Source organism: Canis lupus, chromosome 12 (assembly GCF_003254725.2).
Source record: "Canis lupus dingo isolate Sandy chromosome 12, ASM325472v2, whole genome shotgun sequence".
NCBI classification, from domain to species: Eukaryota; Metazoa; Chordata; class Mammalia; order Carnivora; family Canidae; genus Canis; species Canis lupus.
In genome coordinates this window covers 46,858,460-47,002,638 of record NC_064254.1, presented here as the reverse complement: position 1 = coordinate 47,002,638, position 144,179 = coordinate 46,858,460, and the positions used below count along the sequence as shown (strand labels likewise).

The window sequence follows — 144,179 nt, the reverse complement described above, 5'->3', positions numbered from 1 at the left end:
ATTATTGCTAGATAATTAGAGCCAACAATTCCGATGCACATAATGAAGTTATAGTTGCAATGAATCCAATGTATTCCACTCATCCTGGAATAGGAGATCCTTGCTCACGTATGTATGTATGTTTCACATTATTAATCTCCAGGTTACATATACAGATTTATATATTTTTCTATACAAAATGGGATTTTTGTTGCCTATATTTATGTCTCCATCTAAAATTTAACTATTAAAGTAATATTCTTGGGGGGCATGCAAGTGATTAAATTAAGACCTGTTTATTTGGCAAAAGTTGGTGGAGAAGAGACAAAATGTGTTGTTTAATTTCTAATATCTGCAATAACATCTATATACACTCACAAAACCATCTCCATTATTTCTTTTTTTTTCATTATTTCTTTTAAAGCAGATTCAAATAATAAGGGAAGAGAGATAAAAATTTAGACTTATCTGTCACACAAGTATAATAACTATTATATTCTATATACTGTGAACATACCAGTTGGATCTAAATGTTTTCCAATACTGCGCACCTGTTTTCTTAAGGTGCACAAAACACTCATAAGTAAAATATGGCCTTATATTTGTTGACGTAACAACAACAAAAAAATTAACTAGAGTTAGAGGCACATGCATCTATCAACTTTGAGCCCTGAAAGTTTTGAAAGAGTGATGGTCACATTCATGATAGATAATACATGTTTCTTATTCTTAGCAAAACAATATCACAAACATTTCTTGGACACGGAAAATGTGTAGAAAGTATATGATGCTTTAAGTCCAATATTGAAAATGTGAGCCCTTCCAATGACCTGGGAGGAGATATGGTATCTGAATGGGGCCTGGGACCATGGTTCTGCTGGCAGCCAGCTACCACGTGGGGCAAGCTATTCACACCTTTAGGTCCAGAAAGGGCTAATTAAAGAGAGGTTAAAATCAAAGATACAATGCTGACATTTTCATTCTAAAAATGTTTTAAAAAATGATGCTAATATGTGACCTTCCCTACATCCCTCAGGTATTCTGTACCCATGGAGCATTTTCCTTGATCCTTTCCTACATCAGTCAGAAAGGAATGAATCATGTATGGCATAAGAAGACACAGCAGCAGAAGGCAAAGAGCCCCTCAAATCCTCTTACCAGAATATGAAACCTCAGAAGCATGTGATCTCACAAACATCAAGCATTATTAAGTAATATTTAGTGTGTCCCTGGAGTTGTCCCAGATGCTACAAATCTCCTACAATCTCCTGTGTAGCTGAGAATTACTTTTTCTTTCATGTAGGTGTCTTGTGTTCACAAATGGTACTAAAAAGCAATTGTTCTGTGTTAGGCAAGTTCCTGCCAACACAAAAAGTAACTTTTGTGGTTTGTCAAGTCCATGCATATGTCTCTCATTTCTGGTGCCATTTTTTTTCTTTTGATAGGAAATTTCACAATCCTAGGGTCAGTGCTGCTTTCCGTAGACAAGGATAATGTTGGCTACCATTTATCGAACAGTTATTATTTCATTTAACCATCGTAAGAATGCTAACATAGGGAATGCCTTTCTATTTGGTAGATGAGCTCAATGAACTCAAGCATCTTGGGCAATGCCACAAAGTTAAGTAAGAAATAGGTTTAAGAGTCCAACCCTGGGGATCCCTGGGTGGCGCTGTGGTTTGGCGCCTGCCTTTGGCCCAGGGCGCGATCCTGGAGACCCGGGATCGAATCCCATGTCGGGCTCCCGGTGCATGGAGCCTGCTTCTCCCTCTGCCTGTGTCTCTGCCTCTCTCTCTCTCTGTGTGTGACTATCATAAATAAATAAAAATTAAAAAAAAAAAAGAGTCCAACCCTGGTTTGTTTGAACTCAGAATCTATGGGATATCTACTATTCCAAAAAATCTTGAAATTGACCAAATTCGCATCAAATTCTGCTAAGTAACTCCCTTGGACCTTGCCTCTCCAGGATAAACAGCTCAATTGCTCTAATCATTTTTATGGCCTGTTTAGAGACACTCTCTCCACCCTGGTCAGTCTTCTAGACCTAGTTGAGTTTGTCGAAGGTCCAACTGACACCAGAAAAAAACCAAGTGCTCCAACTATATTCAAACTGAGCAGAAAAGACTCCCATGTCTCTTGGAAGAGACATGCTGAGAAACAATAAAAGTCAAATTCAGAGTGCAGTGGTCTGTGTGTGATAGTCCCCAATGTATAGTAGCATTTATATTGCTATCACTGCAGCCAGCTGTGATGGTAACTCTCAGAACCTTGATCATGTTCTTCTCATATGGTTTCTGCACTCAACACAACTTAGTGGTCTTTCTTAACAGTGTTATAACAGTGTTAAGATCTTTATTAAGATCTTAAGCCCCCATCTTTATTCAGCTCGTCCAAGGGGACACACTGGACATTTGAAGGCTCTGGCATATATAGCCTCTGCTCTGGGCTCTGCTTTTGCTGACATTTCACAGGGGCAGATTCTCACACTGAAGAGAAAGCTATCAAAATCCAAATCTTAAAGAAGCAGAGGAGAACAAGATTTACAGTATTCATTCCATTCTTTTTCCAGTTCTGCCCTCTTATTTCTTACCACCCTTAGCTTTCTGGCTTGAAGATGCTATTATTTCTACTACAATACAGCATTGTTTTTGCAGTTTTTATTATGTTTGTTTCTTCCAAATGAAAAATGGTGGCAGAAGAATTAAATGTCTTTGTCAAAAACATAGCAAGAGTCATGAGTGTAATTGAGAAGGTGTAGGATTCAACAGAAACACTTTGTCCAGAGCACACCTATGTTCTGTCTCTTGTCCCATAAAGATCCAACTCATAACCCACCTCTTCTATAGAGCATTTCATGATTGCCTTTTGCCTCTGGTAATTTCTCCCTCCCCTGGCTTCTATGTTAGGTGCTGCAAGATTCTTTAGGACAGAGACCTTTGTCTAGAAAACTGTCAAATCCTACCTTTGTTTGGGTTAGTGCTAACATTATTGGAAGGTTCCTATTCTCTGAATCATTAATGCTCAAGGATTCAGTATGGCCTCACTCCAACTGCTCCTGGCAGAAGGTGTCTCAGTATGAAGACTTTTTCTCCTGGCTCTGGGACCTGAGGCAGGCTGCGCTTTGTGGTTCTTTTTTCTCATCTTTAAAACAAAGGCATCAAATTTCATAACATCTAGTATTATTTCCAACTATGAGATTCTATTTGTAAGCTTTTCTTATTCTATGAGAAAAATGGCTTCATTTTTATTCCACATATCTTTAATTTTAGCTGAATTCATTCCGAAATAAAAAGATAAAGTACCCTCTCCCCCTCCCTACTTTTCTCTCCCTCTCTTTCTCATCTGTTTGCTATGTACATACAAAATGTCTGTTCATGCTTCCTGGTTTTGTGAGAGTGACTTTTACTATGTCTTCTTACTTTCTGAATTTCTAAGAATTGTGTGTATGATATGAAGTTAAAATAAGTTCATCAAAGATAGATTCACTTAAATTGTTCTTTTGCCTATTGTTTTTGGTAGATAGGTTCTGATAAATAATCTTGGAAAAATCCTTTAAAGAGATGAAACACTCTCTCTCATTGTTCCAGCTTCTTTGTGTAGATGATGATAAGGTTTTATAAAAAGAGATATTCAATGAACTGTGTGTATGTGAATGGCTTTAATTGGTTTTTCCAGTTTCAATTCCCTTTTAACATATATTATAAACAGCAGAGACACAAAAGTTCTCATCTAAGTTATGAGGCAAAACAAATGATCAGGTTACACCTGTTTGGCTTATGCTACCTTGGAAACCACTAAACTCCATTTGCCTGAGCTTAACGCACTAGTTTCCTCTCAGGGAAATAATATAATCAGCTCATGATTTTATTTTAATCAAATGAGCAACTGACTGGCTCTCTTCTTAATCTCCACATCTGTGTCAAGAGGTAAGTTAAGCTTATTTCTCCTATGATAGGATTTATTTATTTAATGGGAAGATGGCATTTCTTGTAATTGGGTAGTTAGCCATTACCTCCTTCCAAAAAGTTTTGATGAGAGAAGTAATCCTAATTATTACAAACTAGATGTATTGCTATCCAGTTTTGTGCTGCATCACAGATGCCCTTTCTGGATAAGCTGCCTCTAAGTTACCCATTTGGAACATGTGATGGACTTGAGGGCTTTGGCAGCTGTGGCCAAGTCAAAACGCTTGGCCTGAGCACAGAATGTGAATGAATGGGACTTCGGGTTCATAGAGGAACAGCCCAAGACCTCTCAGTGGCCCCTTCTGTGTGCCTTAAGGACAACCTTTGAACTGTTCCTAAGAGAGGATCCTCTAAAAATGATAATGCCTTGGGGGCACCTGGGTGTCTCAGTCAGTTAAGCGTCTGACTCTTGATTTTGGCTCAGATCATGATCTCAGGGTCAGGGGATCAAGCCCTGCATTGGGATATGTGCTCATTGAGGAGTCTGCTTGGGATTCTCTTTCCCTTTCCTTTTACCCCCGCCTCACTCATGCACACAGTTTCTCTCCCAAATAAATAGATAAATTTTTATAAATATTTAAAAAATAAAAAAGTAAAAATGGCAATGCCTTTATTCATACAGGAAAGTAAAATACTAGGCAAGAGGTGTAAATGTATATGTGTCAGCTTGTGTGACACATATACGATGCTTCTACTCAGCATTGTCCATGGATCCTCAGTGTTAACAATTTATTTTTTTAGTATACTGTTATTTATATGTATAAAACCTAAAATTAGATGTGAAATAATTTCATATCCACAGGCCAATCTTTAGACTTATAGCTCTTATGCAACTATATTTACAAAAGAAAAATCAAACATCACAAAACCAATAAAATTAATTAAAGTTTAGTGGACAAAAGATATGATTTGGCTGAAATTAAATTACCACTCATTAAGAGAATAAGGTACTGACTGCAGAAGCCCAGATTCTTTAAAGTTGGTCCTACCTATCTCACTGTGGGTTGGGTTACCTTTCACAGCATGTCTCCATTCAAACTGCCAGCAGGCTTCATTCAGGCTGCCCTGTCAATATGCCTTCATGTAGCTTTCTCCTGAGCAGAATCCATTATGTGTTGTTTCTCGGAAGCCCAGAAAAATTAAAGTTCTGTAACTTGGTTCCAATATGATTTCAAATACAATGTAAATATCAGAGGTGGGCAAATGGCCTCTGCAAAAGCCAGATAGTAGTTTTAGCTTTGAGGGCCATACTATCTCTGTTGCAACCAGTCAACTCTGCTATTTTAGCATGGAAACAGCAATAGACAACAATAAGTGAATGGGCACGGTTGTGCCTCAACAAAACTTTATTTACAAAACAGGTAGTCAACTGGATTTGGCCTGAAGGCTGTGTAGTTTACCAAATGCTGGTGACTATGAGTACTGAAATCCTGTGGCAGTCCTTGGTTACGAGCTAGTCATCCAGCAGCATTGTTTCTTTGTTTTTTTGTTTTTAAGATTGTAAAAACAAAATACACACGCATAAACTTCTCAGAAGCCCTTGAGAATCTAATGACAGACCCTCAGGGGTCATAGATCCTGGGCTGAGAAACACCTTGCTTTACGGATTTTCCAAATAGGCTATTGCTAAAAATGAAAATGCCTTGTATACAAATGGGGGTTTTATGGAATTTGCAAGTGTCAGCAGGTAGTGGAAAGAGACTCTTGAGAGGAAACTCTATTCTTTAGGGGTCAAATAATTTGCGTACAATGTAGCACAGAGTTGTTAATGAACCAGAAGACCCAGCATGCTAAGGGGAACTAGAAACCAATCATTCAGGATCTGCATTCTGCTGCCAGGTTTCCAACTGATTAGGGGGAGTCTTGCACAAGCCCCTTCCTTCTCTGAATTTCCCTTTCTTCGTCACTACATTGGGGGTCATACCACAGACCTCACCTCTTTTAGAGGGTGGAGGTGAGGATTACATGAGATGCTGTGAGACATTTTGGAAATGTTCAAGCACTACCCACAGACAGGCACTGTTATTACTGGGACACGAAAGGAACTGGATATAGAAGCTGATGCATTTTCAAGGCTTGTCACTGGTGTTCTGCAAGGAAATTGGAAATCCAGTGCCCCTCAAACACAAGTTTCAAAATAGCAGTTTTCGATCATTTCAGTGCGGGACTCTGCCTTCTGGCAGTGCCAGGGCTTCTCAGTGGTTTTGTGCCCACTCAAGAACACAAAGAAGGCACTTACTTGTGGATGGCTGAACCACACAAGAAGTGAAGCTTCAGTGTAGGGGAAGTTGCTGGCATAGCAAAGGCTCATCTTGGAATAAGCGAAGGATGGGTGGACTGGTGCTCAGTCCCAAAGGCTCAGAAGCTCAGGTGTATGATTCACCATGAGGTGAGTCAGCTCTAAGGGACTCATTAACCAAACCCAGAGGAGCCTGATTTAACAGGTGCCTCTCCAGGGACTGGAACTCTTGTATGTAATTTCAGGGGAATATCTTCACACAGTTTAGGGAATCTCCTTGGCAAGAAAATTATTACTCAGAGTTTGCTTGGTAAATTGGAGGAATGAGAATCAAATGACTGTAATGGATATTTAATCCATGATGTAGAAAAGTCAGATGCATTAACTATCCTTGCCTCTACTGTATGGTTATTGTAACTCATTTTCTCAACCCAAAACTCATACACGTTTTCATTAGTTTTCATTAGACATCAGCATGTTTGCAATAAGGTTGTCCCAGAAAAATCCAGAATCCTTGGTTGCAGAAGAGAGTGATGGAGTATTTTATATCTGTACATTATAAACTTTTCTCTGTATGTGGAAATATGTAGACATTGAGAAGGTCTACATAGTTTCTGTTCACCTAGCATTCATGCAGAGCTCTACTCTTCTGTTAACCTCTGCTACCATGTTATTATGCCGGTCATGGGACCACATGGTTGATTGGGCTTCCTCCTCAGAGGGGGAGGGTGGAGGTCTGCTTCTCCCTCTCCCTCTGTTGCTCCCCCTGCTTATGCTTGCTCACTCTCTCTCTCTCAAAATAATAAATAAAATCTTTAAAAAAAATCAGTTAGTAGAACCTTAGTATAGCCGGTGGAGGATTTTTAGTTGATTTTTTGGGGGAGGGGTCTTTCAATTTTCATTGGTTTGATAATGATGATGATATTTAAATTGATATTTGTCAGGCATCAAATGATATCCTAATTGATTCAAATGAACTTATTCATTTGTATCTATTTACTCAGAGCTATACTAATGCAAGTTCCTTCTAAGAGAGTAGACTCTGACATGTATAAATTTATTTCCTCTACCTATTCATTTGGTTGTGACTTTTGGATATGCAGCACACAGGGGATAGTTATCTAAAATTTTACATTTACACAATTCTTCTCCAAGATCTCCATTTTGAGGATTAAGTCTCTGCTGTTAAGAGAAGGGTTAAAACAATTTGTCAGTCATTATTTGAGCATTCTAACTTCTCATCCCCATAGAACATGTGTATTTGTGTACCCACATACCCTCTGTCTCCACTTCCCAGATACATTTCATTTGGGATTTTTCATAGAATTATGAAATACTTGAATCAACGTTGATGCCAATAATGAAAAAAATCCTTGCAATAGGTTTGACATTGGAATTATTTGAGTAAATAGGACTGAATGGATATTTCCTATTAATATTAATATTAAATACGACAGCAAAGTGATATGAAAATTAATTTCTCATCTTTTAGTTCAATTTTCTTAATGTGGTCAGTGGGAAGAATTGAGGCTTTTGAAGAATGAGTAAGTGATTTATTCTACGGCAAAGAGCAAAGAAATTTGAGACTGAATATTTCACCTAAGAATTCAATATTCAACTTTGCTATCTCTTTTCTTTCCTGTGTGTTTTATGAAATTCTTATATTTCATTTTGATTTATGACCACAACAAACTTCATGAAGTCAGCTTGTGGAATATTAGTAACCCCATTTTATAGACAGGGAAACTGAAGTCTCAAAAGAGTGAACTTCTTGTCTATAGTGACATAGCACAGAACAGCCTAGTGTGACCACCTAGGTTCTATACAACTTGGCTGGATCTCCTTTTCCAAACTCATCTCAGACCATCCACCCCTCATTCACTGAGGACCTTCCTTCTGTTCCTCAAACACATAAATTCATTCTGACTAGGTATTCCATTTCCTAAAATGTTCTTCCTCATAGCTTCATGTAGCTGACTTCTTGCCTTTCAGGGCTCAATCCAAACACTACCTCAGTAGAGAGGTCTCCCACGGCCCCTCAGTCCAAAGAGGCTTTCCTGGCCCCATCATAATTACATCACATTCTGCTTATGCCTCTTCACAGCCTTCATCATTATCTAATATTATGCATTTACTTGTTTCTTGTTTATTATTTTTCTCCCTCTCTAGAATATAAGCTCCATGAGAGCAAGGAGCTTTCTCTATTCTCTATCTAGCTCACTCTTGTATCCCAGCAGCTAGAGCATATACTTGTCACAATTCGTTTTTTTTTTTGTTTGTTTTTTTGTTTTTGTTTTGTTTTGTTTTTTTTAAGAGAGAAAGCACAGGCAGTGAGGGGCAGAGAGAGAGTGAGAATCTTAAGTAGGCTCCATGCCCAGTGCAGAGCACGACTTGAGGCTTCACCTCACAACCCTGAGATCAGGAGTTGGACACTTAGCCAACAGAGCCACCCAGTTGCCCTCTTTTTTATATTTTAATAACTGTACTCATCCTAGTAAATGTGAAGCAGTATCTCATTGTAGCTTTGATTTGCATTTCCCTAACGACTAGTGATGTTAAGCATCTTTTCATGTATGTCCTGGCTATTTGTATGTCTTCTTTGGAGATATGTTTATTCAAATCTTCTGCTCATTTTTGAATTATATTTTGTTGTTGAGTTTTAGTAGTTCCTTATGTATTCTGGATATTAAACCCTTACCAGATACATGACTTACAAGTATTTTTCCCCACTTTTGGTTCTTCTTGCTTTCCTAATAATGTCCTTCGATGAACAATGGTTTTTAATTTTGATGAAGTCTTGGGATGCCTGGGTGGCTCAGCGGTTTGGTGCCTGCCTTTGGCCCAGGGCGTGATCCTGGAGTTCCAAGATTGAGTCCCACTTCGGGGTCCCTGCATAGGGCCTGCTTCTCCCTCTGCCTGTGTCTCCGCCTCTCTCTCTCTCTCTCTGTATCTCTCATGAATAAATAAATAAAATCTTTAAATAATAATTTTGTTGAAGTCCAATTTATTTATTCTTTTTTGTTGTTCATGCTTTCAGTGTCATATCTAAGAATCCATTGCCAAACTCAAGGTCATAAAGATTTATCCCTTTGTGTCCTTCTAAGAATTTTATGGGTTTTTTTGGCCCTTATATTTTTTAGTTCTTTGATCCATTTTGAGTTAATATTTTAAATTGCATAAAGTAGGGATCCAACTTAATTTTTTCTGACATGGAAATCTGATTGATCCAGCACCTTCTTCTCACTTCCAATTTTAATTTAGATAAAAAGTTTGGGGAGAATTCACAACTTCCCAAAATTATTCCTGATATTGGCAATGTTGAATATTTTACTTTCTGAAAATATTTTATTAATTCAATTTTCCAAACTAAATTCCTGTGCAATTAACTGCTAGTTCTTAAGAGAGAAAGTCATAGGAGAATTGGTACATTAGAATAGACAAGTAGAAACTCTTCAAAAATCAGTAGTTATCCTTAGTGGTTTAAGGGATAAATTAAAAATAAAGAGACAATCTGAATTATTGTTAAGACATAAGAATGATGAGCTAATGATTTCAAACTAACAATAACTGCTTTCAAATGCTTAAAAGGCTATTATATGGAGACTCCTAACTTATCCATCTTCATAGGAAAAAAGCTAGAGAAAAATATATACTTAACTTGCAATTGGAAAGGCTTCCAATTTGACACCAAGAAAAGACTTTTACTGGCAAAGTAATAATGATGATGCTTATGGATCACCTACCATGTATCACACTCTGTTTTGAGCTCCACATGGTTGGTATTTCTAAAATCACAGCTGAACTTAAGACTTGAACCCAAGGAGTCCAACACTGTGCCTAGGCTCTTATGCACTATGCTAAATCACCTTTGTTAAAATTAGAACACCTCCCTCTCTGAGAAAAGCCATTGACTTTCCATCAGCAGAGAACTTCAAAATAGGATAGACATTTATCAGTCAAGTGAAATTCATAATCCTGACGTATTTAATGGTGTCAGTCTTCCAATTCTATTCAAAATGTTCTTACTGCTTTTCTTTTAGCAAAAAAGCCTGAATCTACTCTTGCTCTCTTCCCTTCTCTAAAATGCCCAACAGGGCACTTCCAAATGTTTTGTAACATTACATAAATATCTTTTTGAATAATATGGACAAATGCCCGATGACACATGTTATAGGAAAACATAATACCTTTTGTTTTCCCTTTTTTAATCTTTGGGACTTTGTTTTAATAATTCACGGAGACACTAACCTTTCAGGTGGATTTCAGAATCCTTTTTATTTAATATAATTTTGTTTGTGTTCTGAACCCAAGGACATTGAAGTATTTATTCCCTGCTGAATAGAGCACTGTGTACATGTATCTTTGTTTTCTCTGAAAACATCTCTTAACTCTCACATATTTCCTTAGGGCTCTAGTGTGTGGGCTCACTACATATTGTTCCCTCTGTAAGAGGTAATGTGACATGCTCCAACAGGTGTGCTGCTATAACAATATCCCAATTTTCTTAACCTCCTCATTCTCCTCACACCATCATTTCCATGATACTCTTTTAACTGCGTAATATAAAAAGCAAAAAGTAAGTAATTTTTGTAACAGAAAACAAGACCTGAAATGGCAAGGATTTCACCTGAGAAATCTCAAAGTATATTAGTGGCAGAACTGGAGCTCTGGCCCACATCTTCTGATGATGGTAGAAAGTTAAGAGAAGTTATTTTCACTTGGAGAGATTTTGTCTCATCTCTGCATGGTACCATGCATTTGGATATATCTGGAGACATTTTCAGCTGTCCATTTTTGGTTGAAATAGAGGTAGGAGCTGGTACTACTGGATCTAGCTGATAGAGGCCAGGGATACTGTTAAACAACCTACAATGCACACGGCAGCTGATCCAACAAAGAATTATCTAGCCCCAAATATAAATGGTGTCACTGTTGAGAAGCTCTATTTTAGAATGATGTAAATTGGATTTAAACCCTGCTCCATATCTTACATTGTATACTTGGGAAAGTAGCTTTCTCATCTGAGAGAACAAAACATCCACCACCATAAACAAACAAACCAAACTGAAAAGCAAACAGAATCTCCACTTTCTAGGGTAGTTGTGTGACCAACTCAAAAGCACTGAACAGAGAATGCTGAGTATGTAATGGGCCCAACAAACAAAAGCTGTGGGCCACACCACAGAATTCAATTATAAGACAAAATGGAAGCCAGAAAGACATCACTAAAATGAAAAAGAAGGCTCCCTAGCATCCTATCCACTTTTTAAAAACTATTTTTTAATTTAAATTCAATTTAGTTAACAACCACCAACTACCTTCCCTTCACCAACCTTCAGTTTGTTTCCTATAGTTAAGAGTTTCTTATGGTTTGCCTCCCTCTCTGTTTTTTTTTCCCTCTCTGTTTTTATCTTATTTTATTTTTCCTTCCCTTCCTCATATTCATCTCTTTTTGTTTCTTAAATTCCACATGAGTGAAATCATATGGTATTTGTCTTTCTCTGACTGACTTATTTCACTTAGTATAATATCCTCTAGTTCCATCCATGTCATTGCAAATGGCAAGATTCCATTCTTTTTGATGGCTGAGTAATACTCTATTTTATATACCACATATTCTTTATCCATTTATCTGCCTATGGAATCTGGGCTCTTTCCATATTTTGGCTATTGTGGACATTGTTGCTATAAACATTGGGGAGCATATGCCCCTTCCAATCACTACTTTTGTATCCTTCGGATAAATACCTTGTAGTGCAATTGCTGGGTCATAGGGTAGTTCTATTTTGAACTTTTATTTTTTTTATTTTATTTATTTATTTTTTTATTTATGATAGGCACACAGTGAGAGAGAGAGAGAGGCAGAGACACAGGCAGAGGGAGAAGCAGGCTCCATGCACCGGGAGCCCGACGTGGGATTCGATCCCGGGTCTCCAGGACCGCGCCCTGGGCCAAAGGCAGGCGCCAAACCGCTGCGCCACCCAGGGATCCCCTATTTTGAACTTTTAGAGGAACTTTCATACTGTTTTCCAGAATGGCTGCAACAGTTTGCTTTCCTACCTACAGTGTAAAAGGGTTCCTCTTTGCATCATCACCGACATCTGTTGTTTCCTGATTTGTTAATTTTAGCCATTCTGACCCATGTGAGGTGGTCTTTCATTGTGGTTTTGATCTATATTTCCCTGATGCCAAGTGATGTTGAGCATTTTTTTCACGTGTCTGTTGGCCATTTGTATGTCTTTGGAGAAATGTCTGTTCGTGTTTTCTGCTCATTTCTTGACTGGATTTTTTGTCCTATCAGTTTTTATATGGAAAACAGCAAAAGAGATGGACAGAAGTGCAAGATAATTAAACAGCATCAAGGACATATGAGGAGGAGAGAGGAAGTGATGATAATTTGGAAATAGAAAGCCATGGAAGGATGTATAGGTAGAGAGATTTCAGTAGTAACTTGGAGGGAAATTTGAGAGATAGGAGGAATCAGAAGAATTTGGTGAGCAATTAAAAAGGATCATGAAAAAAAAAGGATCATGGTGAGGAGTGAACGAACATGAGATATACAACTTGGGTGCTTAGATATTGGTGATGCCATTAAGCAAAAAAATCAAAGGGCAGGACAGATAATAAATTCAGCTGTAGATATATTGAGTTTGAGATGACTGTGGCATATTTAGATGATAACAAGAGGCAGAGAGATGTGGAAATCTGGGGAGCTGAAGATTTGAGAGTTAGGATCTGAAAGGAGTAGTTGAATCCATGGGAATGAATGAGATTTTCTAGGGAGAGCATATGGAGTGCAAAAAGAGCAGAAGACAGAGCTTTTAAGAACTAGTCAAAGAAAACTAAGATGGCACAATCAAGAGGATCAGAACAATAGAAAGACAAGATAGAGTAATATGGAAGTCAAGGCTGAAAAAGTTTAAAGAACACAAGAGCAGGCAATAGTATCAGAAAAACTAAATGAGATCCAGAACATCTAGAAGACTTGGTAGTTGAGTGGTTGTGGAAATTTTAGTGTGCATTGATGAGCAGAAAAACTAGACTCAATGAGTTGAAGAGTAAATAATAGCTGAGGAAATAGAAATAAGGGATAAAGGAAGATAGTTGTCAGCGAGATAAGCTTTGCAGATTTCCCCCGTTAAAATGGGTAACACTTAAGAACATTTATATGCTGAGATGAAGGAAACAATGGAAATTGGAGATACAGAGTACAGAACCAGGGAAACTTGATAAAAAATGGGATGTAGAGCTGGAATGATCATTCTGAGGCAAGATGAGACTGACCTCTCTCTCTGAACTGAGTGGAGCAGGTTAAGTTGGGCATGGATGTGAGTCTGGAGGAGTAAGGAAACATAACTTTGAAAACGTTCATACTGGAGAGCCTCACTTTCCACTATCAGACTGGAAGTGAGCTCAGTTGTTGGGATGGGATACTGGACACTACAGGAGGTAGGTGCAGGGAATAATCTTTAGTGATTGGGGAGGGGCATTGACAAAGTAGAAAAAGTGAGTAGAGATTACAACTTCAAGAAGTAGGTATGTGAGGGCTATCTCAAGATACCAAGGTCACTTTAGGATTCAAATCTAATTTTTTCTAGATCAGTAACAGAACTCATTCATCCTTAGAAGCAATTAGCCAAATAATTTGTTTGAAAATAGGGTAGTATGTGTGGGATCACCAACTAAATTCCAAATTAAACTGGGCATGGGATTAATTACATCTGTAGACCAATAGTGTCATTCCCTTGTTTGAAAGTGAGTCCTCAATATCCAGCATTGAAATTTGAGTTTATCTTCCATAATCCCATAATCAAGTAAGACAGTAGAAATGATCAATGAAATAAAAATAAATGAATCATGATGCAATTGTTTTCTTTTGCAGAATCTGACCTCCTTTTGAGCCTAAGTCATGAGTTGGATGTTCTTCAGAGACCTCCTAACTGGAGTAAACAAATATTCAACTGGGATTGGGCGGATTTGGCTGGCTGTTGTGTTCATCTTCCGTTTGCTGGTCTACATAGTGGCAGCAGAGCATGTATGGAAAGATGAGCAGAAAGAGTTTGAGTGCAACGTTAAACAGCCTGGTTGTGAAAATGTCTGTTTTGATCACTTCTTCCCCATCTCCCAAGTCAGACTCTGGGCCTTACAACTGATCATGGTCTCCACACCTTCACTTCTGGTGGTTCTACACGTAGCCTATCGTGAGGGCAGAGAGAAAAGGCACAGAAAGAAACTGTATGTCAGCCCAGGTATGATGGATGGGGGCTTGTGGTACACTTATCTTATCAGCCTCATTGTTAAAACTGGTTTTGAAATTGGCTTCCTGGTTTTATTTTACAAGCTGTATAATGGCTTTAGTGTTCCCTACCTTATGAAATGTGCTTTGAAGCCTTGTCCCAACACTGTAGACTGCTTCATCTCCAAACCCACCGAGAAAACAATCTTTATACTTTTCTTGGTTATTACCTCATGCCTGAGCATTGTGTTGAATTTCATTGAACTGAGCTTTTTGGTTCTCAAGTGCCTTATTATGTGCTGCCTCCAAAAATACTCTAAAAGACTCCAGTCCTCAGCATGTGAGTGCCACGATCTCAGATATGTTGAATGTGGTGTGATAGCGGCTCCTCCCCTACTCCAGAATTGCCGTTCAGATTTGGCCATAGGCGCATCTCAGCGAGGTGAAACAAAGCCACTTTTTTGACACAGAAGAGGGTTAGAACCTGCATCCTTTCTAAGCAAGACCTGGGCTGCATTGGAAAACAAAGGGTGTCAGCCTTACTGTCATTTGAGAAAATTTTTAATTTTCAGTATGTGCTCAGTTGTATATACTAGACAAAGATGTCATTGTTGTAGGGTTCAAGTGGGTATGTAAGTTGTGTTTGAATAGTTAATTGCAAATTAGTCTGAAGAAATTCAACAAGCAGCATTCTTTTAAATGCTTAGATCTGTCAACTGGAAAATATAAAAAGTGACATTTATGACAGATGTGATGACTCCAAGCTGTAGTTGAAGCACTGGCAATCTTTCCAAAGTGTCAGCCAAGGCTCCCTCACTCAGCCCTACTTAAAAGTTGCAGAGAAAGAGTATCGTGAGGGTGGGCAGCAGCTAACCAAGGGTACACAGAAGTACACACAATGACACTCAGTGAGAAGGCTTGGCCTGGGGAAATGACCACAGAGCCCAAGACTCTGCAGTTTAGGTCTCCCTAGATATATATGGACTAGGGGAGAGGGAACGAAGCCATTATTTGTGGTCTCCAAGTTGATACAAATATTACTGGGAGATATCCTGCTTAAGCCTGAACTAGGAGACCCCTGAAAGGGTCACTCTGGAGTCACACAGGAAGGCAGGTCCCACTGAGTACATAGACAGGGAGCAGGGTAGGACCCAGAAAGAGAACATACCCACTTGATAATTACTTAACACTTCTCTTTAGCCATGGAACTTTGAAATACTTCATAAATTTCTCTATTTGTTGGACCTTTTTAGAGTCAGGAAATCAGAGCGTATAATACAATATATCATAATTTTCCCAAAATTTACTAGTACATCTCTCTTTAGAATAGATAGTAAAATCTGTACAATGCTGTTACATTGTTGTGAAAAATGTAAAAAAAAATAAAAATGTTTATTATTACTTGATTTGGAGCCTAGCTCTTATTTTTATTATTTTAGAGAGAGAGAGACAGCACATGAGCATGAGGAGTGGGTGGGAAGGCAGAGGGAGAGCCAGAAAGGGAGAGAGAATCTTAAGCAGGCTCCACGCCCATCACAGAGCTGGACATGGGGCTGGATCTTACCACCCTAACATAATGACCTGAGCTGAAATCAGGAGTCAGAGGCTCAACTGACTGAACCACCCAGGCATCTCTTACTTTATTTTTTTTTTAAATCACAGATATATTATCTTTGGATTTAATATTCTAATGGATGTGTATTTCTCCAGAATAAAAATGAAGTGTTTTTGTTGTGTTGTCTGTCATTGTTATTGTTACTTGACTGCACTATTATTATTCTGTGAAATAAACCTTTTCTGACAGTTTCCAAACATGACTAGCAATCCTCCTTGGTGAGGATAGCTCAGAAATCATTCTTCTCTACTTGGAATTTTTTTAATGAGAAGTCAGTGCATATAAATGTAATTTTAACTTAAACTGATTATGTCATGTCTTCCATGGCACTGCCCTCTTCAGCAGAAAGCCACTGTGATTCATGCATAATGAAGGTTATTTCCGTCATTATCTACAAACTGTGTCACCAACAGTGGTCATAATCTGTCTTAAAGACTGTGCCCTGGACAACACAGGGAAAGGTGAACTTTGTGGTTTTCTCCTGCTTTCAGTTTATGCCAATTATTCATTGCTGCACTCATAAGTTTATATCCATTTGACATGAAAACACCTCATCTTCACAAGTGCCAGGTAACCACTGAAGGATTTATGTGAATACATATATATATTTTCTTACAGTGATGGGGGTTAAAGAATTTTGTTTCTGAGTCCCCGATCATGGCATAGAATCTAGAAAATAGGGTTTTAGTGCACAGAACTAGAATGGAGAAAAGACTATTTTTCAGTCTGAGGAAAAGTTTGCTGCCAGAAATGTTTTTGAGGAGCTCAGCCTCTTAACATCAGTTATGATAACAAGCTCTGCTCTAAGAAAACGGATTGGTGGGACATGTGCATTGCTTGCTTTCCCAGTTCGCATGGAGAAGAGATGAAAAGGTAATGGGAGCAAGGACTGTGAATGAAGTTTAGACAGGAGGGGGAATGAATTTTTTCTCCAATGAGCTTAATTCGTTTACAAAATGAGTTTTCTAAAAAAATACTCTGGAAGTTTTCTTGGTGTCAGCGAAGACCCAAAGCATTTGTTTGAAACTAGTGTTTAAATTTTGGTATGTTTTTTGTTTCTCTTACCAATAAATTAATATTTATTGAGTTACAATAGAAATAAGACACTATTATACTTTCAGAGGTGTATAATACCTGCCTCAAGAAAATCTCCACTTTCATGGAGGGGCACGGAGGTGAAGATGGGTGTAAGTATCTGACACTTGTGTCCTGTATTGACATGGCCACCTCACTTGACCTCCTCTACCCTACCACCTTGGTGCTCAGAAGGCAGACAATAACCTTAGAGATAAAGAAAGTGAGACTCAAAAATTCACTTTTCAGGGACCATACATCTAGTAAAAGCAGAGTTAACAACTATAGTTCTTCCTTAAACCACTTTCTCACCTTGTCAGCCTTCCCAGATCATTGAATAAGTGTCGTCTTAACTTCATTCAAGTCATTCCTGACCTGCAGTTATTTCAGCTCTCTAGCACTCATTCCCCAAATCTTTCTGGTTACAGATTTTGTCTGTGGCCACAGGGTTTCTTCTCATTGGAGCTGGAGGGAATTTTTTTCAAGTGCTTATATGAAACAGTGCCTAGGGTTACAAGTACCTATGGTTCTTCCCAAGGAAATTAAACCATTTTCCTTAAGACAAAAAGACTACAAAGAGGAGAAAAAGGCAAAGACCTGAGGATGATTGAACTTTTCAATCCTGCTGTCCCTGACACAGGCTCCCCATTACCCCCTCCACCTCTGCTTTCTGCAGTTTAGTTACATGAAAGGTAAATTCCCCATTTTTGTTTAAACTGGCTTAAATAGGGTTTCTGTATCTCAGAACTGGAAGAATTCTAATAAAACCACGATCTTCATACATTTCTTTCCTGTACAAATAAAAAGGGGCTGGAGGCAGAACACTTCTCTTGTACTTATTCTTCCTTTTTTAGGCACTGAGCATCCTGACTTCTACACGTGTGTACATATAATATGTTTGTGTGAATAAGGGGAAGAGATGTGGAAGGATCCCATTGGTTATAAAAGGAGAAGTGAATTTTTCTTGATAAATCTTTTAACATATTATTTTTGTTCTTAAAATTTTAATAAAACAATTAAAAGCCCAAAGTGCCCTATCCCATCACATGCATAGTACATCTTTCTCAAATATTGATGCCAACTTATTCCTAGTTTATATTTTATTGTATATTTAGTACTGCACAGACCATGAAAAAGAAGGTATAACCCACATCCGTAAAATTAAAAAAAAAATTGTAAGGAAAGAACCAGTGATGAAGCATTTGAGGGCAAAAATGTCAGCATTCCTTTGAATTTTATGACAAAATCCAGAGGGAGGTGTTCTGGGAGAAACCTACCAGAAGCTCTTTCTTTAGTATAAAATCGAGTCTTTTCTCACAGAGCAAATCTTCCTCCAGTTGTAAAGGACAACGGTGATTATGGAGAGTTCTCATAATTTTCCACAGACATATCCTGTTTCCACTGTGTCAAGGAGTCTATTAAACAATTTTTAAAGCATTTTTGGGGGTATTTTTTATTGGAGTTTGATTTGCCAACATATAGTATCACATCCAGTGCTCATCCCATCAAGTGCCCCCCTCAGTGCCCATCACCCAGGCACCCTGTCCCCCCGCCCACCTCCCCTTCCACTATCCCTTGTTTGTTTACCAGTTAGGAGTCTTCAATGTTTTGTCACCCCGATTTTTCCCATTCATTTTCTCTCCGTTCCCCTATAATCCCTTTCACTATTTTTTATATTCCCCATATGAGTGAAACCATATGATTGTTCTTCTTCTATTGGCTTACTTCACTCAGCATAATACTTTCCAGTTCTATCCATGTTGAAGCAAATGGTGGGTATTTGTCATTTCTAATGGCTAAGTAATACTCCATTGTGTGTGTGTGTGTGTGTGTGTATCACTTCTTTATCCATTCATTTTTTGATGGACACTGAGGCTCCTTCCACAGTTTGGCTACTGTGGACATTGCTGCTATAAACATTGGGGTGCAGATGTCCCGGTCTTTCACTGCATCTGTATTTTTGGGGTAAATCCCCAGTAGTGCAATCGCTGGGTGTAGGGTAGCTCTACTTTTAACTCTTTGAGGAACCTCCACACAGTTTTCCAGAGTGGCTGCACCAGTTTGCATTCCCGCCAACAGTACAAGTGTGTTCCCCTTACTCCACATCTTCTCCATTTGTTGTTTTCTGTCTTGTTAATTTTCCCCATTCTCACTGGTATGAGGTGGTATCTCATGGTGGTTTTGATTTGTATTTCCCTGATGGCAAGTGATGTGGAGCATTTTCTCATATGCTTCTTGGCCATGTGTATGTCATCTTTGGTGAAATTTCTGTTCATGTTTTTTGCCCATTTCATGATTGGATTGTTTCTTTCTTGGGTGTTGAGTTTGATAAGTTTTTTTTTTTTAACTTTTTTGATAAGTTTTTTTTTTTTGATAAGTTTTTTTTTTTAACTTCTTTGTAGATCTTGGATACTAGCCCTTTATCTGATTTATCATTTGCAAATAAATATCTTCTCCCATTCTTTAGGGTGTCTTTTAGTTTTGTTGATGGTTTCTTTTGCTGTGCAGAAGCTTTTTAAGTCCCAACAGTTCATTTTTGCTTTTGTTTCCCTTGCCTTCATAGATGCATCTTGCAAGAAGTTGCTGTGACCAAGTTAAAAAAGGGTGTTGCTGGGCAGCCCAGGTGGCTCAGTGGTTTGATGCCATCTACGGCCCAGGGCATGATCCTGGAGACCCGGGAACCAGTCCCACGTCGGGCTCCCTGCATGGAGCTGCCTTCTCTCTCTGCCTGTGTCTCTGTTTCTCATGAATAAATAAAATCTAAAATTAAAAAAAAAAGGGTATTGCCTGTTCTCCTCTAGGATTTTGATGGAGTTTTGTCTCACATTTAGATCTTTCATCCATTTTGAGTTTATCTTTGTGTATGGTGTAAGAGAATGGTCCAGTTTCATTCTTCTGTATGTGGCTGTCCAATTTTCCCAGCACCATTTATTGAAGACTGTCCTTTTTCCAGTGGATAGTCTTTCCTGCTTTGTCAAATATTAGTTGACCATAGAGTGGAGGGTCCATTTCTGAGTTCTCTATTCTGTTCCATTGATCTAGGTGTCTGTTTTTGTGCCAGTACCATACTGTCTTGATGATCACAGCTTTATAATACAGCTTGAAATCTGGCATTGTGATGCCCCTGGCTCTGGTTTTCTTTTTCAATATTCCCCTGGCTATTTGGGGCCTTTTCTGGTTCCATACATATCTTATGATTTGTTCCATCTCTGTGAAAAAAGTCCATGGTATTTTGATAGGGATTGCATTGATGTGTAAATTGCCCTGGATAGCATAGACATTTTCACAATATTAATTATTCCAATCCATAAGCATGGAATACTTTTCCATCTCTTTGTGTCTCCCTTAATTTCTTTCAGAAGAGTTTTGTAGTTTTTAGGGTATATAGATCCTTTACCTCTTTGGTTAGGTTTATTCCTAGGTATCTTATGCTTTTGGCTGCAATTGTAAATGGGATTGACTCCTTAATTTCTCTTTCTTCAGTCTCATTATTAGTGTATAGAAAAGCCACTGATTTCTGGGCATTTATTTTCTATCCTGACACACTGCCGAATTGCTGTATGAGTTCTAGCAATCTTGGGGTGGAGTTTTTTGTGTTTTCTACGTACAGTATCATGTCATCTGCAAAGGGGGAGAGTTTGACTTCTTTGCCAACTTGAATGCCTTTTATTTCTTCTTTTTGCCTGATTGCTGAGGCTAGGACTTCTAGTACTGTGTTGAATAGCAGTGGTGAGAGTGGACATCCCTGTCGTGTTCTGATCTTAGATGAGAGGCTCCCAGTGTTTCCCCATTGAGAATATTTGCTGTGGGCTTTTCATAGATGGCTTTTAAGATGCTGAGGAATGTTCCATCTCTACACTCTGAAGAAAGGGACAGAATACTTCCAAACTCATTTTATGAGGCCAGCATCACCGTAATTCCAAAACCAAAGATCCCACCAAAAAGGAGAATGATAGACCAATATCCTGATGAACACAGATGCAAAAATTCTCAACAAGATACTAGCCAATAGAATCCAACAGTACATTAAGACTATTCACCATGACCAAGTGGGATTTATCCCCACGATGCAAGGTTGGTTCAACATTCGTAAAACAACGTGAGACCACAGCAACAAGAGAAAAAACAAAAACCATATGATCCTCTCAATAGATGCAGAGAAAGCATTTGACAAAATACAGCATCCATTCCTGAACAATTTTCCTATTCTAAGACGATGAGGATTATTTTTTAAAAGGCTGTAATGTATCCATATATTCTGTTTTAAAGTAAAAGAAGTTCTGGATGTTACCCAAATAGGTCAACATTCCTATCTACTTAAAGGTGAAGTGTCTGATCCTTCCCCTACTATGGAGATGTAATTTTCTATTAAAAAGGAAAAGGAGGGATCCCTGGGTGGCGCAGCGGTTTGGCGCCTGCCTTTGGCCCAGGGCGTGATCCTGGAGACCCGGGATCGAATCCCACATCAGGCTCCCGGTGCATGGAGCCTGCTTCTCCCTCTGCCTGTGTCTCTGCCTCTCTCTCTCTCTCTCTGTGACTATCATAATAAATAAATAATAAATAAATAAATAAATAAATAAATAAATAAATAAAATAAAATAAAAAAATTAAAAAAAAAAGGAAAAGGAATAATGTTGTTTAGAGAAATATTTAACTTCTGTTAATTTTTTTTGGTCTTGAAATATTTTTTCAGCTATTAATGCTGTCAGAGTAGAGATGGACAGATGGCTGTGGTATAGAATTGTCTGTACAGAATAATAAGAAATTGAAGAAATGGACTCGTTTTCTATCTTTTAGAAAAAGGTCACTGTTGAACTCTGTGGAGTAGATTGGATCCAGAGGAGAAAAATATTAAGCAATCCCATTTTTATTTTGTTACAAAAATTTTAACTAAACTGATGATCATAAATCCCTTGTAACTAAAAGAAGTATTAGTCATTAGGTTAAGTACTTTCATTTATAAAGCATTTATTTAAAAGAGTCAGTGCAGTAACTTGAGATTTGACTTTCTACAGAAGATTAGCAAATGTGATGAACCAATCTTCACAGAGAAAATGGCTTCTAATTACATTAATTTGATGATGACATTAAAAACTACTCACTGTGGCTAAGGTGAAGGATTGTCTTAACTCATCTTTTCATAACCTGTACCTTACAACTTAGGTCCCTGGTACTTAACAGTTCAGGTTTCTTGGGAAAAATCTGTTCCTCTTGCTTCTTCCTTCTTTTGTCTACCCAACATTTATTCTTCTTCACCTAAGAGAATTCTGATTTTTTGGAGGTGGCAATGTCCCCAGTTAAAAAGTCACATTTCCAGGTCTCCTTTGCACATAAAGGTAGCAGTGTGAAATCTTATCAAAATAAGATTTTTTTGATGGATGCTTTGGGGAAAGTTAAAAAGTAGGGCTGACCTAGCTTGAATGCATTTTTTCACTCTCCAACCACTTTCTGCCTGAGACATCATCAGTAGAGATGCAGTAAACATCTTTCTACCATGAGGTGACTTTGAAAATGGAAGCATGACCTCATGTGTGAAGAAGTAGAAAGACAGTTCCTGGGACATTCTGCTGTCATGAAATTGCTGTATCAACTCTGAACAGCCTATCTCCATGCTTTTGTTTTTGTTGTGTGAGAGGTAACTCCTACCTGATGTAAGCCATTGCCTTGTTAGGCTCTTTACTTATAGCCAAAAATAGTTCCTGACTATATTTATGTTGGTGATTAGGATGAAGACACAGATGGTATACTTTTATCTACTGAGGACAAAACAAATGATCATCAGTATGTTGAATGCCAGATGTAAAACATGGTTAAAAATCACAGAATTTTGTTCTCATGACATAAAGTCTTTGGAGTTTAAGCTTACACCTTCGAAATGAGTATAGTATAAGACTACTGAAAAAAAGTTAATTTTGTATTAGATGCTTGTGTCCCAACTATAGGGAATGATTTTCCCAATCTTGAAATAGTTTATGTACCAATGTTTCAGAACCAAGACTAACTGGTTAACATCAAAGAAAAAGATTTTTACCTAATATAGAAATATTCTATTAATTTGGACTACCTCAAAATGAAATGACTGCCTGATAAAATAGTGAGAACCCTAACACTGAGGGGGATGATCAAGAATATTTCTGAACTGTATGGCAGGTATAGCTAAATGACGTCCAAATTTCCTTTTAACTCTCCAAGATTCTATGGTTCTCATACTAGAACATATACTGGAGTAATGGCAAAATAAGACTTTTATTGGTTATCTCACTATATAAACCTGATACCATAGAAACATCTGACTAATTACCTTTAAAAAAATTTCATGTACAAAAAAATAAAAATAAAAAAATTTCATGTACAATAATAAGACAGCCTCTTTAAATAATTTATGCGGTTTCATAGAACTGATGATAAGATTTATCTTCTTTTTAATCATGGCATTGTAATATATGTAAGATACTTAATATTTTCTATAATTTCATCCTCTTCTTGCTTGATAAATCTAAATTTATTTCAAGGCTTGGATTAAATATTTCTACCAGAGAACATTTTCTAACAATGTAAAATGGGAATAAATAATACCTATGTCATAGATCGTTAACCAGACTAAAGATGATCCATGCAAAACATTGGTAAGTGGAGGTTATTTTTTTAAATGATAGATATTGTAATTAACAATACATGACTTTATTATATCATGTATCCCTATATAATTTGCTTGTGCATTTGTATCCCCTTCTAAATTATGAGCATACTGAGTTTAGGTAAGAGCCATGTCCTTTACCATGTACCCTCAAGGCTCTACCCACAGTAGTTGCTTGGCAATGATTACATATCCATGAATCTTACAGTCTATGTTGCAGGAACTAAAAGAATCATGGTATTCTGGAATGGAAGAAACCTTTAAAATGTTTATTAGACTACAACTCAGAATGATAAAAGTTGACTTGCCTGATATTACATGAAGCTATGAAATAAGAACACAGGACTTTTTAAAACTCCAAATCTAGTCTTTCACAAGTTTTCTGGTCAAAATTGTTTAAAAGATCTTTGGAATATTGGTATCCCATAATAACCAACTGCATTGCACTCTGTTATTTTTGTTATTGTTGTTTATCTTAGTGGTCGACTAAATCCTGATTTTATTGGGAGTGACAATGCACCCAGCTAAAAAAAAACAAAAAAACAACAACAACAAAAAAACGCACGTTTTCAAGTTTCCTTGCATATAGAGGTAGCAGTATGACTACCTTCTTGTAAATGGTGGTCTATTAAATATACATCAGTCATTTCCCAATTTTCAAAATTGTACTTCAATTGCTGTTTATTCGTAAATATTCAAAAATATAAATGACCACCAAAGCCCATGTTCTCTATAACACATAAATAAAAAATGGAAAAGTAATTTCTGGTTCAATTTCTAGCCCTTAGCTCTACACCACATCTCCTATGTTAGCTTGCCATCTTGTGGTCTCTTACTCCTGTGCAACTCATCTGACCACCACACACTCACACATCCACTTTTTAATTTGTTTTATATGCAGCGTGTAAGTTAGGTGCACATCCAATTTCACTCCCAGACCAACTTCATTTCAGCAAAGGTTGACAAACCTGTAGTGAAATACAAATGCTGACAGCTACAAATGAATAACCTAATTAAAAAAATATGCTCTGAGAGACAAGTACTTAAAAAACATCTGAATATTTATTGAATAGAACATGCATGTTTGCTGAATAGGAGTGTGCGTCACTTTTTTTTTTTTTTTTTGGTGAAGTCAATATGAACATGGCCTCTGGATAAAGATGGAGAAGCAAGGTAGTAACAGGTTTTAGATGTAGATTTTACCAAATCAAAATGGTGACATGATCTTTCTTCCCATTCTGACACAATTACAAAATCTACTACAATGTTTGCTTTCTCTACTGAAGGTATACATGTGTGTATACACACACATATACACCACTGTGACTACGACTTAAATTTTCCTTTAGAAAGTATTCTAGGTTTAACCTCAGTAAGAACACATGGGTCTCTCAGAATAGATGAGTCAGATGGTAACATATGAATAAAAACTGACAATTACCTCCAATACCAGTTACTTCCTTTCTATGGCTGTGAGTAAATGAGTCGACATATAATGAACTCAGAGGTCTGACACAATTGTTTATTAAATATTCCCTACTGTCCTTATATAATAGATAATGCCAGATTTCAGTCTTTGGCTTCTCAAGGCCTCCTTCCAGGACCTTTGAGGTCAGCATTGTAACTACTGCTCCCCTGACTGCCCAAATATCAATGTACCAAAGGCTCTGACACATGGAGCATGCCTGCCCTTTGCTTCAGTATTGCATTTCTGAGAAAAGCTGTCTACATGGATGTTATAGCTTGGTCAATGAAAAGAAAAAAAATGTACCCATCTTATAGGACTGGGTTCCTACGGACAGTTTTAAAAATCAAAATTCAATTTTTCTCTCATTGTCAGGAATACTGGCTTAGAAAGAGCAACAGCACAGCTAAAATCTCAGTGATTACACACAACCCACCATTTTGTGGTAGAAGGGTCACATCATTATATAGAACATTCTGGATGTTTCTGGTCTTACACTTCTAGGAGAACAGCTGTTGTCTTTCATACTTCTGGCTCATCAACTGTAGCTGGGGAGCTGGTGTAGGATCAAGATTTTACTGGAAAAAACTAGAATTGCTTTAGTTTCACATTTTATACTGGTAACATGTAGACTGCATTAAAACAAATCCTATTTTTAAAGTGTAAGACATCAACATATGTCATTACATGTGACAGAACTTGTTTTACTCATAAGTATGTTGTACTGCCTTCCATATTTGCAATGATAATTTTCACCATATAATCATGATACTCTCCTTATGTATCGTTCTGTTTTGAAGTGGCAATACTTTCAGCCAGTAGGACAGTAGAGAAAGCATTCTAAGGAAGGAGTCAGACCTGTTTTGAGGGTGTGCTATTACAAGTCATTACATTTCCCCATGTCATTATCCTCATCTATAAAACGGTGTTGCTACTTTTTCTCTTCCTCCCATGGGGCAGAGCTTGAGAATTCCATTTGAAATTGCGTAAATAAGGTTTGACCAGCACCCAATTGCCATCATGGGATGAGAACATTCCCATTGAAGGCATACGCACTTGAGATGAACTTTGTAATGCTCCAGCTTTGTTAAGTAGGCTTAGTAAATTCTTTCAATGATTGTTTTGAAATTTTCAAATAATATAATAATGTGTTTACCAGGTTTTAGGATTAGAGGTAACAGACAAGAATTATCAAAATGACTTGTTTGACTATAATTGATTACAGAAATCTTTTCCCAAATATGTAAGAGACTGATTTCACTGTATATCCCATCCCCCTTCCCACCCATAAGTGTTTAGGTGTTGGTTAACATCTTAAAGCCTCCACATTAAAAGGGGTTACTTTGGCTTGGTGAGAAAGGAGGCACTCTTCTTGTAGGGGTGACTCCTAGGTACCTGTTTCCATGAAGAATTTCCTGGTGCGATATGCTCCTTAATAGTCTGAAAGCTACCATGTCCTCAAAAGCCCAGTGACTTAAACATTTGACTGTTACAGAGGGAATACAGCATAGGAGGGCTATCATTATCACCCAGATACCCCATTCCTTTTCTCCAACCTACCCTGGGTGACAGGGGTATTTAGGCCATTTGGGATGGTAGTACTAAAGGTTAAGTGCAGCTTGCATAGTGAACATTCTTCTGACATACTCATAGTTATTTTGGGGAAACACAAGAACCTGGAAGCTGAAATGGTAGCAAACAAAACCTCTGACTACTAGTTTCAGTTATAGGGCTCCCATTACACACCAGCTATGGAGTGAGAAGAGAGCTAGTCAGAATCCATTCAACCCCTCCACAACTGCTTATTTCTTTTTCTCTTAGCTTCTTTGGTTTAAGAGTACACAGATGCAGTGAAGATCCCTTGTAGTGAGCCCTTTGTTCCCTACCTTCATCAACACAGCTACCCTCTCTTTGTGGCACCAGACTTGATTCCAGAAGTTCTTTTTTTCCTCCTTTGGAATCAATATTAACCACAAACAACAACAAAACAACAATATATATAACATATCATTTACAAATTATCTAATTGCCTGGGTGGGGATTCTCTTCTGCTACCACAATTTTTACAGCACTCCAAATAAAGACAATTATTTCATTTGGCTGCCTGTTTTCCAAATAAAGGTACAGATAAGCTCTGGAGTCAATGAATCTGGTTTCAACTCTTGGCTGTGCCACATACACCTTAGGCAAGATACTTAGTCTTTCCTCATCTTACTCAATTTTATCTTAAAATGAGAATAAAAGCATCTAAGAATTGATGTAAGAATAAATGAAAAAATAATGGAAATACAAGAAAAGTTCTTAAGCAGTCTAGCACATAGTAGGGGCCAATAAATATTAACTGTTACTATCATTAGGAGATCTGATACATAATTCTCATTAGACCGTAGCCTTGGTCTTGAATATTCAAGGCTTCTCTCTTGGTCACTAAAGATGCCCTCTCCTCTCCCTACTACCTCCACCTCCATTCTTATTATTGTAATTCCTCTCCTTGACTTCTGTGTAAGCCTTTCAATTCTATTAATTATGCTCTTTAGAGAGTTAACTCTGGAACTGCAGTTTACTACTTCACAAATTTGTATTCTGCAATCTTAACTGAATCTGGATCTCCTAAGACTTCTGGGACAAGAGGATACGAGAAGCTACATTTCCAAACTCCTTACATGTCCCATATAGCCTGGAAGGATTCTCCCTGACAAATGGCTTAATTAAGGACTTCAGCACTTGACTATCTCCTTACACCTAGTTCCTACTAGGGATATCTTCTGTGCAGTCCATTCAATAAATCAGACAAATATTCTTTAAATTTCTCAACTCCCAACAACTTTCATCTACATTCTAATTCACAGCAATCTACTACAGCCATTTCCAGACACTGCAAGCTGCATTGCTCCTAAAATCTTAAATTTCAATGCCCTGGTCTTTCATACCTAATTCTTGGCTTTATTCCCACTATACTCTGCCTTTGTGCCATAAAGACCTACAGTCCCTTGACCATTCTCTCTTCAGTCCTTTTGGCTTTGTTTCCTACTCTAACTGAGCTCAATTTACTCCTGCCAGGACTATCACACCTCTTCCCTCTTTCTCCTCCATTCAAGCTGAGGAACAGTACTGGAAATATTACATAATTATGCAGATGTTGTCACTACAACATCACGCTCTCAACTCAGCTGTGTCTTGAATGCTGATCAGTAATCCTTTTTATTTTTTTTAAGACTTCATTTATTTATGAGACAGAGAGAGGCAGAGAGACATAGGCAGAGAGAGAAGCAGGCTCCTCACAGGGAGCCTGATGCAAGACTTGATCCCAGAACCCCAGGATCATGCCCTGAGCCAAACACAGACGCTCAACCGCTGAGCCACCCAGGCATCCCTGCCTGTTCAGTAATCCTTTTGTATCTGCTATTTAGCTCCTTCTCCCATTCTTCAACTCAAACCTTCACCATTTAAACCTTGGTTTCCTACTTTTCCAGGGCTTGTTATTCTGTACATTTGTTTCCTTTCTTTGTGACAAACTCAATATTTCTACTTAACAATAGTCTAAGAGATGTCCTTTCTAATTTTGTAAAGCTAATACTTCTAAACTGCATTCTTAGGACCAGGTTCTATTACTCTACTTAAACGTCTACCTCTTTAACAGGTACCTCCTCAGAGTCCACAAATATTCAAGACTCATCTTAAAATCCTTCAAATAAGGGCAAGCACTGACCAATTTCCTTTTCTTTCATGCAAGATACTTAAATAATTCATTGCTTTCACTTCCTTAGCTCATTCAACACTCAGTTGAATATAATTAGATAAACATTCATTGCTTGTATCCACTAAAACTTTTCTAAAGATCAATGACCACCAAAGGTTAATTCTAGTAGCCCCTTTATTCTTCATGATCTCCCAGTGCCACATGGCAGAACCAACTGTACCCTTCATCCTTCCTCAAGCTTCCATAATGCCCCATACCTTTACCTCCATTCCTGGTCCTCACCTAACCTAAACTTTCCTTTCCAAGTCATCTTTGCTAGTTTCTTTTTTTCTGTCTACTAAATGTTAGTGTTCCTCAGAGTTCTCTCCTTGCTGATCTTTTCCTACATGCTTGCTATTTCTTTCAATTTCAGCAAAATGTAGTAAGTGCTCACTGTATCTCAGATTCTGAGTAAAATGCTCATGAGACAAACCCAAGATACTTGTATTCAAGGGATTAAATTCCACACCTGTAGTTTCAGACCCCTATAAAGAACTGATCTCTATTCTCTGCCTTAATGATGTATAAGAACCTCAAACTCAGTATTATTAACCTTTCTTCCAACTCTATTCCTTCTATATTATCTTGATAAACAGCATCACCACTCACAATTACCAAAGCCAGAAACTTAAGAATTTTGTAACATATGCTATTTTTACATCTTAACCCCTCTCCACCAAATCCTTCTCATTCAAACGTAACCCCTCTCTACCAAATCCTTTTCACTGGAACTTGTATACTCAATTTGCCTATATTGTGGAAAACTGGATGGACTCCAAGATACTCTTCAGCTACCACTGTATCATTCCTCTTTTACAACCACACTTTCCAAAAATAAGTGTTGACACTTGCTCTCCACACTTCTCAAACTCTCATTCAGACTAAGTAACTGCAAAGGCCATGGATTACTTTCTTACCACTAAATCAAAGAACACTTTATAATTCCCTTGCCTCAGCAGAATGTGGCAGATTTGTACACACCTTGAAATAGTTCCATCATACTAGTCTCAGGATTTTTCCCATTTCTCTTTTAATCTACTTTGATATACTGTTTGACTTATGCCCTGGATTCTTTTCTATACTCTTCCCTTAGGCAATCAACAATTCACAAAACTGCTCTTTTATCCTTATCCTAAATAATATTTCTTCAACCATTTATTCAAACCAAAAACCTGTACATTTTCTCAATTTCTATCCTCTTCCTCTTTCCCATAATCCATAAATGATCAAGTTTTGTTAAATACTCTAGATATCTTGTCTGTCCACTTTTCTCCTTTAGCTATCACTACTCTTCAAGTATTCTCTTCCCTGGACAACTTCAACAGCCTCCTTCACTGGTCTCCTTGAATTTTCCACTGGCACACTTATCAGAATGAACTTTTAAAATCAGCCTGGAGTTTTCTCTTACTTCCCTCATCTTATCTCCTTCTTTAGAGAAGTCTTTATTAACTGCTTTCCCTTACCACAGACTACATAGTACCAAATTCTCATCCTTTTACATTTTCTTATAATGCCCTTAGCACTAACAGTTATAGTATAATTGTGTAGACTCTGAGCCCCAGGAGTCAGAATCAAGTTCTCTTCATTTCCCATTTAAGCATTCAAGAAATTTTTACTACCACTGAATACATTCTATGTTCAAGGTACCAGATTAGTTCCCGGCACAGAATAAAAAGCAATTACAACTTGACAAATGGTTTGAGGAACTCAAAAGAAATCAACGTGGCTAGAACACAGTAGGCAAGGAGAGTAACAAGATGCAATTAGATAGGCATCTAAACATCTAAACACTAAAATACACACCTTATTTTATTCAGAGGGCAATGTGAAGATTTCCCTTCTTCTTCCACTCCCCTCAGACCCACTGAAAGTATTTTTTAAAAAAGATCAACCTGTTTAGTGGGGAATATTCTGGAAGAAAGCTCATAAGAAGAATGTTATGGTGGTCTAGGCAAGAAATGATGAAGATTTGGATGAGAAGTGGGTTCCTTTTTGCTTAATGTAAAAATCTCTATAATTGTGACCACAGGGAAAGGTGTGAATTTGTTACTATGATGATGTTGAAGAACCTAGACTGAGAAACCTAAGTAGTGGTTTCACTTATCCAGATAAGGAATACTGGAACAGATTGAAGGCAGGGTGGGGAAAGAAATGATCACTTGGAGGTGTTATGTTTAACTTTGAGGTAGGCAGCTGAAATTACAAGCGTGAACTATTAAAATTTTGTCTTAGAGGTATACATTTGGGTATGACAGGTACATTCATACTGAACTCCAGGGGATGGACTAAATCACCCAAGAGAGAGTGGAGACACACAAACAATAAGCTGAGGTCAGGTATTGGGAGAGGTACTAGGGTTGGACTCAGTGATGGAGCAGCCAGAAAAGATAAAGAGATAACTAAGAGACTATTTCCCAAGAGCAAATCATTAACCCTAAGGCAGTGAATGAGCAGAAAAATGAACAGATATGGCAGCATGGAAAAGAATGGTGATCCTGATATGAACAATTTCAGAACCGTTGTGGGGATATTTAAAGTGGGAGTAAATGAGGCAAAATGGAATGTTTGATAACTCAGATTAGCTATGATGGAAACCAAATAAAAGGGATTATAGTTAGACGGAATCACCCTCCCCACCCCCTTGTTTTAAGAATAGTAGCTACTAGGGCACGTATATAAACCATTGAAAAGAATCTAGTAGGAGAAAGTGTAATGAAAATAGCATAGTTAAAAGTAATAATAGAGTAGTTAATAGAACGTTTTTGAGGTGAGAAGTATTGATTTTTGATAAGAGTGCAGATCTGTAGATGGGTTTTTATCAATTCCCATTGGAGAAAATTTCTATCAAACTTTTCTATTTTCTCAGCAAAATTTGAGTAAAAGAGCACTGAGTAAAAAAAAAAAATAAATAAAAAATAAAAAATAATATGCACGCAAGTCATTTAATTTTGTGGAAGTAAGTTACTACAATAAAACTGCAGAAAAACTGCCAGGTGGTTTTGAGTCTCTGAGATTATAAACTTGCCTGTTGTAATAATTTCCTCCCATTCAACTGCTCAAGAGCAGACAGGTTTTGAAATTGTTCTAGATCACGACACAGAGAGAGGGGCATGGTCTTAGGATACATACAAAGGAGTGCATGTAACAGTGGGATCTAGTTTCTAAGTAGGACAATTTGAGGACAGGGTGAGCTGATGAATAGTGAGCAGGTCGTAGGATTAATTGATTAGCTGTGATGAGGTAGAAGTATTTTTTAGTGGTGATATTCCAAGTTTGTGGCTGGCCAAAGGGAATCTGAATTCCAAAAATGGAAGTGATACATGTAGGGCTCCCATTTATGAGGAGCAATCACTGAAATGAAGCACCTCTAATGAGCAAAACCACTGGAAAATAAAGCAGATACTATCATTTTGTACACTGAGAGGTAGGTAGTGTTGGGAGGCAGATAATAAGATAAAATCAGAAACCCTGTTATAGAAGGATGTGTGAAACTTTGCCAATTTATCCATTCCAATTAATAATCCGAAAAATCACCATTTGTAAACAGCTGATACAAGCTGCATTGGTGCACATATCTGCTGATTATCAGCCCCGGTTCAAGGAATGCCATTTTAGAGGAGTGTTTCCTAAAATGTGCTCCTTAGAATACTAAGTAGGACATACCTAAGTATTAACATTAAAACATATATTCACTGTCAGTTAAGTCTGAAAAATTCCCATTTAACAGTTAACATGTTCTCTGCACATAATTTTGTCCTTAACCTACTAATGTGCACTGGATTCTTCAACAGCCAACTAGAACATGCTGTTTAGAAAACTGATCACAGATGTTCCAACCTGGTCGTATCTTACTACAATAAATATTTTGAAAACGTTTGCCTTACTGCTTATATTTTTTCTCAACTCTGTTAACATCTTTTCTTCTGACAACTACCATTTTTTGTCTTGAGTCTCTCTGCTTTTAATTTCCGACTTATCGAATCTATCCTCTATACAATACCAATTATCTTCTAAAATTGGTACCTGGGCAAACTATTGAACTTAAATGCATTCAGTAGCCACTTAATAAATCAAAACTGAAAACTATAAGGCATACAAGACCCTTTGTGATCTGGCCCATTTGCCTCTTCAGCTTCTCCAACTCCGTATCTTTTCATAGACCACTTGCAATACTGCAAATGCACATGCTGCTTCCTCATACCTCCATACCTAGAATTCACCCTTCCCCTAAAGCCATCCAAAGATTATTCATTCATCTTTCAAGACTCTTCTTTTCTATAAAGACATTCATAAATACCCTCCCCTGCAATAGAGCATTCCCTTTGTTCTTTCTATTGTATTTATGTAGTCTTATTTTAATAGCTATAGCAACTGCTTGCTTATTACCCAATGATCAAAAAATTGCCTTGCCAAACTCTGTCTAGCCCTTTAGAATAATTTATGCTCAATTTAACATTGCTGAAGATTTCCCAAACTATTACCATTTCACTTCACATGATATATTTTGAACAACATGTTCTGATCTGTAGATCCAAATTCTTTGGGTTTAGAAGAGGGAGAAAAATCCATTTTAAATGATAAAACCTTAAGCAAATTGAGGCTGTAGGAAGAAAAAAAAATCTCAAGACAATAGATTGAGGGAAAGTATACCATGAAAAATATATACTTTATGATTCCTTTTTTAATACTTAGGCATTACATTCCATATCAAATTTTACCAACATGCTGTTCTATAAATTCATATTTTCTGTTCCATGCTAAAAAGCCCACTCTGCCATAATTACTTTTAGCAAACAGTACCTGGAATATAAAAAAGATTAACTCAGTGTTGGCAAACTTTCTCCTGACATGTAGGAGAACAATTAAAAAAAATGTCTAGGGGTTAATTTTCTTCAGCTAATGAGCAAAAGAAAAGCCCCAATACAATGGTATTTCACTTAACAGTGGCTCATCACTACATTAAGCAGAAATAAATCTACTTGCTACTGCACTATTTAGGGCAGGTTTGCCAAATGCCTATCTTTAAGAGCTAGGTCAACTTCCAAGAAAACTGTACAGAAACATTCAGTTGTTAACAAAAATTTAATATAAAATTATTCAGTTAAGTTATTGTTAATTTAGAAAAAAAAACATGTATTAATCACCCATAAGAACAACTTTTATTTTAATAAATAACAGTGGGCTTACCAAAGGGAAGGGATTTTAATGTGTCAAGTTTTATGCATATTGGTAATAAACCTTAAGGAGGTGAAACCAACTATTCAATATAACCCATTAGGTCCTAAAAATAAAACTATAATACTTTAATAAAACTTAAAAAAATATTTTCCAAAAGAAAATAATTCACTCCTTGACCATGCTTATTTATTCAGAGTACCAGCAATTTCAGTTAAGTGCTTCATTTTTCCTGCAAATCTGATGTTGCACAAGGGAATATACACATTTTCATATTATTACAACATCGTCAATATCTCAGGCTAATAATATTGTGGATGCAACTGGTTTATAACAAACACAAAGTCAAAAATCAATGCTATCTATGGCAAATAGAAACAAAAGTAAACTTAAAAGATGTTTTCTTTTGTTTCCCGTACTGACTTTAGTTGGACTTCAAATGAAGGTAATAAACTCTCCTGAAATAACCTCTATCTCTGCCGTGAATCCACAGTATAAATATGGTGAATAAAGCTAAACTATAAGAGCTAACTATATACTGAATAACCAAAATAATCAATTATAACAACTAATACTGCTCTGGAAGACCAATCTAATGAAAAAAGTATCATTAGATGTGGTGGGAAAATACAAATCTGTACAATCTAACATCTATAAACAGTAAAATCAAAACATCCAACTTCCTTATAGAAAGTGTTTCATCTATGTAATTATAAATGTTAAGGACTCTTGCATTTTGTAAACACAAGATGGGCTCACTTTGATGATACCAATTTTAAGATTTATAAAAATGTTTAAAAAAATTTTTCCACAAAAGTTTATACAGTTTAAAGCTATACACCAATCTATAAATCTCAGAAAATGGAAAAAAAAAACTTTATAAGATCACATGTATAAAACAAGAAATGAAATGTGATTTTATTTAAGGCAATACTGGGCTACTTCACAAATCACCACCTCAAATATTTACACTGCTCCACACTACTAGTTTCTATCACATTCACAAAGGATTTTTTTTTTAATACCAAATGTTTAAAATCTTTGATGTAGTAAATTCTTTATTCACATTTCCATTATATTTCATGGAATCATAGTAACTATATCCAATTAGAAGCACTGAAAAAAAAAACCTGTAGCTATAGGAAACTGCTAAAGAATCTATAATTTCACATGAATACCATCCCAAAATCCTGGAGGATAAATTTACAAAGCAGAGCAAGGTGTTGATATAATGTGCCTACTTTGTGAAGAGTAATTTTGAGATCATCTTGTAAATAAATGTTTTATGTAAAAATCAATGAACTATGGCAGAGTTTCTACTTTTAGTTCAAAAAATTCTTAATTTAAAACAATAAAAGAACAGTTTTAAAAACTTGATCACTTAGTTAAAAATTAAAATTCCAAATATAAATGTGTCATTTAATAGTTTAGACTTACATACTGCTGGTGGCAGCAAATGATTTACAATAATAAATATATACAAAAAAGATCTACAAACAAAGAGTACTGTTCTACATGAGCAGTGACTTGGTGAAACATATCAATCACACAGATAATTCAGTTTAGTTCATGGAAGGGGCAACTGGCTGATAGAAATTTGAGGTGTAGCTCAATTATTTACAATAACTGAAATATTGATTCTGTTCAAGTCCCATAGGGATAAAAAAAAAAGTTTTACATGACAAACGTCATGTGTTTTTTTTTTTTTTTCTTTTTCATTTTTTTTTTTGGCCAGGTTAATTCATGTCAACAACAAAAATTAATGAAAAGTTTCACAATTCTAGCATGCTTGATGGCTTCCTATTTAAAATAAAATGGTAAATAATGTATTTATAGTACATTAGTTATCAGTACTGCCCTCTCCCTGTGGCTTTACCCATACTAATTTCTTTCATAACAGACACATCTGGATCATTTGAATGTACTTCAAGTTTTTTCAGACTGACGGTAGGTTTCATTTCCTGAAGTTGCTTTAACACAAGTTCAGTGCAATCTTTAAGAGTCTTGTCTAAAACAATTTTTACATTATCACTGCACTGAAGCTGTGATGGATTGGCAAACTGTACAAAGGTTTCACTTTCTTTACAAGCACACACATGATTTCCACTAGTCACAGCAGTCTTATCAATATTTTTTCTTGAATTTGAATGGGATCCTTTCTTGTTCCCACTATTTGGATGGTCTTTATCAGAATTTTTCTTCTGCTTCACTGCAGACTCCTCAAGAAACTTCAGAAAGGATACTTCAAATCCCATTGGTTTAAATGAGCTCCAGTCAAAAGATGCAGGATGCTCCTCTGTTGTTTGAATTGCAACAGCAGTTTCTTCTTCTTTATGTGTACTACTTAACTCAACTGTTGATGCTGGTTCTGCTTTTTCAACTTTTCTCTTTTTATTTAGGGAGACATTTTTTTCTTTATTAACTCTCTTCAAATTACTTGTTTTTTGTTTTTCTGACTGGCATGGGTTATTTTCCTGAAAATCATTACTTACATTTGAAGAGGTATGAGCTTGGGTCTCCACACTTGCATTGTCTTCATTTATTAATTTTGTAATAAATAATTCTGTTAGCTCATCCATTTCATCTTTTTCTTTTTTTTCAATTTCCTTCTGTGGAACTGTAGCTGTTCTAGAGTTATCATTGCTCTCTGATACACATGCATCAGAATTTTTCACATCACTCTTATCACTTTCTTGCTCAGAAGTGTCCTTTAATTGTGAGTTGCAACACCGTTTGAAGACAATGAGAAGATTTCGGTGTTGTGATGTAAATGCCTTTGATAATTTATGGCATTTATAATGTCTAATTATATTGCTTTCACTTGTAACAACTGATGTACACCCCTTTATCATACATGGATACTGGGTTACAAATCTGCTTGTACACTCAGATAAGGCATCATTTCTAGCCTTTATGGAATATACGTGCTTTCCACGTTTCAGAGAATAAGGCTTATTTTCTTCAATTTGCACAATTTTTGCAGTCTTGTTTTCTAAATTATTTTTTTTCTTTCGTTTTGTTTTAGGCATTTTGATTCCTTCCTTTCCAGATCTGTGTTTTGTTCCCCGATATTTAGACTTTGTCTTTTCTTGGTTTGCCTTGCTTGACATATTTTCCTGACCAGGTGTTAATCTTCTTGGCCGAATCAAATGAGCTTTATGCTTGTCATTATGCTTATTAAAAATGTGTCGGAGGAGATTTGACCGAGTTGCATATATACGGTCACAGCCTTCACAGTCACACTTGTATATGCCATCTTCTTCAGTTTTACTTCCCCTTATCCCAATTCCATGATCTGCCTCAAGATGAACAACATAGTTCAAATATGTGGTAAATGAAGATTTACACTCTAACTGGTCACATGGAAATTTCCCAACATCCACAGAAGCAGTCATACTTTCAATTTCCTCAGGAGTCATTTCATGAAGTTTCATGTAGTGTTGTATCAGGCCAGTAATTGCTTGGAAAATTCGGGAACAGTCACTCACCTGACACCGAAATTCTTTCACAGTCTGTTTAGTTTCAATTTCTTCACTTTCTTTACCAGCTTCACTTTCTTCTTCAACCTCTGCAGAAAATGCAGGTAGATCTGATTTGTGTACAGCCTGGTAATGCAGAATTAAGTTTTGCTGTATAGTAAAAGCGGCAAAGCAACCCTGGTGAACACATCGGTAAGGTCTGTAGGGACTGTATCTTGTTGGAAACTCAAGGGAATCAGAAACTGGCTTCTTGCGTTTTTTCTCCTCCTTTTCCTTTTTATGTCTTCTAATTTTCCGTCCTTTGGTTTGTATGTTTGTGAGAGAATTTGTATTACATTGTTCTGAAGTAACTGTGATCACTTGCAAGGAGCTTTCTGTTTTTTCAGGACTTTTTTTTTCAGGAAGTTGTTTTTCTGGGATCACTGCTACATTACTGAGGGAATTTTCCTTTATTGCTCCCAAGTCTAAAGTTGGTTGGAATTCCCTTTTATTTTCCTCTGTCACAGTTAGCTGTCTTTTTACTTGTGTAATTCGTGGGGATGACAAATTTTCACTCTGAGTTTTTCTTCCATAAGGCCTTTTTATTTTTAACTTTACCATTTCTTCCGTTGTAAAATGATGGACCAACTGGCAGTGTGCCCGGAGATTAGAGTTCCTTGTAAATGTTTTTGTACAGGTAGGTACTACACATTTAAATGGGGCAAATTTCAACTGATTCTTCTTAATTTCAAGAATCATCTCTGGAGTGTACTGATGAATCTTACCATAGTGCTTAAATAAAGCATCCTTTGTCATTGCACTGTAATTACAGCCTTGGTTTTGACACACAAAGGGTTTATTAACTTTGTCACTAAACTGAATGTTGCTTATAATTTCAGAAACTGGCTGAACAACTGTGACATTTGGATTTGGTTTAACAGGAGTGGGAGTCAGTGTCACTGATGTATTTATTAGTACACACTGGGGTGCTGGAGTGGACAGGTCATTTTCTAATTTTAATTTCTGCAAGCCTTCTAAAATTTCCTGTATTTGATCTTCCTTATGTAATACTTCAGATGAAGGAATGTTATTTTTTGCTGGCATTACACCTATAAAGGAGGAAAACTGAGAAGAATCAGGTAACTTGTTATTTTGCACAGTGTTTACTGAAGGAAGCTGAATGTTATAATTTATTTGAGCATTCTGTGATGTTTCACCAACACCGTGAGATCCACTTTTTACCTCAAGTATTTGAGAATTCATAGCACTTTTAATAATTTCAAGAGTCTTTTCAAAGTTTTGTATAACATTATCTTCAGAAATCTGCAAATCGGAATTTATTGAAGTTGTGCATGAATTCAAAGCCATCATTTGGGAATCACCATTTTCAGTTTTTAATGTTAAAGGAGCTAACACCGTATGGGACTCAAGATTGGTTTTAAAGTTTTCTTTCACATCAGTAATAAATAACTGATTGTCAACATTATTTAATTTCTGTGTTAGGTTTTCCACCAAACCCTGAGGCTCACAATTTGGAATTACATTTGAATGGAGGTTACTAGTTGGTATCTCAATACTCTTTGCTATAAGTCCCATTGCTGTTAAGTCACTTGTTACCAAGTTTTGGGAAGCATTAGGTGCAATTAGGGGAGGAACAACTTTCTTTCTTCTCTTCGAAGCACTGTTTCCCTTTTTATTTAAATGACTAGATCTCGTGCTCTGAGGACCACTTATAACTGAAACACGTGAACTATTACTGGTAAAAGTTTGTGATGGCCCACTAGAATTAGGGAATGAACTAGAACACAAACCATTTTCAACAGTCTTCAGCAGTAAGTCATTTGTTGGGAAAACAGGCAAACTGCTGCATTCCTCAATGGAGGGAGTTTTGGAGTTTGGTGTCCTATTCTGGTTTGTCAGCAGGGGGTTTGGGTGGCATACAGTCTGCAACAGAGGTGGCACAGCTGGATTTGGCATCACTGTTGCATTTACTTGTGCTGCATCTGAAACACAACCTGTTGGAACATGAGAAAGCATTTCGGCACCCTCAAATGTACTGGGGATGCCAGCAGTTTCCAAAGCCTGTTTAATAATCTCACTTCCTTCTTGACTGACATTGGTACTAAAGCTAGTCACACCAGTCCGAGGAAATGTATTTGGTAAAAATGTTGATGAGCGATTTTCAGCAGCAAGAAGTTGCAGGAATGATGGATCTTTAAAACATGCTTCTGGATTGAAGGTAGACTGTTGTGGCTGCTGCAAATTTACTGCATTTGTGGAGAGAATCATGCTGGCAAGAAGAGAAGGCTGTCCATTATTCTGTAGAAGTTCTTGAGCAATTTCTGCTCCATCCAGTGGTTTACAGTAAGATCGCTTAGACAAGTGTCCACCCAGAGACCTGGGATTAGTAAAAGCCCTGTAACACCTGCTACAGATAAATTTTCCATCTCTGATAATTGCAGGCCATTTAGCCCTTTTGTTGTGCTTGGGTTTTCTTTCCTTTCCATTTGGGCCCCGCCCACGGTCTTTTTTAACTTTTTCAGGTGCAGACTGTTGGGCACTGGTGCTATTAAAATCATTTGCAACATTGACTTGTGAAGGAAAAACTGCATTTTCACCATTACCTCCCTTCAGAAAAGAGGAATTAGTGTTTCCTTCAATCTGTGAAGAAAAATGATTTGTATTATTTTCCAGTTGGGAAAAAACAGAATTAGCCCCACTATCTGCTGGTGAAGGGAAGAGAGACATTGAACTACTTTCTGCAGGCAAAGGAAGGAAAGGATCTGAGCCACTGTCAATATTCAAAGGCAAAACTGTTTTGGTTAGATCTTCCATTTGTGCTGGCAAGGTAGTAGTAGATAAATTTTCCATTTGGGAACATATAATACCACCACCTTGTTCATTTTTATCCTGAGAAGGTATATTTGGATTTATGACACTTTCCACTGAGGGCAACAGTGGAGTTGACACACTTGTTAAATGAGCTGGAAAAATGGAAGGCGAGACATGCTGCAACTGATTTGAACAAGTAGGATTCCCATTGGCTTTGGTCTGTGATGTAAAAAATGCACTGTTAGAGCTGCTCACCTGTGATGGCAAAAAATAAACAAACTTTCCATTATTTGGTGTATTTAAGTTGTTAGATTTCTGACCTTTTTTACTTTTCCGCTGCATTTTAAATGCAGCATACTGGTCAGGGTGTGCAGTCTTCATGTGTTTCCCAATACTCTGTGAAGAATTATAGGTTCGAGTACATCCCTCGACCTGGCAACTGAATTTCTGAACTGGCGCTTTTGGAGGCACTGATGGAGTTCCTAAAGAACTACTTGGGTTGGGCTGCGGTGGAACAAATGTGATACTTTCCAATGTCTTAAGAGGTAAATTATAAAGACTGGATGATGTTTTAACATTACCTCCACATTCAAACTTGGAAGCTGGTAAACTGTTTTGAAATCCTGTCTGATTTTGCACAGAAAAGGTCATCAGGTTATTCACTTGTCTTTCTAAGTTTTGTGGGGTAAGGTCACCTATTTTGAGGGTTTCTGAATTTACTAAAGAATTCTGAGTAATCTGGGCTTCATTAAAGCAATCCTGTTCTTTTCTTTCTTGAAAACCTGGACGACACAAATCATTACAGGTATCTCCAACTGGTGTATGTAAGTTTGTGACCAGTGATTCACCAGTGCCTTCCACAGTGGAGTTTTCTTGCTTTCCAAAGTTATCCTCAATCCCCTGATTGAGGGACACTTTAATGGACACAGCTACTTCACTGGCCTGAAGCAGAGGAGTAGTCACAGGGTTTTCCAAACCATTTGACAATGGTCCATCAGCTTGCCTGAGCTCTGATACAGAAATCTGGTCTTGTTTGGTCACAGCTGATTCTGTTTTGCTTTTATCCCAAGCATCACTTTTATCTGCTGGTAAGGTATTTTCAATATTATTTTCTGAAGGAAGCACAGATCTCTCTTTCTCGATGCTCACTTCTGTGTCCTGATTCACTTTAGAAGGCTGAACACAATCTCCAGATGAATTAAGTTGGTCTTCAGGAGGCAACACTTTTTCGGGAGTACTGTGATCATCCAGATGCTTTTCTAGCTCACTCTGAGAACGATAAACTTTACCACAACCTGTGAACTTACAAGTATAGGTATTATAATGCTGTGCTTCATGATCATACAGTAAATAAGCTTCTGAAAAAATTCTGCCACACTTAGGAAACATACACTTTGCTCTAAAGACTTGATGTTCCTTTCGGTGTGTTAAGAGCTCTGCATAACTATTAAAACCAGCCTTACATTTCATCTGTATACAGATATATGGTTTACTACCACAATGCATTTGTAGGTGATCATTAAGATGAGTAACACTTACAAAATGCCGTCTACAGTACTGGCAAATAACTTTTTTGCTTTGCATTTCAAGAAAGCGCTTGGCATCTTCATTATCCTTATGCCCCTTTACATGAGCAATTAAATTTTTAAAGTACTTAAAGCCCTTCTTACAAAAAGTTACAGGGCAATTAAATTCATTAACGGGTACTGGTTTCTGGACTGGGATCACTTCTGGTTCATAAGATTTATCTTTGTCATCATTTTCATCATCTGAACCATCATTGTCATTAAATACTATGAAATCTGTTGAATAGAGACTATTCTTTTTTATAGGTCGCTGTTCCTGCTTAGCCACAGCATTAGTCTTCTGATTCTCATTGGTAGTTGTGATTTTAGGTGGCCTCCCCAATCTTCTTAATGGTTTCATAGCTGCTAGTCTCTCTTTACTAGATTGTTTAACATGCAATGTGACATGAGGGACAAAAGTTTCTTTAGAATTAAAGTTCTTTGCACATATAGGGCAACTGTAAATCCCATCTTTATAGTGTTTTTGAGCATGTCGTACTATTCTATGACCAAGGAATTCTTTGTCACATAGCACACAATACTGCATGTAGGCTTGCCAATTCCTAAACCTAGCAGAAATAAATCCCCTCTCTCTTAATTGTTTTATTTCTCTCTTCTTCTGCTTTTCATCACAGATGTCTTTAAGAAGGCCAGAATTAGCACCAATTCCACCAGAAAGTCCATTCATAGAAGTTTCTTTACTCTCTTCTTGGTAGTCCACTACTTTCTCATAAACTTCACTGTCATTTAGTTCATCTATTGAAGACACAATAGATGCTTCTTCCCCCATTAATGCAAGACATTGTCGTTTTAATGTTTTCCAATCCCAGAATTCTGGATCAAAGGGCCACTGAGTTTTCAATACAAGTAAGAGCTCACAGCGCAGAGAATTTGGTATTGGAAGATTCTCTTCATCATATTTCTGGTCTGGTTGATTATACAACATTTCCACAGCATAATATGCATCTACTGTAGGCTCAATAAGAAATTCACTCAGTTGACAAGCACGTTTAACTTCCAGATCATCAGGCAACAAGCATGAAATGGTCTTGCAAATAGATATTTTCACTTCAGTATTTTCTGTAGATTCCAAACGAAGAGCTTTTACACATAGTTCTATACAGGTGGCAAGTCCAGCCCCTTCAGTCTGTGAAAGAGCAATAGGAAATGTTAATTTAATCTATACTAACCAACAGATTTGTGAATTTATTAATTTTAAAAACTGATGTTTGCTATTCTCAAATTTTGCAGCAGCAACATATGAAATGCTGTCTCTTCTAAGGCACAACAGCTTAGCCTTGTGTGGGTGTGTATGTGTGTGTAAAATGAACTATAAAAAATAGGGGAAAAAAAAAAAGAAAGAAAAGCATTGGGAACTAAGATAAGACCTGGGTATAAAGTCATTAACTATAGCTAGGCAAACTTGGAAGTTATTAACTTCTCTAACCATTCATAGCAGCCCACTTACAAAATAAAGATCAAAATAGCATTTAAATTTCATAAAACTGCTGTGAGCATCAATGAATATTATATATCTAAAGTATTTGATACAGTTTAGTATAATGTCTGGTACACAGGAATTGATTAATACATGTCAACCTTATCATAAATCTTATTTCCTAAGTTTGTATTTACAATCCTTATGAAATAAAAACCTTCTTCACTCAATTACAGAACTGAGAACGTCCCCATATTTCCTAAGACTAGTAATGAAAGGAGATTTTCACTTTTAACAGAATAAAGTTATTTGATCCTTTATAAGGGAGATTCTAGTTCTATCATACGTTGGCTGAATGCCCAATCACCTACCACATTGTTGAACCATCTTAAAAACTAGAAGTAGAAGGAGACACAGTGTTTTTCCTTTTGAATTAGCATCTTGAACTGTTATTATAAGATACCAATAATGAAAGTAAGAGTAATTTTGAAGATCTATGTAGTGAAGAGATAAAAATGGAATTTAAAAGGACTAAGAGAACATAAATATAAGAAATAAGGCAGCTATAAGATGTGGCCATATTCATTGAAATGGAGTGTTATACAGAATCAAAAAGCAGGAAAGAAATAAGCAAAAAAAAAAAAAGGAAAAAAAATGCTGATAGGGTCTGTATTTCCATAGGCTAAGAAGGAATTAAAATATTTTACTGAAAAAGCAACTTAGATTTGTAGGCCAATAGGAAAGTGAGGGGAGAATACTAAATTGGCTTTAACTTTAGGAGAAGCAAGGGCACAAAGACCAAGAAGGAAATGGACAAGAACAGATATGAGACCTATTTTTAAAAGTGACAAGAAAGGACAACAGGGAAAGAGGTAGAACCATACGGTTGTCTCTAGCTTTTACGTCAAACCTGTATAGTTATTTTATACTATTTTGAGATAAATGGGAGCCAGAAAACTTTTACAATAAAACATCTGCACCTCTGTTACATGCCTTAGGGGCTACCACTAATAATGGATAATCAGGTCACTTGTTTGTTAGAACATGAAGGAAACAAAAAAGACATGTGGTGAGAAAAGATTCATATTAGAGAGAGGAGGTCTTGGAGAAATCAAAAGTCAAGTCAACCATAAAGATGATCTGAAGTGATAATGAAGACACATATCAGAAGGACTAGTAAATATGTATAGGATAAGAATTCTGAAAAAGGCTACATTTATTTAGAAAATTCAGGAAATGGGGGATCCCTGGGTGGCGCAGCGGTTTGGCGCCTGCCTTTGGCCCAGGGCGCGATCCTGGAGACCCGGGATCGAATCCCACATCGGGCTCCCGGTGCATGGAGCCTGCTTCTCCCTCTGCCTGTGTCTCTGCCTCTCTCTCTCTCCCTCTCTCTCTCTCACTGTGTGCCTATCATAAATAAAAAAAAAAAAAAAAAATTAGAAAATTCAGGAAATGACAGAGAAAGAAATGACTTAAGAAAGGGTCCAGGAAACAGATTTTGTGGACGAAAGACATCTGCCTTGAGGAAGATGACTGTAACTATTCTTTGTCAAGTGAATGTTGATCCCTTTGTAAAGAACAAAAGCAGATTCAAAAATTCTACTTATTGCTTAGAAAATGCAACTAAAATTATTTTGGAGAGAAACTCAATAAATAGTTCTATTCTAATACAGTTGGCTACTAGATTCAAGAGTGCATCTCAACTCATTAAGGACAAATTAATTTGAATAAATTGCTTTAAAAACATTTTACTGTTGTAATTAAATGTGAAATCTTAAGTAATGCCAATAAAATGACAAAGTTTTATTCTTGTAAGTTTTTCATCTTTGTGCATGATAAAATTGTTTATAGGTGATAATTCAAATCATAAATTAGTTATATAAAGTATTTTAAAAGATGAGTTTGAATTCATAATTTCCCATAAATATGTGATTAAACAATTAGCCTATAAAAATCTACTTCATTCGTAAATTAAAGTAAAAGTATTGACAAGACCAGCTTGAATTTAAGAGTGATAGGAGCAGAAGAAAGCTAATTGCTAAAAATTCAGAGGAGGAATAGAGACCCCCCCCAATGACAATGATCCAATATGAGGCAACCTTCTGAAAAATATAAGGTTTTATCTTTGGTACCCCCCCACTTTTCTGTTCCTTTCCTCTGACTGCCTAATGTCCTTGACCCAAAGCTACCTGAGGTTTACAGACTGATTAGTTCCCCCATGTACATCCTATTCAGCCCTCCTCTATCCACACATAGCATCATGTCTTAACCTGCTTTAAAATTATTAAATGGCTACTTTTCTACTTTAGAGTTAAATATACTCTTAATGGGGAATATAAACAGGGCTTCACAGTCTTTACCTATGCCTCATCTGGTCTAGACCCATCATTTATCTTTTGCCCTACCCAAGTATATGCCAGGTAAACTGAACTAACTGTAATTACTCAAATATCCCATTCTCTCATTTGTCTTGGTATCACTTGTGATTTTGTGATATAATAAGAAATACATACATATTTTGGTTTTCATCCAGGGTTTCCAGCACAGAGCTCCTAAAACCTTTGTAATTTCCTAAGTGTTAAGAGCTATAAGGGCATCTTTTGTTGCCAGCTCCTGAAATAGCTAGAGCCTTAAACTGTGAAACAGGTGTTGTTATTAATAAGGCCCTTTTAACCACAAAGGAGTTTATGTTAATGAGGCAATTTTTGGAAAGCCCCTAGATAACCACCGGATGGGGGCTGATAGGGGAACAAACCTGTGTTTACAGGGTTGGAACTTTCAGCTCTTGCCCCCCGTCCCCAGCCCCATCCCCATCCCCAAGGAAGGGAGAAAAGCTGGGGTCTGAATCAATCGTCAATGGTGGCTGAAGATTTAATCAACTATGCCCATGTAATGGGAAGCCTCCATAAAAACCCAAAAAGAACGGGGTTCAGGGACATTCGCACTGGTGAACAGGTGGAGATCTGGGACAGCAGCTTACCCATTGTCCTATGCATATCTTCCATCTAGTTCTTCCAGAGTTGTATCCTTTCATAAAACCAGTAATCTAGTAGGTAAACTGTCTTCCTGAATTCTGTGAGTCACTCTAGAAAATTAATCAAATCTGAAGAGGAGGTTGTGGGAACTTCTGATTTTAGCCAGTTGGTCAGAATTATAGATGAAGACAAACTGGACTTGTGACTGGTATCTGAAGGGGTGTGTATGTATGTGGCACTCTTGTGCAACTGTGCTATCTCCAGGTAAATAGTGTCGGACTTGAGTTAAGCTGTAGGATACCCAGCTGGTGTCCACAGAATCAGATATCTCCTCGATGTGGAGAAAATTCTCCACATATTTGATGACCAGAAGTATTCAGTGAGAAGAGAATAGAGGAGAATAAGTTTTTTCTTTACACCACTTCCCATGCTTTTTCTAGTAATAGGAACACTTTTTACCCTCCCACTCTGGCTATTACTCAGAGTCAAAACAGACAAGAGGGTTAGATGGCCCACCTCTCTTATTCATTCAGCACCTACTTTATACTAGGCACTGTATACTAGGCACTGTGCTCCCACAGGAGTCTTAGCACTCCACCAAAACAGAAAGACCCATACCATATTGCAACTCTGTGTGTGTCTCCCCATTAATAGACTATGAAAGCCTTAAGGGCAGAGCAATACTTTTCAACCTTTTAATGTAAAGAGTCTAGGAAAACGCAGAATAAAATGGCCAATTAACAGTCTTCAACAGCTCCTGGAATTTTGAAAGAGGGCCACCAGTTAACCCAAACCACTAACCTTGAGACTAAATTATAGGACGTGAAAGATAATGAGTTATACTAGAACCTAGTCATTACAGCATTAACTTTAAGGTCTCTTTTAGTCCTAAAACAAACAGAAAAACTATGATTCTAGGGTTGTTGTTTTAAATATTTATTTGAGAGAGACTGTGAATACACACACACCAGCAGGACTAGAGACAGAGAGAAAGAATCTCAAGCAGACTTCCAGCTGTGCTCAGAGCTCAATGCATGGCTCTTTCTTACTGAGATCACAACTGGAGCTGAAATCAAGAGTCAGATGCCTAACCAACTGAGCCACACACCTGCCCCTATGATTCTAGTTTTAAGATAAAACCTATGCCTGGTCATTTTTCATAAAGTAAAAACCAAAGGGGAAAAAATTTTATGCAACGGGAAACCAGATTTTTGGAGCAGAGTAATTAATTAGCAAGTTGCAAGTTACTCTTGTTAATAGGTGAGCTCTCCTGGCCCAACTTTCTAAGCTATTATTCATGCTTTTAACCACTTTTTTATGTGCTTTTACTTCTGACCCCAAAGTCTCTTTGGAAAGGCTCTATTCAACAGAACTGTCTATGATGATGAAGTGTTCTGTATGCTATTCAATATGGTAGTCACTAATCAAATGGAGCTACTAAGCACCTAAAATGTGGCTACTGGCTACCATAATGGACAGTGTAGCTCTTGTCCAAGTTTTTCCCTAACACAATCTCCTTGTGAACAGGGTATAAGGTTGAGGGAGGAGAGTCACTTTTACCTACCCAGTCACTTTTACCTATCTAGAATAATAGAATTATCCTATTCTATTTGTCTACTGATATTCATTTTTAATCTTATTTAAAAATGAAATACAAAGTGGTTAGTTACCACGTGGTCAACAGAAACTCAAGATTTATACTTAATTTGTCTGGCTTCTAGTTTCAAGCTCCTTCCACTGCGCTATACTGCTATTCAAGTCAGACATAAAGCAGTGGCACAACCTATATTTTAAAACTACACAGTAATTTTTTTTAAAAGATTTTATTTATTTGACAGAGAGAGCGAGAGAACATAGGCAGGGGTAGTGGGAGGAGAAGCAGGCTCCCCACAGAGCAGAGAGCCAGATGCAGGGCTTGATCCCAGACCTTGGCCTTATGACCTGAGCTGAAGGCAGATTCCTAGCTGACAGAGCCCCCCAGGTGCCCCAAAATTGCACAGTAATTTTTAAAGAAACTTAATATTAAGTTTACCTTTTTAAAACTGCAACACTACAATATATAAGATGAAAAATCAGGATAAGAGCCAGACAGAGAAAAACTAGAAAGGAGATGAACTGACTCTTATTCTTTATTCCTGAAAAGAAATTATTTCAGGAGAAAAAAATGACGATATATGTAAGATTTATTGACCAACTACACATTATTTTTAAAAGATTTTATTTATTTATTCATGAGAGACAGAGAGGTAGAGACACAGAGAGAGGGAGAAACAAGCTCCTCGCAGGGAGCCTGATGTGGGACTCGATCCTGGGACTGGGATCACGTCCTGAGCCAAAGGCAGACGCTCAACCGCTGAGCCACCCAGGTGTCCTACCAATTACAGATTTTAAAAGTTACCTTTAAAGGGGGACAGGAGGGATCCCTGGATGGTGCAGCGGTTTAGCGCCTGCCTTTGGCCCAGGGCACGATCCTGGAGACCCGGGATCGAATCCCACGTCAGGCTCCTGGTGCATGGAGCCTGCTTCTCCCTCTGCCTGTGTCTCTGCCTCTCTCTCTCTGTCTCTGTGTGACTATCATAAATAAATAAAAAATTAAAAAAAAAAAAGACTTAAAAGCTGTCAAGAATGTGACTAGACACACAGGGAGTTCTCTGTGTGAACGATTTCAAAAAATAAAAATAAAAAAAAATAAAGGGGGACAGGAGATTATCTTTTGGTCTTTCCTTAAAAAAAAAAAAAAAAAGCAATTACACGTGAATTAAAAAATATCTCTTGGGGATCCTAGGTGGCTGAGTCAGTTAAATGTCTGACTCTTCATTTTGGCTCAGATCATGAACGCAGGTTTGTATGATCAAGATTATTTTCTCTCTCCCTCTACATCTGCCTCCCCTACCCCCAGCTCATGTGCTCCTTCTCTCTTTCTCTGTCTTCAATAAACAGACCTTAAAAAAAATACTTATCATGCTACATCTCTGTTCTTAAGGATTCCTTAAATGCTGTTTGGCACCCCATTCTATGCAATGGTTGCAACTCTGGAAAATATCTTCTGTGTACATTTAATATGGAAACCCACTGCATTACTATAAGGGTTACTATAAGAAAATAAATTAATTCTGTAAAACTTGGATTCCAATTTAGATAATAAATAAAAATGAATATGCAACTTCTGCTATCACTTTCCTGTTGAGTTGTATCTAATCTGCTTAATCTACTTATTAAGTGTCTTCCATTTCAATGATTGTTTATTCCTAAAAGTTCTTTGGACTCTTTAAAATCTGCTTAGTTGTTTTGATAGTATCTTTCTTTCTCATGTTTTAATTCTTTATTTTAGGTCTTTAAATATATGTATTTTATAGAATTTTCCACAATTGTGTTATTTAAAGTGTTAGGCAAATAATTCTATTCTTTTTGTCTACTGACATTCATTTGTGTCACTTTGTTTCATATGCATTATAAAATTTTTTTTTTAAAGATTTTATTTATTTGAGAGAAAGAGAGCAAGAGAAAGAGCATAAGCAGACAGAGGGCAGAGAGAGAGAGAGAAGCAAGTTCCCTGCTGGGCAGGGAGTCCAACATGGGGCTTGATCTAAGCACCCTGTGATCATGACCTGAGCCGAAGGCAGATGCTTAACTGAGCCACCCAGGCGTGCCTGCTTTATAAATCTTGGTTAAATTTATTTACATCTTTAAAAATATGTAATTTATAGTGTCTATCCTTGCATGTTTAATCCTATTGTTATTTTTCTCTGCCAAAATTCCCTCATGACAAGCTGCTTCATGTTCTGTAAACCCTGATCATGAACTCATCTTAAGCAGAGCTTTACCTGAGAATGCTGCATTGAGGCTATGTCCCTCTAAAGAAGTTCTGCATTTGCTTCTGCCAGGTGTTACCTGCCCAGTACTCCACCCTTACCTTCTTAAATGTTACTTGGCATGGGGATTTCTGGACTATATAGATAGGGTAAATTTAGATCCCAAATCTGTGTGAGGGTAGACCTATGGTTACAACTTCTTAAGGGAAACATTTTTCCTTGTCTGACCCACAGCCCAGTAGAACATGCACAGGGTTCCCTATCATCTATCTGTATTTTCTAAAAAAATATTTTATTTATTTATTCATGAGATACACAGAGAGAGCGAGAGAAAGAGAGAGAGAGGCAGAGACACAGGCAGAGGGAGAAGCAGGCTCCATGCAGGGAGCCTGATGTGGGACTCAATCCCAGGTCTCCAAGATCATGCCCTGGGCTAAAGGTGGTGCTAAACCACTGAGCCACCTGGGCTGCCCATCTATCTGTATTTAAAGTAGTATTTTCTAGTCTAGTTTTTCAATGAAATTATAAGACTTCACAGGTAGGGCAGACGGACAGAAAGCTCAGCTCCAACTCCCCAACTTGAGAGGTCCTAAGATCTTATCTCTTATCCATAAAGCTACCTCCCATCCCCATGTGCAAACTCCTCAGTTACTCTAATTAGTAACACATCCCAATATCCACCAGGAGAGACCCAGCAACAGCTCAAGCTTTCTGCTCCAGTTTTTAAGTTCCTCCTCATTTTGAGCCTATGGATTTCCCCTAACATTCTTACAATATCAGATACATCAAAATGTTTATTTCATCAATTATTTTGGGGCATTTTATGGAAGAAGGATTTTTAGATAATGTAATTTGCCAGACAGCTAGCAACGGAAGCTATCTCTATATTTTTCTTTATACTTTCTAAATTTATACAAATTATCAAAACAGCATAACACCTAGGAGTAAAAATTGTAGAATGATAAAATACTAGAGTATGTGTATTACTTTTCTTCAGGTCAAGAGTAAGCCCCCATTTGCATTTGTAAGTTTTTCTGTATCAAATACCTATTAAGACTAATAAAAAAAAAGCAATGTTCAAAACTCTAAATGAAATAACAAAAATCACTGGAAGAGGTGCCAAAATAATAGTTTTTTTATTAAAGATAATGAATATATCTTAAATTAAGAAAAAATAGCTCAATTATTCTTACCTCTGAATTAATAACTTTAATCAGGAAGAAAATGTGATATACCGTCTTGGTTAACAGAGAAAGTTGCCGACATCTTTCTAGGTACACTTGTATAGATGGTTCTACTCTTTGCTGTAATTTACTCCAAAAGAGAGTGAGTTCCCTAAAAAAAAGTATAAAAAATAAATTGGAGCAGTAATGTAATAATCGTGGACTATGTTGGTCTAGTCATTATATTTGAATTTAAAACTAGTTTTAGATTCTAATTCTACATGTGGAAATTAAGTTTAAATTAGATTATTAAATATAAAATATATATCAACTTTTGGAGACTAAATAAAATCAAGAAATGATTTATCATTTTATTAATATTTTTCAATGTCAGCGAGTACTGCCAATTATTAGTAAAGCACCTCTCATTTACACAATATAAACAGTAACTGAGCCACATCTGAACTTTATGTAATAAAGCACAAAATGTGTGTGTATGTATAAAATGCATACATAGATCAATGGTATATTTTTAAAAGCATTTAATTTTACCTTCTACCTTAAATTGAAAATTGACCAATTGGTTGATTAAATTAGATAAATGTTAACAATCAATAACACAGAACTCAAAAGAAATTTAACTAATTTCTGTCAAATTAGTGAATAAAAGAAACTTTGAAAAATGAATTTTAAAATTTATTTCAAATGCAACTAGAATATATTTTTCACAGAAAAATAATCCTACTGAAATGATGACTTTTCCTTCCTTTTACCTATCATCCTATTTCTCTTCTGTCCTCCAAAAATCATCTTTCTTGCTTCAACTTTTTTCACCAAGTATTCTCAATACAAGCCTTTCCTATTATTATTTCCTTAGTTTATACTCCCAGGAACTCTGCCCCTTGACCACCCACTTGAATAACTTGTTTATTTACTGGATTTTAACCTATATATTCAAAATCTCTCTCTCCAGTCTTAACCACTTTCACCTCTCTAGTTCTTTATAAGACTTCTCCACTTTGATCTCTTTTGAAACCTGAAACAAACCTGAAACTTAATATATGAAAAAGATTATTAACATCCTTTCCAGTTCACCATCTTTGTAATTAAATGTATCATTATCACTGACCCTATCGAACTCTGCTTTCTACTATCCTAAAGACTGTTATCTTTAACATTTTTTTCACCCCATCCCATATCCATAAGGAAGCCTTCATAACTTCCCAGTTGGACTGTTAATTGGTTTTCTAGTTGACTTTCCTAGCTCAACTCTGTCCTACCACTTTTTTCCCCCAACTGTCTCACTGTTCAGACCCCAATCCGTTCTCAAGTACTTGTATTAAACAGCACTTCTTAAAGATAAATTTCTATTTTGTCCTCCTATTTAAAGGCTTATAATAGATTGCCTTTCTTGATATGAAATCCGGACTTTGCTGCTTTTCTTAAAAAGCAATATGAGTTAATTTTTAGTCACTTCTAATATTTATATTACATGGAAAATCTACTTCTCCTCAGTAAATGCATGTTTCTTATTTTCCCTTCAGAATCCTTATACCCACCTTTTACATACTCTCTGTACTGCAGATACGATTTTCCCTTCGTAACAAAACACTCAACTGCTCAGAAAACCTTTATAATTATGAACTTTATTCTTCTTTAATTGCACATTTATTTAGCTTGACTGTCCTATATTCATGGCATTTGTATGTCATGTGTCATTTCATAGAAATCCTTAAGTGTCAGAAAACTGTAAACTAAATTTTGTTTCCAGTATCACTAACACAACACTGAAGACTAATAATGCTGTTCAATGACCAGATAAAAGGTCAGTTTTAGCTAACACATCGATTTACAACTAATCTTAAGATTTTTTGAGTCAGTTGAGGCCAATATCTCTATTAGTTGTATGCTCCAAAGATTATACATATATAACAGGCTTTGCACACTTGAAAATGTACCATATAAAGAAATGTGTACTCAAGAAGTTAGTGAAGTAGACTATCTCACAGATGTAAAATGAACTCTATTTCCATACATAAATCACTAGCAGCTAATTATACAGTTAAAAGTGTGTAATATGCAGAGGAAAATACATACACATTCAATCACAGACTGAAACACATCTGAAAAAATTGTGGCATTAGACAAAATAAACCTTTCTTTCATCTTCTAACATCTAAAAATTTCCTGATCATTATTAATCACACAGTGATTACTGTTATACTAAGAAGTTGTGTGGTCCTTAATATAAAAAAATTTAAAGTTATAACATGAACGATAATCAGTTTGCACAGTATTTAATAACCGAAAATAAGCTTTTTGCTTTAAGACTTTGAAAGATTAAAAAATATGTTCTTAAGCTCTCTGAATTCTCACAACCTCGCTGGTATTCTTATTTAACAAGCTTTTCTTTACAAAATAAAACCAACTCACCAAGCACAGTACATATCTCCTTGTTGGAGCTGACGTGATAAAAATGCAGTACATAAGACAAGAGCACTTTTTTCATCACCCTCAGATTCTAAGTTACAGATCATTTCTAGTGCATCTTTGCAATCAACTTCTGAAATCTACAGAAAAAAGGATATAGAAAATATGCCATAAAATGGTTTTATTATTAAGATATATAATAATATACTTAAAAATCTTCACTGGATATTTACAGATCATTTTTATCAGTAAAACCTCATTAACTCATACTATCAATTCATACTTTGTGATTACTGGGCTACAGTGAAGAAGTAATCTTTCTTCAAGTCAGAGAACCAACTATTTTCATGAACTTTACAAATATTTATATGAAATAGCTAAGGTTAATTATAAGCACCCTCTACCCATTAATCAGGTCTATGATACTGAAAAAGAAAAGTTGTACTTATCCCCCTTTTAACTGGTAATTTAAAAAGCATTAGAATCAGCAGAAAGACACAGACAAGTCTATTGAATATAGACTAATAAAGTGTCTATTCATCTGAGGGAAAAAAAGTATACTATGAAACATTTTATGCAGTTTATACCACCTTTAAATTAAGCTCACCTCAGTGTTCTATAAATCTCCATTATTTTTCTTTTCATACAAATTCATTCCATCTCAAAGCCTGTCAACAGTCATGCATGCATAAGTATAACCTAGATGAAGGCAACTTCTTCATTTAATTACACACTTACATCTATTGCTTATTTTTGGAAAAATTAAAATTTACTACCACAATACAATGATTTACTACGTAAACAGATCTCTACAAGCATTTGCTGTAATACAAAGATACGGCAAACATAGGATCACAAATCACTGGTGTTCCACAAAATAAAAAGATTAATTCCAACATGGTATAACTGACAAATGGCAAAAAAAAAATTGAAGACCAATACAGACCATTGGCACCCAAGTACTAAAGAGATAACCATACCCCTCCTCCTTGTTGATCTTCTGTCTCGCCTGATCAACTTTTGAGTACAGGAAAAGTGTATGTTTAAAAGGTAATGTGTTTAGGACTGAACAAGTGTCTAAATGAGGGGTACTTGGGTGGCTCAGTGGTTGGGCATCTGCCTTCAGCTCAGGTGGTTATCCTGGGTCCTGGGATCAAGTCCCACATGGGGCTCCTTGCAGGGACCCTGCTTCTCCCTCTGCCTGTTTCTCTGCCTCTCAGTGTCTCTCATGAATAAATAAATAAAATATTAAAAAAGTGTTTAAATGAGGATAATCTTAAGGTTGATCTTTGAGGAGGATAAAGGCTGCATGAGGATAGATTCAGAGGTTTCATTGTATACATTAAGTTGAGCTAGAAAACTCTAAAACAAGAAAAGACCCAACTCTGAGTCTGTGCGTTTAACAATGATTCCTCACAGGAATGATGAAGTTAGTGGCAGAGTTAAGACTGAAATCTGAGTCCTGGAACTCCCTGGTGCAGTGCTCTTTCCACTACTACTCCATCACTTTCTAACAAATCTTTATCTATAAGCGACCCCATTTAAACAAACAAAAAAAGGGCTGAACAATATATAATTATACAATAAATATTTTCAAATAACTACATTACTTTATCAGACTATATTTTATTATTTAATCATAAATTTTCTCCTAGGTAGGTATAATCATTAACATTTTATATACAATGAATATGGGGCTCAAAGAAATTATGTGATTTGCCCAAGTTGCAATAGTTAATTAAGTGGTAGAGCTATAAATCAAATTTTGTCTAACTGACATTAAAGACTCATGCTTTCCATTTCATCATATTATCTTTAATGCAAGCTGTGTTAACTTTAAACAGATACCCTGGTACACACACGCAGATCTTTTTAGAAGTCAACCCATTAAGTTTTATTTTTTCATGTTGATCATAACTGTCATAGCAGCTACTACTTATTTATTAGTCCCAGCTTCTTCAGAAATAGCATTGCTAACCAGCAAAATAGCTGGCCTGGTAGATACTATTAACTTTTTAGACATAAGGTTCAAAGAGGTTAAGTTCTTGATCAAAGACACATGCTTAATTAGTGGCAGTTAAGATTTCAACCCAAGTGGAGCTTCCAAGTCTGTGCTCTTTCTAGAATGAGGCCCTTTACTGCTAAATATTGATTGTTTACATGTTCAGGTTTAATAAAAAATATTTTTTTAAAGATTTTTTAAAAACTGTATTCATGATAGACATAGAGAGAGAGAGAGAGAGAGAGAGAGAGAGAGAGAGGCAGAGACACAGGCAGAGGGAGAAGCAGGCTCCATGCCGGGAGCCCGACGTGGGACTCCCAGGACTCCAGGATCACGCCCTGGGCCAAAGGCAGGCGCGAAACCGCTGAGCCACCCAGGGATCCCCAATAAAAAATCTTATATCCTGAAAGTCTGATTTGTTTTGAATCTGGTCGTTTGTTGTTCTTCTAAAACCTAAGCCACTCTTCTTGAATGCTCAAATGATGTAAAATGCATACATTACCTATGAGGAAATTTATTTTCCCAATGACATTACCTACATTATTAGCTTACACTTAGTAACTGGAAATATATATTTGTGTGTAAAATAACCTCTCCATATTTCACATATATACAACATATCAACTGAAACATTTGTCATATTCAATAATACAGAAAATCTCACTTTTTATTATAGGTATACTAGGAAAATACTTTTCAGTGTGTATTTCATAGCCTTCATTTCCCTGGTTTGCCACTAGATGGTCCTCTCGAAAAAAATAGGACACTAAAAATAATGGCAGGGAAAATAAAAACATAATTAAACTAATGGATGGCTGAATTCAAACCATAAAAGTGAAATACAAGTCAAATATAAGTATCAATAAACAAGAATTATTTTTTTAAAATCCAAGGCAGCATAAAGTAGGAATTACCAGTATTTAGCTAAATAGTGACCATCTATCGTAAACATCTTTTCTCTATTGCTTTGAAAAACCAGCAAAAATTTAAATACCAGAAAATTTAGAACTGTGAATAAATTTTTGAAATCAGAATGATCTGTTAAAGCATATTATGCTAACTCCCTCTGTAAAGCAGAAAAATCATTTTAAGCTTTAAAATGGCTTTTTAGGGCAGCCCAGGTGGCTCAGCGGTTTAGCACCACCTTCAGTCCAGGGCATGATCCTGGAGTCCCGGGATCGAGTCCCACATCGGGCTCCTTGCGTGGAGCCTGCTTCTCCCTCTACCTGTGTCTCTCTCTCTCTGTGTATCTCTCATGAGTAAATAAATAAAACCTTTAAAAAAATTCCAAAAAAATAATAAATAATAAAAAAATAAAATGGCTTTTTATGCCAGGTGTTAAAAAAATATAGAGCACTTCATCAGGATTTTATGTATGACTGCCAAGTATACTTTTAAAATGTATTTAGGGGGCTGCCTGGGTGGCTCAGTTGGTTAAGCATCTGCCTTTGGCTCAGGTCATGATCTCTGGGTCCTGGGACTGAGCCCTGCATCAAGGTCCCTGCTCAGGGAGAAGGCTGCTTCTCCTCTGTCCCATCCCCTCCACTCATGCTCTTTCTCTCTCAAATAAACAAATAAAATCTTTTAAAAAATAAAATGTATTGGCTCTAATCACATAAAATTGAGTTCCATCTAAAAAGAAACTTAGAGGATCCTGTGTGTCTCAGTTGTTTGACTGTCCAACTCTGAGTTTTGACTCAGGTTATAATTTCATGGGTCCTGGGATCCAGCCCCCCTGGAGTTCCCCTGTGGGCTCTGTGCTCAGCAGGGAGTCTGCTTGAAAGATTCTCTCCTTCTGTTCCTCCCCCTACTAGCTCTCTCATGGGCAGGCATGCTCTCTCTCTCATAAATAAATAAATAAATAAATCTTGGGGCGTGTGGGTAGCTCAGCAAGTTAAGCATCTGCCTTCAGCCTGGGTCATGATCCCAGGTCCTGGGACTGAGCCCTGCATCAGGCTCCCTGCTCAGAGGAGAACCTGCTTCTTCCTCTGCCCCTCCCCCTGCTCATGCCTTTTCTCTCTCACATAAAGAAGTAAAATCTTTAAAATCTTTAAAAAAAAATAAAAAAGAACTTAAGTGGTAAACTTCTCATACTAAGGAAACAAAATGAAATCATGAGCTATTTTTTTTTTAACTCTCAGGCTATCAAAAATTTAAGCAAATAATCTCCAGTATTAGGAAAGATGAAATTTCATATATTGTTTATGGGAGTATAAATTGGCATAATCTATCTTTTTTGGATAGTAGTATGGCCCTATCTATTAATTTAAAATGTGTAGACTCCTTGATCCAGCAATTCTGCTTCCAGAAATTTGCCCTATTAGCAGTGTATCCCTGACAAGAATAAAAGGATGTATATATAAGGAAACCATTTAAATGTCCCCTAGTCTGATTAAAGATATTACAAATCCATACTATGGAATTATGCAGCCATGAGAAAGAATGAGTTGATTTATATGGAATGATATGAAAAGATGTTCATAATAAATGGGAGAAAAGTGACCAGCAGTCAGGGTGTATATATGCATGTTTGAAGCATAGAAAAATATCAGAAAGGTTATGTATCAAATTTCAAACTGAATGATTACTTGGGGGAGTATTAAATGGATAAGTAATGGTTACAGAGTAAGAGGATTTTACTTTTTAAATTCTATGTTTACTTTAATGACACAACCAATAAAATACTGGATTTATAAGATACTAGGACACTGCTCACTTTGTTTTCCTAGATACTACTACAAATTCACAGTCTTCAAACTTCAAACAGGGACTTCAGAGCTAATCTAGTGATCCAACGTTTAGATAGTTTCCTATTAGAAGTCAGGCTTCTTTAGGCCAAGACTTATGCCTTAACTCACATTTAACCCCCCGCCCCCAGTGCTTAGATAGCACACATCATTCACTTAATAAAAAACTGCCAAAGGGAGGATGGACGGACAGATTGACATAAGGGAAAGGAATGAACTGATGATTAAAGCTTTACTAAGGAGCTGAAAAATATCTAAGATGTGGGAGTAACACAATAATTTAGGAATTTTAGAAAAATTGTCAAAAACATTTCAAAAGCTATCTCAAGAAACTTTATGTCTGCCAATTTAACTGTCTACATAGCTATTCTGAACTAATAAGAAAACTTCAATCTCCTATTTTGCTCTGATATACAAAGACTAAATTGCCAATTATCTGAGATAAAAGAGAAATAAAGGAAAAAAAAAAAAACACCCTCTGATTTAGCCAATGTCCAAACTAATGATATAATTTCTTAGGCTACAGCCTTGGGCTCTATTCTACCTAGCCTAAAAATTCCCAGACATCACTCTTCCCAGAACCCTCATTATCTTCACCATCCACAATAACTTATTTCTAATCCTGGTCCAAGCCTACCTACCATCTTCCTCCTCTTTTTCTATTCTCAAATAAATAATAAATAAATTTTAAAAATCACACAATTAATACTATAATTACAACCTCTAACCTCATGTGGGCATTCAGCTGTCTGTATCTGTCTACTCAGCTGACTGCAAGCTCTGTTAATTGTCAGAGCTTTGTATCTCAACTCTTCCCATTACACATCTTTAAGTGTATCTATAGTCATTTTCTTCTCCTCTCTCTATTGCTCTGGAGTTGAAAGATAGTTAAATTAGAGATACAAGACACTTGTACGCATTAAATGCTCAATCAACGCTGTTCAACACATTACAGTTTTACCTAAATTATTTAAATGCATATTCCCTGTTTCTTGATCAACAACTTTTAATTTTCCTACTCTGTCTCCAACTTCATTTTGGAATTATGAGTCCTTCAAAATGCAAATTCCCATTTGGACCATGATTCTATCTCAGAATTCTGTAGTATAAAACAAATACATAAATACTATGCTTTATGCCAAACTAAAAGTTAAAAAAAAATTATGTCTCACAGAGGAAATAAAGTTTTATATTAAATACGCAAATAAAATTTTGATCTTAATATATATACTTATCTATATATATGACTGCTCCCTAGGAATATATGTTTTTGAGCACATTATGCATGTGTATAAACAGAGAACATATTTTTAGGAGGAAGTCATATAAATTCTAGTTACTTAAATTAGCCAGTTAGAAAGATCTACAAGTATCTTGAAGTCAGGTAAAATGAAAGGTAAGGCCCAATTGCTAACAAATAAAAATACCCTACTTAATTGTTAAGCTACTCCCATCTTCCCATAATTTAACCACAGCAGGAAAAAGATTCAATTTAAAACAGAAGCTAGGTGAAATCAGTTTACATATAACTTTGAAAGCTTCTTAGAATCACTACCCAAGAGCATACTAAAATTTAAGATTGACAACAGTCCCTCACTATCTAAGAGAAAGAGTCGTCAAAGACATTCTAATCTAATTGAAAATTAATTTCTTCACTTTTAAAAATAATTACTAACAAAAGAAAACATACTCACCTCTTCGATTAACTTTTCATTTGGTGATGATGTACAAAGACAAACAAGGTAAGTTTGCTTAAAACTACCTTTTGTACCAATCTCTGGATGGTCAGAACACAGCTTTGCTAGAGCAGTTGCTTGACTTAACTGATTGGTTTTGATTAGATGTTTAATTCTCATATCCAACAAGATGGGACCCTCAAAAGCTAAAAATTCATTCACTTTAAAAAACAAGACATAATAGATTATTAACATTTGGTAATAATTCATTTGCAATACAAATACTTAAAAGGAATATCTTTTTTAAAGCACAGGAACTAATAATACTTTTTTCTTTGTGATTTTCTATTACTGTCATGCTATTATAAAATACTTGACTTTATAAAGCAAAAGGAGTTTATACTGCTAACTTTTAAAAGGTGCATTAAATATTTTTACCCACTTAGATTGAGGTGAATTAACTTTTATATGATAAAAATATTTTTGCATTGATTTCTAATAGCCCATGCTACTAAAATTACACTAATTCTTTTCCCTACAGCATTTATTCTTGAATATCAGACATTAGTATCCCTGCAAATCTGCTGTACTGGGGCATTACACACTTACATGGGTAATCACAAAAGAATGGGTATTTTAGAAGATGAGACTCAACTAATATTGTGTTCAATACTGATGATGTATTTTTCATGTTACAAAAGTGAAGTCTATTTTGCTTTAATAGGTGTTTTAGAACAAATTAATTATCTACAGAAAATAAATAGGTTCAAGAAAGTCTGATGAAACTTCTGCAGGTTTGAAATTTTTAAAACAGGAACTGATAAACCTCAACATTTGCTTAAGACCCACTTACACATAATACATGTCTAGTCTGTTCAACTCTTTGAATTTCCTACTACTTGTTTGATCAACTACAAATAAGAATTTTTATTTTTTGTATTTGTGAAGGAGTTTAAGTTTTAACAAGTGCAAATTTAAACTTCTGTTTTCTGTACCAGAATGAGAAATGTTTAAAAATTTACTTGGTGATGGCTAGCCTGAAACCTTTGGAAGGCTTTTAGTAATATAATTTTTAAATACTCTAAATAAAACACAGAATTTGTCTACTTATGAACAAACTGGAAAACATGTCTAGCAAGTAATTTGTGGATTAAAAGATGGAGAATGAGAGATGTTCTTCCTTCTTTAAATAGCCTTTACTACCTTCTTGTACTTTTATTTTTTGGATCTAACTGCACTGTATTCCATGGTGAAGAGATTCTTCTATGAGATAGTATAACCATGGCTCCTCAGTATTAAAACCATGAGTGTATAATTTGACACAGGATCCCAAATTCCATCCTTTTCTACACCTTTGTACCTGTCACTCTTCATTCTATTCTACCCTCTGCCATATTAAACTAAATCAAAAAGTATAAAGATTGAGCACAGATAAATAAAATTAAATGCATAACTCTGTGTTGCCTCTAATCTTACATATACAGGACATTACTTTTATTATTGTTTTTAGTATCACACGATCCCACTGGGAAAATTATATTGCAAATATCTTTCACCATTTAGTTTACTGCCAAACCAAAAATCAGTAAAGATTCTAAATAAACGTAAAAATAAAAAAGTTAAAGTTCTGGCTATAAATAGGTCATAGACTTAAAAAACACCTTTAGTTTCGTAATACAATAATTCTCTTTAAAGGAAAAATCCAGCAATACAAAGTCTGAGAATTATTTAAAATACTCCCACTAAAACTTATAATCAACAAATTCTGAGGATTGTGGCAAAGATATTATTTAAAGGTGGCAAAAGTATTTAGTAAAACTGATGACACTGAATAGAACATGAAATAGTACCTAAAAATCTTAAATAGCAACACATAAATTAGAATGACAAATTGTGCAATATAATTTTTGAGCTAATTCAATATATAGAATATATGTTAACATAAGATTTCAAAAACATAGATATTTTTTCTTTTTTAATGATGGGAAACCACTGCCACACTTAGTGCAAAATTGATTCCAAAGAAATATAGACTATTAGAGCAGAAGGGACTTTACAGATAATTTTGTCCAGCTCCATCATTTGGCAGATGAGTAAACTGAGGCTCACAGAAAGTAAGTAACTTCCTAGGATCATAAAGCCAGTTAATGACAGAACCAGGACCAGAATAATGTGTCTTCTGACTTCCAGCTTAATATAGTGGTAGGATAAGAAAACCAAATTCACAGTAAATGTGACTACTTCTAATTAGATTGGCACTTCATAGCAGTAATGAGCTATGAAGTAGCATTATTTTAAAGGAAAATAATCATGCATTCTGAAGCTCAGGATTCACATGGATCAAAAGTAATTATATTTTAATACTCAATTCAGAACCTGCTGAACCTCTCCCCTAGCTTTTTCCATTTCTCCTGCATTGCCTTCCACTTCTGATCCCTTTATATCTTTTTACTGCTCTCCTATCTAGAACATGTTTTTTTCTTATAGCATTATAATATCCTTGAGTAGCTAGTCACATCACATCTCATGCTCTACACCTTGCTTTTCCCACTCCCATCCCAGAAAAATAAAAATATCTTGAATTTTACTTGTGTGTAGCTTTTTAATCTACTCTCTCTATATTTATGGACTTGAACAGAAAAGCAGCTTTTACTACCTTCGAGCCTAACAAGAAAGCTGGATGACATAATATCACAATGTAAATCAATATGTAGTCAGTTCAATTAAGAAAGAATGGCTTCTCTTCATAGAATGCCACTTACATAATTTTAAAAAATACTAGTTTCCACATTAAAGATAATTAAATATTTACAATATATAAGTTGAATTTTTGTGATCAATCATTACACAAATATTAAATGAGCATCCTATATACCAAAGCTTAGGCTAACTAGGTCCTAGATTTCCCTCAAAGTGGAGTCAACTTATTTACTGGGCAAGGTATAGACAACATCTCTAACAAGCATCTGAAATTGCATACAGAAATCTCTATCCCACAGTATGTTACCTCAATTTACTTAGTTGTGCTCAAGCAAAGAACCTAACAGTTTCCTTAAAAATGCCCTCTCGTGCTTCCTTCTCACACACACATTCAACACACCACCTAATTTTGTCACTGCTTATTGCCTAAATACTCCAACCCATTCACTTTTTTCCGTCTCTACTCCTGCCATTCATTCACCCACTCCTCCACTTTGTAGCATTCTGCTAGTCATCTGCATCCACTCTTATACCATCACATTTCTACTAAGACCCACTTTCTTTCTTTCTTTTTTTTTTTTTAAGTACAACAGACTTGATTGTCTTCTCCTAAGTTAAAATCCTCCAATGCTTTCCCTTTGCCTTCAAAGAGTAAATTCTAAAATTTTTACCATGGCCTACCTGAATCTCCACCAACTATTCCTTTTTTAAAAATACAATTTGTATTTCCTTTTAAAAACAATTCAGCATTTGGGCAAGAAAGAAAATGCATCCAAATTGGAAAAGAAGTAGTCAAATAATCTGACGGCAAAGGATATGACCTTATTTGTAGGAAACCCTAAAAATTCCACAAAAAAACTATTAGAATAAATGACTTTAGCAAAGTTACAGGATACAATAATCAAAATATAAAAATAAGGTCAATTTTTATACACTAACAATGAACAACCTGAAAAGGAAACTAAGAAGAAAAATTTATCCTAAAATTCATATTAAATCTCAAGGAACTCCTGATAGGCAAAACAATTTTGAAAAAGAACAAAGTTTGAGGTGTCCCATGTCCCACTTCCTTACTTCAAAATAATATATATAAAGCTACAGTAATCAAAACATAGTGGTACTAGCATATAGACAGACATAGGCAATGCAACAGAGCATAAAGGCCAGAAATAAATCTTCACATATATGGTCATATGATCTTCGACAAGAATGCCAAAAATCACTCAATGAGAAATGGACAGTCTCTTCAACAAATGGTGCTTGAAAAACTCACATTCACATGCAAAAGAATGAAGTTGGACATTCACCGTATACCATATAAAAATTCAACTCAAAATGGATTAAAGATCTAAATTTAAGACCCAAAACTATAAAACTCCTAGAAGAAAACAAAGGAGATAAGCTTGAAGACACTGGAATTGGCAAGAATTTATTGGATGACATCAAGATAGACAATAAAAACAAAAACAGACAACTGGAACTACATCAAACCTAATTTTTATGCATCAAACGACAGAACCAACAGAGTGAAAAGGCAACCTACATAATGGGAAAAAATATGTGCAAATCATATACCTGATGAGGGGTTAATATCTACATAAAGAATACTTACAAAAAAAAAGAATACTTACAGCTCAACAATAAGAAATCAAATAGTCCTATTAAAGAGTTAGACAAAGGATTTTAACAGACATTTCTCCAAAGATGATATATATTTAACACATGAAAAGACACCAAACTAATCATCATAGAAATGAAATCAAAACAATGAGATATTACTTCATATCCATTAGAATAGTTATTACAAACAAACAAAACAAATGCTAACAAACCCAGAAAAGAAGTGCTGGTGAGGATGTGGAGAAACTGGAAGCTTTGTGCACTGTTCATGGGACTGTAAAATGGTACAACTTCTATGGAAAACAATCTGGAAGCTCTTCAAAAAGTGAAAAATAGAACTATCTACCATATGATTCATCCACGTCTGGGTTATGTACATAAAAGAACTGAAAGGAGGGTCCTCAAGTGATACACATGCACCCTCAGGTTCATGACAGTACTACCTACAAGAGCCAAGAAGTAGAAGCAATCCCAACGTCCACCAACAGATAAATACATAAAATAAATGTGGTATATCCATGCAATGGAATATTATTCACTCTCAAAAAGGAAATCCTGGGATATGCTATAATATGGATGATCCTTGACAATAAGAACATTATGCTAAGTGAAATAAGCCAGTCACAAAAAGGTAAATACAATATAATCCTACTTATAAAAGTAACTAAAGTAGGGATCCCTGGGTGGCGCAGCAGTTTGGCGCCTGCCTTTGGCCCAGGGCGCGATCCTGGAGACCCGGGATCGAATCCCACGTCAGGCTCCCGGTACATGGAGCCTGCTTCTCCCTCTGCCTATGTCTTTGCCTCTCTCTCTCTCTCTGTATGACTATCATAAATAAATAATAAAAAAAATTTTTTTTTAAAAGTAACTAAAGTAATCAAAGTCATAGAAACCAAAAGTAAAATGGTGGTTAACCAGGGGCTGAGAGACTTGAGGTAGAAGGAGTTGAAACTAAATTGTTACAGAATTTTAAAAAATGTTGGAGAGACTAGGCAGCTTAGTCAAGCATCTAACTTCAGCTCAGGTCATAATCTCAGGGTCTTGGGACTGAGCACTGTGTCAGGCTCCATGTTCAGCGGGACATCTACTGGTCCCTGTCCCTCTGCCCTTTCTACTGTTTGTGTGTGCACTCTCTCTCTCTCTCAAATAAATAAAATTTTTTAAAAAACTGTTACAGAATTTTAATTTTGCAACATGAAAAGTTCTGGAGATACATTTTACAACGATATTAATATATTTAACACTACTGAACTTTTACACTTAAAAATGGTATGTGTTGGGCAGCCTGGGTGGCTCTCAATGGTTTAGCGCCGCCTTCAGTCCACGGTGTGATCCTGGAGTCCTGGGATCGAGTCCCATGTCAGGCTTCCTGCATGGAGCCTGCTTCTCCCTCTGCCTATCTCTGCCTCTCTCTCTCTCTGTCTCTCATGAATAAATAAATGAAATCTTTTAAAAAAAATGGTATGTTTTTTACCACAATCAAAAATCACTGCAGCACTGTTAATCACAAAAATTTCATATTTAGAAATTTAATAAAAATAGAATACCTCAAGCTGTAGATAAGCGGTTCTTAACTATGGTTGTACAATTAGGTTGATCTTCTTAAAAGTATTAATGCCTGGGGCTGAGACCCAGAGACTCTGGTCTGAGGTAGACCTCCAGCCTTGAAATGCCTAAAACTCTATAGGTGATTTAAGCGTAGCCAGGATTGAGAACCACTCCTCTAGGAATCTATATATCGTGTCCAAATTACCATTAGAATCTATATTTCGTGTCCAATTACCAATTAGAGATAGTCTTAATCTTTGCCCTATCCCTCACCCTTTCTTGAGGGAATACATTACATTTATAACAAACAGAATCTTTTACTTAAAAGATTTCAGAATGTCTTAAATCATGTTGCTTCCTTTTTCGTTAAATCTGAAACTTTATGGTCATTACCTGATTATGGTAAAACTTTATGATAACAGATTTTCTGACTTGACTGCTGTGAAACAGAATTTTTAAAAGACCAAAAAAAAAAAAAAAATCCATACCATAGGTGAACCTAAAATTTTTGTGTGAATTAAAATTTCACTATGAGTTTTGCATTAATTAAGTTGACATGGGGTGCCTGGATGGCTCAGTGGTTGAGTGTCTGCCTTTGGTTCGGGGCATGGTCCCGGAGTCCTGGGACTGAGTCCCCACATCAGGCTCTCCATGAGGAGCCTGCTGCTTCTCCTTCTGCCTATGTCTGTGCCTCTCTCTGTGTCTCTCATGAATAAATAAATAAAATCTAAAAAAAGAAAAATTAAGTTGACATATTTATATATATATATATAAATTATTATAAAACAGACCCATTAAAACAGAATGCTTCAAGATATTTTAAGAAACTATTGAGTGTATTTTATTTTAAAATCATTTTTAGTAAAAATGAAAATTTGGGGGTCACTATATTTTTATTTAAGTATATAATAGAGTATAATTAATGTTAAATACAAATATGTCATCAGCGTAAAATGGGAGCAAACACTTTCACAGGCTTACTACAGTTAAATTCTATCAGCTTAATTCTATCCAGTCACTATCCTGATAATTTAAGGGTTATATGTAAGTAAAGTCTAATTTAGAAGTGATTTTTTTTTAAGATTTATTTATTTGACACAGAGAGAGAGAGAAAGTGAGCAAGGGCACAAGTGGGGGTGGGGGAGGTAAGGAGTGAGGGGTGGGGAGTAGCAGGCATTCTCTATATAGACGCGTAAAGTTACATATACATACACAAAAAATATACCAAAAGTATCAAAAAAATATCAGTATAGTAACTAGAGATTTACCATCTGAAAGTAAATGCAGCTGCATGCAATCAGATCTGACCTCATCCTATTTACCTGGAAAGAATGAGTTATCACCTGCTCTCACCTTCTATCTCCCCTCCCTTCAAAATATTACATCTTATGTAAACTAACATGTGATAAACCAGAGAACTTATCCACCTTCGCTTTTAAATGCAAAGTTTATTACTGAAATAAAGATTTATTTTCTCACAAAATTCTTAAAGATTTATAAGTACTGTGGGAAAGCTTAGCCTTCAGAAATTTCCTTTGAAAAAAAAAAGGGTTCCGGGGTGGAAAAAAGGACAGCAGGGCTTAAGATTCAAGAAAGGATGGGTAAGTTAACAAAAATGTGAATTGTACAACTGCAAATTATCCCAATATAGAAGTATAAGGAAAAGGGTGAAGAAATTCAGTGTGATTGTAATAGAAAGGTCTCACAAAGTTTATATTGTAAGATGACATCATGTACAAAACAGAAAACAGGCTGAGGACCAAGGATGCATGCATCATGACTGTTAGGTTCTAACCTATGCAAAATGTTATTGAAGCTAGAACCCAAGATGACCCCTAGAGCTCACCAAAAATATTGAGGACAATCAAATCGGCAGAGGTGGGTATCTTCTGGAGAAAAGACGGTTCCTTGGGTGTGATATAAATAATCAAATAAATAATCTCTGTCTCCTGACGGAGAAAAAGGAGAATTCCTCTAATGGTGGTTTTATTAATAAGCTTTAGATTTAAAGGGGCAGAATGAACAATGGAGCAAATGGAAATAGATGGGAAAACCTAATTTTCAAAATGGGGCTGAGCAATAGATGTAATCCTGAATAAAAGTCTCAAAATTAATTATATTAAAAACATGGCTTGTGATCATTCAGAAGATATGTGAGCATTCAGAGCCAAGACAGATTCAATAAACATAAATTAGGTTACAGTTGTCACAAAATTATCTCAATATATATCAGAGACCCAAATGTAAAATGTGGAACTGTAAGAGAGAAATGAAATTATGAAAGAAATCTATGGAACTCTAGGTTATGTAATGAATGAATATGTATGTATGTATTGCTATTTTTATTTATTATTTTATTTTATATTTTTCAGTATAGTTCACATAGTGGTAATGAGTTTTTAGATAAAACACCAAAGGCATGACCCACAAAAGAAAAAATTCCTAAGTTGGACTTCATTAAAATTTTAATTTTCTGCTCTGTGAAAGACACTGTTAAGGAAAAGGATGAACCACAGACTAGAAGAACGTATTTGCAAAATTTGTATCTGATAAAGGATTCATATCCAAAATATACAAAGAACTGTTAAAATTTAACAATAAGAAAACAAACTTATTTTAAAAACAGGGAACAAAAATCTAAAGGGATGCCTCACCAAATATATACAGATGGCAAATATGCATATGAAAAGAATGTTCAGTATCTTATATCATTACAGAAATGCTAATTAAAACAAAAATGTGATATTACTACACACCTATTAGAATGGCTACAATTCCCAAAATAGGTAATCCCAATTACCAATGAGGGTCTAGAGCAACATGAATTCTCATTCATCGCTGTGAGAATGAAGAATGGTATAGCCACTTTAGAGAACAGTTTGGCAGTTTTTTACAAAGCAAAACATAGTCTTACATATGATCTAACAATCTTACCCCTAGTATTTACTCAACTCCTGTGAAACTTATGTCCTCCCAAAAACTTGCATACAAATGTTTATAGTAGTTTTATTCATAAACAGAAATGGTAGCAACCAAGATGTCTTTTAATAGGCAAATGGATACAGAAACTGGTACATGCGTGCCACATATATTATCATGGAATACTATTCAGCAATAAAAAGAAATGAGTTGTTAAAGTATTCAAGACCTAGGTAAATGTTAAATGCATACTGCCAAGTAAAAGAAACTAGACCAAAAGGCTGTATCATTATATGACAGTCTCGAAAAGGCAAAACTATAGAGATGGTAAATAAATCAGTAGTTATCAGGTGTTCAGGAAAGGGTTCAACAGGTGAAGATGTTGATTTTTTTTATGGCAGTGAATCTATTCTGTATGATACTATAATGGTGGATACATGGTACTATGCATTTGTCAAAACCTCTAGAACCTTACAGCACAAAGAAGGAATCTTAAAGTATGCAAATTTTATTTAGGAGGTTGGGGAAGCCCAAGATGAAATGAAGAATATGGCAAAAAAAAACACACAAAAAAACCCCCAACCCCCCCCCAAATAAAAACCCCACTGTATTAACAAATATTATGAAAGAACTTCACTGAAAGAGGCAGGGAAATAAAGTGCTCACCTAACCAACTCTGGATGAGTAGAGTCTATTAGAAAAACGGCAAGAGAAATTGTACATAGCATTGTATTCTAATCAATAAAGTTGTTTTCCACAGAGGTGTAAGTTATCAATTATGAAACCACTATACATGTATACTAAGACTGATGGCCAGTGATACTAGGTCAGTCTGAACAGGCTATATTATTGCATGATTCCAATTATATAACACTCTGTTGAAATGAGAGGTTATAGATAAGCCAGAAGAGAAGACTTGAATGATTCTTTCAGTATGGATTAGACTAAAAGACATTAGTACGAACGCTCATATTTAGTTTTACATAAATACAGCTCGTTATATATGGAAATATGTATAGATGTATCTATACATAGATTAGTATACCTACATATATTTTCTTGCTTTATCTGTTGAGTGTTCCTAGAAGCAATGATACCCTAGAAACAATGTCACTTTAGTAGCAATAAACACACCCAATTACCAGGTCTTGGTTTCTAACACTGGTCTCCAAGAAAAAAGAACAAAGGCTCTTGATTCTAGAAGTAGGGCAGAAAATATGTAAAATAAGCTAGAGTACTTTATAATGCCAAAAATCAAGAAAGTACCCAAATAAAAAACAACCCATAATGATGGGTATAAAGGAATACAAAAGTTAAATCAGAGAGTTCCCAATGGCCAAAGCTGGGACAATTTGAGCAACAAAGTAAATAAAGTAGTTTTGGATTATGACCAAAGTGTAAAATGAATTTCCATTAGTCCATATTGATATAAGTAAATGACTGAATAAATGGGGAAAAGACAAATCTCTATAAATTTCAAATAATCTGTGTAGACACTCCCCCCTCAAGGAGGTAGGGCTTAAATTTCCACCTCTTAAGTGTGGGCTGCATGTAGCAACTTCCTTCCAAAGAGTACCATATGGAAAAGGAGAAAAAGAGTAACTTTAAAATGGAGAAACCTGACATACTACCTCTGCCAGGTCATCAAAGTTAACATCAATAGTGAGAAGTCATGCGGACAGTATGTACCCCTGATATGATGTGGTAAAAATGGCATTTTACCTCTGTTATCTTCCTCCCCAAATCCGTAAGCCCAATTCTAATCATGTGAGCAACATCAGACAACTCCCAATTAAGGGACATTCTACAAAATACCTGACCAGTATTCCTCAAAACTGTCAAGGTCATCAAAAACAAGGAAAGTCTGAAAAATTGTCACAGCCAAGAGGAGCCTAAGAAGACATGACGACTAAATGTAATGTGGTATCCTGGATGGAATCCTGGAACAGAAAAAGGACATTAGATAAAAACTAAGGAAATCTGAATAAAGTATGGAAGTTAGTTAATAACACTGTATTAATATTGGTTTATTAACTGTGACAAATGTATCATACTAAGGTAAGATATGAAGAGTAGGGAGAACTGGTAGTGGGTATATTGGAACTCTTCACAATTTTTTTGTAAATCTAAAACTATTCTAAAATTAAAAGTTCATTTTTAAAAATAATGAATTAGGTCATATTAACCTCAGTATTAAACACTATGACTTAAGAGAATTCTAGCCAAATACTTGTTATGGTGTTATGGTCTTTTATCAAATCCTTATATACAAAAAAGGAGAATGGTGGAGCAGAAGACATAAGGAAAAACAGGTGTATTTTATCAAACAACCATAATCAAAGAGTATTGATTAAAGGACTGAAGGCAAGAAGGAAGGTTTCTGTAAGTATCCTGGGGCTAGGTTTCTGTAAGTATCCTGGGGCTAGACTTCTGGACATGACCATTTTATGGTTATTTTTCAAGGACCTGGATGCCAACAGAATATATGTTAATAAGAGGAAACTGATAAGGACAAAAACCTTGAATAACAAAATCAAGACTGCAAAGAATATTGAAAAGTTGCAAAACACAGAATGAATCTAACAGTGAAATTAAGCAGGGAAAAAAAAAAAAGCAATGCTTCGTGTGCCAAAAGACAAAGTATAAAAATGTAGTTGATAATTTAAGGGTAGCACTTGTTTCTTAAAATGTTTGTATGGTTTTAGTAATCGCACCAAGTTGTGAGAATGATGTGGCTACCCGAAAAGTTTAATGTCATCTTAAGTCACACTACAAGTATAAATTGTTAGAATGAAAAATACAAGAGTACCAATGACCTCAAAGCTTATTAGATCATATTTAGGGTACACGTTAAGTTCTGAGAATTAGATATTAAAGAGAACAAAATGCACTAAAAAAACAGAATCATGATTGTAGATTTAAAATCTTTTAAAATCTCAAAAAATAAAATAAAATCTTTAAAAATCTCAATTGCTATGGCATGAAAGAGGGATTTATACTTTGTTTGGTATAGCTCTAGCAGTAGCACTAGATCCAAAACATGGAATTCTAAGAATGCAGTTTTCACAATTTTCATAGTCAAGATTTTCTAATCACAGGTTAAGAATAGACTGAACTACACAGCAAAGCACTCTCTAGCAAATAAATTGGTGTTTAAGCAAAGGCCAACTTATCAGTGATATTTTAGAAGGGCATTAAAATTGAGTAAAAAAATAAACATTGTCTTTCCAATCTTGAGATTATGACCAAAGAAAGGTACAAGTAACATGTAAGCTTAAAGTTCCTGTAATATTCAAAGGCCACCTACTTGAATTATGTTGATTTAGTTACTAGTTACTTTATTCTAGGATGCTAAAACCTTGAAATCAAATCAGCATTTCCACCCACCCTTAATCCCCCAAATCAAAGAGCATTTTTTGGTTTACCTGAGTTTTAGTGGGTCCAAACTTAAGTCAATCAAAAAAAATATTCAGGATTAAGTAGATTACTTTCAATTATTACATTAAACCTCCAAAGGCTTCACTATAAACAAACTAATAAGCATAGCCTACTGAGATATACTCATTATTCTCTAAGACCTAATTCTTCTCTTCAAACTTGTTATAGATAAGTTAAACTAAGAAGCTGGATATTTAAAGCTAAAAATTCCCTATCCTTTTGAACCATCAAGTTTGAAAATGTAAATAAATAAATAAATTAACATTTGTGTAAAATGTTAATTCCTTCAGCTTTTTCAATAGAGGTAACAAACATACACTTCTAGGTTATGTGATTATCCATAAAATGACTCTCATCAAAGACACATTCTAAGTAACAGAGGACCAAGTAGTCATTATGGCTGCAAAATCTCTGTCATTTAACATCTGATTGTTTCATTGAGTTTTATTAAAGTCTAGCTACCTATAATCCACTGCTATTGTAAGAAACTTGTCTTGACTGAATAGTCCAAATTACTCCAGTAGCTATGTCAGGCAAAGAATGAGAAATAAAGCAGCACAGAGATGGGCAGAGAGTGTTAATAGAAATGATGTTAGGCACATTTAAGCAAGTAAGGAAACTGAGCACATATTCTTTTAAAATAAATTTTAAATCCTGCTAAGGTAAAGGTTCCATTTTCCTGTTTTAGTGTAATGTGTGAGTTTGGCAAAAATGCTCTTCAGAAATTGACAACAGAAAAAAGGAGTTAATTATTTAAGCTAGGTATGATTTTATTAGGCAAGGTGCAACAAGGCATGATATAAAAAGGAGAGAGGTCTTGACTTCAATTCCTGGCTCTGCCTCATATCACTGGCAATGTGATATAGAAAAGACAACCAATCTTCCTGAGCCTCCATTTTCTCATCTGTAAAACAGGGATAATAAAGATCCTACCTTTTTCACAGGATCATTGTGAAGGTTAAATGAAATCATAAATATAAAAGCACATTTCACACTGTTAGGAATTATACAATGTAATCTGATATTATGAATATATTACATCCAGTATTTCCAAAAGCTGAATAGATTAGAAAGTATAATTTGATTATAAGAACAAAATCATAGTGGTATTAGTATACTGCGAATGTAACTAATAGGCCAAAGGCAAAAAATTCTAAGATTTTCAACTTTTAATGTTGTTATTATTACTAATTTAAATAATGAGAGTCCACTCCTCATTTCTCCAAGGTCATGGGAATACTGCAGCTAATCTGTGGATATCCACGATGTGAGGAGGTACTAAAAATAGTTTGCTTATGAAAATTAAGGAACAGATAACATTTCTAGGACTATCAGGAAAGCATGGAGAAATGGTAAGGGGGAGCCAGGTAGAAAAAACCATCTTGAAAAGAAGTTTGGAGATTGGCTGGGAAGCCTTTTGGTAAATATCAATGTACCAGAAGAGTTCACAAGCAATGGACCTAACACTCCTTTCTCAGAGCCTTCATAATTTGCTATTACAAAGCAAAGTACCTAAAGTTTGCCATTAATCAACAAGCAAAGCAGCAATAAACAACAGAAGAAGTTTATTTACTTCTTCAGTTAAATACCTTGGGAAAGGTTCTTGAAAAATAATTTCAAGAAAGTATCAAAGACAATAACTGTGCTCTTCCTCATCGTATGTACAATTTTTCAGCTCTGAACATTAAGTGTTATACATATTATTAGTGATTTAGCCATCTACTTCCAACAGGACATCTGCCAGTTTATACAACAACAAAACGGAATAAAATAAGATGGAGCAATAAGCTGTTTGAGAAAGAGTACTAATCTTAGAGTGAGAAGAGTTCCAGGTTTAATTTCTTTCTCTATTTTGAGGAAAATCATTTAACTACCCTACTTCTGCTTCCCCATCTGTCAAGTAAGTTACCAAATATAAGCGAGATTGCCACCTGTCAGGATGTCGCAGAGGGAATTCCTCTACTGAAAAGATGTTGGGAAAAATTTTAGCTTTGCTGTTACTCTACGACTGTGTAATGTCCTACAAATACATATTCCCCCAAATAAAATACAGGTGAAGGGCCTGAAGCACCTCAGCTAAAATTTATTAAATGGTCCTTCTTTGGGAAATCTTGAGATGAATTATATTTATCAAAACAATTTTAAGTACTTATTTTTTCTAGTCTAATGATTCTTTTTTTCTCTCTCTCTAGAAAATTTACCTTTATCCTTATCCAATGGTTCCTGGGAAAGAATAGTGCACAGTACCGGGTTTTTCCACACCCCAGTCTCTTGAGCTAGAGTAGCTAAAAAATGCAATTCACAGCTGCCATTCTCCATCAGCTTTTCATGAGCTACCTATAAATATTAAATAAACATCCAAAGAATTACAACAGATTTTTAAAAGCAAGCTTATCAGGCTCTAAAAATAATACTAAACTTTTGAAAAATAAGAGTTTTATCTTAAAAATTTCACATCACATTACAAAGTGCTGAATTCTTTTATTTCTAATTTTTAAAGATGAATCTCAAGAACTGTATCAATTATAAATTTTAAATAAATACAATGTATTTCTAGAATTAAGTCAAAATTATTTTCCCCCAAAATCTAAACCAAGAGCAAAGTTATTTCTCAAGGAAGCTATCAGAATATCCACAGCATAAAAGACCTTACACATTTTATATATCCTTTGTGTTAGTAAAAAAAACTTTTTCCAAAAACACTTCTACCATTAATAAAGGACAGATTTGCATTAAGGCCTAAGTGACAATGTACACAAACTCCAATAAAAGGGACTTATGAAAACAACTAAATGCATGATTTTTCATTTAATCATTACATAGCCTTGGCAATATTCTATTTAAAGCTGACATTAAAACCTGCTTACTAGTTATTCTCAAGTGTTCATGCAATTAGCATATTCTTCAGGACAAAAGACCAATGGTTTTTATTCAATTCAGAAAACGTTTATTGGGAATTTCACGGGCAAAGGACTAGGGAAGAGAGCAACTGGTCCCTGCATTTATGGGGTGTATCCTCTAATGTGGTAAAGAAAGGTTAAAAAGGTAAAACACAGGCAAAATCAAACAAATGCTGTTAAGCAGGTATAAAATAATCCCAAGGAAGCTCTGAAATGAGAGCTAAGTGTCATGAAAACTCCTGAAGCTACATGTAATGTTTATACGAAAAGTCTATTTCTCAAAACCATAAAGTCTTCCCACACAACAAGTTCCAGTGCTTTAAGAAAGTTTCTTTGAACAATTGTTGAAAGCTACCATATAAGGATTTAAAGAGTTATTTCCTTTTCATTAACCCCTATGAAAAAGTATCAACTAGTGCTACTGTTTCAAAAAGAAAAATTTTAAAGTTTATTATATGCTGACAAAATAAATAGCATGAGGAATTCAGTATTGTATTTGTATATAAAAACAACTTAATTCTGGGGTAGAGTGCCAAACAATGAAAAGTTCTAAGATAATTATTTAAAAATAAATACTTGCTGTCAAAACAACCTAAGACATGAGTTATTGATATGCTGAAGTAGAAACTGAGCAATCAAATAGTTGCAACGTGACAAACAAGACAGGACACCTTTATTTCAACAAACAGTTATTATGTGTAAGACACTATGTGGGATCCTATGATATTAAGATATAAAGCCTACCTTCAAGAATTTTACAGTTGATGAAGATTTTAATGGTTAATATTAAAATATGAAAGCTGACTTCTCTAACTATAATTTATTTCACATGCTTCTGAAGTTTGAGACTAATTCTCTTGAATATATCTCCTACAGAAAAAAACATCAAGCCAAAACATATTTTATGAACTCTGGGTAGAGAAAGAGACAACTATACTTTCTGAAGCTAGCTAGTAAAAACATTCTTTTTTATTAATCAATTAATCAAAACCTACTTGAAGCTATAGTATATACAGCACAGTCTAGTGCTTGAAACAAAATTTAACATTCTTGAAAATAGTCCAAGACAACTAAGAACTAAATTGTGTACTTCTATAAGGTAGAATAACAGCACTAAGTAAGAGAGACAAAGCATGTGTTTTTAGTTATAGGAGAAAAGCATGGACTTTGGAATAAAGAATCTTGATTCAAATAACTACTCTGTAATATTAGCTGTATAAATTTGGGTAGATAAATAAAAAGTATGAGCCTCAGTTTCCTCACCTTTAAAATGGGAAAAAATATACCTACCCCCACAAAGTTTTCGTAAGGATTAAATGATATGTTAAATTCTAATAAGGCATATTGCAGATGTTCAGCAATTAAATTGTTTCTAAATACAAATTAGGGCATTTTGTTTTTCCTTACTAGTCTGGCAAAGTCCTAATTAACTGATGTTAAAAAACAGTGCAATATTCAACCATCTATCTAAATGTACATCTTCATTTAACACACATTTATCTAACATCTACTATATGCATGACATTATTGTTAACAAGAGCTGCAATTAATGCTTGTTACTACTTAGAGTTTTAAAGTGTAACAAAATAGTTTATGAAGGATAAAGAAAATGGATATAAGGTATGCCTATATGAAATCTAATAGGTAAATATTCTCACCTGCACCAGTGTCTGAAATTGTTCCCACTGTTTATCTGGTAACTCGACAGGCAGACACAGTAAAAGTTCAACACAGCTTCTAAAAAACAAAAAATTGGTAAGGATACAAATATTTATTAAAATTCAAAGTAAAACAAAACAATCCCAGTATCATAGATACCCGATAACTATTCTATTTAAAATTAAACCATCATAAGACTGAGAAATAGAATTAAAACAAAAAGCTAAATTTAACTTTTTTATTTTCAAAGGTCTACTCACAATGCCAAGCGTTCCAGAACCAATGCTACATTTTCACATTCAGAGGTAAGATAAGGTCGCGCTTTAACATAACTTTGGATAGCCACTGTGTATACCTCCAATAAAGGTAAAGGATCTTCTGAAGTTTTCCATTTCTCTGCATATTCAAGGAGTGTCTGTTTTGGAAGGAACAGTAAAAGGTATTCAATGTAAATCAAAATACACACTGGTTAATCAACTGTTTTTCTTTCTTGCCTGAGAAATTTTGAAAAATAACATTTTTTATTTATAAAAACAAAAAATAGCTTACACTGATTAAAATATTAAAAGTAATAAAGCCACAGTCTTATTTCCAGCAGCTCTCTGTTGGAGAAAAGATTAGTGTTAATTCATCCAATAATAGCGTAATTTCATGAAGGATAAGTAGTACAAGCATTATCTTTTCTTCCCTAGCAAATGCCACCTTCACCCCAAAACTTCCAAGTAAAAGTTATTTTAAAAAGAAGATACCTAGACCAGCTTGACCAGAAGGCATGCAGTAAAGAATTTCAAATATTTACATTTCTATTTTTCATATAAGGAGCATAAAATTCAATGCCTAAAATAAATAAATTGCATATGGTCAGAAGAGACATGTAATTTTTCAGTTAATAAAAAAAAAACGGTATAACATATTATTAGTTTTATAACAAACTTAATCATTTAAAAATTCATCTAAAGTACTTTAACATACATAAGATCAGTATTAAAGATACTAAAGAATAATATGGTTAAGTAACTTTTGTAATAAAGTGTTTATTTTTTAAAATAAAATACTCTTTATCCTTTAAGGAAGTAAATCTTTCAGATATACCTTATCAGAATTACTAAAAGTAAACAAAACAAAAACACCAAAAAAAATTATCCTATAGAAGGGAGAAGGTAGAAGAAACTGGCAGCAGCATTTTATTTTAAAAAATATTTTATTTATTTATTCATGAGACACAGAAAGAGAGAGAGAGGCAGAGGGAGAAGCAGGCTTCATGCAAAGAGCCTGATGCAGGACTGGAGCCCAGATCCCGGGATCATGACCCGAGCCGAAGGCAGATGCTCAACTACTGAGCCACCCAGGCGTCCCTGGCAGCAGCATTTTAAAAGACACCCATATTCTTAAATCTCTAGAACTATTCAAATTGTGTGTTACTAAAAAGTATTATCTAAAAAGTTCTAGGATTATGCTAAATAAAGGACTAATTGTTTCTATAATATAGAAAGCTGCCATAGTTGGTCCTTTTCACACTTCAAGATTTAAGACTCATCTCATCACGTGGAAATTTGGGTGTCCTTTTCCAAGAAAAAAAGGTTATCAGGTTATCTTACATGAAAACTCCATGAGGGCTTGTATCAACTGACATACAGAAGGAGCTTTTAAAAAATATGTAGAAAGGTAGGAAGGTGGGAAGGAAGTTAAAAAGTTAGGAAGGAAGAAGTTACATTCTACTATCAAACACTCAAAACACTGCTTGTCCTCTTTATTACCTTTAACAGTAGTTAGTGATCAGAAAGAACAGGAAGGAAGGAAGGGTAATCTGTTAAATTAAAGAGCAACATAATAACAACTCACTTCCTGAGCAGTCATATATTCATAAACCGCCATCCTCTCCAAATTGGATAGAAAGTGCAGGTAACCTGGAGACCCAAGCACTTGCTTGCTACTAACATCTGAAGTGAGAGCAGTCTTGTGTGACTAAGCCCTTTAAACCTGTGGGGTCTCCCGCTAAGTTCAAGTAGTGAGTGTCAGAATTTAATTGTAGGACACCTATTTGGTGTTGGAGAGTTAGAGAAATGGTAATGGGAAAGAACACGTATTTCATGTTAGCAGTAAAAAAGAAAAAAAAAATCCCTCAACAGAACTTATAAATATCTATATCGCCCATGTGAGGCTCCCTGCTCAGCAAGAAGCCTGCTTCTCCCTCTCCTTTTGACCCTCCCCCCTTGCTCGTGCATGCGCACACTCACTCATGCTCCTTCTCAAATAAAAATAAAATCTTAAAAAAAGAACTTATAAAAATCCAAACCAAACCTACCAACTGAGTGGAAAGATCAGCATTTTGGGATTGTTTTGTAATCATCCATTTATTTCTAGGAATGAAACAGAGTATAATGTTCTGTTTTTAAGGTTGGTTTTAATGTTTTCCTTGGGCATTTTATGGTGATATGGCAGAGGATGACCTCACATCTTTAAGAATTTCAGAATTAACACCAACTATGCATACAATTCTTACTTTGGTTAGTACCTTTCCACACAAAATTACTAAATATTATTTTCCTTTTTCTGGAAAAACATGTTTAGATGTCTAGAGAATTTTAAGCCTGGCAAATGTTCCTAATCTAACATGGATTTGATTCAATGCTTAGGTTTCCCTTATTAGTCCTCTTGCAATAATTAATCAATTTCCATAATAGATTTAATTTTTCACTGGAAAAGCAAATATATCATACCAATTTTCCAACGGCTTTGAAATTATAAGCTTCTTCCTTTTCCTATCTCCTAACTGAAAGAAACCCTAAAGAGGTCATACATTTCAAAGGTCCTACATTTCTCTATATATGTACATATCTAGGCATGCTTCATTTTTATTGCATTTCATTTTATTGTGCTTCAGAAGTATTGGAGTTTTTTAAAAATTGAAGGTTTTTGGCAACCCTGCATTGAGCAAGTCTATCAGCACAATTTTTTCAACAGCATTTGCTCACTTTGTGTCTGTCACATTTTGGTAATTCTTGCAATATTTCAAACATTTTCATTATTATTATATTTGCTATGGTGATCTGTGATCACTGATCTTTGATGTTACTATGGTAATTGTTTAGGGCACCACAAACCGCATCCATATAAGACAGTGAGCTTAATCTGAAAATGTTGCATTTGTTCTGAATGCTCCACTGACTATCTCTCTTGCTCTCCTAGGCCTCCCCTATTCCCAGAGACATAACAATATTGAAATTTGGACAATTAACCCCACAATGGCCCTCTAAGTATTCAAGAGAAAGAAGAGTCACATATCCTTCACTTTAAATCAAAAGTGAAGACTAGAAGTCTTTAAGTCTAGAAATGACTAGACTTAAAGAGGAAGGCAGTCAACAGCTAAGACAAGCTGAAAAGTAGGCCTCCTGTGCCCAACAGCCAATTTATGAATGCAAAGTTAAAGTTCTTGAAGGAAATGAAGAGTGCTACTCCCACAAACACACAGATGTTCGTAAAGTCAAACAGCTTTATTGCCGATAGGGAGAATGTTTTAGTGGTCTGAATAAAAAAATCACCAGCCGCAACACTCCCTTAAACCAAAGCCTAATCCAGAGCAAGATCCTAACTCTCTTCAAACTGTGAAGGCAGAGAGGTAAGTGGCAGAAGAAAAGTCTGAAACCAGCAGAGGTTGGTTCAAAGAAAGGTTTAAAGTTTAAGAAAAGAAGCCAACTAACAAAAGTATAAGGTGAAGCAGCAAGTCATCCAGAAGATCTAGCGAAGATCATTAATCAAAAGTGGCTAGAGTAAACAACAGATTTTCAGTGCAGACAACACAGCCTTCTATCTCAAGAAGATGCCACCTTAGGGCTTCCTTAGCTAGAAAGGACAAATCCATGCTTGGTTTCAAAGGTTCAAAGAAAAAGCCCACTCTCCCGTAAAGGGCTAATGCAGCTGGTGGCCTAAGTTGAAGCACATGCTTAAGATCCTAGGGCCCTTAAGAATTATGCTAAATCTACTCTGCCTGAGCTCTATAAATGAAACAAAACTTGAGAGATAGCACATCTGTTGACAACATGGTTTATTGAACATGTTAAGCCCACTGTTGAGAAAAAGATTCCTTTCAAATATTACCACTCGTAGACAATCCACCTGGTCATCCAAGAGCTATGATGGAGATGTATAAGATTCAAGTTCTTTTCATACCTGTTAACATCTGTTCTGCAGCCCAGTTTAAACATCTGGTTTAAATAACCAAAGAGTTATTTAAACTTTCAAATCTTATTATTTAAGAAATACATTTCATAAGGCTAGAACTGCCCTTAACAGTGATTCTTCTGATGGCTCTGAGCAAAGTTAAGTTGAAAACATTCTGGAAAGAATTCACCATTCTAGATGCCATTAAGGACATTCGTGATTCATGGGAAGAGATCAAAATAAGTATTATTAAAAGGAGTTTGAAAGAAGCTGATTCCAATGCTCATGGATGACTTTGAATGGTTCAAAACTTCAGTGGAGGAAGTAACTGCAGATATGGTGGAAACAGCAAGAGAACTACAAGTGAAACCTAAAGGAGTGCCTGGCTAGCTCAGTGAGAAGAGCATGTGACCCTTGATCTCAGGTTATGAGTTCAAGTCCTACATGGGGGTAGAGGTTAAATAAAAAAACTTTTAAAAAGTGGAGCCTGAAGATGTAACTGTATCTGCAACCTCATGATAAAACTTGAACACATAAGTTTGCATCTTATGGATGAGCAACCTCATGATAAAACTTGAACACATAAGTTTGCATCTTATGGATGAGCAAAGAAAGTGGTTTCTTGAGATGGAATCTACTCCAGGTGAAGATGCTATGAAGACTGTTCAAATGACAACAAAGCATTTAGAATATTACATAAATTTAAGTTACATAAAATTAAGTTGATTAAGCAGCAGCACAATTTGAGAGGACTAATTCCAACTTTGAATTAAGTTCTACTGTGGGCAAAGTGCTATCACACAGCATCTCATGCTACAAAGAAATTGCTGGTGAAAGGAAGAATCAATCAAAACAAACTTCAGTGTTGTCTTATTTTAAGAAAATATCAAAACCACCCCAATATTCAGCAGCTACCATCTTGACCAGTCAGCAGCTATCATCAAAGCAAGACCCTCCACTTGTAAAAAGATTAAGACTCACTAAAAGATGATGGTTAACACATTTTATCAATAAAGTATTTTTAAATTAAAGTAAGTACAAGGGTGCCTGGCTGGCTCAGTCAGTGAAGCATGCAACTCTTGATTTTGGGGTTGTATGTTCAAGCCCCACATTTGGTGCAGAGATTATTAAAAATAAAATCTTTTAAAAAATTAAGTACATATATTTTTAGGCATAATGCTATTGCACACTCAATAGAATACAGTGTAGTGTTATTTTATGTGTACTGGGAAACCAAAAAATTCATTTAACTCATGTTACTGTGATATTTGCTTTACTGCAATGCTATTGCACACTCAATAGAATACAGTGTAGTGTTATTTTATGTGTACTGGGAAACCAAAAAATTCATTTAACTCATGTTACTGTGATATTTGCTTTACTGCAGTAGTTTGGAATTGAACCTGCAATATCTCCAAAGTACGCTTATACCTACACTTTCCCCAAGACCTACATTTCTTGATATGTCTAGCTCTGCAAAGAGTACTCATACCTTACTTCTTTCCTTTATGAATTGAGTTCTACTGTCCTCAGATGAAAGAAGTTTCTAAACTTAATTCTAATTGGGGAAAAAAAAAAAAGATGAGTTCTTATGGATTTAATAGAGTCTGAAATGATGAGAAACATAGAATGCTGGGCAGCCTGGGTGGCTCAGCGGTTTAGCGCCGCCTTTAGCCCAGGGCCTGATCCTGGAAACCTAGGATCAGGTCCCATGTCAGGCTCCCTGCATGGAACCTGCTTCTCCCTCTCTCTCTCTGTGTCTCTCATGAATAAATAAAATCTTAAAAAAAAAAAAAAAAAAAAAAAGAATGTTGGAATCACAAAGTACCTTAAAGACTATCACCTCACTATCACCTCATTTATAAATGAGGAAAGAGGAAGAGGAAGCAGATTCTGGTGAAGAAGAGACCACTCAGGTGGCTATTTAATAGTCTGGGAATAACATAACTAGGGAGAGGGCAGAAAGATGACAGCAGATTGAGACAGAATGAAAAAAGTGATGATACACTCCTAGTGATTACATAGAAGAGAATAAGTTAAAAAGCAATTATCTAGGGGGCAGCCCCGGTGGCACAGCGGTTTAGCGCCGCCTGCAGCCCAGGGTGTGATCCTGGAGACCCGGGATTGAGTCCCACATCAGGCTCCCTGCATGGAGCCTGCTTCTCCCTCTGCCTCTCTCTCTCTCTCTCTCTCTCTCTCATGAATAAATAAATAAATAAATCTTTTTTTAAAAAAAGATTTAGATGTATTATCTAGATGTATAAAGCTTTGAGAGTTGATATTTATAGCCAGCAAGTATATTAATAGTAGAGCTTCCCTCGCTTCTCAAGACACTAAGATCAATAGAACCACTGTGAGACTGGAAGTATCCCCAACACATCAGTTAATAAATTATCCTTTCTTCAATTAAAAAAAAAAAAGTTACTTAGTGATATCTATTGCTTTACTCTATACAAGGGCTTTTAGGTGGAAATCTCAGAATGGTCAAGACTCCTATTCTTTTCACAGAATTAGAAGAGACAGTAAAGATCATTTAATTGTCTTTTACAGAGTGGTAATGAAAGGATCCAGTGACCTGCATACTATTAATAGAATTGGTAATTAGCAAAGCCCATTACCAATTGGTTTTGAACTCTTATTCTCTGTGAAACATTCTGTCCACTACAAACAACTACTGTTTGTGGTAATGTATGAGAACTATAAATTTGTGGTATTACTTTATAACTACAAAGTACCTTTTACCCAATTTGCCAGCCATACTGGAATTAAAGAAACTCTACCAATCAAACTTATTTTAGTTGGAAGTCAGAAATTCTGACTCAAAGCAGCATACATAAGAAAGGTTTTTTTTACATAATAGGGAATTAAGAGGAAGGGCAGTTTCCAGAATTGGTTAGTGTAGTAAGAAGCTCAACAATGTCTTCAAGACTGTGATGCACATTGGGTGTTGTATGTTTAAGTAATGAATCACTAAAGGCTACACCTGAAACAAATATTACACTGTATATTAAATAATTGGAATTTAAATAAAAACTTGAAAGAAAAACACAAACAAATATAAACAATGTCTTCAAGAACCCACTTATGTCTGCACGCTGCCATCCTCAGGTGGTGCCCCCACCCAATCCCAGGCTTGAAAATAGTGTAACAGGTTTCTTACCTAGACTCAGCAATAACCAGAAAGATGAGACCATCTCTTCGTGTGCATCTCATTTAGGAACAAAAAAACATTTCTCAGAAACCCAAAACCCAATTCCCATCAATTTCTCCTCAGGTCTTACGGGCCAGAATCACATCACATACCTATGTCAAAAATCACCTAGCCATCATGGAACCCGATGGTTGACTTTTAAACCACTCAGAACCCACTCTCCAACACTATAGATTGGGCGTGGTTCTCTGAAGCATAGAGCCATGAGGAAGGAAACTGTGAATAAAATCAGGGTTCTATTAGGACAGTGAAGGAGAGGCCAGTCTTACACTTCGGTTGTCTCACTAATGGTTTTTATGTCCATATGCCCTCAAGAATGAAGAAGTGAATGTTTATGTGTATATATGTCTGTATTTATATTTTTACATACATATAAACAGAGATAAAGGGGGAATCCCTGGGGATCCCTGGGTGGCGCAGCGGTTTAGCGCCTGCCTTTGGCCCAGGGCGTGATCCTGGAGACCTGGGATCGAATCCCACGTCGGGCTCCCAGTGCATGGAGCCTGCTTCTCCCTCTGCCTGTGTCTCTGCCTCTCTCTCTCTCTCTGTGTGACTATCATAAATAAATAAAAATTTAAAAAAAAGTGGGGGGGATCCCTGGGTGGCTCAGCGGTTTGGTGCCTGCCTTTGGCCCAGGGTGTGATCCTAGAGTCCTGGGGTCAAGTCCCGCATCGGGCTCCAGGCATGGAGTCTGCTTCTCCCTCTGCCTGTGTCTCTGCCTCTCTCTCTCTCTCTCTCTATCATAAATAAATAAATAAATCTTTTAAAAAAAAAAAACAACAGAGATAAAAGTCATTGTAACCTGGTTTTGAGAGAAGTGGGGGGGGGGATAATATAGAAGAGAAGAGCTAGAGAAAGAAAAGTTTTCCTATAGGCACCATATTGCTTCCATTAATGAGTAAACTGTAAGGAAATTTAAAACTGTGTTATATGAAGAATAAGGATGCTAATCTGGATAACATTTACTGAATATTTACTATAGGCTAGGCACTATCCTCAGAGCTTTACATGTAGTATCTTATCAGCAATTAGATAAATTAGAGTAATATATTAAAACAGACACACTGGAGTACAAAAAGGTTAAAGTAACAAGTCCCAAGACTAGTTAAGAGGCAGAGAAGAGATTCAAACCCCAATAGTTTGAATTTAAAGTTTGGAGAAATTTTTGATTCACAGCCAAATTAACAAATTTGAAGACCTGTCATGTTAGAGAAGAGTAAATTTTATTCTATATAGTCTCCTAGAACAAACCAGGACCACTAGGCTAAAGTTTGAAGGAGTTATATTTCTGCTTCCTCTGAGGCAGAGCCATCAAACAATTAGAGTTAACCAAAATAGGACAGGTTAGCCTCCTGGGACAAGAGAATCTACCACAGTTATTCATGTAGGAGCAAGAGGACTCTGAGTTCAGGCTGCTGTCGAAGAGTCATATTTTGGAGACTAATTCTATCATAGTGGAAAAGACTACACTTTCTGTGGTGTGGGGAGAGAGGTGTCCCAAACCAGTAGTTCATGGAAGTTTTGATTGCTGTATTATTTTTAAATTATTTGAATTGGTTTCTGATATTTAAAAATAAGTTTTTTTTAAAAAGAGGAGGATGGAGAGGGAGAGAAAGAATCCGACTTGGGGCTCCAACACACAACAGTGAGATCATGACCCCAGCCAAAATCAAGAGTCTGATGCATAACTGACTGAGCCACCCAGGCACCCTAAAAATAAGTTTTCCATAAAATTTGGATTTCTGGCTTTTCTTTTTAAAAAATACAGAAATCCTGGCAACTTTGGGCCTATATTCCACCATGACAATAAGCAGCTGAAGCTGAGTGATGAGTCAGAGACCTCGGGCATAAACTTGCTGGTTGCTAAAAGCCTCACCTAGATGTCTCCCTCTTTAAGCAACCTATTGGACCCCTACAAGTTATTTGTGGTCATAGCCTCTACTATGTGGCCCTATAGAGCAAGCCTAGAGAGAGAAAGAAATATAAGTAAAAGAAAGACTAAAAGACTGTGCTCTAACAGGATCTCTAACACAGTGTTTTGCAACCTTTTTCCTTACCATCCCTTCCTAAGGAACTTTTTGATTTTTCTTCCTAACGAACCCCTATCTCCAATGAAATTTTAATACCCAGATGTACTGTGTACCTGTTTATGGGACACAAACTATTATAATATCTAAGTTTTTTTTTTTTTCCTCTTGAAGAGCCAATGTTTACCATTGGGAAAAAAATGCACACTTTTAACATTTTGGCTCTTGTACCTATTTCTCATTATCTAAGTCAGCAGAGACTGGAATATATATACTCTAGGGAGAAAGATAGTATAGATTAACTTCCTCCAGCAGCTTCCTCTTGTTCCTCTAAAGATTATTAGGAGAGAAAACAAAAAAATTTTGAATAAAACCACAGGAGTGTTGAATTTAATGAACATGAGGAGTAAATCCCATTATCATCCTATGTAACGGCAAGACTAAAAAAAAAAAAAAAGGTGAGACTAGTGGATCATTAGATATGTTTACACTGTTATACTCATGTTCAGTTCCAATTTATATCTAGAATTGTCTAGAGTAGAAGCCCTCAAAAGTTTTGACCTCATGATTCTTTACTCTCTTAAAAATTACTGAGGACTGGGGATCCCTGGGTGGCACAGCGGTTTAGCGCCTGCCTTTGGCCCAGGGCGTGATCCTGGAGACCCGGGATCGAATCCCACATCAGGCTCCCGGTGCATGGAGCCTGCTTCTCCCTCTGCCTGTGTCTCTGCCTCTCTCTCTCTCTCTCTCTCTCTCTCTCTCTGTGTGACTATCATAAATAAATAAAAAAAAAAAATTAAAAAAAAATTACTGAGGATTCCAGAGATGTTTTTTTATGTAGGTTATAACTATTGATATTCATCATACTAGAAATGAAAACTAAGATTTTAAACTATACATTTTTGAATGGATTTTAAAAAACAATAATAAAACTATCATGTTACTATAAGATATTTTTAGTGGAAAAAACTGTTCAAAAATTAGTAAAAAGTTAGTAAAAACAAAAAAGCAGGATTTGCCTATTTCTGCATTTAATGTGCTGCAACATCACACATCACATAACCTCTGGAAGACTCCACTGTACACAAGTGAAAGAAAGCAAATAACATCTTATAGTTTTGACCTTTTGGACCCCCAGAGCTTTTGGTGTGTAATGCTCTTTAAATTTCAAAGTTATTAAAATTTATTTTAAGGTTTTGTGTAAAAATGGTGGATCGGATACACATATTTTTACACTCTGCTCTCTCCAAACTTCACTAAAACAACAATATTTTAGAAGTGGCATAAACCCACATAAACTAAGAAAACAGAAATGGAGAAAAGAGAAACAAAATTTTATTTTACTTTTTTAAGATTTTATTTATTTATTCATGAGAGATAAAGAGAGAGAGAGGAGAGATAAAGAGAGAGAGAGGCAGAGACACAGGCAGAAGGAGAAGCAGACTCCCTGTGGGAGCCTGATGCGGAACTCAATCCCAGGACCCTGGCATCACGACCTGAGCCGAAGGCAGATGCTCAACCACTGAGCCACCCAGGCGCCCCTGAGAAAATTTTAAACACTAAGGAGCATACAGAAGAGTGGCACTCTAAGAAAAGTGACTCCTAAGGAGACTACATAAAGACACTAACCGCAGGATCACCAAAGGCTCAAGAATTGGGAGCACTAGGTGCCTCTACAAATGGAGGTCTAGGAAGAGGACCGGTTGAAAGCCTATATAAGTGGTTAAGCTTCAATCTTTGATTTCCTAGTTCCTCTCCAAAGCGAGGTGACCCAATCTATAAACTATTCCTCTCTATTGCCAACAGAAGCTTATTTTGTAGAGTTTTCTTTAAAAAGGGGGAAAAAAAACCCCACAGTGTCTCTATACAATTGAGGGGAGGTATCTTAATTTTATAATAAGGTATTGAATCAACTTTACACACTGGCGACAGAGGCAGCTCCCTTTCTCAGGCCTTTTCCCAAAATCACTGTCAGAACCTCCAGAGGCTTTAGTGGAGTCCTTCTCTGGGAACTCAAGAAAAAGGACCCAAAGATTCTCCCAGGCCTTTCCCAGAAAAAACAAACAAGCAAACTCAGCTTGGTTCCCTTATGAAGACTACAACAAACCATAGTTAGGAGCTTGGAGCTCTGAATGATTTTTTCAGCAGTATACCTTTAAATATGCACAGCCAAAGACCAACTAGACACCTGAGGATAGCATCTAAGAGTGAGAAATCAAAACAAACAGTAAAACAACAACAACAAAAAACAAAAACACACCAAAAAACCCCAAAAACAAAAAGAAAGAAACCTGGAGTGAGCAGCGACTATGAGACTAGGGGAGAAGACAAAAATCCAAAAAACTATCATTAATGTCTCAGAGGTGAAAGAATATATTAGACCTATGAACAAAAACACATCACCAAGAAATATATTTTTAAAAATTTTAATTAAAGTAATGGAAATGAAATCCTCAAGGCCAAGAAAATAAGCTGAGGAAATTTCCCCAGCAAATAAAATAAAAGGGATAGGAGAGAAAAGATAAGAACATTTGGAGAACAGTGGAGTCCCATAATTAACAACAGAAATTCCAGAAAGTCAAAATAGAGAAATGGAAGGGAAGAAATCAAAGAACAAGAACCTAAGGACATGAATTTTAATGGGAAGACTCACTGAGTCCCATCACAATTCCTGAAAGTAGACCTGCACCAAGGTACTCTTTCATAAAATTTCAGAGCTCAAGGGCAAAGAGAGGATCAAAATAAGCCTAAAGGAGGAAAACAGTAGACTTCTCAACAGCAGCACTGGAGCCAAAGGAAAAAGAAGCACTGCATTAAAAACTGAAGGGAAATTATTTCCATCCAACTATCAAGTATTAAGACAGCAAAGTCATTTTCAGACATGTAAGTTCTCAAAAATTTCACTTTCTAAGGACATTTTTCCAGGATGCTACTGAAGGGTGAATTTTGCCAAAATGAGAGAATAAAGCAAGGAAGATGTGAAAGTGATATTTAGGAAAAAGGGATTCTAACAGAGAGGCGATAAAGATCCCAGAAGAAAGCTGTAAAACAGGCCTGAAGAATAGTGCAATATAACAGATGGCTCTCGGAGAAATTTCTTCAAGATGAACTTGATAGACTACCTTATGTGCCTGAATAAGCTGAGAGGAGATTTATACAACTGAAGGAAGAGTTTGGATTCAATTAGCAATACATATATAGAAAATTCATCTAAGGCAGTAAGACAAGTCTCCAGAAAATGGCAACTAAACGAGAAGGAACATTCTCTACAAACACAAACAAAACATTTGCAAAAACTAACCACAAACTATTTAATCACAAGAAAAAAACCAAACAATTAATGTCATACATTTCATTGAACACAGTAAAATAAGGTTAGGAACTATTATCAAAAGAGTACCCCTACAAAGAAAACTACAAACTTGAAAATCTTTAAATGTACTTTTAAATCATGGTTGGAAGAAATCATAATAGAAATCAGAGAATAATACTTAGACTTGAACTACAGCAACAACACAACATACCAAATTTGTAGGATGCAGCTAAAGCAATCTTAAAAGGGAAATTTATAGATGCGAATGTTTATACTCCAACTTCTGCTATAGTTAAAAAAAAAACCCATAAATTCGCTTCAACACAGTATGAGCAAGACATAAATTTCCCATTTGCTTATGTGTGATTTTTTTTTTGGTGAGAAACATCAGGTAAAAGCAGAAAACTGAGCCCAGCTTAAATGAGCTGTATGAATATGCAAAATACATACAACTAAAAACATGTACCATCTATCTCAGTTCACCAGGTGTGTTCAGCCACATCTACGCACATAGTATTATACTTTCTGTCCAGGGTCAGAGAACTCTCCTTCCACAACCTCACAATAACTCACAAGCTGTATCCCTTCTCAAACCTACTTCCACAAGCAAACCTCAGGTCTTTTTCAAGGTCAAGTACCACATTCATTTTAGTACTTACGTATGTTTTAACCACTAAATGGATATAAAACAGGCAGCCCTGGTAGCACAGCGGTTTAGCGCCGCCTGCAGCCCAGGGCGTGATCCTGGAGACCCGGGATCGAGTCCCACGTCAGGCTCTCTGTGTGGCCTGCTTCTCCCTCTGCCTGTGTCTCTGCCTCTCTCTCTCTTTCTATGAATAAATAAAATAAAATCTTCAAAAATAAATAAATAAATGGATATAAAACAGTACTCTTACTTTTATAAGGTTCTCTGTGGGGGGAGAAAGAAGGGAAGGGAGGAAGGAAGGGAGGGAGAGAGAGAATTAAGATTCTGAGTGTTGTGCCTCTAACTCCATATTCTCCGTAAGCCTCGTGATTTTTGTTGTGCAATTCTGCATACAGTGATTGGTAGGAATACATATATTGTGATAAAGCAAAACTGGCTGCATTAGAAAAAAGAACAATGAAAAACACTCATAGAGGATATCATTGGGACAAATAGATAAGTCTAAACATATACTGTAATTAGGTAATACTATTCTGTCAATATTAAATTTCCTGAGTGTGAGGACTGTGTCTTTGGCCTTAAGAGATAAAAATATAAGGGGAACAATGTCATGATGTCTGCTCTTAAAAAAGTCCAGGAAAAAGAGAAAACCTGTGAGACAAAGCAAATACAGCAAAATGTTAACAACTAGCAAATCTTGTGAAAAGTATCCATTGAACTATTCTGTAAATTTCCTGTAATAAAAAATTTGGAAAAGCAAACTATTGGTGATAGCAAGTGTGGTAGACTGAATTCTCTATTGTTTGCATCCAGGCCCTATTATACATGACTTTGGAATACTTCCCAATACAGGTAGAGAGTATTTCCTTATCCCTTGCAACTTGTTTTAACCAAAAAGAATGGAGGAGTAATGGCAGGCCAGCTATAAGTTTAAAGTTCTTGCCCTGTCTTATGCTTCTACCATCACCATGAGAAGACATATCCAGCTTACTCTAATCAGGAGGATGAGAAATAGATGTCATCCTGTTGTTCTGGTTGAGGTCAACTTGTGTCAGTCAACATCCAGCTAACCTCAAACCTATGCATTACTCCAGTCAAGACTCACAAACTGCCTAGCCCATCATCTCCTGATCTTGGATGAGTGAGCAGTACATGCTTACTGTTAAATGTCACTAAGATTTCTATGATTGTTATACAGAATTTTGTGAAAACTAAGTAGCCAACTTAAGCCAACTTAATTTAGACAAGGAAGAGAATAAACTCAAAGTATAAAATATCTTTAAGTAAATAAATAAATAAATAAATGAAACAGAAAATAAAGATACAAGAGAAAGGATCAGCAAACCCAAATTATGGTCATTTGAAAAGATTAAAAAATAAAGTATCTTTTGACAAAATTTATCAGGGAAAAAAAAAGCACAAATAGAATTTAGGAATGAGAAAGAGACCACCACTACAAAGGCAATACAATTTTTTAACTTTTAAAGTAGTACATTAAATACCCTATTCCTTATTTGAAATGCTTAAAAATTAAATTAAAAATTTTTATTACTATTTAACTTAATTGATTTTCAATGATATAGCTTAAAAATCTGAATGGGAAATATTTTAGAAAAAGTTTCTATAAGAATCTCAAAAAGTAGTAGAGACTCCTTTACCCACTAAAGAAACAGAATCCAATAAAAAAAAAAGAACGAATATCAGGGATGCCTGGGTGGCTCAGTGGTTGGGTGTCTGCCTTTGGGCTCAGGGCATGATCCCAGTCCACGGATCAAGTCCCGCATCCCGCTCCCTGTGAAGAAGAGCCTACTTCTCTCTCTGCCTAGGTCTCTGCCTGTGTCTCTTATGAATAAATAAAATCTTAAAAAAGAAAAAAAATTACCAAATTATTTTTACAGGAAAATCCAGCAAATAATCTGTTAGAAAACAGATCATCTCTTTATTATAGAAAAAAGGAAGGGAAAAATGGAAGGAGGGAAAACTCTCCTAATTCATTGTTTGAGGACTACTATAAACTTGAAAACTGGGCCTATGTAGTATCAGAAAAGAAAATCACAGGCCAATCTCACTTATAAACAGCGATTTAAAAATCCTAAGTATCACTAAATCAATACCTACAATAAACATTTAAAATTTTAAAAAATATCTTCAATCACAGAGTTACAGAAAAGTTGGAAATACAGTACAAAAATATTCCCTGAACCATTTGTAAATTAGTTGCCAACCTGATGCGCCAGTCTTTAATTGTATTTCCTACAAACAAGGACCTCCTACATAAATATGACCATGAAAACCAGGGAATATTGATAAGTTAATGCCATTTAATCCTTAGCCACCATCTGAGTGTGCCAATTATCCCAATCATGCCTTGCAGAGGATACAATTCAGAACCATGCAATGTATTTAGTTATCATGTCCTTTCAGTCTCTAAGACTTATTTAGGACCCTTACACTATCAAAGATTATGGGCAATTCATTTTGTAGAATGTCCCTTAATTTGGGTTTGGTATTTTTTCATAATTGTATTCATGTTACGCTTCTTAGCAGGAATACCATGGAAGTGATAGTGCTTTCTTCTCATTGTATTAAGTAGTACCTGATTTCAATCTGTCCCATTATGATGTTCATTTTGATCACCTGATTTAAGTAGGGTCCGCTCTCCTCACTCCATTTGGGTTCGGACTTAGCAAGCCGGAACTGGGCTGTCTCACCCACCCCCCATCACCACTCTTCTCCTTCTGCTTAGGCTCTGACATCCTATGGCAAGGCTGCCCCTCTGCAGAAATGCCCCCCTCACCCTGGTCTGGCTCTGAGACCCCAACTCAGGCTGCTCCCTTCCCCTTCATGGATGTTCTCTACATTACACTTGAGCTCTAAATCTCCACACACAGCTATCTGAGCCACCTTTTTACGGAGCATTCTTCACCTTAACTGGGCTCTGACTCCCGCCCCATTGAGCTATACTCTATGCAGATACCCTCTTTGTCCAATCTGGGCTTTGACACTCACTCTGGGTCAATGCAACACTCCTGCTGCCATCCCCAGATACCTACTTCATCTTACATAATGGATTAAAAATAAGGACTGAGTTATTCGGGAAGAATGGCTACAATGTATTTTTAAAATGTATTCTGGACCCAGTAGGATTTACCCTAGCAATACGAGGACAGTTTAAAATGAGAAAAATCAGGGCAGCCCCGGTGGCTTAGCGGTTTAGCACCGCCTTCAGCCCAGGGTGTGATCCTGGAGACCTGGGATCGAGTCCCACATCGGGCTCCCTGCATAGAGCCTGCTTCTCCCTCTGCCTATCTCTCTCTTTCTCTGTCTCTCTGTGTGTCTCTAATAAATAAATAAATAAAAATTTTTTAAAAAAATGAGAAAAATCTATTTACTAATTTATCATAATAATAGATTTAAAGGGAACATTATCTGATTATTTCAATAATTGCTGAAACAAGTACATAGAAAAATGCAACCCATTCAAGGTGATGAAAAAAACAAAATACTCTTTGCAACCATGAAAAAAGGAAAGCTCCTCAACATGATTGAGGGTATTCAATAAAACCCACAGCAAATCTCATGCTTATGGGTAAAATGTTTAAGAGATTTCCCTTTAAAGTCAGAAATCAAATATAAATGCCTGCAGTCACTACTTCTATCCAACACTGTAGGACTAATCAGTGTATTTAGGGAAAAAGTGAAAGTAATAAAGGATGGATAGGAAAAATAAGAATGTCATTATTGGGGCACCTGAGTAGCTCATTTGGTTAAGCCTCTGACTCTTGGTTTCTACTCGGGTCACCATCTCAGCATCCTGAGAAAGGAGCCCCGCTATGGGCTCTGCATTGGACATGGAACCCCCTTAAGATTCTCTCTCCCCCTCTCCTTCTGCCCTTCCCTTCTGATTCCGTCCACGCTAATAAATAAAATCTTTTTTTAAAAAAAACTCATTACTGCAGACAATGCATACATAAGAAGTTGCATTCAGGGGATCCCTGGGTGGCGCAGTGGTTTGGCGCCTGCCTTTGGCCCAGGGCCCGATCCCGGAGATCCGAGATCGAATCCCACATCGAGCTCCCGGTGCATGGAGCCTGCTTCTCCCTCTGCCTGTGTCTCTGTGCCTCTCTCTCTCTGTGACTATCATAAATAAATAAAAATTAAAAAAAAAAAAAAAGAAGTTGCATTCAGTATAGCTGTAGGGTTGTAACCAAGGCAAAAAATTAATTCTGTTCACAAGTGGAAAATATAATTGTCAAAAAATACCACTCATAAAACTAAACCTGGGATATACTAGAAATAAATTTAACAAAATATTTTTAAGATCTAGTCAGAAAAAAATTATGAAACTTCACATAAAGACATAAAAGCCAAAAAAAAAAAAAAAAAGACATAAAAGCCTGCATAAATGGAAATACCATATTCACGGATGTAGTAAGATAAAGTTTAAAGATGGCAATGTGACCCAAATTTAATCTATAAAACCAAAGCAATGTCATGAAATTCCCCATACGATTTTTCATATAACTTGGTAAGTGATTGTAAAATTCATACAAAAGGACAAACCAATTTTGAAGAGGCAGGTGGCAGTATTTGCCCTAATTAGATATATCGCAAAACTTAACCTAAAGAAAAATTAAGAATGTGATACTGGTACAGGCACAGATGATAGAAGAGAATTAGAGCTTTAAAACAGCACTAAGTATAAATAGGAACTTGATAAATGAAAGATGTGCCATTGGAAATCATTGAGTAAAGTACAGACTATTCCCCTTTCTTTCATTTTTAAGATTTTTTAATTTATTTGTGAGAGACCCACAGAGACAGAGGCAGGGACATAGGTAGAGGGAGAAGTAGGTTCCCTGTGGAAGCCTGATGTGGAACTTGATCCCAGGACCCCAGGATCATAACCAGAGCCAAACACAGATGTTCAACCACTGAGCCACCCAAGCATGGCCCCAGACTATTCCTTATAGAAATAACCAGTTATCAGGGGGAAAAAATGACAACTCTTCCCAGCCAGAGCAAATTATACCCCATATGGTTTGAATACAAAAATGTGAAAAGCAATATTCTAAAACTTTAAGAAGAAAACATAAGAGAATATCTCAAGGGAAAATGAAGGACTTCTTAAACAAGACACATAACACGGGGCACCTAGGTGGCTCATTCAGTTAAGCATCTGCCTTCACCTCAGGTCATGATCCCAGGGTCCTAGGATCAAGCCCGATGATGGGCTCTTTGCTCAGTGGGGAGTCTGCTCCTTCCTCTCTCTCTGCTTGTTGCTCCACCCCACCCCCGCTTGTGCGCGCGCGCACACTCTCGCTCTCTCTCTCTCTCTCTCTCACATAGTCTTTAAATTAAAAAAGAAAAAAAAAGACGCAAAACCATAAAGGAAGACAATGACAGCTGCAGCAACATTAGAATTTAAAACTTCCATTCATCAAAACCTCACAAAAAAAAAAAAATCAAATGAAAAGCCACAAACTGGGAAAAAATATTTGCAACCCATATTCCAAAAAAATACTTGTTTAATATATTCATGGGGATCCCTGAGTGGCTCAGCGGTTTAGCGCCTGCCTTTGGCCCAGGGTGCGATCCTGGAGACCCAGGATCGAATCCCACGTCAGGCTCCCGGTGCATGGAGCCTTCTTCTCCCTCTGCCTGTGTCTCTGCCTCTCTCTCTCTCTCTCTCTCTCCCTCCATGTCTATCATAAATAAACAAATAAATAATAAATCTTTAAAAAAATAATATATTCATAATATAAAAATAACTCTTACAAATTAGTAAAAAAAAAAAAAATACACACAATCCAACTAAAATGGGCCAAAGATAGAAACAATTAGCTAAATGGCTAATCCACTGTAAAGATAAAATTGTGATCAACTAAAATCTCAGGTAAACTTTGGGGTAAAAGATACCTCTGACTAGAACTGGTAAAAGGTGAAATGTTAAAATCATTTCCCTTTAAGGTCAGAAACAAAACAAAAATGCCTACTACCAGTGTTTCTATTCAACACCATAGGGCCAATCAGTGCAATTAGAAAAAGAAATGAAGGTAATAAGGACTGGAAAGGAAAAATAAAAATGTCATTATGGTAGACAATGCATATGTAAGTCCAAGAGAATTCCACCTACCAAGCTTGTCAGAAGTCTAATTAAAAAAAAAAAAAAAAAGTCTAATTTAAAGAACCAATGTTCATTTACAGCACTCCAAACCCTCAAGTCTGTCTCTGTATCTCAGGTTTGAGTTTTCCATCACCGTATTTTCTTCTAGGAGTGCTACTTTTATATACCTTTCTCCTTAAACAGTAAGAATTCAGGAGAATTTCTTACTTACAATGAAATCCAAGACCCATTTTATCATCTTACTTCTATATGGTTCTGGTCCTGATATTTGTTGCCCCACATCTTATTCTACTGTTCTTGGCAAATGGTCACTGTCATAGCTATTTCAGTAACACTTTAGCATTTTCAAAGAAAATCAATTACAGGAGCTTCCAGGATAAACACAAGGAGGTGCTAGGAGAGTGGCATCCCTGGAGAGGTCACAGAAACTTTGTGCCGTTTCCACCTACCTTGCCCTGTGCATCTTTTCCACTTGCCTGTTCCTGGGTCATAGTCTTTCATAATAAACCAGTAATCTAAGTTCCTATAATCATTAGGGTGTTAGGAAGATACATAGTAGCTGAGAACCCTTTCTTGTTAACACCATCCTCAGAATCAGCTTTGGAGATACTTTTACCCTGTCCATCTTCTGCAGCAACCAGGCATAAGTGCTGACTACTTATGGCTCCAGAAAGGCTGAAATTAATCTGAAGAGCAACACAATTCCTCTCACTTTCTTGAAAAAAAGTTGCCACTGATATTTTTACTGGATAAAGGTCAAAAGTGTTTCAATTCGCAAAGACTAATTGTTGAACTGGTGTCCTGAGGAAACAGTCCACAAGAACCAAAACAGAAGTCTCATGCCAACAGAATTGGCTACATTAGACCATGGTTTATCACCTTTTAAAGTCAAAAATTTTTTTTTCTTCTAGCCTACAAGTATTTTTTTCGAAGTAATAAAGAAAAAAGCCTACACTGGCATTGAGTTCTGTGTCAATCCATGTCACACCGTAATCCATGATTTAAGACTGCAGAATCTTGAATAACCTATGCCACTTTAATAAATAAATGTTTACTATGACAAAGAAAATCAAATATGAATGACATAATTCACACTCCCATATACTCATGCTAGGGCATGAGGTAATCATTCAGAAACTGAACTTTTGATAGCTTTGAATCCTAAAAATTCATCTCTAATACAGATGCTATAAACACTCATTCTCCAGAGTTTCTCAGACTCTAAGGCCTACTTTCTTCACAGCACTTTGGTGGCACAAATATCATGATCCCCAATTTCCTATTCTCTACCCTGACATGGTCCAGTTCTTGTAGAGTATATCCTTCACTATAAGCAAGGCTTACACACATCCAACTAGATCAGTTTCTTGGTGTAGAAGGTGTAAATACTGCATCAATATGAAAATGTTCAACACTAAACTATTCATAATGCTTGAAACTCAATATAATGGAAATAGTGATAAAAAAAAAAAATGCCTACTACATGGGACACCTGGGTGGCTCAGCAGTTAAGCATCTGCCTTTGGCTCAGGGCGTGATCCCAGGTCCTGGGATCGAGTCCCACATTGGGCTCCTTGCAAGGAACCTGCTTCTCCTTCTGCCTGTGTCTCTGCCTCTCTCTCCGTGTCTCTCATGAATAAATAAATAAAATCTTTTAAAAAGTGCCTACTACATAACCTAGAGAAAGAATGTTTTTAGATCCCACCCAATGAACTAATTCTCATAATGCTATATAAATATTTCTGTACAAAGGGCACTGGAGAAAGTGCCCTTTCTGACCATGGAGTTTAATCTCCACAACATTTCTAACTTTGTACTTATATCCCAAGAACCATGATAGCGTATGTCTGGTGGACCTGTACCTTTATATCATGACTCTAATAGTCAAACACTCAGTAAAGGGAAAAAACATGGCTCAAGTCTAGAGGGCTGACTTTATTCCAACATACAGCTAAATGCCATATGGAAGGTCCAAAATCCTACAGGGGGGAAAAAAAACCCTCTACACAAAATTTAACCTTAATATGTCCAGGAACCTGCAAACCCATTTATGCACATAACCATATTCAAAGAAGCAGAGTTAAGATGCCATAAATAATAACAACATGAGTTTCAATCTGAACTGACTTGGGCTTAGCCAGAAAAGGTATCAGAATCTACTGGGTATGTCTATCATGGGCCAATTGCCACATATATAACATCCCCACTGCTATGGACTGAATACATGTGTCCCCTCAAAATTTATATGCTGAAATACTAACCTCCAAGATGAGTATTAGGAGGTGGGGCCTCTGAGAATTGATTAGGTCTCTCGAAGGTAAAGCCCTGATGAATGTGAGTGTGCCCTTATAAAAGAGGTTTAAGAAAGCTCCTTTGCCCTTTCCACCATGTGAGACACAGCAAGAAGGCACTGCCTATGAACTGCAAAGCAGGCTCTCAACAGACAATGAATCTGCCAGTGTCTTGATCCTGGACTCTCCAGCCTCCAGAGCTATGAGAAATGAATTTCTGTTGTTTTTAAGCCGCCCAGTTTATGCTATTTTTGTTACAGCAGCCTGAATGGACTAGTACACTTACCTTAGATCATGAAACACAACTGCAGGAAACTCAGCTTAAAAGATGCTCAATTTCTTTCATTTCTATAACTTTTAATAACTATCCTCGGTGGTAATTCATTAGAAACCAGTTTTCCCCCAGTCACTTATACTCACTGATCCACAAAGAGCTTTGATTAAAAACAATTTAAAGTTACTTCTTTTTCTTAGGAAAAATGTTAATCAACATAAGCTGAACTATGATGGATGTGATCCATTCTCAACATAACAAATGGTACTGGGACAATTGGATATTCACATGCATAAAAAGGAAATGAGATCTTTACATCACATATAAAAATTAACTCAAAACTGACCATATTTAAATGAAGAGCTAAACCTATAAAACTTCTAGAAAAAAAATGTAGGATGAAATCTTCATGACAATGAGTTAGGAAAAGAGTTCCTAACACTAAAAGCATGATCTATAAAAAGAAACAGTTAAACTGGTTTTCTTCAAAATTAAATATTTTACACTTCAAAAAACTCGATTAAAAAAATAAAAAGACACAAATTCAGTAAAATTACAAGGTATGAAACCAAAACACAAAAATCCGATGCATTTATATACTAATAACATTATTTGAAAAAAGAAATTAAGAAAACAGTCCCACCGACAATAGCATCAAAACCAGTAAAATACTTAGGAATAAATTTAACCAAGGAGGTGACCTGTGACCTGTACCCTGAAAACTATAAGACATCAATGCAAAATGGGATGCCTGGGTGGCTCAGTGGTTGAGTGTCTGCCTTCACCTTGGGGCGTGATCTCAGGGTCTGGGGATCAAGCCCCACATCGGGGAGCCTGCTTCTCACTCTGCCTGTGTCTCTGCTTCTCTGTGTGCTGTGTGTCTCTCATGAATAAATAAATAAAATCTCAAAAAAAAAGACATCAATGAAAGAAACCGCAGAAGATACAGTTTTCCTTCCTGTATCTGGAAGCTCGCTTTATGCTATGTATGCTTTTACTAAAAACCTATATTAATACATTTTCACTAAATGAAAGAAATCTGAAGAGGATTTTTGCTTTTATGAAATGGTAATTGCTTCTTTACTTTACACAATTTTTACTTATGAAAAGTTTCATAGGAATGCTCTACTCTTAGTAGGAGAAATCTGTAAATGGAAAGATAGTCCATGCTCATGGATTAGAAGAATATTGTTAAAATGTTTGCAAATATCCAAAGCAATCCAAATATTTAATACAATTCTATCAAAATTCCAATGACATCTGCTACAGAGAAAGAACAATCTTAAAATTTGTATTGAACCACAAAGGACCCCAAATTACTAAAGCAATCTTGAGAAAGAACAAAGATGGAGGCATCAACACTTCCTGGTTTCCAAACTATATTATGAAGCTAGAGTAATCAAAACAGTAAGGCACTGGCATAAAAACAGGCATACAGATCAATGGAATGTACTAGAGAGCCTGGAAATAAACCCATACATACATGATCAACTAATCTTTTGACAAGGGTGCCAAGAACTGAAATGGGGAAAGACAAACTCTTTCCAATAAATGGTCTTGACAAAACTGAATATTCACATACAAAAGTATGAAACTAGATTCCTATCTCAAACCACTCACAGAAACTAACTTGAAATTTATTGAAGACATAAACGTAAGAAATGAAACCATAAAATTCCTAAAAGAAAACATAGAAAAAAAGCTTCTTGACATTGTTCTTAACAATGTTTTTGGATATGGCACCAAAAGCACAGGCAACAAAAGCAAAAAGAGACAAGTGGAACTACATCGAACTAAAAAGTTTCTGTACAGCAAAGGAAACAGTCAACAAAATTAAGAGGAAACATGAAATGAGAGAAAATATTTGCAAACTAACTGATAAAGGGGTTGATATCTGATATATATAAGAACTCATACAATTTAATAATGACAACAGAAAAATCCAATTAAAAAATGGGCAAAGGATCTGGACACATTTTTCCAAAGGAGAGAGAGAAATGGCCAACAGGCATATGAAAAGGTGCTCAACACCATCAATTAGGGAAATGCAACTCAAAACCACAATGATGAGATGCTTGGGTGGCTCAGTGGTCGAGCATCTGCCTTCGGCTCAGGGCGTGATCCCAGGGATCCAGGATTGAGTCCCACATCAGGCTTCTTGGGCGGGGAGGAGGGGGAAGCTGCCTGCCTCTCCCTCTGCCTAGGTCTCTGCCTCTCTCTCTATGTCTCTCATAAACAAATAAATAAATAAAATCTTAAAAAAAAAACACACACACACACACACAATGAGATACCACCTCATACCTAATACCAGAAAGTTAAGTGTTGACGATGCTGTGGAGAAAAAGGAACTCTCATACACTACTGGTGGGAATGCAAATTGGTAGAGCCATTATGGAAAACAGTACAGAGGTTCCTCAGAAAATTAAAAATGGGGTTACCATATGACCTAGTAATCCCACCTCTGGGTATATACCTAAAGGAAATGAAATCAGTATCTCAAAGAAGTATCTATACTTCCATATTCACTGCAGCATTACTCACAATAGCCAATATATGGAAATAACCTATTGAGGAAGGAATAAAGAAAATGTATATATTCACAACAGAGTATTATTCGGCCATAAAAAAGGGAAAATTCTGTTATTTGCTAGAATATGTATGAACCTAAAGAGCATTACGCTAAGTGAAATAAGCCAAACACAGTTAAATACTGTATGATGGCAATCATACATGAAATTTTTAAGAAAAAGTCAAACTCAAAGAAACAATACAGAATGGTGGTTGCTAATGACTGGAAGTGATGGTGAGGAAAATTGAGAAATGTTGATCAAAGACTACAACTTTCAGCTATAAGATGAAGAGATTTTGGGGAGATAATATTTAGCATGGTGACTAGAGTTGATATTAATACTGTATTGTATACTCCAAATTTGGTATGAAAATAGATCTTAAGTTTTCTCAACACACCACACACACAAAACTGGCAACTGTGAGGTGATGAATGTTTTAATTAATTTGACTGTAATAATTTCATAATGTATATATTACATCATCACCTTGCACAACTTCATATAATTATACCTCAAAAAATGGGGGAGTAAAAGCTTTCTCATTAAAAAAAAAATTTACAAAAGGAAAAGAGGCACAGGCTAGAAAGAGAATGTTTTTTTAAGTGATATATCTGATAAAGGCCCCTGTATCTAGAATGCATAAATAACTATTAAAGATAAATGAGGGATCCCTGGGTGGCGCAGCAGGTTAGCGCCTGCCTTTGGCCCAGGGTGAGATCCTGGAGACCCGGGATCGAATCCCACATCGGGCTCTCGTTGCATGAAGCCTGCTTCTCCCTCTGTCTCTGCTTCTCTCTCTCTCTCTCTCTCTATCATTAATAAATAAAAAATTTAAAAAATGTTTAAAAAAAATAAAATAAAGATAAATGACCCTCAAAAATGGGAAATGTTTTAAATGGACAGTTTGCCAAAGAAAACAAGTGGGTAGGGGCACTTAGGTGGCTCAGTCGGTTAGGCTGAGCTCAGGTCATGATCTCAGAGTCCTGGGATCAAGCCCCATATTGGGTTCCCTGCTCAGCAGTCCTGGGATCAAGCCCCATATTGGGTTCTCTCTGCTCCCTGCTCTCTCTCTATCTGTATCTCAAATAAATAAAACCTTAAAAAAAAAAAAAAAAAAAGGAAACAAATGGCTAAAAAAGTACAGGAAAAGATGCTCAATATTATTGGTCATTAGGGAAATGCAAATTAAACCACAAGAAACCACTACACATCCAAGGAATGGCTTTAATTAAAAAGACAGACAATATCAAGTTTTGGTGAGGATACAGAGAAAGTAGAACTGATGCACTGCTAGAAGGAATGTAAAATGGTACACACAGCCACTCTGGAAAAATAATCAGGCAAGGTCCATGCCTAGGACAAAGCCCAAAGCAAGCCTCAGTGTCACAACTCAGATCATGACCTGAGCCAAAATTAAGAGACGCTTAAACAACTAGGCTTCCCAGGCACCCCTACTTTTCTGAAAGCCATAAAATTCCAAATTCTGAATCATATCTAGCCTCAACAGTTTCTGATAAGGATTATGAAATTCACAGAGAATTAATAACTTTCTCAAGCCAATCTAACATATCTTCAATAACCTATATAGGAAGCATCATCCATTTCCCAACTACAAATTAGTCCTGGTTTTAAGATTTTTAAAATGACTAAACATACAGCGCATAGTTATATGCATTATGTAACAGTGACTTTGTTACTTTTGTTACTTTAGAATTACATTTTAAACAAATTAGTGTCACTTAAGGCTTAGATCCCTGTCTGAATTTTCTGATATAACTAAACAAATTCATAAGAATAATTTGAACCTAATGAAAAGGAAAATACCGATCAACATATATTAAACATTGCTTAAAACATTAGTGGTTCGCAAACATATTACTTTTTTCAAAAAACATTAACTCTGATTCAGAGGTACTTAAAAAATACTCCCAAAATAGAAATTATCTGAAAACTACTTTTACTATAGCACTCTCAATACCCAGATTCAGATGGAAAATGAAAACTTTTGAAAGACTTCTTCATTGCAAAGCATATGTCTAAGAAAAAGAAACTAAACCTCCACAGTTGTCAGAAATAAAAAGATTACAAAGAAATACTGTTTCACTCCGCAAAATGGCAAAAATTATAAAACTTTAAATATGACCAGTGCTGTAGAATATTTACCAGTACAGTCTTTTTGAGGTCAAGTGGGCAATACAAACATTTTACACAGGCACAACAATTACACTAAAAATTCTTGTTCCATAAAACAATCCTAAACAAATATTGCCACATACGTTCAAAAACAGAGATAGAGGGACACCTGGGTGGCTCAGCGGTTGAGTGTCTGCCTTTGACTCAGGGCGTGATCCCGGAGTCTAGGGATCGAGTCCCACATCGGGCTCCCTGTATGGAGCCTGCTTCTCTCTGCTGGTGTCTCTCTCTGCCTTTCTCTCTCTGTGTCTCTCATGAATAAATAAAGTCTTTAAAAAAATTTAAAAAAAAAAAAAAGAAATAGATATGAGTATTTTGATACTTCCTGTGATCCAAAATATTGAAAATAATATAAATGTCACAAATGGAGGTCTGTTTAATAAGTTATGGTTATGTCCGTATTACAAACTGTTTTATTTAAGAAGAATGAAGTAAGGGAGCCTGGCTGGCTCAGGTGGAAAAGCATGTGACTCTTGATCTTGGGGTTGTGAGTTAGAGCCCCATGTTGGGTGTAGAGATGACTTAAATAAATAAAATATTTTTAAAAAATTAAAAATAAGTAAATAAAAAGAATGAAGTAGTTTTGAATTTATGGACATGGAATGATCAGGATATATATTTTTTTTAGGATATATTTATTACAAGGTAAAAAATATATATGATCAATATATGATCCCACTTTTTAAGCTTGAACATATAAATATGATGAATTATGTGAATATACAGGAAAACATCTAGAAAGATATTCAATTTCATAACTAGTTACTTCAGGAGTAATGAGAGAATGGAGTGGATAATAACCTTTGTAGTGTCTGCATTTTTAAATAATAAGAATGTTACTTTTATAACTTAAAAAAGAAATTAGTGAAGAAAAAAAAACTAGAAAGAAGTTATTGTACTACAGAGTTAAGTAAAACTAATCACACAAAAATATTATATCTGTTAAAACATTAAACATTAAAAGATGTTTCTACTACCTAGAAAACTGTTAGAATGGACTTTCAAAGGATGCTGATGACTGAATTACATTTCTATAAATGTATTAACACCAGTGACCCCACTCCAACCAATGACTTCACTGGGTCCTATTAAGTCAAACAATATAAGCAGATTATATATGAAAGTCCAATCACTGGAAATGAGTTTTATATCATCAGAAAATATTAAAGTTGATCAAAAGTAAGACAAACTTATGGTTCAAAGATGTTTTTAGCTACTTAAATACTCCTTTGAGGAATTTTTTTCTCCAGTCTTCTTTAAAAAATATATCCATTTGCCTAAAAACTCCATTTCCTAGTAAATTTCCCTGTAGCAAGCATGGGCATTCTTCACTACTTTGAGAACTTCAAAATCAAAAAAAAAAAAAAAGAGAGAGAGAGAGAGAGAACTTCAAAATCTTCCAGGATCTTCTATCTGACAATGTTCACTTCCAAGATAGTGTTCAATGCTTCTGAAAGCAATTGAACGAAGAATGCTGATAGCAAGTCATAACCACAGTAATTGAATTTTGTTAATTACGGGGTTTTAGGGTTAGCAAAGGTGTAAAAATGGAGTGATATTAGTATATAAAACTTAACCTCTATTTTAAAATTTTTCTTCTAGATCGAAAGACTTGTGCTAAAACATACCCACATGCAAAACACACACATAACACAGAATGGGGTGGAGAAGAGCTATGTTTAAGGAACATATGAATCAACTGAAAGAGCTCCCAATGGCCAAAGCTAGAACAATTTGAATAAGAGTGTATAGTACTGGATTATAACCCAAAGTATACAATAAATATCCATGAATCCATATTGATGTAAATATGTGACTGAATAAATAAATGCAGAAGAGACAAACCTCCATAGAAAAAAATTCCCAGTAATTTATCTAGACTCCACTCTCAAGGAAGTAGAGTATAACTTCCTATCTCTTAATTGTGGGCTGTACATAGTGACTTCCTTAAGAGTATAGTATGAAAAGGACTAAAAAAAGAATGACTTGTGGAGAAATCTGACAAACACTGCTAAGCCAGGTTAGCTTCAACAGTGTTAGATCATGTTGATAATATGCACCCTTAATAGGACTGTGATAACAATGGCACTTTACCTGTGTGGTCTTCCTGTGAAAATACTTTAACTCCAGCCTACTCGAGAGAAAAACATTAGACAAAGTCCAATTGAGGGACATTCTATTTATTTATTTATTTATTTATTTATTTATTTATTTATTTATTTATTTATTTTTATTGGTGTTCAATTTACTAACATACAGAATAACACCCAGTGCCCGTCACCCATTCACTCCCACCCCCCGCCCTCCTCCCCTTCTACCACCCCTAGTTCGTTTCCCAGAGTTAGCAGTCTTTACGTTCTGTCTCCCTTTCTGATATTTCCCACACATTTCTTCTCCCTTCCCTTATTTTCCCTTTCACTATTATTTATATTCCCCAAATGAATGAGAACATATAATGTTTGTCCTTCTCCGACTGACTTACTTCACTCAGCGAGGGACATTCTATATAATATCTGATCAGTACTCCTCAAAACATAAAGTTATCAAAAATAAGAAAAGTCTGAGAAATCATCACAGCTCAGAGGAGATGACAACTAAATATAATGCGGTATCCTGGATGGGATCCTGACAGAAAAAACAAAACAAAGCATTAAGATAAAAACTAAATCTGAATGAAGTATAGACTTTAATACTATATCAATATTGGTTCATTAATTATGACAAATGTACCATACTGATGCAAGATGTGACTAATGTGGGAAACTAGCTGTAGAGTATTTTGGAATTCATTGTACTGTCTTCACAATGTTTCTGTAAATTTAAAACCATTCTAACAAAAATTTATTCAAAAAAATATTTGTTGGGTGCCTGGGTGGCTGAGTCAGTTAAGTGTCCGACTCTTGATATCTGTCCAGATCTTGATCTCAAGATCATGATTTCAATCCTTAAGTTGGGCGTCATGTGGAGCCTACTCAAAAACAAAAACAAAAAAGCATGTGTATTGAATTATTTATTTTTAACATTTGTACTTTTAAAAAGTTTTCTTTATTTAATTGAGAAAGAGAGAGAACACGAGAGGGAAAGAGCAAGAGGGAGAAGCAGACTCCCCACTGAGCAGAGAGCCCAATGAAGAGCTCAATCCCAAGATTCTGGGATCATGAACTGAGCCGAAGGCAGATGTTTAACTCACTGAGCCAACCCAGGTGCCCCTAAGATTTGTATTTTTAAAAATCCTTCATTACTATATTTATTTCCATACTATTTTTGGCTATTTTTACTTGGTTATTAAAACTTGTTATTGGCTATATTTCAACACCGTGAACGAACGTTGTAAAAATAATCAGAAACTAATACAGCTGGCCATTATTAATCTAAACTTGAGAATTTTCTCAGATACCACAAAAAATTAAGCAATGCTAACATAATATTCTACAAACTAATTTTAACATATTTTTATATGTATATTTTTAAAACTTGAATCATATAAGTTGTAAGTTAACATGCTTGCGAGCTAGTACTATCTGACTGCACTCTTCCATCCTCCCACTGACATATTTGTAAAATCACCCTTAGAGGGACGCCTGGATGGCTCAGGGGTTGGGTGTCTTGCCTTTGGCTCAGGGAGTGATGCCGGAGTCTCTGGACCAAGTCCCGCATTGGACTTTCTGCATGGAGCCTGCTTCTCCTCTGTCTTCCTAGGTCCCTGCCTCTCTCTCTCTGTGTCTCTCATGAATAAATAAAATCTTTTTTTTTTTTAATCACCCTTGGATATATACAATGTTTCAATAGTTCTAGAAATTTAAAATACTGGGTAAAAATCTGTCAGGCCTCAGGATAAATTAAACAAAGCAAGAAAAGACGACCGGAAAGGTAGTAAAAGATTTCTACCTATCTGCCAATAGAAATCTTTACCTTGGAGATCTATTTCAAATTAGGTACCAAAGCAACCTAGGTTGTTTCCCTTCCCTTCCCTTATTGGCTATTTGTACACCTCTCTTTCTAGATGCATTCAGGAGACTACAATTTCCAGGGATGCAAATGAAAAATGGAAATACACAGACTGTAATGGAATCATAAAGAACCAAAATTCACTCTGGGGGAGGAGTTGTTTCTCATGTCCTGTATCTGGCAAAAAATAGATTGCTCAAAATTCCCCAGACATGCTTTGTTTGGCTCACACAATGTTTGGGGTGTTTCCCTCCAGATCTCTCTAATTAGTTGCCAATATTTCAAAATTGTTATGTTATACGAAGAATCTGGATTTCTAGTTCTTCTTGAGAAATCAGAAGATCCAGCAACACTAGGCCAGAATTCCCACAGAGGAGTAATAAGCAGGCAGTTCAACAGTTAGTGAATCTGGGTGGGAACTCTTTGGTTCCTCACTGTTCTTTCCTACCTAAGTCATTCATTTACTTTACATTCCTGGGGTTTACAGACATTTAGTGTTGTCAGTGCTGGCAGAGACAGGAAGTTAAAAGTAATGACAGTAGTTTTTAATACAGAAACACCAAACTACCTTAAGTCATCAGTAAATATCAAACATTTGTCCACAAAATAGGTTCATTCAATAGCCCTTCAGCTGAAGATCTGCCTATATGGAAATATGTACTTTCCAGTACTAAGTGGCCAGGCGCTGGAATCCAGAGACTGAGTTAAGTGAGTTACTAGACAAGATCTTTTTTTTTTAAAGTTCACTGATACTTATCATGACTGATCTGTATCCATAATTTACAATACTTTTTATGTATTTAGCATACGAAGAATTGATAAAACTGTCATATGTAAGCAACTTTTTACCTAAAAATTTGGATCACTATTTTTATTAGGATGAAAAATTCAACACAAGGTCACCTGAGTGAAAAACGGGTATTTCATTCATGCACAAAACTGGTAAAGACCAGAGTGATGACGGCATAATAGGAATCCTGAATTTATAAAAGCACACACAGTCTTGCCCTATTCATCTACTCCATGAAGCCTTGCTGCTAATGTAATGGAAGTAGTTAAGAAAAAGTCTTGAGTTCAAGTTTTCAGAGAAACCATGGGTTCAGAAGTACAGGAACTCTTAAAACAAACAAAAAAGACTGCACTCAGCAGTAACAAGGTGGCTTGTCTCCTTGAAGACTCTTCTATTTCAAATTACCCTTCCCAAATCACTCATATTTTCCCACTATTACCTACTTGAAATCTTATCTATTTAAGACACATTCACACATCCCCATAAATTGTTCTAGATGTTCCTTAACAGGAAAACACACCCTTCTTTCTTGCATGGCATTATGTTCCTAGAATACAAAATAACATTAAAGCATACACTGTAGGGGTGCCTGAGTGGGCTCAGTGAGTGTGCGACTCTTGATTCCGGCTCAGGTCATGATCTCAAGGGTAGTGGGATCAGCCCCAAGTCAGACTCAGCTCAGCAAGGAGTCTGCTTCCACTCTCCCTTTGTTCCCCCTCCATGTGCACATGCTCTCTCTCTCAAATAAAAAATAAATCTTTAAAAAAAAAAAATAAAGCATATACTGTTAATAAAAAAAAAAAGACTTTTGTGAGTAGCCTGGGAATTTTACCTCTACTAATAAACACAGAAAAGTATGTGTGCTGTTCTAAAAGAACACAAATGTACACCAACAAAATTAAAACTATTATTGTTAATTAAACTACCATACTGTGTTACTGAAAGAGCCTTTTAAAAAAAAAGTAACTCTTTTAAAAAAATATTTTTATCCATTTATTCATTGAGAGACACAGAGAGAGGCAGAGACACAGGAAGAGAGAGAAGCAGGCTCTGTGCAGGGAGCCTGATGTGGGACTTGATCCCGGGACTCCAGGATTACACCCTGGGCGGAAGGCAGGGGCTTAACCACTGACACCCAGGCGTCGCCAAAAAAAGTAACTTCTAAGTAAGATACAATATATACCATATGAATTTCATGTTTTATTTTCTTGCAGGGGCAGCGTGAAAGAAAAAAATGTACTTGATAGCCATATATATTTTCTTCCCTATTACTCTTACTCTTATTTTCCGTTATGATGATTAGATTCATTTCTTGTAATTATCTTTCTCTAGTCCAGAACATTCACTTTATGCATAGTAATTATATCCTAAGTTTAAAAAAAAAAAGGGCTCCTCTACAGAAAATATCATTTGCTGTTAAAAATTTACTTAAAATACTAACTAGATAAATGTTCCATTGGGAAGAGCATCAGCTATACAAACAGTGGCATCAGTTTTATCTTCAATAATATCTCTACCCAAAGCTGTAACTAATAGTGAAGTTAAAGTACTAGGACTAGGAGGTAGGGAACAAGATTCTAGTTCCTATTTTATTGATTTTACTTTAAGTAACTTATTTAATACAATATGCAGATTTATTACTTCTGTACCAGTATAAAGGCTATTAGATATAGAAGATTTAAGAAATTTTGCTACAGAATCAATAATCTGTCATTAATTTTATTCTTTCCTCCTTCAATTTCTGGAGACACCATCATCATCCATTTTAAATATATATCACAGCTTCAAAACAAAAGCACGCTAGGACTAGCGTGCACAAAAGCCAATATATATCAGAAATCCAGTATCCAACTGAATCAAGAAAAATTCCTGGGAATGAAGGAAGTAGTAACAGAACATTTTAATCAACTACACAGAAATAACTGTAGATATGTGGTAAATGTTCTGAAAGATATGAGGGGCTCTTAAAATTAGCAAACGTATTGATTTTAAATACCCATAAGAATATTCAAATATGAAAATGAACAATCACGTTTACTTGTCTACAAATAAAACATTTAACAAGTTAGCACTACTAATAAATTAGTCACAATAGCACTGCTGTGTCCTATTGACCTACTAGTCCCACAACCTCTGGGAGTATGGGTATGCTTTTCTTTTAATCCAACCTCCTATTAGGGTAAATTTTTAAAAGATAATTCACATGACTGTCGTTTGCTAATTTATTCAAAAAGAAAGGACCAGGTGGAAATTTTTTGAGCTATCAAATATGCTAATAACCTAAGAGGATTGAAAGTTTCTCACTTGATGTTTCTTGATTGTTTAAATTAGACACATTTAACTATGAAAACACAATTATTCCATTCCCTTAACAAATTTAAGGCCAGTGACTTTTTTTTTTTTTTTTTTTTTTTTTTTAAGATTTATTCATTTCAGAGAGAGAGAGAAAGGGAAAGAGTGAGCATGCGTGAGCAAGCAGGGGAAAGGGACAGAAGAGTGGAAGCAGAATCCCTACTGAGCCCAGAGCCCAACTGAGGGCTGGATCCCAGGACTCTGAGGTAATGACCTAAGGTGAAACCTAAGGTGGACGCTCAACCATCTGAACCATCCAGGCACCCAATGACCAGTAACTTTTAAGGATAATTCCTGCATAGTTATAATCCCACTAGAACGAATAACTGAATTGTACCAACATGTTACTATTTTTTAATACTCAACTAAGTTTCCATGGATTAGGTGATGGCCCAAATAATGAATGTATAGGAGGGAAAAAGTATTAGTACCCATCTACAGGTTTTATGCATAAGTACAGTATTTAATTTATTTTAGCCTACTTCATCAGATAGTGTCCAACTAAGAAATAGGAACCACACAGTAATTTGAAAAGGGAAAGTTTCACTTAAAAAATTATTAATTAGGGACGCCTGAGTGGCTCAGTGGTTGAGCATCTGCCTTTGGCCTAGGGTGTGATCCTGGAGTCCTGGGATCAAGTCCCACATCAGGCTCCCTGCATGGAGCCTGCTTCTCTCTCTGCCTATGTCTCTGCCTCTCTCTCTCTGTGTGTCTCTCATGAATAAATAAATAAAATCTAAAAAAAAAATTATAAAAAATTATTAATTATAACAGGGGAGTAACATATATAAATGTGTAGAGAACTTTAAAGAATTCCAGACGGCCGAGTGAGAGTATCTAAGGCAGAAACAAACGTAGAAGAGGGCCCTTTCTCCAAACTAGGGGAAATTAGGCCAAGGAGGTGGCGTGGTTGTAGCCTGCTGGATGGCAAAGAAGTTCACCAGGTTGGGTTGCCTGAGTCTAATAGGCTGGTTAGTGAGCACACACAGGGAGATGAAACACTTGAGAACCTGACAGCCAGCAGTGCCTGAATAGGGAGTGCCAGGGGAAAAAAATTCTCTATGGTAAAAGAAGGCATACAGGGAGAATTGGATGCTGTCTCTCCAGGCAGGAGATATGATGCTTGAGGTGTGCAACGTACACATTAGGAGAACTACAGTGAGACGGTCACTAAGTTAGGGCTGGGGCTGTGAGCTCACCAAGAGTGTGTCTACTATGGGCACTCAACCTGGGGCAGAGGACCACTGGATGTCCTCATAGCTGTCCCACTAGCAGCCATGCAGCAGGAACAGGAAAGAAAAACAAAAGCCCCTTCTCTTGTACAGTGTCCCTTAAGTATCTTCTACTGACAAAGAACATCAATCAAAGAAGAAATACTTAAAGGGTCAAGTTCCAGTATCACAGAGCAAGTAATAGAGTTGATTTAGAGCTGAGATGGAATCTGATAACTGGCACACTTAATACCCACGTATCTTTATAAAGGGTAAAGCACAACAGAAACAGTACACTGAAAAAAAAAAAAAGAAAGAAACAGTACACTGGAAATACTACATTAAATTTGACTAAAAGACAATAATTATAAAAATCTGCTGTCACTGTTGTCATTTCTCCAGTATACTCTGAAAATGGGAAAAATAAATCAGGAGGTTATTTAATAATATACCTCAGAAACCTCAGCTACTCAGCACTATAAACCAGCAGTTTACGTATATACAGTGAAGTATAGCGGGGAGGACTTCTTTTTCTATTGAATTTATCTAAAACATAAACATTATAGTTTAGTATACAGATTTAAATAACTATAGAAGCTGTAACAATACATAAGTGTGCATACTCTCTCTCAAAATATCTTTTTTTAATATTTTATTTATTTACTCATGAGAGATACAGAGGCAGAGAGAGAGGCAGAGACACAGACAGAGGGAGAAGTAGGCTCCATGCAGAGAGCCCGATGCAGGACTCGATCCCGGGTCTCCAGGATCAGGCCATGGGCTGAAGGCAGTGCTAAAATGCTGAACCACTCAGACTGCCCTCAAAATACTTATTGTGCTGTACTTACCCTTCTTCTTAGGATGAAATTGTAAAATGCCTACCCAAGGAGATGAAGTGAGGTAAATGAAATAGGCACTGTGATGTAGCAGTAGGCTACCACTGATCTGACTATATGTTATAAGGAAGATCATCTGATCTGGACCACAAATGAGTATGGGTAACTGAAACCATAAAAAGTGAAACAGAATAGGTAAGAGGGGGACTACTGTGTATATAAATCTATGTCATTTACAGTTAGACATTCCTATATTGAGGTTTCATATTCAAATGTTTACTGGTAGCATACCCAATTAAAAGCAGCTTAAAGATCACTGATATAGACAATGACCCTATTTTTCCCCAAGAGCTTTACTTTTCTCTGTGCCAAATAAAGACAAAACACACTGCAAATACTTAATCCAGTAAAAGAGAGAAATTATCTCAGTTATATGTGGAGATTAGAAACTAATTTCTTCAACAAGCTGCTCCCATTATAACTTGTAAGTATGTACTGATTACCTTTAAAAGACTCACACATTACTCAAATGCAAAACTAATAAAATTCCCACTATTGCTAAACAAAGAACCCTAATTAACACATTCTTTTTTAAGTTTTCATTTTAGTGCCAGTTAGCACACAGTGTTATGTCAGTTTTAGCGATATAATATAGTGATTCAACAATTCCATACAACACTCAGTGCTCTCATTGATAGTCTTGAAGCCTAAACATTATTTCTAATAAAAAGTAAATGAGAAGAAAAAAAAAAAAAAGTAAATGAGAAAAGAAAGCATATTTCCACTTAAATATTTTTTTTTAAGATTTTATTTATTTATTCATGAGACACAGAGAGAGAGAGAGGCAGAGACACAGGCAGAGGGAGAAGCAGGCTCCATGCATGGAGTGTGTCTGTGTGTCTTTCATGAATAAATAAACAAAATGTTAAAAAAAAAACTTTAATGATAAAAAGAAATGTAAATACGTAGACAGCAAGAGACCTTGTAATAAATTTACTTATTACAAGTTCTACAAGTTCTCTAACTGTAATAATACTTATTTTTTTAGAATTTTATTTGAATTCAATTAACATAATGTACTATTGATTTCAGAGGCAGAGGGCAGTGATTATATAATAATACCAGTGCTCATTATATTACTTGCCTTCGTTAATGCCCATCACCAAGTTATCCCATCTTCCCATCTCCCCACCCCCCACTAACCCTCAGTTTCCTATAGTTAAGAGTCTCTTAAATGGTTTGTCTCCCTGATTTCATCTTGTTTTATTTTTTCCTCATATGGGAAGAAAGAAAATAATTAACATACCCTTAAATAAAGCTATTAATTTATCTCCACTATAATAGTAAAATGTATTCCTTATTCTGCTTTCCTGATAAATTTCGTTTCAAATTATTAAACTACTGTAAATTCCTTCTGTACCCTAAAACAAATTTCAATAATCAACACCACCTACATATTCCTCCCATAAAGAAAAAAAATTGTTTTACTTAGTTTGAATTTTGTTTTTCCTGTTTCTGTTTTGTTGTTGTTCTAAAGGCCCCATACTGGGCTGTGGAGCCCAATGTGGGGCCTGAACCCCAAGATCAAGACCTGAGCTCAGACCAAGAGGTGAATGCTTAACTGACTGAGCCACCCAGGCGCCCCTTGTTTGTTTTTTAAACATTAAACTCTAGTTACTTGCCTTAGACAATTTACTGCGTTGTGCTTTAGCAATCTTATATATAAATAGAACAGCAACTCTACCTATTTCAGACGGTTTTTGAGGATTAAATGAGTTCCTCTCAATCTCTTTCCCTTTCCTGCCCCAACATACATTCTCCCTCACACATGTACACACACACTTTTAATAGTTCCTGGCACAAAGTCAGCATCTAATAAATATACACTATTAAAATGACTACTACTGATCATATACTCATGTTTGCTTTATAAGGACTCTATGTATTTGAACAAACTCAATTCTTCCCCAAAAACAGATACCCGATGTCAGAACTTTGAGGCAGTAAAATAAGGCATGGCCCCTACTTTTTTTTTTAAAAAAGATTTTATTTATTTTTTTATTTGAGGGGTGCTTGGGTGGCTCAGTCAGTTAAGCATCTGCCTTCAGCTCAGGTCATGATCTCAGGGTCCTAGGATCAAGCCCTGAGTCGGCCTTCCTGCTCAGTGAGAAGTCTGCTTCTGCTTCTGCACCTTCCCCTGTTAGTGCTTTCTCTCTCTCTCAAATAAATAATAAAAAATATTTATTTTATTTGAGAGAAAGAGGGAGGGGCTAAGGAAGAGGGAGAATCTCAAGCAGACTCCACACTGAGGGCAGAGCTCCATCTCATGACCCTGAGATCACCACCTAAGCCGAAACCAAGAATCAGATTCTTAACCAAGAGTCATCCAGGCGTACCATGGTTCCTGCTTTTAAGAAGCTCCATTTGAGGATAAGGCGAGGAGATAAAGCAATCATAATACAGACAAGTTATGATAAAAGCTAGAAAAACAGGGATCCCTGGGTGGCTCAGCGGTTTAGTGCCTGCCTTTGGCCCGGGGCACGATCCTGGAGACCCGGGATCGAATCCCGCGTCGGGCTCCCGGTGCATGGAGCCTGTTTCTCCCTCTGCCTGTGTCTCTGCCTCTCTCTCTCTCCTCTCTCTCTCTCTCTCTGTGACTATCATAAATAAATAAAAAAGATTAAAAAAAAAAAAAGCTAGAAAAACATACAGTCTAATATAAATATGGGAAATATGTCATTAAATCCATTTAGGAGGGCACTTTGGCAGCTCAGTAGTCAAGTGTCTGCTCAGGAAATGAACCCCCGGGGTCCTGAGACTGAGTTCTACATTATGTCTTCTCCCTCTGCCTATGTCTCTCTCTCTCTGCCTCTCTCTCTCTGTGTCTCTCATGAATAAATAAAATCTTAAAAATAAATAAATCCATTTAGGAGTATAGGAAAGCCCCATTAGAAATGTAATACCTAATAATTTTATAATACATTAAGGGAAAGAAATGTATAGGCATGGGATTGATAAAAGGAGGAAACACTAAAGGAAAAAGCTAAAAAGCAAAGCACAGATGTGAAGGAGGATATGGAAACTGAAATATAAGAACAGGACCTAAAGCTCTTAAGGCTACAGAGAAATAAGAAATATGGCTCCCAATAAGCCATGCTGCTGCACTGGAAGCCAAGTCGAAAGGTCTTGAAGCCAGGTCATCTAGCCAGAGAAGGCTATATAGGAAGCAGTGCATGAATAAAATCAACAGAACTTGGTGACTAGGTTGTGGAGGGGAGAGGAGGAACTAAAAATGACTCAAGGTTTCAAAACCTAAATTTAAGTGTGAGTGGGGGCTATGTCACCAAAACCAATAGGCTTTCTGTTTGGTAGGCAGTAGTGGAATGTAAGAGAAAGTGGATGAGGTAGATTTCAAATATTTAATTAGAAATGTCTATTGAGGGATCCCTGGGTGGCGCAGCGGTTTGGCGCCTGCCTTTGGCCCAGGGCGCGATCCTGGAGACCCGGGATCGAATCCCACATCGGGCTCCCGGTGCATGGAGCCTGCTTCTCCCTCTGCCTGTGTCTCTGCCTCTCTCTCTCTCTATGACTATCATAAATAAATTAAAAAAAAAAAAAAAAAGAAATGTCTATTGAGGGGCACCTGGGTGGCTCAGTGGTTTAGCCCCTGCCCTCGGACCAGGGTGTGATCCTGGAGTCCCGGAATCAAGTCCCACATGGGGCTCCCTAATGGAGCCTGCTTCCCCCTCTGCCTGTGTCTCTCACCCCTCTCCCTCTCGTGAATAAATAAAACTCAGGAAGGAAGGGAGGAAGGGAGGAAGGGAGGAAGGGAAAGAAAGAAAAGGAAAGGAAAGGAAAGGAAAGGAAAGGAAAGGAAAGGAAAGGAAAGGAAAGGAAAGGAAAGGAAAGGAAAAAAGAAAGAAGAAAGGAAAAAAGAAAGAAAGGCCTATGAACTCTACAAGGAAGAGTTCAATCGGTGGCTGGAAATATGAGCCAAGAGCTACGAGTAGTAGTAAGGTCTAAAAGAATAGATAGATAGCTAGAAATCCTATCCAGACTGAGTAACAAGGGATGCTGTCAGAGTGGATGATTGCTGAAGATTAGTATGTAAAGCATGGATTATCAACCAGGGCATCATGAGTCACTGGTAAAAATCCAATCTCAGACATGATGGTAAGGTGGGAAAAAAGCTTGAGGATCACTTGTGAAAAATGCAAGGAAGAAAAGCACACTTGAGGAAATGCCACACAAAAAAATAAAATCTGGAATTTTTTATCTAGTCTTAAATATATTAATGGTGGGATCCCTGGGTGGCTCAGCAGTTTAGCACCTGCCTTTGGCCCAGGGCGTGATCCTGGAGTCCCAGGATTGAGTCCCGTGTCAGGCTCCCGGCATGGAACCTGCTTCTCCCTCCTCCTGTGTCTCTGCCTCTCTCTCTCTCTATATATATATAATAAATAAATAAATAAATAAATAAATAAATAAATAAATAAATAAATCTTAAAAGATATATATATATATATATATATATATATATATATATATATAAATGATGGCTAATAATTACTGTGCAATTCCAGTAGGTGAAAGGACGAGTCAGTGGAGATGACTGAAAAGCAGTCACAAAGGTAAGAGATTAGGAGGTGAATGTAAATACGTTGAAAGAAGATGAGCTTAAGATGGGATCACAAACACTTTAAAATGCCAAGAGGGGCTGAGCAGGCAGCCACTTCAGCCTGTAGCCATGAATGGGTCCAATACCACCAGATCTTTTGACTTTTCAAGATAAGCCAAACATTATATTTCAACATGAAAGCTTGTAATTTTTAAAATGTGGACAAATACAATTTCTTAAAAACAACGCAGGCACGTGAAGTAATCTGAGCTACTAGACTGCAACTTGGGTCTACAGTTAATAGAATTATTACAGATATAGTATTACACACCTAAGCAAGAGACCTTTAAAAGAACATTTTCTTTAGTATGGTGAGGGATAGAATCCTCACCATAAGAATGATGCAATGGAAGTTAAGAAATGAAGACAATATATAGGGTACCTTTCTAAAAAGCATGGCAATAAGATTAGAAAATGAGTTTTAAAGCCCCCCCTTTTTAAGGTCTTATATGGGAGAGAAGGGCTTCAAGAAAAAAAAAAAAGAAATCTGAAGATAAATGACCAACAAAGCAAAGCAAAAAGATGAAAAAGACACACAGACATCTACAGGCTTAATTAAGGACAGGAGTGACGGAAAGAAAAATGAAGACCTCATACAAGTGGAAAGGTTCTCTGAGGAGAAAGGGAATCAACTGTACAGAAAAAAGATCCACTTTCCAGGGAACAGTCACTTCTTTGGAACCCCAAAGAAGAAAATGAAAGATCCAGAGAAAAAGATATGAAGATTGGGGGGAAAGTGTAAGATGGCACAGGTTTTCTTAATAAACTTTCAAAAATCATTTAATATTAGCACTGAGTATATTCGTGGAGCTGTGCATAAGTTTCACTATTTTAAGTTTCAATATTATTTAACATTTATTGTTCCTCTGATAAGGTACAATTTCTCTATTCATACTATACACATGCCAGTGCCATGCTTCCGGAGAAATAAATGTATTTTAATATTAGGTACAAAAAAAAACCCCAAGTTTATTTATTGTGCCTTAGTATGTAAAACAAAAGTAAGCAGCACAATTAAAACTCCTTAAAAATTAAATAGAATAGCAGTATTCTAAACTATTAAAACTATTTTAGTTTTAATTGTACTAAACTCCATAAACTCCTTAAAATTCCTTAAAAATTAAATAGAATATACATGAGAGTTCTCAGTGATGGCTTTATACTGTCTCTGAGACAAGAACATTCATAATATGCTCTAGAATACAGAAAAAAAAAAACAGTAAAATGAAGAAAAAAAATAAGGGGGTTTCAAAACCCCATACCTGTTTAAGAAAAAAATAATGTCAGCAGTATGTTTGAACTCCCTTTACAACCTCTGGTAATGGTACTGTTATATGCTAGATTAGTACTTGTCACTCTTCTCTGCAGATGTAACTTCTGTTTTAAATACATCAAGATATCAAGTAAAACTCTGGGGTAAAGGGAAGGAGTACCCTTAACATTTTAAGTTTTAAAACCACTATCTAGATGACAATAAAGAATATTTTACTAACACTACGGTTAATGTGCTTTTATGAGGGAAGATTTCAGATCTAATCCTTTTATTAGTAACAACAGCTAGCATTTACTGTGTATTTCCAGCATAGTAATATGCAAAGTGCTCGGCAAACATTATGCCTTAATCACAACAGCTTTAAAAGGCAGATATTACCTCCAGTCTATAGATGAGGACACAGACACAAAACGAAGCCTGAAGTCCACAAGAAAGTAAGGGAGTTGTAATTCAAATCATAGTTCAAAATCTGTACTTTTGGTTATTATGTAATACTACCTTCTCTCATCCCAGCCTCTCAAATCTCAGGTTTAAAAATCTGGACAAAGAAAAGGTTCCAATTGTAAAGCCAATAATCTTCTCCTGCCTAACTTCCATACATTAAGTAATCTCTCTTCACCTCACAACATCAAAATCAAAAGAATTTTTTTAAAGAATTTTTATAAATTATTATAAAATTCTACCTCTTCTAAAATATAGACTGCAAAAAAAAAACTGATCAGTAATCTAATGTTATTTTTCAAGGTGACGATAACAGAAGACATTGAAAATGACAGAATTATTATTTTCAAATTATGCTAGGTCATTATCATATATAAAACATCAAAGGTGTTTCCAAGTAGACTCTAAGTGTAAATGAAAATGTTGCTTTATATTGTAACAATCATTTAAAATAACTATGCCTTTGATCAATCCTTACAAAGGTCTGTACCACTTCCATTTCAAGGATAAAGAAGCAAAGAAAAGTTGTAAGTAACATGCCAAAGGTCACAATAAACAATTTTGTGAAAATTAAAACCAGGATCCTTAGAATCCTAAGACTTTAATTCACAGTATCTAATGGGCTGTCAAGCAAAGTATAAATGGAAGACAAGATGTAAAGAGTAGGCTTGTTTCATCAAGTAAAACCCGATCTATAAAAACTGATTCTGGGATCCCTGGGTGGCACAGCGGTTTAGCGCCTGCCTTTGGCCCAGGGCGCGATCCTGGAGACCGGGGATCGAATCCCACGTCGGGCTCCCAGTGCATGGAGCCTGCTTCTCCCTCTGCCTATGTCTCTGCCTCTCTCTTTCTGTGTGACTATCATAAATAAATAAAAATTTAAAAAATAAAAATAAAAAATAAAAACTGATTCTCAGGGTAGAGGGGGAATCAAACACCATAAATGGTTTCATTCAAGAGAAGTAAATGCTCAAAGGTCTTTTCAGAATTAAAAATAATTTCTCGGGCAGCCCAGGTGGCTCAGTGGTTTCGCGCCGCCTTCGGCCCAGGGCCTGATCCTGGAGACCTGGGATCAAATCCCAGGTCAGGCTCCCTGCATGGAGCCTGCTTCTCCTTTTGCCTGTGTCTCTACCTCTCTCTCTGTGTCTTGCATGAATAAATAAATAAAATATTTTTTAAAAAAATCTCATGCTGACCATGAAGTTCATGATCAATTTGTTTGAGGATATAAATTTTATTCATATTACCTGTTGTTAAGTGCAATATCCCATTTTAGGCAGGCAGCATTTTTTTTTTTTAATTTCCCTAATACAGCTTTAAAATAGTTATACAGGGGCATCTGGGTGGCACAGTTAGGTAAGTGTGGGACTCTTGGTTTCAGCTCAGGTTATTATCTCAGAGTCATGAGATAAAGCCCCAAGTTGGGCTCTGCACTCAGCATGGAGCCTATTTAAAGAGATTCTCATCCTCTCCCTCTGCACCACCACTCCTCGTGTATGCTCATGCTCTCTCTTTGAAATAAATAAATAAATAAATCTTTAAAAAAAGTTATACAAATATGGTTTGGATATATAAGTTGGGGTAAGTCACAAGATTCCAATTATTTAACAATCAATTTTAGTAAATATTTCATTAAGCTCTATGTTTTATTCTTTTGAAATATAATCTTGTGAAAGTTTTGTTCCAAAATTAAAAATCGTATTTTTCAGAATATAAATTAACAAAATGATAATGCTTTTGAGTTGAACATAATGTTTCAGGTTTTTTTATTGACAGACTTATATTTGTAAAAATTAGGGAAAGATCAAGAATATGTACAAGTTTTACACAGAAAATATAAAATGCAAGCTATTAATTTGAAGTAAATAAAATTCTAAATGCCATTTTGATGATAATGGCTTATTTAAAATATGTAGTAAAATCATTCCTATTTAATGAAAATATTTTCTCTCAAAACTTACAGATAGGGACACCTGGGTGGCTCAGTGGTTGAGCATCTGCCTTTGGCTCAGGTCATGATCCTGGGGTCCTGGGATCGAGTCCTGCATCAGGCTCCCCGCAGAGAGCCTGCTTCTCCTTATGCCTGTGTGTCTCATGAATAAATGAAATCTTAAAAAAAAAAAAAAAATCACAGATATCTGCTTCAAATAACTTCTCTAAGCTAAAATTACTACAGGAATTAAATATTTGATTTACTAACTTTCTAATATCCCTATAAAATTGATTGGGATGGGAATCAAGTCAATTATTAATTACCACTTTAAAATTTAGATTACCTTTTTATTTTTTTAAGACTTTATTTGTTTATTCATGAGACACACAGAAAGAGAGGGGGGGGGGGGGGCAGGCAGAGACACAAATACCGGCAGAGGGAGAAGCAGGCTCCATGCAGGGAGCCTGAAGTGGGACTGGATCCCAGGTCTCCAGGATCATGCCCTGGGCTGGAGGTGGCGCTAAACCCCTGAGCCACCCGGGCTGCCCAAATTTAGATTACCTTTTTAAATGTAAAACCTGTATCTAAGAGTTCTGAAGTTAATATGTAACATTATCTATGTGAAGTATCAATAAGGATGCCAAATGTTACACATGGATACATTGTCCAGATATTTTAACTGCTTCATTTTAGCCATTTAACCAAAACTCAGTCTTTCTAAACAAATGCCTAATAAAATTTAACATTTTCTGGGATGCCTGGGTGGCTCAGTGGCTTAGCTCCTGCCTTTGGCCCAGGGTGTGATCCTGGGACCCCAGGATCGAGTCTCACATCAGGCTCCCTGCTTCTCCCTCTGCCTGTGTCTCTGCCCCCTCCTCTCTCTCTCTCTCTCTCTCTCTCTCTCTATCTATCTCTCATGAATAAATAAATAAAATCTTCAAAACATAAAATTTAACATTCTCTGATGATTCAGTACCAAATAATTATTATATAGTAATGATGAGATCTCAGGAAGCAATTTGCATTAAATGAGACATTTAAACAAACTAAATGATGCTTAATCCTATGATCTCACAGGTCTTCAGATTAAACAATTCACTGTTAGTAAAGCATCTAAGAGTGCCTTTCTGAACATTAATTCTCTTCCTCTTCAGTCTGCTTAGTCCAGCCTCTAACTCCAAGCTTTATCTCACTCCGCCTTATTTTTTCAAAGAAAAAATAAGCTAAAGATTTTGTCCAGATTAGAGAGGAAGGAGCTCATATCTGAAATCAAATCCATTTGGCTTTCCAGTACATAAGCAAAATCACAAAGGAAGTAAAACAAACAGGTATACTTGTGAGGAATGAAGAGACCAACTTAGATGGAGCAGAGAGTTCTTGTGAAAGGATGGAAAAAATTAACAGAGCAAGCACAGCCCTGGGCTGAGGCTTAAATCTGTACGTTATCCTATGCGCCAGTATTTCTCAAATTGGGTTCCACGGCCATGATGCTGAGTTTCTAGCATTCACTGTAAGACATTTAAAACTGTATTTTAATTTTGATGTCTCTCCTAAATAAAATGTAAGGATGCTCTGAATCAGCTAAACTAGAAAGCCACCTTATAACTTAGGACTGCCTACTTTTGTGCTTACTACTAAACTGAGTACAGTGATTCCCCCATAAGTAGTATTTTTCAAACTGTTGGTTATGACTCTCAGTGGACTATAAAATCAAGAGCAGCTCTGCAAAATAATAAGTAACAAATAACAAAATAGAATGCATCACACCTAGTAAGGTAGAAGTACTGTTTTGTGATACTTTTGTTTCAGTGTGACTAAATGGTGAAATTTTAAAAAGTTAGATCTTACTATGAGCTAAGGTCAAAACTTTAAGATCTAAAGACTCTCTTGGGTTTCTGCAAACTCAAATTTGAGAAACACTGTTACAAGAATTGGACTCCCAATTAGGTAGAAAGATAAGAAGAGTAGAATACTGGGGACTTTCACAAATTGAAAGTAAAGTTAAAAAAACAAGCTCAGGAAATAGAGTGCCTGTTAAAAACAAAAACAAAAACAAGTTCGGTTACAAAAAAAGAAGACCAAAGATTAGGACAAGACCTAGGATGCTATTATTGGACTGCACAATGTACAGACAGCTCAAAACACCAAACGCGACCAGATTTAATATTAAGACAAAGAATTGTTGTAAATAAAGACATTCTACAAATTTTCCAAAGTTTGAGTGATGTAGTAGGGACACCCTTCTACTTAAGAGACTGAGATTAGAAAAGAGGACTGGAAATGCCTTTAGCCAAACTAAGAGAAAAGGAGCAAAAAGATGTGCTTTGATTACAGAATATGGATGACAAGAAAAAAAGCAGAGGGCTACAGAGAGGAAAAATTTAACCCATGAAAGTGCCTGACACTGCAGCAGGGAATAAAGGGAACTGGGATATGTGGTAGACTGTTATAAGAAGAACCATATCGCCGTGCACCCAAAAGAAGCTAGGTTTGACCACTTGTACCCAAAAGAACCTTGACCAACAAGACACAGGCAGAGGCTTACACAGCAGTTGTGCAATAGAACTTGTTCTCTTCAGGCCATGTAAAGAAATTCCAGATTACCTTACTAGATGATAAACGTGGAGACGAGCCAAGTGAAATAAAACTACTGAACCAACTGAGGAACCTTGACCAACTCACGGGACAACAAGACAAATGAGTGAGACCATCTGGGACCGTTCTGCTCCAGACAACCTACCAGCTGACTACAGACCATCCAACAGACCCAGACTTGAGAACAGTAATAAAAAAGCTATTCTTCTGGGGTGCCTTACTGGCTCCATTGGTAGAGCATGTGACTCTTAATCTTAGGGTCTTGAGTTCCAGACCCACATCAGGGGTAGTTTACTTAAAACAAAAAAAGCAGCTATTCTTCTAAAGCCACTAAGTTGGGGATCCCTGGGTGGCTCGGAGGTTTAGCGCCTGCCTTTGGCCCAGGGTACAATCCTGGAGTCCCAGGATCAAGTCCCACGTCAGGCTCCCGGCATGGAGCCTGCTTCTCCCTCCTCCTGTGTCTCTGCCTCTCTCTCTCTGTCTATGTCTATCATAAAACAAACAAACAAATAAATAAATCTTTAAAAAAAATTTAAAAAAATAAAGCCACTAAGTTTCGGGGTAGTTTGTTACACTGCAATAAAACTTATACAGGATACTTCAAGAAAAACCAAAGTTGGGGGTGCCTGGTGGGCTCAGTCTATAGAGCATGTGACTCTCAATCTCAGGATAGAGAATTCAAAGATCACATGGGGCATGGAGCTTACTTTAAAAACAAACACCTAATGTTGTAACATTCTGACTTGTTTTTGTCTGTTTAAATGTCCCAAATTTAGAAGGATGAGTCTTTAAGCAATGTATATTATCTATACTTAAAAGATTAATTAAAATTCCTTCGTTTTGGATCCTAAACCCTTCCTCTGGTTCTAATCTACCTTTTCTATCCTATTTGTCAATCCAACACCTGACATTTTCCTCCAAGATGCCAGTTTGAAGTTGCTCTATTTATCTGAGTGTTTATTTCCATCCTTCCCACTTCCATTTAGTCATCCAAGTTCATTCAAGATGCAATGTAAATAGTGTTTTTCCTTTCCTGATCAATTTTTACTAAATTAATTTCAAAATGCTCATAATTCACACTCTACTTACAATGTTATTTATCACGAGATACTCTACTATCTAATACTAATGCTTAACTGTTAATATATGCATCAAATTTGTAAGGGCTTTGAAGGCAGAGATCTTCATAAGTCTCCATACATCCCTTAGTGTTCCCACATTAGGAATTTAATTACCCAATTAAAATAAGTTAAGAAAAATATATATGTACTTGAATGAATTTTAACACATCTTCTTGGCTAAAGATATGTACTCACAGACCATAAAGTTTTCCTAATGTAAAGTTAAGGGGGGGAGGGGTTAACATTCTTCTTCTGAGGTGCACTGTGCAACTCTCAATGCTAAAAAAAGAAATAATGAATCAAGAGGTTCTGCTGGAAAACAATACATACTTAAAAAGTTACAGGGAGTATGTAACAAACACAATAGTAAAAAACAAACTTTCAATTTTATAAATTAGGTTCCTCCCATAGTGACTGGTAAATTTTATGAACTGGATTTATGTGTGGGAGTTGGAAAAAAAAATTTCTCAACTTTGATAGAATTTCAAGGAAAATAAATACAGCAGCAGCTTCATAGAGTTAAGAACATATATTTTTTTAAAAATCCTTGTTTTGCAGGTTAGTCATACAAAATATCATGAAGGGCAATTGCAGAATACATCTTATCTTCCTCCATTTCAATTTTGGACCAGGAAGTATCAAGAAGGAGGCAAACAAAATTTGGTAAAGTTTTCCTTTGCTAAAACAGGTATAAGCATATTCTGGAAAGTGGAATTTATTATCTCCAATATGGAATCATACTCATCATGAACATTTAAAAAATTATTTCCCTTGAGCATTACCTACACTTTTAAAGTTTAAATGACTTGTTACTCCCTCAATACCTAAAGTAATTATCACTAATTAATAAGCAAGCCATCCTTTCTTCTGATTTGAAGTGTCCTAAAAATTAACTTAAGATATCCCCTAATAATCAAAAGGAAAAAAGTCTAGTTTTTTTTTTTTTGAGGAAAGTAAGCATTTTCAAAACAATTGCCACTATAACAAAACTAAGCAGAATATGTAGATAAAAGAATTAACTTGTATCAAACAGATGAAACAAAAATATGCTCTGAAATATTTTAACTACATAATTTACTCAGTAGCTCTTAACAGTTTTACTTTGATTTTTGTTTTTTTTTAAAGAGATTTTTTTTAATTTTTATTTATTTATGATAGTCACACAGAGAGAAGAGAGAGAGAGAGAGAGAGAGAGGGAGGCAGAGACACAGGCAGAGGGAGAAGCAGGCTCCATGCACCGGGAGCCCGACGTGGGATTCAATCCCGGGTCTCCAGGATCGCGCCCTGGGCCAAAGGCGCCAAACCGCTGCGCCACCCAGGGATCCCTGATTTTTGTTTCTTATCAATAAAGCACCAGTTAATAAAAGTACTAAGGTCCAGCTCAAATCCTATCTCAGTAAAGCTTTCTCTGACCAGCCAGAAATGTTTACCTCCTACTTTGAAAAATTGATAGAAATTACTATACATAAAATTAACTTATTTCTCTAAACAGCTACCAGGGCAGCCCCGGTGGCGCAGCAGTTTAGCGCCGCCTGCAGCCCGGGGGGTGATCCTGGAGACCCGGGATTGAGTCCCACATCAGGCTTGTTGCATGGAGCCTGCTTCTCCCTCTGCCTGTGTCTCTGCCTCTCTCTCTCTCTCTCTCTCTCTCTCTGTCTCTATGAATAAATAAATAAAAAATAAATAAAATAATAAAAATAAACAGCTACCAATAATTAACAGATTAAACAGAGCCATACCATGGAATTATTACACAGTTTAAAACAGAAAGCCACAGATTTACATGAGGAGCTATGGAATGATCTGGAAGATACATTTTTTGCTGAATAAAAGATGCACTACATTTTCAATTTAAAAAATAGAATAAAAAATTTAATGTGTATTTAATTTAAATACACTGCCTTCTGACACCTCAACTGTCATCCTGAAGTTTTATTTATATCATATTATTTTAGGGGTGTCTGGGTGGCTCAGTTGGTTAAGTGTCTGCCTTTGGCTGAGGTCATGATCCCAAGGTCCTGGAATTGAGCCCTGTAGGGGCTCCCTGCTCCACAGGGAACCTGCTTCTTCCTCTCCCTCTGCCTGCTGCTTTCCCTGATTGTGAACTCTCTCTCTCTTGCTGTCAAATAAATAAAAATCTTAAAAATATATAAATAAATCTTACTATTTTATATACTACTAGAGTCTTCTGTATCTTATATCCTCTAACATCTAAATCTAGTCTTTGCATTAAATGCTTTCTTAAAAGTACAGAATTTTAATTATATCAAAAGGTCAAATATGTGCTTTAATCAGGAAAATTAAGTATGCTGAAATTGCTACCCTCTTACCCCACTAAAAGTGAATTGTTTAAGTAATTGTTTAAGTAATTGCTTGTAATTTCTACTAAGGAAGTAGAAATTTTCTTGACCTCTCAAGCTCAGTGTGAATTTAAATATGGTTGAACAGCATTTACCTGGACCTGTTCCAGATTAATTACATTTCTTAACGTGAAAACTGTATTATCCTAACATGAAAAGATCATAACAATAAAAAAATCTTAATATGTTATTTTTCTTTCTGTTTAGTGTTTCTCAAAAGAACACTGTGGATATGATATTCAGACAGAGAGATATATTTCAATGGGGTGGGACTATCCTAAACACCTCAGAAAATTTAGTATCCATGGCCCATGTACACTAAATGTCAGTATCACATCCTCAGAGGCTGCAACGACCAAACAACTCACCCCACATATTTTCAAATGTCCTTGAAGAAAGAATTTCCAGGGAAAAAGTACTAGCCAGTTGAGAAACACTGCTTATATGAATCAAAGTATGAAGTGTGTGTATGTGCACGCACTGGTAAAATACAAACACATTTTCCCAACTGCAATTCAACATTTTTAAACAATTATCGGCCACCAGAAGAAAATAAGCAAAACCAGTCACAACTCATGTATTAATCAGTCATCCAGCCGTGTATGTAACGCTGTCAACAAATATGATACCCTGACAAACCATCCTTGAAATAGTACAATGGTTTAACTATTTTTTTTTAATTTTTATTTATTTATGATAGTCACAGAGAGAGAGAGAGAGAGAGGGAGAGAGAGAGAGGCAGAGACACAGGCAGAGGGAGAAGCAGGCTCCATGCACCGGGAGCCCGATGTGGGATTCGATCCCGGGTCTCCAGGTTCGCGCCCTGGGCCAAAGACAGGCGCCAAACCGCTGCGCCACCCAGGGATCCCCTTTAAATGAGTAAATATTTTAAAATCCTTTTAGAACAATTCTTCTATTGAAATGCTTCTGTTTAAACTCCCCAAAAAATAACCTTCCACTGTACCGCACCGATCTCCTAAACAAAGGATACAAATCACAGATTACTACAATTAGTTGTCTACCTTCCTTCAGAGACTGTAGACTCCTTGAAGCCAGGGACCATGATCATGATTGCCTGGCCCAGAGTGTACGTATTCAATAGCAATGTTGAGCAAGTGAATATGGACATCGTCTAATACAATAAATAGTCCAAGAAGTTCCAACTATAATCAGTTTTTATATATAGTAATGGTCCTGACACAAATAAATGCAAGAAATTATTTCTGGTTATCTGGTTTGTATTCCTATTCTAGGTCGATTTTAAGAAAATCAATTAAGTGAACTACATTACCCAGATTAAAGCTAGCTTGTAAAGATTTAAGGAAATTTGAGATTCTTGACAGGGCACTCCCTTATACTCATCCTCCTCCTACTCAAGCTTTAAGCAAATGTTCAGGTAAACAAGTAAAAGTGGAGCATACTTCCAATCAATATAAAGAACAAAACAATACTCTTAACAGTAAGAAAAAATGTCTTTTATTTCTATTTTATTTCTAGAACTCAAAAAATCTGTTACATTGTATTTCATTCAAAAAGAAAGAAAATTTATAAACTAGGATGCATAAGCAACTTATACTTTTGTAGGTTTCACTACGTTCTCCAGAAATTCCTCTTCTACTGAGGTAAAAATTCAAAATACAAACTAGTTCATTTCTTAAACTGATTTTTTAAAAATAAATGCAACAATAAGGATTACTACAAGCACTAAGTGTTAAGACATACAGAATATTAAGTCTGAAGCTCAACAACTCTGACAAGTATGTTCATCTTTGCCTTTTTGAAGCATATAAATATCCAGTTTTTCCCAGAGAAAGCTTACAAAAAAAAAAAAAAACTAATCTCAAGGTTAGAAACAAGACATAAGTTCTGGCTCCTAGCATTTCAAGCAGTTTTTAAATTGCTCCAATAAATTCTTTGTTAACCACTGCTTCGCTCAACTCAAATCAGAATGTTAAGTAATAATAGCTAGGATACAATTTTAAAAAGACAATTATGTTTCAAGTTACTGTCCATTTGACAAGATCACTAAAACACGCACATTTAAAAAAGAAAAACAGAATACGTTCTAGAGGGGATCAAATATCAGATACACTCTGTAACTGTTCAATTAATGGAGACTTTTAAATGCATTTAAATTATTGTGGGATTTTAGTGCATGAAATATTTCATTTATCTTAAAATCCAGAAACGCAGTATTAGTTTTATTACTGTTTCCTGTAGCACTGGTCAATAAAAACTATTTCCGTGTTATAAGACTAATCACTTAAAAGGAACACTAGCAATTCCGTTCATATTGATAAAAATACAATGCTGCTTCATCCATTAAAAATACTTTTTAAAGTGATAACTTGATGACCTTGCGTATGCTCAAAAAAGTCCAACCTGCACGAGAGTCCATTTTCTCAGAATTATTAATCCCACTTATAAACATTGCTGGCCAAGAATATTTACAATAATTAGCCTTAAACCCATCAGTGGACACTGCCATCTGAAAAGTATCCTTCAGCAAAACTAGACTTTAATACTTTTCAATGACTAAAAAGCAGACTTAACTTATAAAAGAAAGACTTCCTTTTATGGGTATCTTAAGTATTCTAATTAAAATCTTTATAACACCAATTAACGAGTTGGCCCTGCCAAGGTAGGTCAAAACGGCAAATTTCCTTATTCTTTGGAATAAGGATTCTCTAATTTTGCCACAGGTATTCATCAGACCTTTATTATCTTAAGTGTGGAGCTTTCTTTCACATTGCATATACTCCTAGACAAGTCACCACTTGATCTCACAAAGTTTTTGTGTGTTTGTTTTTAAAAAGATAATGAAATACTACCAAATAATTAGTGACAACAACCTGTATACACTAACGGAGAATGTCTGTATATGTTCTAGTATCCCCTGATCTTCCATAGGAAAGATTTCTGAAGACTAAAACTTAAGGGAAAATGTAATCAATTCGGAGATTCTAAAATAGTTAGAACCCATTGTTCGGCCTTAAGCTCAGTATCTTTCCCAAACAGCTTCTCTAGAATGATAGATACATCCACAAGTTACCTCTAAATGTGACCTGTTATAAATTGTCTTTTTCCTCCTCGGGGCGACAATCCAACCAAAATCTTCACCACATCCAGTAGCAACTCCTTAAAATTTCCAACGTTAGCTGGAGATTTTGTGATCCCGTCCATTAAATGCAGACCCAAACTCTCCGATTTCTACCAAGCAGCGTTTTTAACATTCCAAATGCTGGTCAGAACGCAGTTACTGGAAAGCAGTGAGTGTCCTTGTGCAGGAAAAGGAAGGAACGGTCTGAAAATTGACCTGTGCACAGGTTCCACAAGAACCTCAATTCCCTGTTCCACCAGGAGGCCAAACAGGGAAGGCTCCAAGTGAGAGGGGCGCTGGGGGAGATGGGGAGGAAGGACACAGGGAACCGTACTCCTTGAAGGGTGAAAGCAAGAGAGAAGCGGACTCCGGAAAGCCGCTCCACAAGAACATTCGACCGTAGGATACAGGGAGAGCTCCTCTCCTCTGCCGAGAAGAGCAACCTTTACCGTGGAGGCGGTGCACCGAGCCAGCAAAGGCAAGAAGGGACGACCTCTGCGCCCCCCACCCCCGAACATCTCGGGCAGCCAGAAGGGGTCGGCGGGGACCGTTCCTCGGAACGTCAACAAAGGCCCCTTCAGTCCCAAGGCGAAACTCGAACAACAAAGGCCGGGAGACAGCGAGGACGGGGCCGGGGGCGGGACGGATGAAAGCAGGGGGAAGCAAAGGAATCAAACCAGTGGGGGCGGAGGCCCGTCGGAGTGGGAGACCAGAGGCGCAGAGGCGGGGGGCGCGGTAATCCCCAGTGCACAATAAGAGGAGGAGGAAAAGGAGGACCTGGCCTCCATTCCTCCCTTACCCTCTCCGTGCGACAGAGAGGGCTCCGGTTCTCGGCGGTCTCCATCTCCTCGGCCTCGGGGACCGCGCAGTCCCGAGTTCAGGGGAGGAAAGGGGAGGGGGATTTTCCGCCCTGACCACAACTCCCTTCCCCCAGTTGGGAGCTGCCGACAACAACCGCCACAACGGCAGGCAGCACACAAAGGCGCCTTCCTCGTAGTCCCGCTCCCGCCTGGGCGGCGGCGCCAACGATGCCAGAGAAGGCACGACCACCGCTCGGCCCCCAGGCGCTCGCTCGCCCTCTTCTCCCTCTGGCTGGGGAAAAGGGGGAGGGGACCCCGGGCGCCCTCACCTGGCACAGCTGCTGACAGTACTCAGTGGCCGCTTCCACGGCCGGCACGCGGCTCTCCCGCAGCTGTCGCTCCAGCTCCTGGAGCCGCTCGCCCAGGCGCTGCAGCTCCGCGACGCAGCCGCCTCCGCCGCCGCTCAACCTCTCCTGCTCGGCCTCTTCGTCCGCCATCTTCACACCCCGCTCCGTCGCGTACGCACCTGGGTCACGTGATAACACAATGCCACGTTCGGCGGGGTCACGTGCCGGGCGCGCTCGCACGCCGCCGAGCACGTACAAAGGGCCCGGTGGGGAGGATGGGGGCGCCGGGAGAGTGGCGCGAGGGAGCCCCAGGGAGGTGAAGGGAAGGGGAAAGGAAGAGGGCGGGGTTGGGGCGGCGCGGAAAACCGCGGTTTACTTACCCCGAGCGGGAAGCGGGCTGCAGCGGCCGAAAGGGGCGGGCCCGTGGAGGCCTGCTCTCGGTCACGTGGGCGCCGCGACGGGGGCGGGGGGGGGGAAGCCTGGGGAGGGGCAGCGCTCTCCAGTGTCCCGATTCCGGCGTGGCTTTCCCCAATCCCCGAAGTCTTCTACGGACGTATGTCCCCAGTTCCCCAAGAAGACGGGTGAGAGAAAGCCCTGGGCGGGCTGGGGCAATGGCTGCATCTGCGGCTGGCCTGTAGGCAGGGCAGAGACACGGGGAAAGGGAGAAGGTGAAACCTACCCATGGACCGTAAGCGTGAGAGCCAAAGCGGGTCTAGGAACTGTCAAAATTGTCTGACTTCTCACCGGGCGGGGGAGGGGAGGAGGGATCTAGTGCTCGAGGCACCAGATCTCATCCCACTAGACTCTCCTTCCTCCTCAGCCCCAGCCGAGAACGCCTCTCCCCCCTGGAAACCCAATCTCTAGGGGGCGGAGGCAACAAAGAAAAATAACAATTAGATCAGAGCGGAAGGAGGTTCAAATCCTCAGTCGGGAAAACGGAGCGAACTCACGAAAAAGCAAGCTTAAGAGATTTCACTCTATGAAATTGTGGGTGTCGTAACCAGATGATTTTTTTTTTTTAAACCACGAAGACATTTCTAGAATAAGCGATAGACAACTAATCTGGTTCTGTGATTTAAGACTTTCTCACTACACGCTACAGGAATCACCATCACTGAAAACACACTCTATATGAAAGCTCTTGAAAGTAGGTCAAGAAAAAAAAAAAAACAGCAATAAGAACTCCATTAAAAATCACAACGGAGGAGGGGAAATGGGTGCTAAGATAAAAGAACAAGGTTATCAAGAATTATTATAAATCCGACAGCATCCCCCACCCCCCGGTATTGAAAATAGAGATGGTATTCTCAACCATAGTTTATTTACAACCTGGAAGGAAGAATAGGTGACACTTGAACAAAACAGTAGAAGGGGTACTACAAAAAGCCAACTCCTAATGTTCAGATTAATAAAACGAATATGATGTCAGTAATTGAGAATTAGACAAGATGCTTATCTTTCTTAAAACTGAACGGTCTACACAAATTCAGAAGCAATGATACTGATCAGGCACCTAGTCTTTTCACTATCATTCCAAGTGATGTGTATCCTTCTAGTACAAGAATTTAAAATAAGAATTCCTATTGTGTGCTGCCAGAGATTTCTAGGCGCTGCAGAAAATGTTCTCGATAGTATGTTGTCCAGAATGAATGTTTTGAAATGCTTCAGTGATAGCAATGTGTATTGAGTGCCATTCTATAAGGTGAGTGGGCACAACTGAACCCCTTATGAAAAACAGTACCGGGGCCACCTGGGTGGCTCCGCCGGTTAACTGTCTGCCTTCAGCTCAGTTCATGATCCCAGGGTCCTGGGATCGAGCCCCACATCAGGCTCCCTGCTCAACAGGGAGTCTGCTTTCTTCCTCTCTCTGCCTGGAGTTCCTCCTGCTTGTATTCTCACTATCTGCCAAATGAAGAAGTAAAATCTTTTTTTTAAAGAGAGAAGAAAAACAGTATCAGCTAAAATATTAGTACAACATGTATGTATTGATATTACATATTAAGACAAGTTCTTCAAATATGTACTTATGGAAGAGTCTGGGGAGTACATTCAAAGGAGTGGGGATATTTTTTAAAGTATCACGGATGGGGTGCCTGGGTGGTTCAGTTGGTTAAGAAGCTGCCTTTGGCTCAGGTCATGATCTGGGTTCCTGGGATCCCACTCGGCTCAACAGGGAGCCTGCTTCTCCCTCTCCCTCTCCTCCTAACTGCTACCCTCCCTGCTTGTACTCTCTCTCACTCTCTGTGTCAAATAAATAAATATTTTAAAAAGTACAGCATCCCTGATAGCTGAAAAAGCAACAATTAGGGACGCCTGGGTGGCTCAGTAGTTGAGCGTTTGCCTTCTGCTCAGGGCGTGATCCCGGAGTTCTGGGATGAAGTCCCACATTGGGTTCCCTGCACGGAGCCTGCTTCTCCCTCTGCCTATGCTTCTGCCTCTCTCTGTCTCATGAATAAATAAATAAAATCTTTTTTAAAAAAGCAACAATTAAGGCAGCTAATAGATTTTAATATTTGCAGCTCACTTTCCCAACTAAAACCATGTTTCTCCAATTTATGTTATTCTAGGATGACAGTGCAAATATAAAAAGTGAGAAATATGAAATGAGCCAGATGTACCAGTAAATCCAAAGATACCAAAAGGTTAATAAAGTATATTTTCACTTCAGTTATAAGGACTTATATCACACCTAATCTACAGAAAGAAAGAAAAAGGGAGAAAAGGAAAATACAGGAAAAGAGAAATATATCCAAATACTGATTTAAAAAATACCCTGAGAATGTACATCTTTCCCACCTCCTGCCCAGGATAGCCCTAAAACGAAGGAGACTTGATTAGCAAATTGATTCTGAGCACTATTAAGGTCTTGCAAATGTCCCCCAGCATGAACAACTAAGTGCTTCACTTTTATCTGTTATCTTTGAGCTCTCCCTCCCTATTCTGTATTTCAGAGCCTACAGGAAATGGAAGGACTAGGAGCGAGGGGTGTAATTAATCATCATTTACTGACTATGCACAGGCCCTGCTTGGTTTGGGAAAATCACAGGTGCATAAAAACTATTCTTTGGGCAGCCCAGGTGGCTCGGCGGTTTAGCGCCGCCTTCAGCCCAGGGCCTGATCCTGGAACCCCGGGATGGAGTCCCACGTCTGGCTCCCTGCATGGAGCCTGCTTCTCCCTCTGCCTGTGTCTCTGCACCCCCCCTCTCTCTGTCTCTCATGAATAAATAAATAAAATCTTAAAAAAAAAACAAAAAACTATTCTTAGCTTGAAAAAGCTTACAGGTGTGATGAGTCACCTGCAAAGGCATTATATACATGACGAGTGTTCTCTTATGAAAATGTGTATAGATTCAACTCAGAACACAAAAGTCTGAAGTGCTACTTAGAACGTCTACAGAATCTTAACAACGTACAGATTTTTAATTAAATGAGAAGGATTGGAAATACTCTCCCTTATGAGGTCGACATTGTCTTGGAGATCTCAGAAATCTCATTCTTATCCATAGAAGACGTGTATCAACAAGTACATGACTTATTTGTACCTAAGCCGGATTTTTCCTATATACCAAGCTGTCAGTTCATGGGACTCATTACACACATACATACATACATATACACATACATAAACACACACCTACTTACTGAGAAGTTCCTGGGGGATTTCGGAGGCCTGTTCCACTGAGCAACAAGAATAAGCCCTAGGGCCCAGAGAATGCTCCTCTCTGGGGAACTCAGTGTCTGAGCAGCGAGTGCCCCTGCCCATTTTGGACACAGCGCGACTATGAACATGATATAATCATATGGACTTCACTCCCAAGAGGCTCTGTTTCAGAGTAAATCCGAGAGCTAGGAATAGCCCCCTACCCACTCCTGCGATCAATAAAGCTGGGGAAACCTTTAGGGGAAAGATGTGTTTGCATCCAGGCCACCTGTGCTTGCCTGCTCGCAAGGTGCCCCGCTTGCCCCAGCCTGCATCTCGCCGGTGCACATTTTTTCACTAGAATTCTTGAAATAGCAGGGCCCAGGGGCAGGAAGGGAGTTGGGTTATGCCTGCTAACCGGGCCAGAGGGCCGGGCCAGGGATGCAGCGAGCGCGGCGCTTGCTTGAACCGATCGCTGGGGGGTGAGGCCGGGCAGGTCCTTCCGACCCGGGCGCAGAGACCCACCGCACCCGGGCCCCCACCCCCACCCCCACATGCAAGGAGAGCGCGCCAGGCCAGGAGGTGGCGGCGAGAGCCTGCAGCTCTCGAGCCTCTGTTCTCGCTTCCCGGGCTCTCTCCCCGGCCCCCCGCGGCCGACAAGGTCCGCAGGACTAGAGCCGGACTAAGGCTCGCTCCGCCCCGCTCCGCCAGCCCCGTCGGCGGAGGCCAGCCCGGGCTCCCCCGACCGCGGCCCATGGCTCGCTAGCCCGGCAGCCGTGCGCTGCTTGCGTCCTCCGTCCCGGGGCCTCTGCCGCCGCCCGCGCGCCGCCGACCCAGCGGTGGCCAAGGCGGCTTTTCCACCTCGCGCTGCAGATCGAGTCCGCAGAGCCGCTGGGTCTCCCTGGCCCGGGAGCAGCGGCCGCCGGGGCCTCCGGGCCCAGAAATGCTGGAGCCTCAGCTGGGTGCGGCGGGGCGCCGGGCCCCCCGGCACCGACCGGGAGGGGATGCTCCAGGCTGTCCTGGCGAGGCCGCGGCGCGGGCACTGCTGCTTGGTCTCCGGCGGCTCGACCTGCGCTCCCCCGAAGAGCTGGGCCGCCGGCCCCAGGCAGGCGCCTCCCGGAACTCCGAGCTGAGGGCTGCCGTCTGCGTGGGGTTCGGTCCAGGCGAAAGGAGCCCCAGCCTGCGAACCCCTGCCGTGCCCACGGGCACAAAGAAGGAGCGCGGCTTCGACGCTCTATTGGCATCGGTCACAAACATGCCACATTTTGACAAGGAAGACATTTTTCTTGAGAGGAGCGGTGGAGGGACTGAAGAAGATGTTGGAAACCCTAGGCAGGTGCTGCTCCACATGCTGAAACGATTCCAGGGGCTCCGGAACACAGGGCCCACGTTTAGGAGGATTGATTTTAGTCCTTGAGTTGTCCCAGAAAGAAGATGGACAGGTAATTAAATGAGGAGGGATATTTTTATTGCCTATTTGGATCTTTTTTTTTTTTTTTCCTCTCTCTCTTTCCACAGGAGGAAAAGCCACATGTGAATGAGAAACAGGAACAACACTTGAAGGAAACGCTTTTAAAACAGCCTCGGAAAAAATAAAAAAATAAAAAAATAAAAATAAAACAGCCTCAGTTATTCAAGCTTATAAATGAACCAAGGTGAAAATAATCACTCAATAAAGCAAAATAAAATCTTGCAAGCATGAATGTGGAGAGTCCTTGAGTCAGTTCATAGTATCCCTCCAAATTAGCAAAGAGAGATGTAGAAAGTACCTTTCTATTTCCAAGTTTTAATCACTGTATCTCATTTACCTCATTGGAAATCCATCAGAGAGTATTCCTTTTGTAGCATGAAGGATCAAAAAAAAGCTTTCCCTTTTGCCCTTCTAGGTTCTAGTGATTAAATTGCTATAAGATTAACAGGAGAAAACAAAGTTTAGTAATATGTATACCTTCTGTATATACATGGAATAGACCCAGGAAAACTGTAAGCCAGGATATGGCTCTTATGACCATTTGAGTCCTGGTCTAGTCTACTGATAAGTGTTTCTAGAGGTTGAATCATCCCCTTCTTCTAGATACAGTGGATGAAGGGGACACACTCTCAGATTTCCCATATAAATATGTGTCCCTTACAAAAAAGTAACTTCTACTCAGTTCTCAGAGCTTACCCGTGTCAGCTTTTTCTTAAAAATAACCAGTTTAGGATAATCCACAGGCTAAGAGACACATTTTGGGGTAACAAATTCTGCTGCTCTTCAGTCTCACCTTTGAAACTTTAAATACGTTTCACGACCAAGAAGCTTGAATTGCAAAAAAAAAAAAAAAAAAAAGCTTGAATTGCTCCATCTTACTGAAACTGTCTCTTAGTTCTGAAAATTGGCCAGTTCAGTTAAACACTTGGGTCTCATTTCAGAAGGCAGTCTAGGTGGGCTCCCAAAGTTAGGCCTATGTTGTGCAAGGAATCAGGTAATTAACAGGAACTGTTTCTGCAGAAACAAAGGAAAAGCAAAGGTTAATGATTAGAGAAAATGATAAATCAGTTTCTGAGCCCAGAGGACAGCCAGTCAAGATTTCTAGGTGTCAGGGTTGAAGCACTTTCAGATGGAGTGAGGGGAGGCGGTAACAATCTGAGAGATTTTCATGGTTTGCAGTTTGAATACCTCTGATTATATCATCAGTGTACCAGTAAATGTTCTGAGAAGACCCTACAGCAACAAGTGTGAAGAAGATTTTCTAAATGATTTATTTGAGAGAGAAAGCATGGGGGATGGGAGGAGCAGAGGGAGAGGGAGAGAGAAAGTCAAGCCAACTCGGAGATGAGCATAGAGCCTGACTTGGGACTCGGTATCACAAACCTGAGATCATGACCTGAGCTGAAACCAAGAGTTGGATGCTTAACCGACTGAGCCACCAAAGAGCCCCAATTTCTCTGAAAATTATATCAAGTGTCAAGCTTCAGTTTGCAGGACCTTAGGGTGAAGGACAGTTTTAGTACTTAGTGATTCCAAACTAAAGGATGAGAGAAAATTGGAAATGTTAATTTAGAGATTGTAGCCTGATGACTACATTTATTTATTTATTTATTTATTTATTTATTTATTTAGCATAAATACCAAAACCTCAAAGACAATCACCATGACTGGAGTTAACAGGACTAAAAAAATTTTTTTTTAATTTTTTATTTTATTTTTTTAATTTTTTATTTATTTATGATAGTCACACAGAGAGAGAGGCGGAGACATAGGCAGAGGGAGAAGCAGGCTCCGTGCACCGGGAGCCCGACGTGGGACTCGATCCCGGGTCTCCAGGATTGCGCCCTGGGCCAAAGGCAGGCGCTAAACCACTGCACCACCCAGGGATACCCAGGACTAAAATTTGATATCCACATGTTATAATTTCTATAGAGGTATAATTTTTCTTTCTATAATTACTATTTTATATTATTTGGAAATGATCTAGATATTCAACAAATATCTCATCATTTATTTTAATTTAGCAAAACTAAAGTTTCAAACTACCAAAGAGATTTGGAACATTGTTTTTAAGTACACATACCCTAAAATATAATTGTTGCTAAAAAATTTATCTATAATTCTTATCCAACTTATATCTATGTACATAATTTGTTCCCAACAATTGCTTAGAAGAATTTGTTTTTAATCCGATTAAATAGAGCTCTCCTACAAACTAATTTTAGCAACAAAAATAACACACATCTATAACATGTGTATACATGCATAGACACACATAACCTTATAGACAGCAAGGAGTCTTCTTGAGATCCTCTCTTTCTCTCTTTGCCCTTCCCCCTGCCCATATGCGCTCTCTCTCTCTCTCTCTCTAAAATAAGTAAATACAATCTTTTAAAAAAATAAAATAAAACTTTAGCTATGAGATGGGCATAATAATGCAAAACTTATCGGTATATATATATATATAAAGATTTTTCTTTATTTATTCATGAGAGACACAGAAAGAGAAGTAGAGACATTGGTAGAGGCAGAAGCAGGCTCTCTGCAGGAAACCTGATGTTGGACTCGATCTCAGAACTCTAGGATCACACCCTAAGCCAAAGGCAGCTGCTCAACCACTGAGCCACCCAGGCATCCCAAAACTCACTGGTTTATAAAAGAGAAGTTGGAGCCAAGCTGTGTTTCTGGCAGATGAGATAAATTAAGGTTACCTCCTTAGATGGCTAAAACTTTTTCTACTAATATTTGTGAAGAATACATTCAAGATTTTTTATTAGCCCACTTTCTAAATACCTGCCCCCTTTGTGTTTCTTCTAATGAGAAACCTCTCCCTAAAGTTTGCATTTCAAAAACTGGCTCTTAGTTCCAAGAGAAAGTGGAAGTAGAAAATCTACATGACAAAGGCACAGAAATTATCCAAGTTTTCTCCAAGATAGTGAGAGAGGGAAATTGAAGAGACCCAAAGAAAAAAAGCTGTTTTTTTTTTTCTTTGCTCCTTTTCCTGCTTCTATTCTTGCTAGAACCTGCAACCCTGCCTTAATGTATGTCCTCCTCATAAAGGTCAAGGAGGTAATAATTTTTTTTTTTTGAGACTTCCAGCACAATAGATAACATCTAAGGAGTGACCAGGTAAGGTTATCACATACATTTTCTGAGACCACTGACACCCTTACACAAAGACCCCTGGATTTAGGGCATAAGTGACTTATGGAGGACATCTGCACACTCATCCTTGTTCAACCAGTTCCTCTGTGCCCAAGAAGACACATAGAGCAGATGATTGTCCTCAATAAAAACTCCAGACCCCAAGCAAAAACAAAAGTCATTCTCCTTTTCCTTTTTGAGTCTCCCAGACTCTCCATCAGTATCTGCTCTCTATTCATATAATAAAACTGTTCTCACTTCCTGCTGGCTCAGGTTTGATTTCTATCCTTCATATAGCCAAGGACCTTTCTGGCTGGTCCTTTGGGACCTCCCCCTCCTGTTCCCCAGGTCCTTGGACCTGGCCTGCCCTCACAGTAGGAGTTTTGAGGGTATATTTGCCTATTATCAGAGGTTTAAGTTAATTACTATGTTGTTTTGTTTTGTTTAAGTAGGCTCTCTGCCCAATGTGGAGGTTGAACTAATGACTCCAAGGTCAAGGGTCACATGCTTTACCAACTGAGCCAGGCTGGCACCCCTACATTAGTTACTAATTAAATTTTTCCTTTCCTTAAGTGTAAGACATTTGTGTCTCCAATTTCCTGATCTTTTGCAATACCTATAAGAATTTTGAGATGAATAGGGGCTTGAGGATTAGTGAGAATAGTAGGCTTTAAATTGCTTCTAGAACCACATTTCTGGCTTTGTATAGATTTGCAAGACAAAGACAGTTGTTTCCAATTCTTTAAAGAACTGGATTGCAGCCTGAATATCGAGGGGCTGAGCTACCCATTCAATTAAATTATCTTCAGTTTGTTTCTTTATATCAGGAAGACTTCCATTACAAATAAAATGGGAATTCAGAAAATGTCTTTGTTCTAGAACTTTAGGGCTTAATGTATTTAATGTCTTTAAGAAGTCTGTATAAAGCATTTAACAAAAGGCCTTTGGATGTTCTTCTTTCTGAATGCATAACTCAATCTTAGACCATTTCATTTTAGGGTGAAAACTTCTAATATTTCTCTTATCAAGTCCCTATCAATCTCCAGCTGAACTATTTCTTGGTTATTTGTAGGAGAGAGGGCCTGAAAGAGTTTCTGGTCATCTGTTTCCTTGGGGTGGGGGAGAGTCTCCCTGGGAGCCATCTGGCTTGTCTGATGGTTATAGTATAATCTTGGTTGGGAAGAACACCCCTCAACAGCCAATTTAGGCCCCTGTGAGTGGGCTTGTGATTGACCACTGAACTTTCCAACTCCTCTCTAAATTTGGTAGGGTCTTCTAGGAGGGATTTATAGTTTAGAAGATCTGTTGCTGTCCACGGGATATGGATTTTTTTGCAGTGGAGGTCCAGGATACATTCACAAAGAACCTTGTATAGGGAGGCTTTAAGTTGTCACTCTGTGATTACAGAGCCCTGGAAAGTAGGAGGAATTGTAAGAAACATAGCACAGTGAGCTCTACAACCACTCTCTGGTACTTCTGCTAAATTCACTTCTTTACTTTTAATATTTACTTGTGTAACCTGTATACCCTGGGGCTAGAAATCAGACGAGGGTGCTCTCTATAAATCTTGTAAAGAAAGGTGTTTCAAAACAGGCAACTGGGTATTTAAGGTATGAAGTTGGAGGAGTTTTGGTATCTAAGGGAATTTGCTGGAGCAATGGGGCTGGATTTTTTTTTAAGATTTTATTTATTATTTATTCATGAGAGACAGAGAGAGAGAGAGGTAGAGACACAGGCAGAGACTCAATTGGGACTCAATCTGGGGTCTCCAGGATCACACCCTGGGCTGAAGGCAGCACTAAACTGCTGGGCCACCCGGGCTACCTGGGCTGGATTTTGAAATGGAGGTTAAACGAGGGGCCCAGATATAAAAGATCTCCTGGAGGGTCAGGTACAGGTAGGTGGGCATAAGAGGCTGTATGAGAGAGTAGAGAAGGGGAATTTACATTATAATGTGGACTCTAATTTTTGTGCTATGCTTGATTTCTGTTCTTTCATCTTATTAAGAGAGTCCCTAAGGCTAGCCATCATCCTTTGTATCTACTTTTCAATTTGGCCTTTCCATAGGTACCAATAAGACAATTGTTTAGGATAAAAGCTTTTTGGGGAAAAATTAGATATAGAAATTTGTCTAGTTCAAAGGGTCCATCATCTGACCATTGATAAGTAGGAACTTATTTTAATCTCAACAGTGACTCAAACCAACAAGCCTTATTATGGTTTAACCATGGACATAGGACACATCCCCAAGGAAGAGTGCAAAAGATGCAGCTATCACAAGACTTAGAAAGCTCATTCCCAGAGGTAGCCTCAGAAGTCAGACTTCATTGGCACAGTGGTAAGAATGGTGTAGTGCAGTGTATCCAGTTTCCCACAAGAATGTGAGATGCCTCCAGTTACAGACCCACTAATCTGTGACACTGGGCAGGCGCTACTGGAATGGGACTTTTCCAGCACTAACAAAACAACAGAGGTTGAGAAAACAAAGGTCCCTTATGAACCGAGACCCCTTATAACAAACTCTCCTGAACTGGCACAGTTGGATGAAGAGAATGCTGATGCCAGTTGCAAGTCCAAGTTGTTACCCGTCCTTCTGACTGGCTATAAATCAGAGGTTCCCATGACTCCCTCTCTTTTTGGATCCACAGCCTATTCGGCTGTCTGCCAGATGTACACTGGTACATGTGTCCTACAGTTGGCAGTAACAAAGCCATATTCTCTCTGGTGACAAAGTCATGCTCCCAAGACATAGAAGACTAAAGGAAAGCCTCATCCAGTTTTTCTTATTTGCACATTTCTTATATGCACCCAACTTTAAGCCTTGGGTCTCCTGGAATCAAAATAATACCTTAGAGGGACTGTGTGGTGTTTTACAAAGTGTCTCATTGCACAGAAACTGTCTTGGCATTGGTGGGTGACCTTGTATCAATCTAACCTGTTCTGTGACCGACTTATTCTAACATGGGGGTCTTTGGGCTAGGTGCCAAGCACTCTGACTGCTCTTAAGTGCTCTCTATGTGTCCACCAATATAGTGGCTTTGGCTTCCAATATGTCCCATAGCAACAACCTTTACCTCATGTGCACATTAACCTACAGCCAAGTTTGTCTAGACAGATGCTGGTCTAGTAAGAACTGTGAACTGCCAGTCTGAGGCGGGCTCGAACAACAGGTATAGAGGCATGCCTATTCCTACATTCTACCTAATGGTTTTTCTTTATATGACAAACAACACAACAGACAGAAACTAAGAAAAACATTGACAATCTCTGTGAGGAAAAGGATCAATAAAAACCAAGAGTACTCAAAACAAACCTTTACCAAAGTCACTACACCCAAGGAACTAGTTCCACAAATATTTTCTCTGCTAATATAAATTTAGAAAAGAGGGGATCCCTGGGTGGCTCAGTGGTTTAGCACCTGCCTTAGGCCCGGGGCGTGATCCTGGAGTCCTGGGATCCAGTCTCATGTCAGGCTCCCTGCATGGAGCCTGCTTCTTCCTCTGCCTGTATCTCTGCCTCTCTCTCTCTCTCTCTCTCTCTCTCTCTGTCTCTCTCTCTCAGTCTCTTATGAATAGATAAATAAAATCTTTAAAAAAAAAACAGAATTAACAGGAGAAAAGTGAACTTTAATAACATGTTTGTGAAGTGGTTCAGAACAGGCCCTTCCCCAAATGTGCCACTTTGGCATGTGGATTATTTTGAGCTGAAAGCATTTGAGACCTTGTGGGCTCAAGAGAAACTTTTTGTTCCTCCCTTCACCACACAGAAGAAGATTCATAATTGGGGGTCTTTTAGACTAAGAATTATTAGCAGATGTAAATTTTATCTGAGTATCCCATCTGTATGGTAGGGCAAACATCTAATTACCAAGCATCTGCTCTTCTTATCACTCTGTGAAGTGCATTCCTCTCTTCTGAAATCCCAGACCCCTACTTCCTTCTACTTAGTTCAGAATGACATATATGACTCATTTTGCCTGTCTTTGGAATTTTCTTGTCTATGTGAATTCCCTGTGTGTACGCCTATTAAATTTGATTTTCTCCCATTAATCTGTCTTATGTCAATTTGAATCTTAGTCCAATTAGAAGGACCTTTGAAGGGACAATGTAGGGTGACCTGATTGAATGGAACCCAGGGGCACCGGTGGTGAAAGAATGCACCCAAGGAGGAACAAAGGAGACAGCAGTTTATTGGATATACTGCAAAGGAGCAGCAGGCAGGATAGCAAAGGGAGAGACTGTCTGCCGGTAGGCAGTGGCGAGGGGCTATAGTTAAAGGGGAAGGTGAGGAGGTATGGGAACATATAGAATTTTCCTTTTT

The 144,179-nt window shown here is 37.0% G+C and overlaps 2 protein-coding genes across 4 annotated transcripts; one reads left to right on the top strand and one right to left on the bottom strand.

Moving 5' to 3' along the window:
• Positions 1-3,788: 3,788 nt before the first annotated feature.
• Positions 3,789-16,152, top strand: GJB7 (gap junction protein beta 7). The gene is made up of 2 exons (XM_025444713.3): positions 3,789-3,905; positions 14,066-16,152. The coding sequence occupies exon 2, from the start codon at positions 14,093-14,095 to the stop codon at positions 14,882-14,884; it is 792 nt and encodes a 263-aa protein (XP_025300498.1). The 5' UTR covers positions 3,789-3,905; positions 14,066-14,092; the 3' UTR covers positions 14,885-16,152.
• Positions 16,153-34,085: 17,933 nt separating this feature from the next.
• On the bottom strand, positions 34,086-132,116 carry ZNF292 (zinc finger protein 292). 3 transcript variants are annotated; one of them, XM_025444850.3, is made up of 9 exons: positions 131,985-132,116; positions 131,587-131,783; positions 77,267-77,421; positions 77,006-77,084; positions 74,649-74,784; positions 60,241-60,443; positions 53,801-53,937; positions 51,398-51,539; positions 34,086-43,126 (listed from the first exon to the last, which is right to left on the bottom strand). In XM_025444850.3, exons 2-9 carry the CDS (start codon positions 131,752-131,754, stop codon positions 35,972-35,974), a joined length of 8,175 nt encoding a protein of 2,724 aa, XP_025300635.1. In that variant the 5' UTR covers positions 131,755-131,783; positions 131,985-132,116; the 3' UTR covers positions 34,086-35,971. The 3 variants fall into 3 exon arrangements, with proteins under 3 accessions (XP_025300635.1, XP_035553274.1, XP_048948296.1); XM_035697381.2 differs by lacking the exon at positions 131,985-132,116 and adding an exon at positions 130,410-130,635 and having other exon boundaries at positions 131,587-131,726; XM_049092339.1 differs by lacking the exons at positions 74,649-74,784; positions 77,006-77,084; positions 77,267-77,421; positions 131,587-131,783; positions 131,985-132,116 and adding an exon at positions 70,825-70,921.
• Positions 132,117-144,179: the final 12,063 nt, after the last annotated feature.

Coding starts and splice junctions, on each gene's coding strand:
- GJB7 (XM_025444713.3), top strand. CDS start 14,093: ATGAGTTGGATGTTCTTCAGAGACCTCCTAACTGGAGTAAACAAATAT.
- ZNF292 (XM_025444850.3), bottom strand. CDS start 131,754: ATGGCGGACGAAGAGGCCGAGCAGGAGAGGTTGAGCGGCGGCGGAGGC. Junction 77,422..131,586: donor ACTGTCAGCAGCTGTGCCAG/GTGAGGGCGCCC, acceptor CTTCCAAAACAG/ACACTCCTTGAATATGCAGA. Junction 53,938..60,240: donor ATGAAAAGTTAATCGAAGAG/GTGAGTATGTTT, acceptor TTTTTTCTGTAG/ATTTCAGAAGTTGATTGCAA.